The 111899-nt window shown below is 45.0% G+C and overlaps 2 protein-coding genes across 3 annotated transcripts in view; one reads left to right on the forward strand and one right to left on the reverse strand.

Annotated features, from left to right (window-relative positions):
* The window catches only part of MFAP5 (microfibril associated protein 5), a 38160-nt gene extending 36507 nt beyond the window's left edge, over positions 1-1653 (reverse strand). Inside the window, exon 1 of the mRNA XM_024209310.1 lies at positions 1611-1653. The gene's annotated coding sequence lies outside the window, so the exon portion shown is untranslated. The remainder of the gene's footprint in view (positions 1-1610) is intronic.
* An 8084-nt stretch (positions 1654-9737) lies between these two features.
* On the forward strand, positions 9738-87168 carry RIMKLB (ribosomal modification protein rimK like family member B). 2 transcript variants are annotated; one of them, XR_003899818.1, is made up of 11 exons: positions 9745-10282; positions 11234-11750; positions 18654-18876; positions 63711-63941; positions 65913-65999; positions 68634-68837; positions 71481-71626; positions 76570-76750; positions 78520-78675; positions 86620-86687; positions 86936-87168. XR_003899818.1 is itself a non-coding variant. In XM_024209308.2 (7 exons), exons 3-7 carry the CDS (start codon positions 18702-18704, stop codon positions 71942-71944), a joined length of 1161 nt encoding a protein of 386 aa, XP_024065076.1. In that variant the 5' UTR covers positions 9738-10282; positions 11234-11750; positions 18654-18701; the 3' UTR covers positions 71945-75640. The 2 variants fall into 2 exon arrangements, 1 of the variants encoding a protein (XP_024065076.1); XM_024209308.2 differs by lacking the exons at positions 76570-76750; positions 78520-78675; positions 86620-86687; positions 86936-87168 and having other exon boundaries at positions 9738-10282; positions 71481-75640.
* Positions 87169-111899: the final 24731 nt, after the last annotated feature.

Raw genomic sequence — 111899 nt, forward strand, 5'->3', positions numbered from 1 at the left:
GCCCACGAAAGCTTATGCTCTAATAAATTTGTTAGTCTCTAAGGTGCCACAAGTACTCCTGTTCTTTTTGCGGATACAGACTAACACGGCTGCTACTCTGAAACAAAAGGAGAAAGACATGGAGAGACAGAAAAAGAGGGAGAAAGATGGGGATGCAGAAAATTGAAAAGAAAAGGACAAGGTGGATGATAGAGGATACATAGAAGTCCCATCCCACCATCCACCTTCTACATCTTGGGGTCTCATCAAAAAAGTCCTCTCAAAGTGCTGCTGAACACCGCAAGCTGCAGCCGTCAATCTCAGCCCATTTCTGTGCCCCCTAAATTAAACTTTCTCTCAAAGGCCACCATATTCCTCCCATCTCTCTAACGCACCAGCATTATTTCCTTTCCCTGCAGTGCCATTTTAGCAGCAGCTACACTGTTCCTCCTCATCGGACCAACTACTGGCTGGTTAAGCAGGGGACTTGAGATTGATCTATGTCAGTGGTTATCAAATGTATGTGACTGGGTCCCCCTTCTTTGTGTCTGTAGTCATTTATGCCCCCCCTCCCCAAGTATGTATACTGAAGGCAGCGCTGAGCCAGCAGCAGCAGCACAGAAGTAAGGGTGGCAATGTGAAAAGTGATATTCATCAGGATCACTTCACAGCAGACTTTGCACCCCATTACCACCCTTACATCTACACTGCTACTGCCACCCTGGGATTGACAGCTGGAGCTCCATCCTCTCCTGGTGTGGGATTTGGGGAGACGAGGGGGAAAGAGAGCCTGGCGCTTGGGCTGCCTTCTGGTGAGGGATGGGGGGGAGGCGGGGGAGGAGAGCCTGAGCCTGGGTGGCAGGGCTCCTTTATCCCCACCTCCCCTCCTGGGTGTGCATGGCCCTTTTGCAGGCGCCCCAGCCAGCTGGGGCTGACAGCCAGAGCTCTTCCAAAAAAAAACAAAAACAACCCACACAGCTGGCGCCTCCTTTGACACATTCCCGCACCTCCCTTGGGAGGCACTCCCCATAGTTTGAGAACCGTTGATCTATCTACATGATTCTCCAATTCTATCCCTATGTGTCTATTTGTAACTCTGTCTGCCTGATTATATCTTTCCTTTTTTCTAATGTACACAAAATTACAGTATCACAAGCTTCTGGCCTTTTTAAGTTACTAGCCAAGCAAAGTGTGCTGTCTAGTCCCTACACCCTGACCCCTCAAATGGCTATAATCAGACAGTCTTGTTATGTCCCATCTAGCCCATTCCTCTGGGGACCAGTGCAGGACTACAGTTACTCTCCAGGGTTTTGTCCACTAGTCCTAGTTTTAAATGACAGGAGCAAATGAACTCGCACTACTTTTTCTGGGGAGACTGTTCCATAATATAACAGACCTTTTCCCTGGGTTCAGTTTCATCCCATTATTTCTAGTTTACACCAAACAATTCTTCTCCCTAGGAGTTTGTGCCCTTCACATGCTTAACAGATGGGTTATAGTGCCCTCCCCACACCCATTAATTAAGCTACACCCAGCTCTACAGATTGAATGTCTCCAGCTCTGGAATTCAGGAGGGGAAAGAAACAGGCACGAAAAAGAGAAAAATGTAAATAGATATAAATTAGCAGCACCTTTTCCAGCTCCTCTCTCTCCTCCGCCTCCCTCCTTCTCCCCCCTGCTTCAGCCGATCTCGTCCCCCCCAGATGCGGCCCCACCCGTCCTGCCTGCGTCTCTGAGTAGCGCGTAGGCATTTTGTGAGTTAACTCAGTGATTCTGCTCAGCATGCACTGAGCTCAGAGGAGAGATGGAGGAGAGCAGCGGGAGGGGGAAGGCAAAACGGGCGTTTAGCCATTCTGACTCTCTGCAGAGACCGTGCTGCTGGGGCCGGTTCTAGCCGGCTGGCACTGGGTGATGTGAAGGCTGCAGAGAGCAGAGCTGCTGCTGCAGTTGCTACACAGCTATTGCTGCAGGGGAAAATATGGAGGAGTTAGATGCGCATAGAGAATACAATGCACATAAACAACCAGCTTACACGCTGCCACACCATGCAATGAGACAAATGCAGTCACGTACTCACACTAACCAAGACTAATGCACGCATACTCACACTGTAATATACTCACACGCACTCCTTCGTGAGCACTCCGATACAATAACATACTGGCACATACACTACTGCACCCCCACGCACTAACACACCCAGTCACATAGCCACATGCACACTAACATCCCATGCACTGACATACTCAACGTCATGTACCCCTGCACACTAGCACACCGCCATCCATTCAATCACAGACAAATGCACTCTTATACCCCCTGATTATAGCAAGGCAATTGAAGATTAAAACTAGGTTTCTGTTTAAAGCTTGACTCTAGTAAGTGCTCTAAAAATCTACACTGTTCTCAGATTGCTTAGATGTACTCATAGTCACGCATACTCACACTAGCCAACCAAGTAATTACACAGTCACATGACATGCCTACTCATATGCACATGTACATGGGAGCACCAAATAAATTAATCTCTATCAGTGGGTTGCAGAGCATAGAATTGAATTGCCTGCTCTTAACCTTTCTTCCCATTCTGCGATTCCCCATTCACCTTCCTGTCTCCAGACTTCCGTGCAATTTCTCTCTGCCATTCCCTCCTACCACTGATTTCTTTTGCTCCTCCCCTCCCTAGGGTCAAGCAGTTTCCTCAGTGATGTGTTATACATACTGGTGTGCAGTTGGCACACTCCTAACTAGGGTGACCAGATGTCCCGATTTTATAGGGACAGTCCCGATTTTGGGGTCTTTTTCTTATATAGGCTCCTATTACCCCCCACCTCCTGTCCCGATTTTTCACACTTGCTGTCTGGTCACCCTACTCCTAACCCTATCTTGTCATGTGAAAAAGCACAACCCAGTAGGTGGAAATAGGTTTGTCACACACATATGGTTGCTGGGTGGAGAGGGTCTATCATAAACTTATGGACATGGGTCTGGAGCATCTGTCACATAGTGGGGTACATCAGGGTTGGGAGTGGAATTGTCATCATGGGCATAAGGAATGTAGGGCAATGGGCTGGGTTTCTCCCAGGTGAGGTGGGAGTTGGATGGTGTGTCACATATGGGGGCACATAATAACAGCCTGTTTGTGTCTCATGCATTGGAGAGGAGGTTACTGAGTTGAGTGTCATAGCCTTGAACAGGGGTGGCCAACGTGAGCCTAAGAAGGAGCCAGAATTTACCAATGTACATTACCAAAGAGCCACAGTAATACATCAGCAGCCCCCCTTCAGCTCCTGCCCACTGGCAGCCCCATCGATCAGCGCCTCCCCCCCATCCCCGCACCTCCTGATCAGCTGTTTCATGGCGTGAAGGAGGCTCTGAGGGGGAGGGGGAGGAGCAAGGGCACCGCAGGCTCAGGGGAAGGGCAAGAAGGGGTGGAGTGGGGGCAGGGCCTCTGAGCCAGGGGTTGAGCACCCCATGGCCCATTGGAAAGTTGGTGCCTGTAGCTCCAGTCCCGGAGTCGGTGCCTATACAAGGAGCCGCATATTAACTTCTGAAGAGCCGCATGTGGCTCCGGAGCCACAGGTTGGCCACCCCTGGCCTTGAATGAGGATGACTGGTGACTAATAGGGTGTGTCATAGCTGAGAGGTATGGGCATACATGGATGGTACTGAACAGGGGCCTTTGCCTTGCCTTCTATTTCTTATTTATTATTGTGTCATCCAAACAGGCAGAAATAGTAGTATGTTACTTAGGTGACCAACTGAATAGTTAAGGTAAACATTTAACAAGAAGCAACTCATAAGCTGAAATGTATTGGCATAAACCTTTGGGCAAATACTTGTGAAAAACAAATGCATTCACCGCAATACAGATAGATTTTAAAAGGATTAGTGAACAGAAAAAGAAGCATTAATGTATTTCCAATTAACTGTTCCAACATTTCCATCAGTACCAGAATGTACAGACAGGAGTTTTCCACCACATTTCTTATCAAAATCCCACACATCCAATGATACACACACACAAGAGTTTATATATGAAGCCTTCTAGCCTTCTGACATGCTAATCACACCCTCTAAATTTGGGACTAAGCTGTGTTTCAAGACCAAAGTGCTGTCTTGCATTTTTAGTGAGCCTAGTGTCAAGAGATGTTTCATGAAAGCAACTACGAAATCTTATTTCAGATACACAGAGGTTCTGGAACAGTCCTTACATTATACATATCAGGCATTATACCACGTCTTGCTCTCAACATAAGCTGAGCAAGGGAAAAAGCAAAAAGGAAGGTGACCATGATGCTCACTGTGCAGTGGGGTCCATTATTCATTAATTAGCTTTTGTCCAATTAAAGTTAATAATATTATATTGATTGCCCAGATGGTAAAGCTGACATTGTTCTCTGGTGCATTAGCACAGAGGGCAAAGGTTACCATCAAACTTTCTGTTTGAATCATCACCATTTCTTTGACTTAGGACCAGGCCTGTAGTTGCTGAGAGAGACCTCACCTTCATTAGCCTAAAAAGCTTTGTTTTCCTCAAGAGGGAATGTACAACACCCCCATCCAGTTCATCTGCCCAACAGCACAGGAGCAACAAGGACTGAAATCTTCAGGGTCTCTCCATCTACTGCCATGTGTAGGGTCTTACCAAATTCAGGGTCCATTTTGGTCAATTTCACGGTCATAGGATTTTAAAAATAGTAAATTTCATGATTTCAGCTATTTAAATCTGAACTTTCATGGTGTTGTAATTGCAGGGAACCTGACCTAAAAAGGAGTTCTGAGGGGGAGAAAGGTTGCAAGATTATTGTAGGGGGGGTATGATACTGCTACCCTTACTTCTGCACTGCTGCTGACAGCGGTGTTGCCTTCAGAGCTGGTCAGCTGGACAGTAGTGGCTGCTGGCTGGGAGCCCAGCACTGAAGGCAGAGCCACTATCAGCAGCAGCACAGAAGAGGATGTCATGGTATGTTTTTACCACCCTTACTTCTTCGCTGCTGCCTGCAGAGCTGGGCCCTCAGTAAGCAGCTGCCACTCTCCGCCCTCCCAGCTCTGAAGGCAGCAGCGCAGAAGTAAGGGTGGCATGGTATGGCATTGCCAATTTACTTCTGTGCTGCTGTTGGCAGGGTGCTGCCTTCAGAGATGGGCACCTGGCCAACAGCCGCTGCTCTCTGGCCACCCAGCTCTGAAGGCAACGCAGAAATAAGGATGGTGATACTGCGAACCCCCTGCAACTCCCTTTTGGGTCAGGACTCCCAATCTGAGAAAAGCTGGTCTCCCCCATGAGATCTATATAGTATAGGGTAAAAGCACACAAAAGACTAGATTTCATGGTCCGTGACACGTTTTTCATGGCCATGAGTTTGATAGGGCCCTAGCCATGTGCCAAGGAACAAGATTGACAGAAAGGACCCTCTGGCCTACCATCCTGACAAACAGCAGAAAGACCTTAAGACTGTGTCCAGACAGGGGCTTAGCTCCCAGATAGTGAAACACTCTTCTGAGGACAGGCTACCTCAGCCCACCCCAGCACCAGAACAAGGTTGTCAATCCAGCAATCAAGGAATATGTGTGAGAGAGTTCAATGTACCTCAAGTCTAGCAGCCAAACAACAGGTAATAAGGACCTCCATCTTAAGGCTACATCTCCCATTCCAGAGAGACAGGCAGGTAGGTGGTGGAAGGATGGGCAGGGCACAAGTTCAGTATCAGAACACAGCTTGTGGGTGATGTCCAGGAGTAACTCTCAGACCTGGGCTCTCACCTAAGGTCAGAGGACCAGGCTGGGGGATCCCAGCAGGCTTGAGAGGGAGCTCAGCAGCTTTATGCTCACCATGCTGAGATTCTTTCCAATACTCAGAGCTCCTTCCTCCTTCTCATACTCCCCATAAGAAAATCTACCTATATATGGACAGAACTCCACGTATTCCATGATTTCCTCACTGTGGAATTCATCCCTTGCCACAAAATTTTGCTCCAGGAGCTCAGCTTTTATTTTTAAAACAAATATGGTTTTAGCCATTAGGATTGCAAAGACAACTTCAGAAATGTGAACCAAGCACGAACAGATGTACTGAGGCCTGCCTTAGGGCTTATCTACATGGAGAAATTTACCAGTATAATTATACCACTACCAATACAGTAGAACCTCAGAGTTACAAACACCAGAGTTACAAACTGACCGGTCAACCACACATCTCATTTGGAACCGGAAGTACACAATGAGGCAGCAGCAGAGACAAAAAAAAAAAAAAAAAAAGAAATACAGTACAGTACTATGTTAAACGTAAACTATTAAAAAGATGAAGGGAAAGTTTAAAATAAAGATTTAACAAGATAGTTAAAAGTAGCATTTTTCTTGTACGTAGTAAAGTTTCAAAGCTGTATTAAGTCAATTTTCAGTTGTTAACTTTTGAAAAAACAGCCATAACATTTTGTTCAGAGTTACGAACATTTCAGAGTTACGAACAACCTCCATTCTCGATGTGTTCGTAACTCTGAGGTTCTACTGTATAACCAGTATAACTAGAGTGCTATAATTATTTTTCACTGTGTTGACAGGCCCTTAGATTGCAGACAGCCTGAAATGATAGCTCTGAGAGGTGTGAACTCATTGCAGCGCTCAATTCCTACAAAAAGAAGTGCCGGAATGCACAATTTAATTACAGAGGTGCTGGCTACGCATACTGCAAAATACAGAGGGAAATAAATAACCAATAATCATTAGTTTACTTAAAATTTATCAGAAGCATGAATGCTGTTCCAGCTCCCCAAAAAAGTGCTTGGATGGCATCTGGAGCATTCTTGTATGCCTTGAACAGTGATTCAGTGTAATCATTAACTCTGTTTTTCCAAGATGCAACAGAATTCAGCAATTTTGTCACATAATTTGCCATTTTGTTCCAGCCAGGTGCCCAGCATTTTTGTTTTTGTTATTGTTTGTCTCCCTACCCTGCTGGGACTTGCCTGCAGCTGTCTCTTGCTCTTCAGCTTTCCCTACAGCGGTGAATTAAATGGATTATATAGGACATCTTTCCTGTACTGCTAAATGGAGCAAGGCAGCAGGATGCCATGGAGACAGAACTGGCATCCAATTTGCAGCCATGGAATAGGGGAAACTGGAAGTGTAGGCAGGCAACCTGGGCTGTCTGGAGAACAGTGCTTCAGATGAGGCCTGGGCAATTAGAGAGATAGGCCACTGAAGTCAACTAAGCTCCCCTCTTCTATGTCACACATTTGGAAGGAGGTTCTGAGACAGATTGCTTGGACAACAGCCTGGGAGCTGAGGCCTGGGGAGTGGAGCCAGGCTGCTTTGGAGAGCCCAGCAAACAAACATCCTCAAAAAAGTCACTGTTGAAAATAATCAACAATGTTTACATCAGTGAGTATTTTTAACTGTGAGCCATACCTCTGGCCGGGGGAGGCAGGGCAGAAGGGGAGGGGCTAGGAATAAAGGGTATTACATGGTAGTAAAATAAATTTGCCTTGCAGTAGAGTTAGGGGTTTCTGCCAGATAATTTGGGGGTTGCTGCTGCAGAAAATGGGCCCATCGTGCCACAGAGTACATCGGGTCTTTTGTATGGAGTATGCATGACACACCCATATCCAGGCGATCCCTGTGGCTGGAGGATTCACAGCTGGACTGGCTCTGGGCGTGTCATATGTGCTGATGGTACGTGGAATGGGTTTTTCATCCATGGGGACATAGACAGCATCAGTCATTCACGTGGAAGAGCAGAGCACTTGGTTGAGATGGGTCTGTCACATACTTGGGAGGGGGAGAGAAGCAGGTTGGGCATGTTACATGCATGGTAGTGTGGCTGTTTGGGTGTATCACACATTGGGGACAAGGCATTGAGATAGGTATGTCACATTTGTGAATGCTAGAGATGGCAGGTTATGTGTGTCACATCTTTGGTGGAGCCAGGCAGTGATTGGGCATACCTTAGAAGGCACAGGTTGAGAGTATTACACATGCAGGCTGGTGGGTTGGGAATGTCACACATGAGAGCAAAGGGCGGTAAGTTGGGCATATCAGATGTGTGGTGATGAAGGTCAGCCATCTGGATGTGTCACATGCAAGGGTGTCCAGAGGTAGATTGGTAGGATTGTTATCTCTGTGGGAATGTGGGGCCGTGGGATGGGTGTGTGTGTCATGGTTTTGATAGTGTGTTAGATGTTAGACACGAGTGGTCAGTTAAGTGTATCATATACTCATTGTGATGCAGTGCAGTGTATTGGATGTTTCAGATGTGAGGCAGCATGAGACAGCTAATGTTTTGGGCATGTCACACATGTGAGGGAATGGAGGGCAGCATTCATGTACTGGATGCATCACACATGGGATAAAAGGTATAAGGGAGGGATGTTACATTTGTATGGATGGGCCTGGGACAGCATGTTGGGAGTATAGGTTGGTGTGAGTGGGAGTGCATGGGACAACAGATGATGCATTAGGTGTGTCATGTGATGGCAATGGGTGTCTGATGTGTTCATGTTTGGGGATATGGGTCAGGACAGTCAGTATGTTAGGTGTGTTGTATATATAGGGTAGACAATTAGGTGTATCACAAGTGTGGGTATGAGGGGAAGCATGAGAGGTGTGTCACACATATTGGTGGGCAAAGGGTTGGCTGCTGTGCTGGGTGTGTCAGAACCATTTTTTTTTTTGTATATTATATGGAGATATACCTATCTCATAGAACTAGAAGGGACCTTGAAAGGTCATTGAGTCCAGTCCCCTGCCTTCGCAGCAGGACCAAGTACTGTCCCTGACAGATTATTTTTTTGCCCTGGATCCCTAAATGGCCCCCTCAAGCATTGAGCTCACAATGGTGGGTTTAGCAGGCCAATGCTCAAACCACTGAGCTATCCCTCCCCCCGCAACCGTATTACTGTCTTACACATGGGGGAGGTGGGATGGGGTCTGTGTGTCACGCTCATGTCACCCAGTCTGTGTGATGGCTGTGTCAAACATGGTGGTATGTGGTGGCAGGTGTATTGGGTGTGTCATTCACGTACGAGTAAAGGTGAGTGTGTGTGTCATATGTCAGGGCAGCAGGATGGGTCTCTCACACTTGTGTTGGCCATGCAGGGTAGGGGGCTGGGAGTGCCCAACACTCAGGACAGTGGGATTAGTGTGTCACATGGGCCAAAAATGTCACACGCACTTTAGCCATGTGTCTCTGTTGAGTTGGGTCAGATGTGTCCCACATGCGCAGGGCGTGCAGGGTAGCATGTCACACGCACTTAGCCTGGCGCCTCACACTCAGAACAGGCCTGTGACAGACAAGCGGGGTGACCATGAATACCATGGGGCCTGGCTACCTCTGGGTTTGCAGCTGGTGAGAGGGGAGGGGCAGGAGTGGGCACGGCACAGGGTGACGGTTATTCCCGCCTCCGGCTCTGCTGCCCTGGCGCAGTTTGGCGCGTGGGCTGTTTGAGGCAGCGCGGGCTGGCGGAGGGGGGCGGGCCCCTCTGCGCGTCTCGCGCAACCTGAGGCAGCAGCAAAGCCGCTGCTGCGCCGAGGGGGATTCTGCCCAGTGCGCGTGCTCGCCCGGCGGCCACCCCTTTCGTATGTTAGCGTTCGGGGCCTCGCGCACTCCCTCTGGGCTGGCTCAGTCGGGCAGCAGCAAGCGCAGGAGGCGGCGGCGGCTCTGCGAGTGGAGCATCCGCAGCAAGGGGAGGGGGGGCGCAGCAGGGAACAGCCGAGTCCGGGCTGCCTCCTCTCCCCGTCAGAGGGGGCGGGAGACAGGGGAGGGGGGCCGAGGGAAGGGGCGACCGTCACCCCCTCATCCAGCGTCGCCGAGCGACTCCTGCTCGCGGGGGGGGGGCAGCGAGTCTCCACTGGGCCCCCTCCAGCAGCCCGGACCCCGCGCCGCCCCCCAGCCTGGAGTGCGGGCTGGGCCGGTGGGGACCTGGGGGGGCGGTTATTAGTTTCAGCGGGTGTGAAGGCCGGGGCGTTTGTGGCGGGGAGCTCAACTGCTTACCAGATGGGGGACGTTTGGGAGGGTTGATTAGCTGCCCTAATTAGCATGACTAATTTGGGGGGCTGCCGTGGATAGCTATTGCTGGGGGCATGGTCGGGAGCCTCCTTTTCTGGGGGTGGGTTAATTAGTGGCCCATTTTCTCGGGATTATCCCTCTTGTCTTTCCATCCCCCCCTGGTTTCCACTGGTTTAGTTGGGTCCCATATGTATATTTTACACTGTCCCTGGCGGAGAAGGGGAGAATTTTAAACCCTCCATCCCCAACTTTTCAACCATCACACACAATCCTGCCCGGGAGGACAGAAGCAGCGGCCAGGTTTGTGTCTTTAAAAAAACACGTTTCTTCTGGTTTGAATTTGAAATCGTGCTGTGTCCTCCACCCCAGACTCATGTCTGCTGTGATAATTCTGTATCTGCGTGGTATTTATTTGTGTACGTTAATATCTGCATTTACACACTCGTGCTTGCAGGCATCTGTGTATATTCATATGCACCAATGTGTAAACAGATATTAAAACCTTTTTGTACATAAAGATATGCAAAAATTGGGGGTGTTTTTGTATGGTTTTAATATGTTTGCATTGTATCACATACTCCTAACAAAACCCTTTTAACTGGGTTTCTTTTTCTCTTTTGTTGCCTTTTTGATTTTTAAAAGGATAATTGTATATTGTTAACTTCTGTGATCAGGCACTTACGACACATAGTGCCAAGGAGGATGAAAGTGCTGTACAATCATTAATTTTATAATAATTAAACGTATTACATCATGGAAGCAAACACCTTTTAGAAATGGATTTTATCTTTTGGTTATTTGCTTCTGTTTAGAAACCACTGAGCTTTAGGGGGCTGTGATTTCATTCACATGAGCATGCTTCTGACCTTAAACATGGTTCTGTTAATCTCATTTTTGTCTTGATTGCGTTTACAATGTGATATTTAAAGTGTGTAGAATAAAATTTTATTCTTTTAAAGCATAGAATTTTCTGCCTATATTAAGATATAGATATTGACTCATCTGTATTAAACACACAATTGCCCAAGTGTAACCTCTTTTAAGACTTTCCTTTTAAGACTTCTAATTTCATATATTTTATGTAAATTATTTTGTTTTACTTACAGTCCCCCCAAAATTATATCCATCTGATTTTTGTTCTGCTTTTTCTTAGTGTCTTGTGTGTCTCATTCTCTTTTCTCCAGGTTGCAATCTCATTCCCTGTTTAATAGGTTGGGTTTTTTAATGTCTAATATGTCTTTCTTTCCGTAGGTGTTGGTGATTCCAGACTCAGACAGTTAGGGGTTCAGTTTTGAGGAAGCAGAGACGCGAGGGGCTTATTGGATTGAATCTATTTTGCGCAGGCTGCCACAGCTCTACATCAATATCCTCACTTCTCTTCCCCACCCTCCTCTCCCCCGAGGGGGGGGAGGAGCTGGGAATCACTTTTAATATCCCCCACCCCCTTCCCCAACACACCTTGGTCCCTGGGGGCACAAGCCAGGCATCACCCATTGTAGTACCAGGAGAACATAATCCTCATCGCTCCTTTCCTGGCCTTGGGGGCTCCAGCAGGACACTGCTTTCTCCCTTGGAGTGCAGATCAGAGAGGCCCTGAAAGGACTTCATTAGCACCCTCTTCTCAGGGGGCACCAAGGAAAGAAGGGTACCAGCAAGCCTTCACCTCACTGAGAGAGCCAGGACTGAAGCTCCAGTTACTGGGGGCACTGAAAGAAGCACCCATCTTTGACATCCCTTCATCTCTTACCCCTTGCTCCCCAAACCTCTGGTAAGTCATACCACATTCATTCATTCATTCAAAGCTTTTTTCCCCTCCCCCACTGCTACAAGAGAGGCATGCACAGAGATTGAGAGCAGGGTGGGGGAAGGGATCTGAGAGAAGTGGCTATGTACATGGATCAGGAAAGGGGGGTTTATATCACACACCCACTCTGTGGGGCGGGGGGGGGGAGAATAAGGACAGAGGCATGCTGGCCTCAGAGAAAGCAATGGGGAATTTATACATTATGTGCACACTAGAGAGGAGTGTAATAGCTGAGTCTATGAGAGAAAGGAGATGGATGTAACATGTTTACAGATCAAGTGGTGGGGGGAGTTAATGTTGACCAATATCAGCTTTGTAAGGCAGGGAGGCAAGGGAATGGATTCCTCACTGGAGATCAGAAACTGGGGTGTATGGGTGAAGAATGTTATCACCTACTTGCAAGCCTGGAGAGATGAGGAAAGAAAGGGGGCGGGGATGTCTGTGTCTGAGGGGGATTGTGGAGAAGGGCTGCTGGTATCTTTAAGATTACTCAGTTGAAGGGAAGAGATTGAGCAGATAAAAGTAGTATGGGATTCAGTCAGAGGATCCAATTGAGTATTTGCCTATCTGCAGGAGAGGGCATACTGGGAAGGAATTGGGGGGAGAGGGTGCAGAAAGAAGATGATTTTATTTTTTATCCTGCTGCAGTCTGTTTACCAATATGCTTAATATATTCCTTCCTCCCTTGACTGCAGTGGTCTCTACAAATATCCAAAGGGGATGGGGAAGAGGGGTGTATGAATACAGTGCTTATGCTTTCAAAGAGGTGTACTTTGGATTCACCTGCCTGTGTTTAAATTGTATAATGTGTATATGGGGAAGGCAGATGACATGCAGGAGTGATGGACAGATTGCACTGCTGCTGTTCAGGATACCATGGCCTTTATTTTTTTTTCTGATTCCATTGTTTTTGTAGTCTTTTGTTCTCTCTAAAGCCCTTGTAGCAGTCATGTTTGTACATGATGTTCTTATAAAAACTGCAACCAATTCTTATTTTTGTAATAAAGGGACTCTACTACTTGTGGTTGTCCCTGGGCATGCCTGTTTAGCTGTAGTGACAGGAGAGAGGGTTGCATTTTTTAAATTTTATTTTTAAGTAATAAATGGTCAAAAGCTTTCTTTTTAATAAGTCCTTATCTGTGTATCTCTCTCTCATTGGATATACTCTTGGTACATAACTATTTCTGTAATTTTTTTCTTAGGCGCTGATTGCCTTGGTATCTATGCACAGAAGGTAGAATTAGCTGCATTTTGTACTTCAATTTAAAATTGATTTTGATAGTGTTCTCTTTTCAGCATGACATAAGGAGCAGTTCTGGTTCCATAATGTGGTCAAATACCACTCTGCTCCCCTTGCACAATAACTGTAAAATTCAGTCAGAGTCTTTCCCACCAATGTATGATGGATGGCATTTTGCTAACTGTCCCACCCAATCTTATCCCCTGACAGAGCCATAATAATTCTGATCAACTATGGGCTAACGATCTTCCTTACTGCTATTTATGACAATCTCTCAAAGGTCCTTTGCTAGTCTTGTAGCTATTGATTACACTGTCTTAAGGTGTGGCCTCCGAAATAGGGTTGCAGAAATTGCCATCATGGAATAGGCACTTGTTCTGTTTAAAGTATAGTCCAGCATCAGCTAATTCATGATGATTTTGTGGAAAGTAAAATACCCTTCCTCTCCCCAATAATGTGCCAAAGAGAGCATAGGTGCTTTGTTAGAAATCATAAACAAGAGTGCAATGCTGTACATAGTAAAGGACGGTGGGTGGGTGGGTTTTTTTTCCTGATTACCTCCTCCTTGGGATGATCAGATTTTTCCCCCCTGTTATTGATTAACATTAAATCCCTCAAATCTGAACTGGCAGGGATCAAACAGACCTGGAGATCTATTAAAAATTAGATTCTGGTCTCCAGTTATTAGCTCTGGAGTTGCTTTGGATACATCGTGATGTAACTGAGACCAGGATCTAACCCAAAGACTAGAAAAGAGTTAATGTGAGAGATCTTCTCCAATATCTTGTGCCCCAGACCATTCTGTAGACAGTAGGAATATACCATAACCACAGATCACAAGCCAGATAATTGAGGCTAAATGACATTGAGTCCTAATGTTGTGAAACATCTGGAATTTCATTCAGCATTCTTGCAGGGAAGAAATTGTGGGGTTTTTTTTGTTTTTGTTTTTTTTAATGCAACAGCTCTTGTGCCAATGGCAGTTTGAGGAAAAGGGCTATGGAACAGTTTACTTCTTCACTTAGACGATCAATTCTAATTCAGCCATTTGTCAGTAATACCTAAAGGAGTTACTATTTTGACAGTTCAGTTTGCACAATATAAAATGAGTTGTTGGATTCTCATCTTCTAAAGGAAAACTGTTCACATAAAAAAAAAAAAATAGAATACCACAATTGTCCCTTTTGTTGGCTATCACTAGTCTGGAGACAAGGAATGAGTGGTCCATGGAGATTGAACTCCCCTCTTGCTCCTGGAAGTACTTCATTATGTGCAGGGCAAGGGTGTATTGGTGGGGATAGGAAGTTTTTGCCGTACCTGTTCTGAGTGTAAACAGAGGACTTCAGGTTTCTAGGACCTAAAGACAGCCAGTCTGATCTGCCTACTTTCCCTTCATGCTTAGTGAATAAAACCTTATATGATTTGAGGCAGAATAGGTGTGTTCCACTAGATTGTTGCAGGGAACAAGATGACAACCAGGGTATGTTTACACAACAATTAAACACCTGCGATACAGCCTCATGGCTTTTATTCCAGTTTAGAGATGTACTCTGAGGGTATGTCTACACTACAGGATTAATCCGAATTTAGATAATTCGAATTTGGGAAACAGGTTGTATAAATTCGATTGTGCGCGGCCACACTAAGCACATTAATTCGGTTTTTAACCACATTAATTCGGTGGTGTGCGGCCACACTAACCCTAATTCGAATTAACAAAATCGATTTAGGCGCTACTCCGCTCGTCGAGGTGGAGTACAGAAATCGATTTTAAGTGCCCTTTAATTCGAATTAACTGGCTCTGTAGTGTGGACGGGTGAAGGGTTAATTCGGATTAACGCAGCTAAATCCGAATTAAAGTCGTAGTGTAGACCAGGCCTGAGGAAGACTGCAAATGAAGAGGAAAAGGAGCTGGTGTGGAGTACTAGAGCTAAAAGTTGAGATGGCACTTCCATTCCATCCATAATCAAATCACTGGAGGGTTTGTGACTGATTTAATCTCTGAAGCAGATGCAGTCCGTGATTGCAGGGGTAGTCTAACTGACATTCAGTTAGCTGTTGTCCTTGATGGGTTTTTTGTTGTCACTTTTGATCAGGTAAGTGGGTTGAGCACCTGCTGAGAGATTGTTCCCAGTTTGGCCATTGTGGCTTTTAGTGCAAAGGCTTTTCAGCCACTTCTAATCTCTGAAGATGTTTAACCATCTTCTGTTTCCCCTCTCCCCCTCATGCATGCATATTTTGGATTTGGTACTCCCATAGACACTGCAAAAATGTTTAACACACACCCAGCATTGTCTCAGGCTGTGTGTCTGTTAGATCCAGGGGGGTGGAGTTAGTTTCCGGGGAGGAATTCTGGAAAGCATATCCTACTTAGAAGCTGATGCTGCATGTTGCTGTCTGAGGCTTGGTCTACACTAGTAACTTATGTCAGTATAACTGTATTGCTCAGGGGAGTGGATTTTTCACAGTTATATGCAATTATAGTGACCTAGTTCCTGGTATAGACAATGCTATATTGATGAAATGGCTTCTCCCCTCTACATAGCTGCTGCCTCTCTGTGAGGTGGATTTCCTACACTGATGGGAGAAGCTCTCCCATTGGTGTAGGTAGCTTCTTCACTGAATCAGTGCAGCAGTGAAGCTGCATCGGTGCAGCACAGCTGCATCGGTGATGCTGCAGCCTTTTAAATGTAGACAAGCTCTGAGAGGCACATTTTCCTCAGAAAGAATATTTTTGAGAATATGGGCAGGACCCTTGAGATGCTGGCGTTAATAGAACAAATTGTAATATTTTCAGTGTGTCCCTGATAACTAATTTTGACTGAGTGAAGAGTTCTAATGAGAGCTTGAAGCTGAATAGTCCAGACTCTCTTTCTGATCAGAATGTTGAAGTAATGGTGATAAGATATCGTTACACCCCTGCCTGGCCTACTTAGGATGTGAAAGAGGTGGTGATCATGTGGTATAGTGCTAGCAGAGCAGAGGACTGGGAGCTAGGATTTGTAAGTTCTGTTTCCCATCTCTGCTGGTGAATTGCTTTCTGGCCTTAGGCAAGCCACTTAACTTCTATGTCCCAGTCAATAAAGTGGGGCTATGTCCTGCCTGCCTTACAAGGATGTGAGTCTTAATGTTTATAAATTTTATAAACCACTTTGAGATCTTCAGATGAAAGATACTGTAGAAGGAGAAAGTATTGTTTCTAGCAAGGCTGATCTATATTTGTGTAAACAATACTGCAAACTATATCTCTCTAAGACATTTCTGATGTGTATATCATCTTAATATATAAGTGACAGTATCTAGATGGCTTTTCTCCTTCCTGTTCATGCTGCAGCTCCGCATGAGAGATTCTTCAGGTTTTTTTTTTTTCTCTGCCAGCCTCAGCCTTCTTGAGAAAGGAAGAGCTGAAATAATCAGGAAAGAGATGGCTGAGTGTCTGCAGGTGTTAGGTTGGGAAGAAGAGATTTGAGAAACTTGGCAGAGGAACTGAGGGGCACATTGTTGGCAAGAAGGAGTAGGAAACAAGCACAGGTGAGAGTACTTGACACTGGTTTTGATACTGGGGCAAGGGGATGAGACGTAGGGAAAAAGTGAAGTAGCTGGTGCGTGTTAGATACTCTGTACTAGCTTATTACGTGGACACTCTCACTGCATGGAGTGTCTTTGTGCATGTTAGCTTAATGCACTTTGGAAGTGTACTAAGCTAAACTGCCTGGGAGCACTCTTAGTGTGGAGTAAGTGTGTCCATATGGGGAATTAGTGTGGGAGTAACAAGTGCGCTTTAAATTCACACTCTAGCTTAGTGTGCACTAACTTCCCTGTGTAGACAAGTCCCTTGAAACACATGCTGAAGATCTGTAATGGCTTCTTATTGACATGGTCTTTAAAATCCAAACATTTGTCTGTTGTATTCTTTACACACTTAATGCTCTATGGCTGGATTTAAAATGAGATGGGTTTGCATTTCTAATGGACATAGTATGCTTTTGAGGAGAGAGACAGTAAGTGGTCAGTTTCTGTCTGTCCATAGTAAGGACATGTTTGTAGGGAGCAGAAAGGAGGATAAATTGACTAGAAACCTTCTGAACTTGGCTTTTCCTTTGTTCTTATGTTCTGCTATTTCTGAATAAGCACTGAAGAGGATATATAGTTAAGTACGTAGCCAGCAGAGCTTCAGTAACCTGCTAGCCATAGAAGGAAACCTTAACCTACTTCCCAGAGGCTAATATGAAAGATGAAGTAGGGCAGGGTTGGGGAATTGCGAGCCAGTGAGGCCCAGGCATAAGCCCAGACTTCCCCTCCCCCTTGCACCTTTTGGTGCTTGGAAGGAGAAATTATTGTTACTGGGGTGCTGCGGACACTGCTTTGGGACTTTTGTATTGTAACTTCTATCTACGAGGGGTATAAAACTTGAATCCTGCCCCCTTCACTCCAAACACCTTTTCACTGCTGGAAGGAGAAGGTGCTCCCTCTCACACTTCTGCAAGAACTTCTTGTCTGCCACAGGGGGCAGGTCTGCTCTCTTACTTCCCCTCCCCCAGCAGTTGGTTTTGTCCTTTCTCCTGCATAAAGAGCTCTGGTCCTTGATGGTGCTGCTGATCTTAGGTTTCCAAAGCAATAGCAGTAGTGTGATGTTGATATGGTTCTTGACAGTTTCCTTGCTGTCCCACTGGGTTCCAAATAGAAGGTGAAAATGGCCAGTTTTAATTTCATCCTCCTGCTGCTTGGGAAAGCCTTGAGTAGCAGCTTTGCCTGTCTACACTTTGAGTGTCTACCAGTTACTGGCCACTGATGGCTGTTTCCAGGGAAAATCTCAGCATAGGCAAGTCCATGGGTAGATAGTACCTGTTTCAGGTCATATTCAGAAGAGTTTTCTTTCCTTTTTTTTGGCAACCCTGAGAACAGGAAACTTCATATTTAAACAAGTGAAAGTCTAGGTTTTCGTGAATTCTGCTGCTTACCTCATGCTTCCTCATATTCATCAAGGAAGGTTTCTTACACACCAGTGCAGTGGATTTTTCAGTCTGCATATCAGTCTTTCTTGATTGCTTTACAGTTTTTAATGATGTTGGCAGGTGGTAAAAGGTCACTAGAGACTGATGTCCTCTATATAGCCAAAGCATGGGGAGCAAAAACAATGCAAATCCATACGGTCTCACTGGTCACCTGGCAGGATCATCTCCACCAACAGTGTTCAAATTCAGTACTTTGCAGCACTTGTGGGAGTGGGTTGGAATCCACTGATATTTTCTGTGTATGAGGAAGGATGGCCTTGTGACTAAGGAACAGAACTGGGACTCAGACCTGAGTCCTGATTCTGACACAGGCTCAGTGTATTGCCTTGGGCACGTTACTTCATCTCTGTATGCTTCAGTTTTTCCATCAATAAATTGGGATAATACTGAATGTCCTCACAAGGGAGATGTGAAGCTTAATTAATGTTTATAAGACATTAATTGCATCCTTGAGATCTTTGGATAGGAAATGCTATATAGATACCTTTTTTTTTTCCCTCCCCTCTGAACCAAGGACAGAGCTGTGTGTACAGGGAAGAGGTTTGAGGGGTGGTGGGAAGCATGTGGACAGAAATGTTTGTACTATGATTTCTTATCTTCTCCTTTATCTAGAGTTCCATTAAAAGGAGATCCCAGAGATTGCAAGACCAGTCAAACAAGATGTGCAGCTCAGTTGCTCCCAGGCTGTGGTTCTTAACAGATCGTCGTATCAGGGAAGACTATCCTCAACAGGAGATCCTGAGGGCGCTCAAGGCCAAGTGCTGTGAAGAGGAACTAGACTTTCGGGCCTTGGTGATGGATGAAGTGGTACTGACCATTGAGCATGGAAACCTGGGTGAGGATGAGGTCAAGGTCGGAATGTGGGCTGGGGAGGGGATCTGACAAGGAGATTGTAATGCAGGGATGGCTAACCTTTGTGACAATGTAGTGCACATATGCCAGGATCAGGACACCTAATCTAAATTAACATTGCATATAAATGCATCGCTCATGGGTACTTGATCATCAAATAGAAATTGTTGATTGGCAGTTGGATAAGCTTTGTTCTCCCTCTGCAGAATGAGGGGAGCAACTCTGTTTTAGAGCCTTGGGATCATGCTTTGGCAACCCAGCCTTACTGTATGAGGTGGTTCTCTCCAAGAGACAATAATGAACTAATACAAGGTTAACTACCTCCAGGATTGCTGGGTTAAAGAGAATTGACTTCATTTAATTTTGTGTGGGCTTTGTAAGTTGATTACTTAAGTTTAGGGGAAGCTGTGAGGGTAACACATCAATATCTCTCTGCAGGTTGGGTTCTGAACTCAGCCTAGATAGCCAAGCAAGCAAGCAAACTGAAAGGGAATTTCAGAGAAGAGTAATATGAGTAGTCATGGAGTTGGAAGGATTGATTTATATTGCGATTAAAATAGTTGAATATCTGTAGCTTAGTTAAAAGGTGACTAAGGTGTGTCTCCTTCAAATATGATGAGTGTAAACACCAAAATGAAAAGGTATCTGGAAGAAGTGAGTGGTCAGGAAATAAAATTTCAACAATGCACAGTTATTTAGATTAGTCAAGACTGAAGAAGACAGGACTTAAAAAACAAAAAAATTTGGTGAGTGAATGAAATTCAGTGTTGACAAATGTGAAGTAATGCACATCAAAATAATTTGAACTACTGCTACACCTTAGTGGGTTCTGAATTAGCTGTAACAGTTTGGGAAAAAGTTGTTGTTGGTGTTGTGGACAATCAATGAATAACTCTTCAATAGTGATCAAAAGGAAAACAAGATGTTAGGATGTATAAGGAATGGGATGTAAAATAATATTGAAAATACAATGCCACTATTATAAGAGGAGCAATAGTGACACTTACGTAAAGTTGTCTAGGAGTTCCCATTATCAAAATCTTTCCAACCTTTAAGATTTCTAATGCTCCGAGATTTGTATGAGGAATGTGAAATTTGTCAAGGAGATGGTCCTGTGGTCAAAGAGGTGTTTTGTGTTTTCTTCATGAAGTCTGTTCAGATTTGGCAGTTTTAAGTTGTTGATTAACATGTTGTGAAAGTTGTGTTACTCCACGTTTATGACAGTCTTACTGCTAAAATTTCAGAACATTCTATCTGCGCCGAGCATGCTTCTCCACTGTCCCTGTGCCGGGCTAAGGCAACACAGAACCATAGGCACAGCTGCTGGGAAGGATGGACAGAGTGGGAAACGTGTTCTGTCCCCCACTTTTAAACATTTTTACTTTGTTTCTCCTTGGTGATGCAAAATACCCTAAATAACATTTATATTTGTTTAAAGGAGTGGTATAAAATGGGCTGGAAGGGTGGGAAGAGAAATTTGCTTAGGCTAGCCGTGTCTGCCTAGCCTTCCTCTTCCTTTCTCCTCATTTTTGTCTTTTGTTGAACCACATTCTCCCTCCTGGTCATCTCTTCCCCCTGCCTTGCAGGCTTTTTTCCCCCCTGTGGTTGCACCTATATACAGAACCAAATCTCCAGATGGGACACAGGCAAAATGAATCTGTTGTCTTCCACTGTTGCTTTTGCCACTTTCTTCCCATCCCCGTCAAAATACCTTTTGGCTTAGGAGGGGAAGGTGCACTGGAATAGATCCAGTATAAATGTGTTCTGTACTCATCTCTTATATCAATTGGTGTACAGGGTTGTGAAGGGCACAGAACTATTATTGAACAAGGCATCATACTCCACTAAGAAGCTACAGAAGGTTACTCTGGCAGCTGGGAATGGAATCCACATCTTTAATATGGCAAACCCAAGCTCATTCATTTTATCACACTGCCTCTGAAAGAATCTGCTAGTGCTGTGTGCCTAGCTACACTATCTGTAAAATGGGGCAACTCTATATCCTAGTAAAGAGGAGAGGATAGAAGTTGATAAAGTGTACAGGTAGGAGTTGAAGAGAAAGAGTCCTATTCAATTAGATCACATGAAAGCAGACAACTAAATATAGACAAATTTTGTAAGTGCTCGTTATACAACTGCTAGAAGTCCAAATACCTAAGATAGGTGAACTTGAGTGCCTGGTGTTAAATGAGGCTATTGATATAACGGGCACCACAGAAACTTGGTGGAACGATGATATCAATGGGATGTGGTAATACCGGGGTATAAAATATATAGGAATGACAGAATAGGTTGTGCAGGTGGGGGAATAGGACTATATGTGAAAGAAAGCATAGTCAACTATAGTAAAAATCTTAAATGACCCAAATTATACCATAGAATCTCTATGGCTAGAAATTCCGTGCTTTAATAATAAGAGTATAGCAGTAGAAATATACTACTGACCAGGATGGTGATGGTAATTGTGAAATGCTCAGGGAGAATGGAGAGGTTACAAAAATGGAAAACCCAGTAATGGGGATTTCAACTATCATCGTATTGACTGGGTACATGCCATCTCACAATGGATGCAGAGATAACATTTCTGGATACCATTAATGACTGCTTCTTGAAGCAGTTAGTCCTGAAACCCACAAGAGGGGGAAGCAATTCTTGATTTAGTCCTGAGTGGCGCACACGATCTGATCCAAGAAGTGAATGTAGCTGAACTGCTCAGTACTTGCGACCATAATGTAATTAAATTTAACATCCTTGTGGGGGAGAAAATACCAGAGAAGGCTACCAAAGTATTATTTAACTTCAAAAAGGGGAACTACACAAAAACGAGGAGGGTCATTAAATGGAGATTAAAAGGAACAGTCAGAAGAGTGAAATGCCTGCAAGTTGCATGGAAACTTTTAAAAAACACCACAATAGAGGTTCAAATTGAATGTATACCCCAAAATAATAATAATAAAAAAACCAGTAAGAGGGTCAAAAAAAGGCCACCATGACTAAACAGTAGAGTAAAAGAATTGGGGCAAAAAGGTGTTCTTTAAAAATTGGAAGTAAAATCTTACTGAGGAAAATAGAAATGAGAGGGCAAGGAAGGAGAGAAGAGCAGCTAGTCCTATAAGAGGAGGGGAAGAGTCAATGAAGATAACACCACCAAACATGAGCCCCAGGAGGATATGGGATGGGTTGTGGAGGATTGCAAGGGTGAATAGGAATTGAGAGGACTTGTAGCCAGAGGGAACACGGGATAAGACCGGAGAATCACACCGTTACCAGGAAAAGGCAGGTCTACGGATTGGAGACTCCTTACTGAGAAGAATAGACAGGCCTGTAACCAGAGCTGATCCAGAGAACAGAAGGGTGTGCTGTCTGCCGGGAGCTAAGATATGGGATGTGGACCTGAGGCTGAAGAGGATCCTAACGGGAGCGGGAAAGAATCCACTGATTGTCCTTCATGTGGGAACAAATGATACAGCTAGATTCTTGCTGGAACGTATCAAGGGAGACTATGCCAGGCTGAGGAAGACGCTTAAGGAAATCGAGGCTCAGGTGATCTTCAGTGGGATTCTGCCGGTTCCTAGAGAAGGGCAACAAAGGTGTGACAAGATTGACGATCAACAGATGGCTCAGGCAGTGGTGCTATAAGGAGGGCTTTGGAATGTATGGCCACTGGGAGGCATTCATGGACAGAGGACTGTTCTCTTGGGATGGACTTCACCTGAGTAGGGAGGGAAATAGATTTCTAGGATGGAGGCTGGCACAACTGATTAAGAGAGCTTTAAACTAGGAATTGGGGGGAGATGGTTGGGAGATGTCCAGGTAATCTCCACGCTGGATTTTAACATTGAGAGGGAAGAAAACGAAGAAAGGAAGGATACAGCCGTGGGTAGGAGAATGGACGTACAGAGGAAGGGTAGTGTAGATACCATTCTAATAGGTGATACTGGTGGTAGAATGTCTGTGCTTAATCGGGTAAAGAATGTGAGCGAAGCCAAACAGCAAGAATTAAGATGTTTGTACACCAATGTGAGGAGCCTAGGTAACAAAGTGGAGGAACTAGTGCAGGAAGTGAAACCGGATATTATAGGGATAACAGAAACATGATGGAATAGTAGTCATGACTGGAGTACAGGTATTGAAGGCTATGTGCTGTTTAGGAAAGACCGAAATAAAGGCAAAAGTGGTGGAGTAGCATTGTATATCAATGATGAGGTAGACTGTAAAGAAATAAGAAGGGATGGAATGGATAAGACAGTCTGTCTGGGCAAAAATCACATTGGGGAAGAAAGCTACTAGAGCATCCCCTGAGATAGTGCTTGGGGTGTGCTATAGACCGCTGGGATCTGATTTAGATATGGATAGAGATCTTTTTAATGTTTTTAATTAATTAAATACTAATAGGAATTGTGTGATCATGGGAGACTTTAACTTTCCAGATATAGACTGGAGGACAAGTGCTAGTAATAATAATAGGGTTCAGATTTTCCTAGATGTGATAGCTGATGGATTCCTTCACCAAGTAGTTGCTGAACCAACAAGAGTGGATGCCATTTTAGATTTGGTTTTGGTGAGTAGCGAGGACCTCATAGAAGAAATGGTTGTAGGGGACAACCTTGGTTCGAGCGATCATGAGCTAATTCAGTTTAAACTAAATGGAAGGATAAACAAAAATAGTTCTGTGACTAGGGTTTTTGATTTCAAAAGGGCTAATTTTAAAAAATTAAGGAAATTAGTTAGGGAAGTGGATTGGACTGAAGAAATTGGGGATCTAAAGGTGGAGGAGGCCTGGAATTACTTCAAGTCAAAGTTGCAGAAACTATCAGAAGCCTGCATCCCAAGAAAGGGGAAAAAATTCATAGGCAGGAGTTGTAGACCGAGCTGAATGAGCAAGCATCTCAGAGAGGTGATTAAGAAAAAGCAGCCTACAAGGAGTGGGAGTGATCAGCAAGGAAAGCTACCTTATTGAGGTCAGAACATGTAGGGATAAAGTGAGAAAGACCAAAAGCCATGTAGAGTTGGACCTTGCAAAGGGAATTAAAACCAATAGTAAAAGGTTCTATAGCCATATAAATAAGAAGAAAACAAAGAAAGAAGTGGGGCCGCTAAACACTGAGTATGGAGTGAGGTTAAGGATAATCTAGGCACGGCCCAGTATCTAAACAAATACTTTGCCTCAGTCTTTAATGAGGCTAATGAGGAGCTTAGGGATAATGGTAGGATGACAAATGGGAATGAGGCAATGGAGGTAGATATTACCACATCCGAGGTAGAAGCCAAACTCGAACAGCTTAATGGGATTAAATCGGAGGGCCCAGATAATCTTCATCCAAGAATATTAAAGGAACTGGCACATGAAATTGCAAGCCCATTAGCAAGAATTTTTAATGAATCTGTAAACTCAGGGGTTGTACCATATGACTGGAGAATTGCTAACATAGTTCCTATCTTTAAGAAAGGGAAAAAAATGTGATCCGGGTAACTACAGGTCTGTTAGTTTGACATCTGTAGTATGCAAGGTCTTGGAAAAAATTTTGAAGGAGAAAGTAGTTAAGGACATTGAGGTCAACGGTAATTGGGACAAATTACAACGTGGTTTTACAAAAGGTAGACCGTGCCAAACCAACCTGATCTTCTTTGAGGAGGTAACAGATTTTTTAGACAAAGGAAATGCAGTGGATCTAATTTACCTGGATTTCAGTAAGGCATTCGATATGGTTCCACATGGGGAATTATTAGCTAAATTGGAAAAGATGGGAATCAATATGAAAATTGAAAGGTGGATAAGGAACTGGTTAAAGGGGAGACTACAACGAGTCGTACTGAAAGGTGAACTGTCAGGCTGGAGGGAGGTTACTAGTGGAGTTCCTCAGGGATCGGTTTTGGGACGAATCTTATTTAATCTTTTTATTACTGACCTTGGCACAAAAAGTGGGAATGTGCTAATAAAGTTTGCGGATGACACAAAGCTGGGAGTTATTGCCAATACAGAGAAGGACCGGGATATCTTACAGGAAGATCAAGATGACCTTGTAAACTGGAGTAATAGGATGAAATTTAATAGTGAAAAGTGCAAGGTCATGCATTTAGGGATTAATAACAAGAATTATTGTGTTAAACTGGAAGTAACAGAGGAGGAGAAGGACCTCGGAGTATTGGTTGATCACAGGATGACTAGGAGCCGCCAATGTGATATGGCCGTGAAAAAAGCTAATGCGGTCTTGGGATGTATCAGGCGAGGTATTTCCAGTAGAGATAAGGAGGTGTTAGTACCGTTATACAAGGCACTGGTGAGACCTCATATGGAATACTTTGTGCAGTTCTGGTCTCCCATGTTTAAGAAGGATGAATTCAAACTGGAACAGGTACAGAGAAGGGCTACTAGGATGATCTGAGGAATGGAAAACCTGTCTTATGAAAGGAGACTCAAAGAGCTTGGCTTGTTTAGCCTAACCAAAAGAAGGCTGAGGGGAGATATGATTGCTCTCTACAAATTTATCAGAGGAATAAATACCAGGGAGGGAGAGGAATTATTTAAGCTCAGTACCAAAGTGGACACAAAAATAAATGGATATAAACTGGCCATCAGGAAGTTTAGACTTGAAATTAGATGAAGGTTTCTAACCATCAGAGGATTGAAGTTCTGGAACAGCCTTCCAAGGGGAGTAGTGGGGGCAAAAGGCAAATCTGGCTTCAAGACTAAGCTTGTTAATCTTATGGAGGGGATGTATAATGAGATTGGTCTTTGACTATTAGCGGTAAATATGCCCAATGGCTTGTGATGGGATGTTAGATGGGGTGGGATGTGAGTTACTACAGAGAATTCTTTCCTGGGTGTCTGGCTCGTGAGTCTTGCCCACATGCTCAGGGTTTAGCTGATTGCCATATTTGGGGTCGGGAAGGAATTTTCCTCCAGGGCAGATTGGCAGAGGCCCTGGGGGTTTTTCGCCTTCCTCTGCAGTGTGGGGCACAGTGTCACTTGCTGGAGGATTCTCTGCACCTTGAAGTCTTTAAGCCATGATTTGAGGACTTCAATAGCTCAGACATAGGTTAGGGATTTGATACAGGAGTGGGTGGGTGAGATTCTGTGGCCTGAGTTGTGCAGGAGGTCAGACTAGACGATCATAATGATCCCTTCTGACGTTAAAGCCTATGATTCTATGAAAAGAGATGAATAACACAGGATATAATAAGCTGTCATACAAAATAACGAATGCTACAGAGAAAGTAGATTGGACCCTTCTGTTCACTGTTTCTCACAAAACAAGAACAATGGAGCATTAAATGAGATTGAAAGGCAGCAAGTTGAAAACTGATAAAAGGAAATACATTATCCGTTTACGCAGTGCACTGTTAACAGTGGAACTCCTTGCCATAAAATACCACTCAGGTCAAAAAGTTAGTAGGACTCAAAACAGGATTGTATATTTATATGGAAATCGAGAACATCCAGAATTACAGTAATAGGTTGTTTTTTTTTTTTTTTTTTTTTTTTAAAGTTTGGAAGGGATAGAAACCTTTCATGAATTGGGGCATAAACCACACTATAAAGGAAGTGGAGGGTGATTTTTTCCCTATGGGCAGGATACTCCATAACTTGCAACTTCAGGGTTCTTGTACCCTACACGGAAGCATCTGCTGCTGGCCACTGTTGGAGATAGAGTACTGCATTATTAAACTAGATGGACTACTGAGCTGATCTGGTATGGCAATTGCTGTGTTCCTCTGAAAGTGACGAAGTAAATGGGATGAAATTGAGCAAAGCTGTGACACTTTAGTCTGGATATTAACACTAAGAGTTCTGTTAAACTATGGAATAGTCTTCCCCAAGGGTAATGACGGAACATTCCTCATGCCCAGTTTGTTCCTCTTTCGTTTGGCTGGGACATTTAAAACTAGACTAAACAAAGCCGTGAAGAATAGACTATAGGGAACAATTTTGCTATGAGTGGAAGCGGGAGATGGACAAAGATATGTAACCCAACAGTTATCTATATAGAATTGAGTAGGTTTTTTTGTCCCTTGCCTGTGTATAGGTCTTGCATGACTTAAAAAAAAAAAAAAAAAAAAAGAGGCTGGCCAGCAGAGAAATGGAGCATAGGACCTAGATGCTGGTGAGAGCATCACTAAGGAACTCTGAATCCCTCTTCCACCAAAATTGTTCACCTGAGCATCCATCTTTGAAAACCTTGCTCTGTAATTATTAGCAGTTTGAGAGTAGTAGCTCCTCCTTGCCTCTGATATTGGAGGAGAGAGGTTGTGAGGTAAAACAGAGAGGCTCTTTCATGAGCTTTTCAGCAGTTAGAGCTGTTGGATTGAACGGCGGTGGTGTGTCCTAAAAAGTGTTTGGTCATAAAACTAAGACTGCAGTCTTTAGAAGATCTTCTGGGCTCCCCCCACAATTGGGGATGCAAAAATGAATGAGAACCTGGATTAGGGATTACAGGAAGGGAGAGTAGTGGTATGTGCATAAGTGAAAAGATCCAAGCTATGGTTAGCTAGCCTATTTGTTGCCAGGTGGATGATGTCTGGGAAATGGCTAGGGGTTTTTATTTCTGTATTTTGAAAGGGAGATATTAATAAAACGGAGATGTTGGGTTGCAGAGAATGGCTTTCCCCTACTGTCAATAGAAGATGCTAATCCAAGCATCTGAGGTGTCTCTAGACTGCATCCTTCCTGGTCGCAGCTGCCAGTGTAAGTCCACCCTGACCTACCTCTCCACCACATCCTGGGACCTGATTCATTTCCCCTCATACAATCTGCCCCTTGTTATTGATTCAGCCATTGAATTGGAAACCAGTAGTTGAGGTCCTGTCTCGCCAAGTTCCTGTGGTGACGGGTGAAGATGCTAAAGGGAATAATGAGACCAGGACATGTGGGCATATCTTCAGGTTGAGAGAACTGGAAGGAACAATGAGGATTAGAGGATGACTATCCTCCTTTTCAGTACAACAGAAGGGGTGGCCCTGGATCATCTCTGGTGGAAAGATGTTTTCTTGTTGTGTTTTAAAGAGCTGCCATTAAATCTACCAAGAGATGTTTTCATTTCTGCCCCTTTTTCAGTTAGCTCGATGTCCAGATGTTTTGCTACTGCTCCCTTCAGCATCTTTCTGGTATTAGTCATACAGCTCTGTTTGAGAGTCCTCCCTACGGTATGCAGCAAATGGCTCTGGGAATGATGGAACGGAGGCCAGCAGCCGTGTCCATCCTTGCCCAGCACTGCAGAATTGGCATGTCTCCTGCTGCTGGCAACAGCCATCACAAACTCTCCTTGATGATGTGTGGATGATGTAACTCCACACTAGAGGCTGGAGAGAAAATTACAATGAGCACAAAATACCGAACAGTGACTAGAAATTAGGTGAATTTAGTACTCATGAAAGGTGCTGAGATGGGTGCCTATTAGAGCAGCTGTGGTCTTTATTCCATGAGCAAGAACAGCAAAAGTGCAAGAGTTCTTGCCCTCCTCCTAGTGTGCCTCAAATTTGACTAGTTAGGGCCATCTCTAGGAGGAAAAGCAAGGTTAATCTGTGGTTTATTCAATCCTTGGTTTCTCTGCTGACATTACCAACATTTAAAAATTCAATTTAAAAATTGCTTCTTTCTTTGCTTACCTGATGAAACCTGGTATTTGCTTTTCTGACAACTATATCTCAAAATTGGAAAATTAGTAAAGCAGTGCATTGGAGAGCAGGTTCCTTTGCTGCTTGATCAGCAATTGTGCAAGACACTTGTAACTACTGACTTGGGTCTTGGCAAATAAAAAAGCCATTTCAGTTTGCCTTTTAGTAGTAACCAAGTTCTATCCAATTAACTTTGTGTCTCTTACTCCCTCTAATCTGAATTTCCAAGGACTTGCCAAATTGATTCAGGTTGAACCCTAGGGGTGATTGTCATTATTTGGCAACTATGGACCACAAGTAGTGGGGTTTGTAATAGTAGCTGCTGAGTATAGGCATGAGATTATGTAACAGCAGTAAACTTTAGGTGCCAGGGCCTGAATGACCAAAGAAGCTGCAATTCGAACCCCTCCGTTATTATATCAGATACGTTTTTTAATAGCTGCCACATGAAGCGGTGAACATTGCTGTTTCTCTGCGTGCTTTCATCATCATGGCATTGAACATAAACTTTCCCACGCTGAACATACAGACAAGAGAGCCTTAAGTTATGTGCCAGAATGTTGCTGTGGTTGGCAGTTTCCTTACTTGCAGGTATTGGAGCTCACAAATGTGGTATTCTGTTGGGGCTAATTCCACATAATGACGGCTAAAAGTGTGCATAGCTATTTTAAAGTTCTTCAGTGACTCCAGAGGATCTCAATAATATCCCACCAATAGTAGAACGGGCCTCACCCTAGAGTATCATCTGTGCATGATTCAGTTAAGCAAGTTAGAAGGACAAGAATCTTTGTGTGGGGAGTTTTTTCTTCATACATCACCTCAGAAATGCTCTTAGAAGTCAGGCCATTCTGTTTTACTCACCTTTTAGACCATTGAGCAAGACAGTCAGAACTGAAGGAAGCTGCAGCTTGAACCTCCAAACAGGTCACTGTTTGAAAATGCTGAAGAACGTGGCTGAATTTTGGGATCACTGCAAGGAATCCCAAGGCTGGATGTATTGGGGGAAAACAATCTTGTGTCAAAATGGATCAAACCTGGATGCTTATCTATGTCACATGCAGAGGGTTGAATTTAAGCATCTCACTAGATTTGATCAGAAAACAACTCTACCCCCAGTCCCTTCAGGGAATGACTGCGGGGTATCTTGGATTTACTTTCACCTTTCCCTAGAGCAGTGCTAGAGGTCATCAGTTCATGAATAATACACATCATTTGATTACTACTTGGGATTGTGGGTGTGGGGGACGCTGGATATTAGGATATCTTGGTTAGGTGGAATATGATGAAACAAGGTCATTTAGTGCTTAAAGCACACGATTGGGCATTAGGAGACATGGATTCTATTCCTAGAAATTCCACTGACTCACTGTTTGACTGTGGACAAGTCACTTCGCCTTTTTGTGCTTCAGTTTCCCCATAAGTAAAATGGGGCCAAAATTCTGACTGACCTCATAAGGTTGTGAGGTTTAAAGGGATCTTAATCTCGTTAATTTCAAAGGCCGAATTAAAAGTAGCATGAGATCTGGCACCTGCTCCTGAGTCACTCTGTCAATTTTTGTTGTTTTTACAATAACATTTTCCTTTAATTTATTTCCCCATTACTGTATGAAACTGGCATAAATAAGGGAAACTGACTATACAGGGGGAAACTGAATTTGACTAGACTACTGTCAAGTACACTAATATATATGTATTTTTCCTTTTATTTATCTCTTTCAGCTAGATATTGCAAGTGGTAATAGGATGTACAACATTTTCAGACAGTTGTGATTTTTTTTTTTTAACTTGACAGTGCCCTTTTAATGTTTGCACAGCATGTTGAGCTTGGATGGAAGCCACTTTCTAAACATCATGATAGGCAAAATGTACTAATGTTACCTAAGGATGGGAGGAGAAATAGTCTGCTCTCAATGATCAAGAAAACTGTGCTGGATTACCCTCACTACTGGAATTGTTTCAGCCATAATGTAGAAAAGGCCTCTGATTCAATCACCTCCACTACAGACACAGCCATTCTTGCCATATATTGCAGATACTGGATTGAAACCATACTCTGGTTTAGAAGAGAGACAGACTCATGCATTCTTATAATGTGCAAGTCATTGGAATGAATGGGGAAATCTAGTGTGCGCGCTAGTCAATTTGGCCCCTAAATTCCAGATCCATATGTTCACTGACAGATTGGAGGGTAAAAGGAGAGTGTTCCTTTTGAAGGCAAGATGAGAGCTAATCAAATCTCATGCTTCAGCTGATCACTTGCATTAAGAAACTCCCCTTCCTCTTCATATACACACTCTCCATCACCTAATTATATGGTGTTACACAATATATCCAAGTGTATTATGGATTCCCCCCCCACCCTTTGCTAAAAATATCCAGCAGAGATTGAATACTGAACTAGATGAATCAGTGGTTTGATGCACTATAGCAGGAAGTGGCTAGATGGACCAATGCACTCATCTGGTTGCTGCATTGAGAAGGTAAGAAACTGGACTAGATAGGCATCATGCTTCTCTAGATTAAGCTCTTTTAGTGTTAATAGGAGTTTTCTTAGGATTTAAGGACTTAGGGATGCTGCTTTGGCAATTTCCCACCTACCAGCCCCTCCTCTCCCCCTGGCACCCACGCATGGGTACTGGATTATGCCAAAGATCTGCGCTTCCTGCCCTTGCTTGTTTTCAATCAGCGACGAGCACCAATGCTGCCTTTACTGCTTGGAGGAAGCCCATGTTGCATGCAGGTGCAATATCTGCCTCTCCTTCTCTGCCTATACCTGGGAATGCCGGGCTCTCTGCCTCAAGAAGCACCTCATGGAGGTCACCAGGAGGCTACAGTTGGATCCAGGCTGGAGAATCCCCCTATACATCCACCTGAGCAGTCAAGGAGTGCGCCTTCTATTACAGAACTACAGTCCGGTTCCACCAGTACCAATGCTATGGATCCCGTGCCAGGGCCTAGCTGTGCGCCTAAGCATGGCTGTAAGCCTTCCTCAAGGCGCAAGAAAGACACTGCACCCTCCAGGAGTTCCAGCCACAGAGAAGCAGCAGGTTCCAAGCCCCACAAACACGACAAGAAGTCACATAGAATGCTGGACCCCCTGGTCCTGGTTGCTGAGCCTCTCTCACACTCCATCGGTACTGCTGAAGCCATGGGAATCGTCGGGTCCTTGGAAATTCAGATTAGAGGGAGTAAGAGACACAAAGTTAATTGGATAGAACTTGGTTACTACTAAAAGGCAAACTGAAATGGCTTTTTTATTTGCCAAGACCCAAGTCAGTAGTTACAAGTGTCTTGCACAATTGCTGATGTAACAAGCAGCAAAGGAACCTGCTCTCCAATGCACTGCTTTACTAATTTTCCAATTTTGAGATATAGTTGTCAGAAAAGCAAATACCAGGTTTCATCAGGTAAGCAAAGAAAGAAGCAATTTTTAAATTGAATTTTTAAATGTTGGTAATGTCAGCAGAGAAACCAAGGTGCTGTAACTTGCTGCGCTCAGGGGCGTGTTTTTCCCTGAGCGAGAAAGTTGCAGCGCTGTAAAGCGCCAGTGTAGCCATAGCCTCAGTTACTGGACATTCTGCATATATTGGTACTGGACAGAGTGATGCTACCAAGCAACAGTGTAATTCTCCAACTGGCCCACGCCATCTGGCATACCCCAATAACTTGTGCGCCCACTCTGAAGGGGGCAGAAAAGAGAGATTATGTACTGGTGAAGTCTGTGTGTCTGTTCCCCCCCCCCCCCCCCCCCCCCCCTCCCTGGTTATTCAAGCCGCTACTGAGCAGGCCAGGCAGCAGCACCCACATTCCACTCCAACTGACAAGGGAGGGTAAAGAGGCTGGACCTTCTGGGTCGTAAGGTCTGTTTGTTGGCCAGCTTTCAGTTCCACATCTCTAATTACCTGGCACTACTAGCAAAATATGACTTTTTGAATTATGGCCAGTTAGCAGAATTTACAGACAAGCTCCAGCAGGACCGTGCCCATTTCCAGGTTGTTTTACAGGAAGACAAACTGGTTTCCAGGACGACACTCCAGGCTGTGGTAGATTCAATGGACATGTCTTTGGGCACTACGGCCACAAGGATTGTTATGAAGAGGGAATCCTGGTTACATTCCTCTGGTTTCCCGAGGGAGATACAAAACACAATTGAGGACCTCCCCTTTAATGAATCTCACCTCTTCAACTGGAAGACTGATGATTCACTATACTCAAAGGCTAGAGTCACCCTGCAATCGCTAGACATTTATACATCAGCACCCAAATGCAAATAGAGAACTGTCAACCACCTTGCACCCTACTCTTCTTGCACCCCATCACCTTGCTCTCTTTCTACCAGTCTGGGGTGTGATAACAGAAAAGTGGGTCCTGGATGTCATTCAACATAGCATTGTGAACTCGATCGTATAGCCATCTCATTCCCATGTCCTATCACGCTTCTGGGACCACTCTTATGACAGTATCCTCGTCCTACAGGTGGACTCCCTTCTGCAGAGAGGGGTGATAGACCCTGTGCCCATGGCCTTTCAAGGCGCAGGGTTCTACTTCCACCTACTTCCTGGTACTCAAGAAAAAGGGAGGATGGAGAGCAATCCTAGATCTCCGTCGTCTCAACTGCTTCATACACAAACCAAAGTTTTGTATGGTCACGCTCGTGGCCATCAGACCTTTGCTAGAAAAAGGCATGTGGTTTACGGCTCTCGATATGCAAGATGCTTACTTTCACATAGATATCCACCTGCCCACAGATGATTCCTGAGGTTTACAGTGGACCCTTAGCATTTCCAATACAGGGTTCTACCGTTCAGACACACCACTGCCCCCCAGGTCTTCACCAACGTCGTCTCTGTAGTGGTGGCCTACCTCCAGCGTCAAGGGGTCCTCCTCTTCCCTTACCTCAATGACTGGCTGCTGTCAGTGCGATCCAGTAGCAAGGCTCAAGCATCAACTTCCCTGCTGCTTCTACTCCTCTCCTCCTTGGGTGTGAGTGTAAATGTTGAAAAATCGACATGGACCCAACACACTCCCTCATTCATCAGGGCACACATCAATGCAGTCTCTGTGCATGCCTACCTACCACAGGACAGGTTCCTGACCCTGCTGGAACTGATTGTTTCGGTGACCTCCAGTCCTGTGGTTTTGGCCAGAACTTGCCTTTCCCTTCTTGGCCACATGATGGTGTGCGCATACATCACTGCCTTCGCTCGTCTTCGCTTCCACTGTTTACAGCTGTGGTTACAGAGAGCCTGCTCTCTGATGCTCCATTCCATGGACATCCTACTGACTGACCCCCACCCCCCCCCCAGTTTCTTTCCTCCCTTCAGTGGTGGATGGACCCAGATCAGTTTTGCACTGGAATGCTGTTCCTTCTGTCCTCCCCAAGCATGACAGTCATTGTGGATGAACACATGATGCAAGGGATTTAGTCTGCTCGGGAATCCAGGATGCACATAAATCATCCTAGAACTTCGGGCAGTATGGACAGCGTGTCACACATTTCTCCTGTCCATATGCTCCTGCCATATTCTCATCATGTTGGAAAATATCACTACAGTTTACTACATAAACAAACAAGGGGGCAGGAGGTTGCCAGCACTTTGTGCAGAAGTGAATCTCCTCTGGAAATGGTGCCTTGCACACAGTATCCCGTTGTCAATGGCTTTATCTCCCAGGGACTAAGAAAATGATTACAGATGCTCTCAGCAGGAATTTCGTGGCGATCACGAATGGGAGCTGCACGACTCTGTGGTCATAGACATTTTTGACCATTTGGGGACTCCGGTTAGAGATCTCTTTGCCCCCTGCACTAATACCAAATGCATCCAGTACTGTTCCAGGGGCAGGCTCAGAGTCCGCTCCCAAGATGACCCCCTAGTCATTGGCTGATTGGACCAGAACAATTATGCCTTCCCTCCCTTACCACTCCTTCCCCACATCCTTCAAGATTTGGCAGGAGATAGCAACGGTCATTCTGATTGCACCATTCTGGCCTCGCCAGTTCTGGTTTCCTTCTCTTCTCTGCATGTTGAAGCATCCTCCTCTCCTGCTAGTTACATTCCCAGAACTACTCAGGCAACACAATGGTGGGATCAGACATCCCAATCCGCAGATACTTCACCTGAGAACCTGTTTTTTGGATAGGCATCTTCGCTAGCATGAGAATGCTCGTCGGCAGTGTGAGACGTCCTCTCCGGTAGCAGGAAGTAATCCATGAAGCGGTCCTACCAAGCCAAATGGAAATGCTTTGCCTCCTGGGCTCAATGCAAAGGTTTTGCTCTTGAGACCATAAGCATTTCTCTCCTCTTGGATTATCTCCTATCCCTGAAGGCACTGGAACTTGCTCTCAGCTCTGTGAAAGTGCATGTAGTGGTCATTAGTGTTTTCCACCCCACTGTGGAGGGGTACTCAGTTGTCACTCACCCATTGACTGTTTGATTCTGGAAGGGCTTAATGGGGACGTGTCTTCTCGTTCAATCCATTGCTCCCCAGTGGGACCTCAACCTCGTCCTCATGGCTTTGATGAAGTTGCCCTTTGAACCTCTGGCCTCCTGCTCCCTTTCCCTTCTTTCCATGAAGGTCGCTTTTGTGATAGCTGTTACCTTGGTGAGAAGGGTGGGTGAATTGGAGGCGATGATGGCGGACCCCCCCTTTCACCATGTTCCATAAGGACAAAGTTTTCTCGTGTTTGTATCCCAAGTTTCTGGCAAAAGTGTTTTCCTGCTTTGACCTCAACCAACCCATACACTTACCTACCTACCTTTTTGAAGCCGTATGCCTCAGAGGAGGAAAGCCGCCTTCACTCCCTCATTGTCTGTAGAGCTCTGGCCTTTTATCTGCAGAGGACAAATCTGTTCAGGAAGTCTCCTAGGCTATTTCTCGCTATAGCAGAAAGAATTAAAGGGCAGGCCATCTGTGCTCAGAGAATTTTTAAGTGGGTTTTGAAATGCATTACGCTCTGTTATCAGTTATTGGGACTGTTTCCACCCCTTGGGGTACAGGCCCATTCCACAAGAGAGCAAGCATCAACTATGGCTGCACTTCATGATGTGCCGCTCACAGACATATGTAGGGGGGCCACATGGAGTTTGGTACTCACCTTCTCTTCCCATTATGCCCTAGTGCAAGACACTGCAACAGATGCCTCATTCGGTGCGGCTGTCCTCCGTTCTACTGTTCCATCATCTTCCCTGCACCCTCCTTCTAAAAAGGTACTGCTTGTCAATCACCCTCAGTGGAATACAATAGGGAGCATCACTCCAAGAAGAGGAGGTTACTTACTTGTAACTGGAGGTTCTGCAAGATTTGTGGATTTGATTGACTTGTGGTGGCAGAGGACCTGAGGGGGCGGTCGGTCCCCCCACCCTTTATCACCTAGGTTGAAACCATGAGGAGGAGCAGGGGCGCATGTGCGGAACAATGGACTACTACAAAATCTCTAGCTCTGGACGCATGGTGCATGCATATAACTCTCAGTGGAATATAGATAGGGACAACGCCTCAAAGAACCACCAGGACTTCATCTTTGAGTCAATCCTGTTTTCTTGCAGTGCAGCATTTAAAATGATGAATTAGCTCTAGCAAGTGAGGGTATGGGAATTCACAGTATGTCTACTCTTCCCCCTTAGGAGGTCTCAGAACCCAAGCTGTGCCCGAGCCCGAATGTCTACACTGCAATTAAACAGCTTTGTAGTTTGAGCCCCAGTCAGCTGACACGGGCCATCTGCAGTTGTTTAATTGCAGTGTAGATATACCCTCAGAAGAGTAGAAAATGCCCAGCTAGGATTATAGGAATTTGTGTTGGAAAGGATCTGTAATTGGCCATCTAGTAGTCTATTTTCTTGCCTTGTTGGGACAATACCACAGAACTTTTGACTTAGGGCAAAAGGATTCTTTTCAATATCTTTGCACTGACATCACAGAAGTAGGTGGTGTTTGGATTGAGTTGCATACTTAATCTCAATTCTGAATAAAGAAAATTTATCTAACTTTGAGAGGCAATTTAACAAATGGAGATAATGGTGTGAATGTCATGGGCAGAGCTGTAATGTCCAGGCTTGTTTCTGCTTAACGATTGGTGTAATCTCTCAGGCCAGTCTGTCCAGATTTGATGCCTGCAAAGCTTCAAATGCATTACCAGCCTGGTAGGCTCCCTCCTCCAGAGTGAATTATCTGTTGCAATCTATGTGGTGCATTTCCCTGGGCTGTATACTGGGAAGAGGATGTGACAAACTGACCTAATGTTTGTTTGAGCACAGGAAATCTGGCTAAGTGTAAGAAATGTAGGTTTTTAAAAAAATTCAGTTATTGATTAATTTTGGGCAGATGCAAATTGTGCGCCTCTGCACATAAACATGAAGCCTTCAACTTGGTTATATACAACTAGCCCTTAAAACTGTTCAGAACAGATAATCAGCAATAAACTAAGGATTTGGTTACAAAAGGGAACATTACATGGCTGATTAGAGCCAATTAGACTTTGTCTGTAATGGGGTGGCACCCACCTCTTGTGAGCACCCCCTATTCGAGTGTGTGCATGCCTGCAGTTTTTCTCAATTTCCCAGTGCCCCCTGTTGGCTGCTGCACCTGTCAGGCAGGTCTTCAGTGACTCAGGCTTCTGGCCAAGTCACACACAGTCCACGTGCAAACAGACAAACACCCTTTCTGGGGTATAAGTCCAAAATGTCCTGCAGCCCTTACCGGGCTCAGTCCTTTGTTCAACCGGGCCCATCACAGTACCCTTCCATTGACGACGTTTCTTTAGCTCTCCATTGGCTCAGGCCCTGTTGGTCAGATTGAGGACTGATCTCAGTGCTGTAGTTGGCCTACTTGTGTGTGAAGGTTTTTGCTCTGGGATGGAGCAGCACCCCCAGGGCTTCCTCCCTGGAAGTTCTTCACCTTCCCTTTAGGCCTCTAACTCCGGCTCTTTAGCTGTGTCCGTTTCAGTTCAGCCTCCTTCCAGAGAAGAGGGGGTAACAGGTGAACATACAGTCCCTTCCTTGGGCCTGTCTAAACTCCCTTCTCTTGGCACAGCCACTTCCCCAATGGCTGTTGGCTGGAGGCTAGGGGGACCCAGTTCCTCTCACTGCTCTGGGTCCCAGCCTAGGGACCCTCTAAATGTCAGCCACATGCCACGTTCTTTTAACTAACTGCATTCCCCTGGGCCACTTCCCTGTAGCCCATCTTAATTGAGTCCTGGCAGCCAGCCAGAAGCTGTTCCCTTGCTTTCCTGGTCCCTAACAGCAACTACCTGCCTTAGCCTTTGCAACCCCTGTAATCAGCCAGGGAGCACCTCTGCAGGCTTTGACCCTGCAGCTCCTTTTATGTGAGCCTACTGGGCCCTGATTGGCTGCTCCCTAGAGCCCCTCTCATTGGCTGTGTCCCGCACAGCTGCTCTAGGCAGCTTGGAGGACCTCTCCACTGCTCCTTTGCTGAGATCAGTGTGACAGGACCATGAGGCCGCCTGCAGGGGGCCTCTGGGCCTAATCCACCCCCTCACAATGACACTCAGAAGAAAGTTGACACACATACACCGCTCTGTCAGGTTGAGTAAATTGGGAGAATCAGTTCAAACTCTATTCCAACTCGATAGGTGATGGTGCTGAATATTTATGTTGGAACAGAAGTGTAAATATCATAGATAGGTACAGAAGAGTCTCGTGTTCTGTCAGTGGTAGATGCCTGTGTGACTTTTTGGAAGCTGAAGATCATAGGATCTTCTAGGTTATTAGCCACAATACTCCATATTTATATAGCACTTTCCATTTCAGGGTCTCAAAGCTCCTTCCCAGTGTTAATTGATTAAACCTCCAGATACCTTTGTAACATAGATCTGCTGGTATTCCCGTTTTCTCAGTGCAGAAAATGAGGTTGAGAGAAGTTACGGGACTTGCCCAAGGTCACAAAGTGAGTAAGCGGCAGAGGTGGGAATAGAAAATCGTCCTTCGCGATTCTAGGCATTTTGCTTCTAAATACTAATATCATTCATATTTTGACTTCTGTCAAAATATGAATGATATTGCTGGGCATTGGCAGCCTCAGATGCTTGTCAGGATGAAAATCAGGCCACTTATGTAGGTGCCTGATTTCAGTCATTCAAAATTTAAAAGCATAAAATGTCCTAAGCCCAACACTGCCATCCTCTCTCACGTCTTAATAAGAGATGAGAACATTGGGATCAAGTCCTTCCTTCCCCTCCCATGCATCTAAAAAAAAGATTAGGGTAGCATTCTTTCTACACCCCATATTGGAGGACGCTGATCTAAACCGAAGCTTTGCTTAGTTTGAGCGGAGGGGTCCTGGGTTCTATTTCTGATTCTGCACTTTGTGGCTTAGTGGACTCCATGACACCTGTATATTATAGGCAAGCAGGTAGCACCATCTGTTATCATGGTTGCCTAAGCAAAGGGGGGGTATCTGGTCTATTTTAGATCTAAGACAGTTAAACAAGTTCCTAAAGAAAATAAAATGTTGACTGGTCACTCTAGCTTATGTTATCCCTTCCATAGATCACAGGGACTGATATGTTGCTCTTAACTTAAAAGATTTTCACGTGGCAATTCACCAGAATCCCTGAAATTTCCTCAGGTTCATGGTCAATGAATCCCAATATCAATTCACAGTGCTGCACTTTACCCTGTTAGTAGCTCCTCACATATTCACAAAGTGCATGGCTGTGGTAGTGAAGTTCCTGTGAAAGTCAGGAGTCCATGTATCCACTTAGATGACTGGTTAATGAGAGGTTGATTCAGGTCTGAGGTACTGTCCAGCGTGGCCACTAGACAGTCCAGATTCAGTGTGCTGGGGCACCTAATCAATCAAGATAGATTTCTCCAGTACAAAGAAAAAGAATTTATTGAGGTGGTCCTGAACTCTACAAACGCCAAGGCTTTCTTGCCAAGATTGAGATTCCAAATGATGTGGGTCATTGCTCTAAATCAGGGATGGGCAATAATTTTCGCGGGGGGGGGCACGCCACAAATTTGGTAAGTCGTCATGGGCTGCACATTTTTACTATATTAATGGAGCAGGTGTGGGGTCTGGGAGGGAGTTTTGGTGCAGGAGGGAGCTCCGGGCTGGTGCAGAGTGTTGGGATGCAGGAGGGAGTTTGGTGCAGGAGGGGGTTCTGACCTGGGGCAGGAGGTTGAGGTGCAGGAGGGGGTGCGAGGTGCAGGCTCTGGCCACGAGGTGCTTACCACAGGTGGCTCCCGGCCGGTGGCGCAGCAGGGCTCAGGCAGGCTGCCTGCCTGCCATAGCCCCACGCTGCTCACAGAAGCGGTTGCAGCCAGCCTGTGCCCGCAAGCACTACCCCCACAGCTCCCATTGGCTAGTTTCCGGCCAACGGGAGCTGTGAGGATGGTGCTGGGGGTGGGGGCAGCACATGGAGTCGCCTCCTTCTCCCTCCCCTCCCCCCCGCCAGGGGTGCACAGAGATGTGCCATCAGCAGCCGGCCACTTACGGGAATGGCGTGGGGCCACAGCAGGCAGGCAGCCTGCCTGAGCACCCCCCTGCACCACAGGACTTTTAGTGGCCTGGATTGCGAGGTTGCAGAGGAGGCTGGACAGAAATGTTAATCATGGTGGGCTGGACAGAAATGTTAGACGGGCCAGATCCAGCCTGCGGGCCATATTTGGTCTACCCTTGCTCTAGATCTAAAGATGCATCCTGTCATTACAGCACAAAACTGCCTTAAGTTTCAAGGGCACATGGCAGCGTGCACTTAAATAGGTGCAGCATGCCAGGCTGTACTTCAAGAAACTACAAAGCTGGCTAGCCGCGGTGTATTCACCAGACCATCATCATATAGACATAGTGGTACAAGTGCCTACTCAGGTCTTGTCTTCCCGGGACTGGTGGATAGAACCGTCGAATGTTTGTATGGGAGTCTCCTTTCCTCCTCCACAAGACACTTACCCTAGTCACAGATGCATCAGATCTAGGTTGGGGAGCTCACTTAAGTCCCTTTCAGACACAAGGTCTTTGGCCTATCTGTGACCTAAAGCTCCATATAAATGTCAAGGAGCTTCTGGCCGTCTGGCTTGCATATCAAGGAACAGAATTCTTGTGTGCCCTTCTCAGACATTTGTAAGGCAGCAGCCTGGTCATCAATCCATATGTTTGCCTTTTACTACATCATCAGTCTAGAGATGGTGCCAGAGGACAAGTGGTTATACAAATCCTTCTTCAAGAAGACTTGTAGCCCATCTCCAGTTTGAACTGCTTGTGGGTAACCTACAGTGGAACGGATACGTGCAGTCACTTGAAGAAAGGTTTACTAACCTTTTTCTGTAACTGTTCAAGATGTGCTGCACATGTCTGTTCCACAACCTTCCCTCCTTCCCCTTTCTATCAGAGTCTTTCTGTTCGGAAGGAATTGAGTGTGTGGGGATGGCTCCGTCCTTTATACCCGCACGCAGTGGGGTGAGGCAACAGAAGGCATTCACACCTCCCCAATGGGTACTGCTGAGGGAAAAGTCTCCAGCAACTGTGCACAAGGTGTGCATGCACCCACAGTGGAAGGGACTTGAGCAATGCATTTTGAAGAACAACAGTTACAGAAAAAGTTTAGTAACCTTTTCTTTTTGTATTTTTAGGTAGCTGTTAGTTTTCAGTTTGCTTTTGATTATGCACAGAACTATGTTAAAAGGACATTAAGATTGCAAACTCAAGCCCTTAGATGTTAAGGAATGGCAGAATAAAGCAGTGTTCTTCACTGCAAGGCCCGCGAGCCAATGGCAGCTCCTGGACCCTAAATGCGGCTCCCTGTCAATTGCGCTCTCTGGCAGCGCAGTGAGGCTGCAGCTAAGGCAGGTTCCCTGCCTACCCTGGCCCCATGCCGCTCCTGGAAGCGGCCAGCATGCCCCCGTGCCCCCAAGGGATAAGGTGGGGAGCAGAGGTCTCTGCGCACTGCTCCTGCCTGCAAACACCGCCCCCACAGCTCCCATTGGCCGGGGACGGGGAACTGTGGCCAATGGGAGTTGTGGGGATGGTGCCTGCAGAGAGGGGCAGTGCGCAGAGCCACATGCCCTCCCAGGAGCCGCAGGGGCACGTTGGCCGCTTCCAGGAGTGGCGTGGGGCTGGGGCCGCCTGAAGTAAGTGTTGTTGCCCCCTTCAATGGGCTCTGAATAGCTCTTGCACCACCCAACCTGCAGCCTCCCGGAGCTTGCACCCCAAGCCCCTGCCCCAGCCCTGAGCCCCTCCCAGAGCATGCACCCCATAACCCCTCCTGCACCCCATACTCCCTCCTGAAGCCAGCACCCCAAGCCCCAGCCCTGAGCCCGCACCCCATACCCCCTCCTGGAGCCAGCATCTTGTACCCCCTCCTGCACCCGAACACTCTGCTCTAGCGTGGAGTTCCCTCCTGCACCCAAACTCCCTCCCAGAGCTTGCATCCCTCACCCCCTCCTGCACTCCAAGCTCCCAGAGACAGCCCCCCCATATCCCCTCCTGCACCCCAAGCAATATTACCAATAATGGTAATATTACTCTATCAACCAACAAAGAACTTGGAGTGTTCAACCGTCTGTGTCGTGTATGTGTTCAACCGTCTGTGTCGGGTTGATGGGGCTCTCACATTGAAGAGTTTTTGCCAAAGTGGCCCCCACTTCAAAAATAGTGAAGATCACTGGAATAAAGGTTGCCTGTGCAGCTTAATTTGGCTTCCTGGTGAGTATGTATTGAAATAGACTTTAATTATATGATCAAATACTATTTTTTTCCACAGAAGCAATGCCTCATTCAGTACACAGAATTGGACGTTGCTCACTGCTTAATGAGCGGTTGTTTTGTTTTCTTCTCATTGGTCGGCCTGTGACCCTATGGTTTATTAATGCAACCCCTGTTTGGAAGACAGAATTATTAATTTATTCATGGTCTTTCCCATTGCACTGATCACTTCAGTATCTGAGTGTTTTACAAACCTTAATGAATTTGTCTTCACAACACCCTGGTGAAATTCACTACATATCTTCCAAGTTCTGCAACAAATGCAACAGGGGGCCTACAGACAAGTCTCCTTCTCTATGCAGCCCTGATTCATCCCCAGAGCACATCCGTCCCTGCACTGAATAAGGAGAGGTGTTGTGAGAAAAATAGTTTGTGATCATGTAATTAAGACTATCATAATGCATGTGCAAAAGGAGGCCGAATTCCCTTTGCCCAGGCAACCTTAATTCTGCCATTTTCTAATTGTTGAGGGCTTGCTTGCAATCTTAATATTCTTTTAACATATTTTTGTGTGTAATATCACTGTATATATTTTACATGTATGTTTAAATAACCAACATGGTATTAGGGCTTTGAAGTCTACAGAGACTTGCTTGAAAATAGCTTAATGTGTAAGGTGCACCAGCATGGTCTGGCTTTACAATGATTATGTAAATGTGGGGGAAGTATTAGCAGTGGTAATTGAAATGAAGACCTACCATGGGTTAACCAAATGATCACCGACTGTGCTAATAAAGAGATGAGCAGCTGGGGCTTTATAGCGGTTACATTTGCACAGAGCTGTACTGCCTGGAAACATGAGTCACTCTTTATGCTGATGAACGTGCTTTCTGCTCTGGGAAAGGTTGCATGGCCAGGAGAGTGAAGGACAGTTGGAGGGAGCGATGCTTGACTGACCATTCTGTTTACAAAATGGATCCTGGGCTAGTGCAGTGAGCATGGATCTGTAAACATAAGGGAGAAGAGGATGGTAAAATCTCTCTGCAGAGATTTATGGTCTCATGTATCTGATTCATTTCGTATCCTTTCCAAATAATTCCTAAAGTATACTCCCCATCACTCTTCTTTTTGCTGGCTTGACTCTTTCAAGATATAAAATGTGCTGATAAACACTCTTGGAGGAAAGGGGCATAATTTGTTAAGAATATTTAGTATTGTGGGCACATACTGCATGAGTGAGTATATCCAATTCTGTTGGGAATGGGTCAAGGGCGGGATTCTTTGTGGGTCAGATACTGTGAATTTAAAGCTAAACATAGTCAAATACCATAGTTTCTGTACGTACTGTCGAGCTTTGGCATTGTGAGGCGTTCAAACTGGCAGTTAGTGGGTTGCATCCAAAATGCTGCCAAACGAGGGAGGTCATTGGAAAAATATATAAGCGTCAGACGTCAAAATGAGCTTCTTGCAGAGCTGGGGTCTTCTGTGCAGAACTAAGGCATGCTGGCTGGGGAAGCTTAGGGTACCTGATGTGTGTAAACAGAGAACTTCTATCTCTGGGATTCTCCCATTGTCTTGTTTGTGTGACATTGGTCAAATTGGTGACCTTTCAGTGCTTCTGTTTCCCCATCTATAAAATGGGGATAGTACTTCTCCATCCCCCAAGAGGTAGATAAGGGTGCTTGTAAGGCTTAAAATGCATATATAAGTGTTAATTTAGCTAGCTCTACAAGTTGATACTTATCAAAACCACATTTTCAAACTTGAAGCCTGGCTGCAGTGTGTCCTCCTGTTTTGGACATGTTATCTTCAAAGGCCAAAACTAACTATTTTTGGAAACTAGAGGTTTGGACAGCAGAGAACTTTCCTTATGCTTACTTTAATTTGCTGTCTTTGGAGTGGAGTAATAATAATCTCTGAACCTTTTTCTAATCACAGTTTGAAGAGCTGTATTCAAGTGTAATACCATGGACGGGTTTGTTTTTTTTATAAGATAATCAGGGGTTGTGCCAAGTTCGTAATTACTGACCTTTGTGTACCTGGTGTGCGTTGGAAGATCCTGCAGCCAGCTCAGATTGAGATCCGTAGTATTGGGGTCACTTGTGTTTTCTTTATAGTTCTGGCAGGGGACCCTGTGTGTGTGTGGCTGCTGCTGCACTGCAGTGTAAATCATGTAACTTGTGTAGGGAAAACAAGCACATCTTAACAGGGCTGGAGAAAGCTGAAGTCCTTTTGCTGTTTGCCTCATCTCCCGTTGCAAATTCTTAATTTCTGTCAGTTGCCAATAATCAATTTATAGCTCATGGTCCTGAGAGCTGTTTTCTCCAAGATGCGTGTCCTATGACAAGTCCCAAATCCATATGCAGTGCACATTTGGGTGCATTGAGTATTTCTCCTTTGAGTGGTGCGCACATACATTCCACTGCAGTGGGGTGTGTGTGTGTGTGTGTGTGTGTACCCAATGCACTTGTGTCAGAAACTTTTGCCAGTAGTACCACAAAATGGCATGTGCACCCCTGCTTTCTTTGTGCTCTCCAATGAGGGCAAAAAAGGGGCATCGCCCATCTTCCTCTCAGTTCCTTCTCGCCACCCATGGTGAAAGTTGGAGCGGTCTCATTAATCCCATCCTAAAGCCACTCCCAAAAACAGGGAATTCAAGAGATGGGATTTATGTGTTTAAAAGGCTTAGCCTCCCTCGTGTGAAGAGTAATGGTGGAATAACTGTTGGTCTCTCTTGTCTAGATATATTTTTATTAATTTGTGTACAATTTCTAAGTTTACTGACAAATTGCAAGAGGAATATAAGAAAGAGTTTCTGGCTCTACTTTTAGAGGGGCAGTCCATGGTCAGAACATCTCTTCAAGCGGCTATTGAGGCCACTGTTATGGCCTCTCATTTAGTAGCCATGATTTCCATGAGATACTCTTCCTGGCTTCAGGCTTCTGGTGTTTTGGAGAAACTATAAAATACAGTAGAAGCTTTACCCTGTGAAGGGTCTATACTAGTGGGTCTCAAACTTTTTTTTTTTTGCGGACCACTTGAAAATTGCTGAGGCTGTCAGCGGACCACTTAATGATCTTTCCAAATGTTGTTTGTACTGTTAGATAACTATTGTAAAGCGCTTTGGATAAAAGCGGTATATTAAAAACTTAATAATAAACATTTTTTGTTCTATAAATAAAAGAACACAACTCATATTTTAATATCAGTAGTCTTAGCGTTCTAATGTGATGGATGTGCCCTCTCTCCCCCGCCGTGGCAGCCCCTGAGTTAGGGCTGGGAAGGAGGGGGGCCGCAGCCCTGGAGCTAGGGAAGTCGCCTCTTTCTCTGGCTGCCGCAGCCCTGCACCTCCCAAATTCCCCCCACCCCCTCTTATCACCCCACTGCCCCCTCCCACCTACCCTCTATTCCCCCCAAGGCCACCACCTCACCGTACATGTGTGTCTTCTCCAGGGTCCAGGTGTGACGTTCCCCTCTGGTGTTATCCGAACTGGTGATCTGTTAGGTCACTCCAATCCTTGACTCTGGGAGCCAGCCTTACCCTGCTCTGCTGTGAGAACCCCCACTCCTGGGCTGTTCACGCACAGCCTCTAGCATGTAAGCTGCTCCTTGGATTGTGCAACCGAATGACATTAGCCAATATCTCCGGTCCCAAACACAACCCTAGGAACCTCCGTCTTGTAGTGTCCAGTTATGCCCGCTGGACGCTGCAAGCTTATATGAGTTCATCAATTTAACAAAGAAATTGATACGTACCAGGCTTGTTATCCCAAGGGGAGTCTGACACACTTCAAACCAAACGCACTGCTTCAGGTAGAATAAACAAACAGATTTATTAGCTACAAAGATAGATTTTAAGTGATTATAAGTCTCAACATAAGTCAGATTTGATCAAATGAAATAAAAGAAAACTGCATTCTAAGCTGATCTTAACACTTTCAGTGCCCTTACAAATTTAGATGTTTCTCACCACAGACTGGCTGATTGCCCTTCAGCCAGGCTCTCTCCTTTGATCAGTGCTTCAGTCTCGTGGTGGTGGTGTCTGTAGATGTAGGTGGAAGAGAGAGAGGAAGAGCATGGCAAACGTCTCTCCCTTTTATCATGTTCTTTCTTCCCTCTTGGTTTTGTCCCTTCCTCCCCCTTCAGAGTCAGGTGAGCATTACCTCATCACAGTTCCAAACTGACCAAAGGAAGGGGGGTGACTCAGAGAGTCCAACAGATCCTTTGTTGTTGCCTAGGCCAGTGCCCTTTGTTCCTGTGAGCTGGGCTGGGTTTGTCCCATACATGCCCTGATGAGGTGTGAATTGACCCTCTGCTTCTGGAGAGTTTTTGCCTGGGCTTGCTTTAAGCCATGAGGACACATTTTCAGCCTCATAACTATATACGTGAAATTACAACTTATAACATTACTATAACAACGATTACCATAATATTATCATAACAATGATTAGTACATCATGAGCCTTCCGAAGACACCGACATGACAAACTTTGCATTAGATACCACAGTGTCATATTCTAAGGATGAACATGGGGGTGTAGGGTGTTCCCACGAGATACAGCGCGTCACACTGGGCATCTAATTAGTGGAGCCACACCTGCACGGCTCCACTGATTAGGTGGGTGGCCTTCATTCTCTCATGTGTGGCCGCCCAGGCGCGCATTTTAGAGGGAACTATCTGCAGACCACCTGAATGGAGGTTGGTGTATGCTATTTTTCAACAAAACCGACGACGATGCTATGCGCACCCTGCGAGACTCCCATACAACACTTTGTTCACTAGGAGTTTACATTCCAGTTACAAAGAGGAAACTGTTTAGGCCACACTCTTATTGTAAATCCTCTTTCCAGCAGAGGATGCAAAGATTCCTCGAACAGCAGGGCAAGGTCTCTTCCATGTCTCCCGCTGCCTTTCTCTCCAGCAGGCACTTCTCACCAGACTACCCCAACCTCCAAGCAGCCATTTTGCTCAGTTGAGGACAGCAAACTAAGCATATCTCCTCCCTTTGGAATATGCCTGTCCCTCTTCCACTGTGCTTTGGAAGACAGCACATCAGACAAGTGGATGCTCAGTGCAGAGGGGTACGTTATTCTGTGCAACTCCCTCCCTTTTTCTAGCTCACCTTCCCCATCCCTTCTCAGTGGGAAATCTCGTGAGACTGTATTACATCAAACAATACAGAGGAAGTTCCTTACCAACACAAAGGGAAAGGCTTCTGTTTCCAGTTCTTCTTGATCCTGAGGAAATCTAGAGTTAAGGAAGCCAAAAGTTTTCATCAAGAAAATCAAGTTCAGGATGAACACTCTTGCTTCCATTATCCCTTCTCTGTAAATTGGAGAGTGTTGTGCTGCCCTGAGTTTGCAGGATTCATACTTCTGTGCAGCGATGCTTCCTGTGGTCAAGATGCATCTTTAATTCATTCCATTACCAGTACACGGTTCTTGCCTTCAGGCTGTCATCAGCCCTATGGGCCTTCACCAAGTGCGTGGCAGTGGTAGAAGCCCACTGGTGCTGATTGTGTTCAAATATTTCTTTACCTGGACAATTGGCTAGTTCACGGAGCATCAAGCAATGGAGTCCCAAACAGCATCCTTGTCATCAGACAGTTGTTCTCTCATCTGAGCCTGAAACTAAATTTGGACAAATCACAATTACAACCAACACAGCGCATAACTTCATTGGAGCTTACCTTGACACTATGATCCATTATCGTACAAAGGAAAGGTTTTAGTCCACAGCCTTTCTTTCAGAAAGCCCCAAGTCCAACCCAGCAACATCACTACGTACCTGCCCATAGCTTCTGGACTACTTGGCTTTGTGCACATATGCAACTCCACATGCCAGACTTCACCTTTGCTGTCTGCAGGCCTGGTTCCATTTGGTGTTTCATCCTTCCAGGCATCCATGGACATGCAGATTTGTGCTTCAGTCTCCAGATTGGTGGTTGGATCCGTGGAACATGTGCAAAGGAGTTCCACTTCTGTCCCCAGAACTGACTGAGTCTAGTAACAAATTCATCTACCAAAGGTGCGGGGAGGGGGAGGCTCATCTCAATCAACTTCAGGCTTAAGGTCTTTGGTCACCTTAGCAAGTTTCACTTTGCATAAATTTCCTGGCACTTCAAGCTGTTTGTCAGACCTGCAAGATGTTTGTCATCATCAAGAACTAGGTGATACAAGTTCTTATGACAACACTACTGCCATGTTTTATCTGAACAAATAGGGAGAAGCACGATCATCTGAGCTATGCCAGGAAGCTATCGTCTTATGGAATCTATGTATAAGAAACTGTCTTTCCTTAAAGGCGTTCCACCTTCCAAGAGTGAGAGAGACAATTGCAGGTTCCCTCAGCAGGGATTTCATAGACATGGTCAATCAGAAAGGATGTTCTCCTTCAGGTTTTCCATCATTGAGGGTACCCAGTAATAGACTTGCTCAAAAGCAGTGTGAACAAGTGCAGGAAATTTTGCTCCAGGGCAGGCTGCAGCCTGTACTCTGTCACGACAGATATCTTCCTTCTCCCTTAGTCCTATCCTTTTCTATATGTATTCCCTTGAGTTCCTCTCATTCCAGGGGTACTCAGGAAACTGAAAAGAGACACAGCAACGTTAATCATTGTAGCATCAATGTGGCCAAGACAGTTTGGTTCATGGACCTACATAAGCTCTCCGTCCAGACACAGATAACTTTACCTCTAGTTGAGGATCTTCTGTCTCAGAACCAGGATGTCTCTGAATCCCAACTGCCAATCTCTCCACTTCACACCAGGGATGGTCTCTGGTTGAATTCTCATGAGGAATTGTACTCCCGAGTTGTACAGGCCAACTTGGTGAGCAACAGAAAAGAATCCACTGGAGCCACTTACACAACAAAGCAGAAGAGATTGTCTATTTTGAGTGCAATCTCAACACTTATTGCTCTATCACACAGAGATTAGACATGTGCTGGGCTATCTGAAATCATTGGGCCTTTCAGTTAGTCCTGTGAGTGTCTATCTGGCTTCCATATTTGCACTACATCACCAGTAGATGGCTTCTCTCACACTCTGATTTCCCAGTTCTTGAAAGGTGTACTCAACACTTACTCTCTTGTGTCTGATCCTGTGCCTGTATGGTGTATCAGCGTAATCCTCTCAAAAAAGATAACTTTTTCAACCAATGGTGATAACCCACTGCCTATATTGTCTATGAAGATGGAGTTTTTGGTGACAGTCACTTCCACAAAGAAGGATTCAGAACTTCAAGCTCTCCTGGTTGACTCTCCTTTCACTATCTTCCATGAAGTCAGTGTTTCCCTTAGGCCACATCCTAAGTTCATGCCTAAAGAGGTGTAAACTTTCCATCTGAACTAAACTATTAATTTTCCAAAGTGTAAGAGGATTTCACACTTTAGATATTTGTAGAGCTTTGGTGTTCTATTTGGAACACACACAATAGGTCCTTTTGTAGCCTATGTTGAGAGTATTACAGGCCAATTGATGTCAGCTCAGAGAATTTCACTTTGGATTTCTAGCTGCAATGAGCTCTGCTATGATCTTTCTAAAGTCTCTCCTCCACCTAAAATAAGTCTCACTCCACCAGGGCTTAGTCCACTACGTCAGCATTTCTGATCAATATTGTGATAGCAGATATCTGCAAAACAGCATTGTGGTTGTCTAGACATACCTTTTCCAGACATTATACCATCCTGAAACCTCTCATGACGATGCCAACTTTGGCAAGATAGTGTTACGGTCTCTGTTCAGATGATCCAAAGCCCCTTCACCTGTAAGGACAATTGTTTGAAGTTCTTCGAACTGTGTTTGAACATATATGTTCCATGACCATCATACCTTCCCCACTACTTCAGACATTATTAGATACAGCAGTGCAGAGGAAAGGAGAGGAAGGTGGCAGACACACCCCTTTTATGCTTTCATCTGAGAGCACAAGGAGGACAGGAGTGCATGCACCACCCTAGTGGCATTGTTGGCAAAAGTCTCTGACTCAGGTGCATTGGGCGCACATACACCTAAAGGGGAATGTATATGTGCACAACACATCTTGAAGAACAACAGTTACCTTATAGGTAAATAGTCATTTTTTTCTTTACCCTACCAAAAAAGAGCAGTGGAACATGAAGTCTCACTGGTGAGAGAGACTGAAATGGCCTCTTAAATATTAGGGCTAGTCTTCACCCACACTTTCATCAAAATAACACTTTATTTTACATATTTTAAAAGGACAATTTTATTTCAAACTAAGTGTTATACACAGACTTGCACTGAAATAAAACGTGAACTAAAATCAGTTTGATTAATTTGGTGCAAATTTGTGTGTAGACCAGTCCTTAATCCTTGAGTGAGGAGCCGAGGCTGCAAACAGTGGGGAATCTGGGAAGGGGGCATTTGGGCACTGTTGAAAGTTTCTGGCAGCATGGAAGTGTGTCATATGAGGAGTGTTTCTAGCAATTGGGAGGCAGACTCTAGGGGACGACATGTATCTGATGGAATTTGAGAGGAATATTGGCAATAGAATGAAACGATCACATAGGAAGCATTTATTGGGGAATTATGTGCGTTTTTCAGGCACTAAGGAGGTGAATTACCTGAGATGCATAGAAAGTTTTTGGCAGCAGGGAGGTGATCACATGGGATGTTTATGGAAATTGTAAAGGGTTCCAGCAACGGGAAGGTGAATTCCATGGGATGCACATTTCAGAAGGTTTGGGAAGGCTTTTTGGCAGTAGGTGGCAATGTTCCCTGTAATTTTTTCCATCCATGTGCGGAATAAATTTTGTTATGTGCACCAAGGTACATGTGGCTGTGCACCACCAGTAGAAACACAAAACCTAGATATAATATATATTTTTAAAAGTTACCATAGGGATAATTACTCCAGCCAGCACAGGTTAGGTATTTTAGAACTCGCTACTCAAAGAATTAAATTTAAGTGTAAGAGAAATAAAAATTATGAAATGCATAGACCAGTCAAAACAGTAAAATAACACACTTTGAAAGAATAAAATTACAGAGAATATATGTGCATTACAGGAAGTACCAAGAAGTAACAACAACAATGATACAAGTATGTGTTGGGAGGTGAGTGTGAAAGAGACTTGTGTGTGTGAGAGAGAGAGTGTGTGTGTGACCCAGAGACTGTGTGTGGGGCTACTGGGGAAGTTTGAGAGACGCCGTGCCCTGTCTCTTTAAAGCACTCACTGAAAGCTTTTCTGCTGTATCCTGAGCCCTGTTGTCTCTGTTCTCCCGCTCTGCGAAGATGGGGTACATGGGCAGGGAGGAGGGGGAGTGTGTGTGTGTGTGTGTGTGTGAGAGAGAGAGAGACAGAGACTGTGTGAGCGGGCTGCTGGGGAAGTCTCTGAAACTGTGTACTGCCTCTTTAAGAAAGGCACACACTCACTTTTCAGACCTCAGAACGCAACAGCTCCGAGTCCTGAGCCAGGCTGTCCCCTTTCCCCTGCTTTGCGGAGATGAGGTACAGGGGTGGGGAGAGGGGGACACCCTGACATCAGCACCCTCCTCCCCAACCCCTACTCTGCACAGCCAGCAGGAGGGTCCTGGGAGCAGCTGCAGGACGGAGCAATGTGGCTGCAAAGCAGCGGGAGGAGGAGCACTTGAACACATGCTGCTGGATGTGTGCGCTCTGCTAATCAACTGGGTGGCACTTGAATCTCTCCTAGGCAGCCGCCCAACCGCGTAGCTTACAGGGAACACGGGTGAGTGGGTAGGTTGGGATTCACTCTGGTTGGAGTGGGCGGGAAGTCCCTACCCTTCTCTGTTGTTGAAATCTCTTCTTAATTTTCTCCCACTGTTGGGAAAACCCTCTAAACAGCCAGATTTCAGGTGTTTTCAACTTGGAATGGGAACATTGTTTCTATCTGTTTTTCTAACAATAGCTGTGGTAGGGTGTGAGGAAATACAAACTGACAGGGGCAATGGTATTTAGGAGGATTGAGCTTCCAGAATTTGTATTTAGATTAGCAATATTTGTATCTCTAGCCTCATCCCACAATGCTGAAGACTCTTCGACGCAGCAGTGGGAGAAGTATTTAGGGAGTAGCTTGTCGGTTCAGTTGACAGAACTTTCTCCAACCAGTACTTGAAATATCCATATCTGTAAAGGAGACTATTGCTTATATTTGCTTCAGTATTTATTACTGCTTATCAGGCTTTCAATAGTGAAGGGGTCTGGAAAGCGCAGAAGGTGAAGATCTGCTGAATGGGGTTTTCTGTGTGTTGAATACCCTGTTATAATGTGAGTGGGAAGGTTTCTAAGTTAATGCTTCGAGATCTTCAGATGGAAAATACTGTAGAGTACTTTAGTGTAAAGGATAATAAACTGAACAGAAATCAGTTATGAGGTCCCCATCTAACCTACGAAAAAGCTTAAGGTACTGGAAGAACTTGATCACAACATAGTGGTTCCTCCTATACTCAAAATGGTTTTGATATTGACGTGTAGGCTGGTCTAAACAGTGGTTTTAATTCCTAATTATATTTGAAAAATTAATCATGTTAGCAAGGAATGACAGAATTATAATGGAAAAGAAAGAAGTAGTCAGTTGAAAGAAGTTCTTAAACATAAGCAGCTTAGAGACCCTGGTATCCATTATAGTAGAGCTCTTCAGTGCTTTCTTCAGAGAGGACAAACACCTTAAAAATACAGTCGTTCACCTAGTAGTGAAGAAGATTGTGCTTAATCTCAGTAACTTTATCAGTTGTTAAACCAATCTCTAACCCCCTCTGGTTGAGGCGGTGTTGGTTTCCAAACTACAAAAGCATCTACTTGCCACCTAGATCCACAGTAAGGTTTTTGGACGAGTACACAGCACCAGTACACTGTCATCTCTATTTTTGCTGATCGGTAAACTTATCCTGGCATTGGATAGTGAAAAAAAGTCGTCTGGGCTTATAATGCTAAATCTCTTTGCAGCCTTTGACACTGTTTATTCAGCACTGATGAAGTGCATGCACAATATTTAGGAGCCAAGTTGGGCAGCACTATATTGGTTCTGCTCATTCCTGTCGGACATATCCCACAGTCATGATGACCCCAAACTCCTTTCTTGTGGAGTTGCTTAAGCCTCACTGTTCCCTCCCCTTCTCTTTCATATCTCATGAGATCCCAGACTGGTTCCACTAATATGTAGATGGCGCTTACCTATATAGCTCCTCCTTCACCGATGTAGCTACTATTATCGCCAGGATGTCCCAATGCCCAAAAGAGATCAGAACGAAGAGCAGTTGGCTTGGGATCAATCCAGCAAAAATAGAGATGATGTTAGTGGAGGGGGGAAATACTTTGAGGAATTTGCCAGTTATATGACGTAACCAAAAGACTGCAGGAGTTGGACCACAGATAGTTGAGGTGGTGTGATGTCTCTGTATTGTGCCTGACTCCTAGGCTTGCTTACTGCCTCTGTAGTGGGGAGTGACTTGTTCCCCTTTCATCTGGCTAAGAAGTTACACCCTTTCCTTTCAGACAAGGACCTAACCAAGGTGATACATGCCTTTATTTTCACTTCCAGGTTAGACTAATCCAACTTGTTTTGCTTGGTTTTGAATGTGACTGCTGCAAGAAGGTTGAAGTTAGTGTGGCACACAGCAGCAAGCCTACAAGCAAGAAAGGCTGATATGACCTTGTCTTTGGTTCACAAACTCCACTGGCTCCCCATTTGCAGAAATCCAAGTACTAATCTACAAAATCCTTTTTTGAAGTAGCCAGCTCTCAATCTGACACCACCTCACACTCTAGGATTTTAAAACTATGTTCCACAGGAACCGGGGACACTACTTGCACTATCAGGCACTGGGAACATCAGCAGGACCCAAACTATGGAACTAGTCAGAATAAATTAATCTGCACCTCAAGTCTGTGTTCCGTTCAAAGTATAGTCCTTTTGATAAAGCCTCTATTAAGTAATTATGACAATTTCTTAAAAATATGCTCCCATACAATATACATTAATACACCTCTGCAGTGGAACCAACACGGCTACAGCAACATTACAAACACCCCTTTACTGGAATTCTGGGAAATGGAGAGGAAATACTAGTTTTTCAGGACTTTTTTTTACTGCTTTTCTTAAGTTTATTTGACACTTACTAGATAACAAGGTGATGGGGAATCTCTCTCAATACTCTTAATGGTGGTAGATTTTCAAGGACACAAAAAGCAATTGTGTCCAACCCTCATTGGCAGCTGGGTGCCTAAATCACATTTGTGCTTTTGAATATTTCTCCTAATTAGAATAAACCTTCCATTCGTTAAGATGTTTAGTTGGACATCAGGTAGACAAGAAGAATCTATCAAAATGATTAATAATTGGTTAAAGTGCTTTGTAAAAGCATACTATGTTTTTTTTTAATTCAAGAACCTCTCCACAATATCATCATGAAAACAAAATTCCCTCTGCATGCAGACACTCATTAACGTAAGCTGTTAAAGCCTTGGCTTCATTATAATCAGCGAATCCAAATATATCTTGATCAGTAGATACCTTCAACTTAAATGAAAAATTAAATTCAACAGATTTAAATCAATCTCAATATTAAAAGCATTATTTTTGTAGACTTGAGTTCAAGGCTGAGTCAAGAAATTGTATGCTTTCTTACCTACTTTAGAACTCTTTTGATTCTGTTGCTTTTGTAACTAGTTTCTGATTTTCAGGTTAATTAAAATCATAAAAAAACTGATTTGTAGCAGTAGCCAAAATGGAATTGTTTCCAAAATGGCTTAGTTACTTGTAATTTGGCATTTGAATCTTTGTTTTGTTATAGTTTCAAATGGAATTATGTAAAAACACATTTATAAGAAATGTGTGTTAATTGTTACAGCTCTGTAAAGTCTAAGGTGGTGTACTGGTTTGGGAACATGGTTAAACGTGGTTTGGTCCCATCTATGCTGTAAGAACCAACTATATTTAAATGTGTTCTGGAACATTATAGCTATTGATAGTGTAGATAGGACCTTTGTTTATTTTACTGTAACTTTTTTTTTCTGTAAATGTAACAAGTGTATTTGTTTTAATATGGAGATATTTTTAATTAGGAATCCCATTTTTATTGCTATTGTAGAATTAATTCACAAGATGGAGGGAGGGGAGAGTGTTCTAGAAATTAAACTTTTTTTTTCCTTGCAGCATGCCTTTAAAAAAACTTAAAACAACCTGTGCATTTGTTTATTTGGGTCCTTTTACCACACAGGTGGAAATAACCCTCAGAGGTTGCTCCTGATTCCAGATCACATCACTTACCGTATATACTTGTTCATAAGCCGAATTTTTTTTAGTAAAAAAGGGAAGCACCAGAGACGGGGGTCGGCTTATGAACGGGTATAGAGAGGGAGAGGTGGGACGCAGCCCCTCCCCCCAACAGAGGGAGCAAGGAGAGGCAGCACAACCAGCAGAGCCAGAAGGGAAGAGCGGGGCCAGAGTCTCTCCACTTCTGGCCACGCTGCTCTCCCCCCAGCCTCCGAAGAGGCTGCAGCTCCGGGGCTGGCAGGCTGCAGCCGTGCCGCTCGGCCCCGCCCCCCCAGAGCAGGCTGTGGCCGCGCCACCCGGCCCACCAGAGAACGCTGCGGCTGTGCCGCCCGGCCCAGCCCACTGGAACATACTGCGGCCACGCGGCCCGGTCTGGCCCGCCAGAGCAGGCTGCGGCTGCGCTGCCCAGCCTGCCGGAGCAGCTCCAGCCAGGCCAGAGCCATCCTCCCCTGGCCCTCCCCAGATAAGGTGGGAAGGGATGGGATGGGGAGAGTGTGGGGGTCCCGGGCTAGGGGTGGGGTCATGTGGGGGGTGGTCACAGGGGTTACTTCCGTGACTTCCGGCTTCTCCCCCTCCCCTCCCCCCCCCAAAATTTCCCCACACGTTGCTGTCCCGGCCCGTCAGGGTAAGCAGCTGGTGCGCTGGGACACTTTGTTTACTTAAGTTTACCTCCGTGCCTGTGGACGCTCGAGGTAAACAAACCATCTCAGCCCACCAGCAGCTTATCCTGGTGCCCTGGGAGCCAAAGTTTGCTGACCCCTGAATTATAGGGTCGGCTTATGAACGAGTTATAAAAATTTTCCATTTTTACTTATCCATCTTCGGAGGGTCAGCTTATAAACAAACCGGCTTATGATTGAGTATATGCGGTAATTTTTTTTTTCCATGGCTGGAAACCTGGCTCAGAAGCACAACTCTAACAGTTATCAAGCTAACTATTTTCTTGGTATGAATGCAGTGCTGAATATGGGCATCTGATTTCTCCTCACACCTGAAATGAACCCCTATTCAGAGGGGCTAAAAAACAAAACACAAACTCAGTTACCTTTTTTCATTCCCGTAACACTCCACCCCATGGATTTTTAACAAGCATGTTGCTGTGCCTTGGTTTCCAGAGGAGCGGATGCAGAGAACTGCCCCTACGATGGGGTGGGGGTAGAAAATGGAATTGTTGCAGCCAGGCTCCTCCTCTCCTATCTGGCCAGAGCTGAAGCCAAACTGAAAGAGGCCTTTTGTCAAGGTTTTCACAGCAAGTTAAATTTATAAACTTGCAAATTGTAATTGAAGCTGCTGCTGTCTCATTTTTCTCCCAGCCCCTACTTTAAAGGAGGAGAATGGAGCAGACGTCGTACTAATGAAAATCGCTTTATCGCATTATTTCTAACTTTATTTGAGCCTTCAAATTATAGAAGTGCCTGCCTAGTGTTTTATAAAGGAGTGGGGTGAGGGGGGGAGATCTCATGCTCAAGGTGAGCTAAAAATGACACCGCTCCATGCTGAAGCTTTAATAAATAAAAGGGTGGATTGACATGAAAAGAGAAATCAAACTAGATCATCCAGCATTAAAGTATTTTGGAAGATCTCATTTCTGTGTACATTAGTCATAAATGGTGTGAAAGGCATGGGCAGGGGAGAAAAGAGCTTTAGGAGAGAATTGAAACAAATTGTGATATTGAGTTGATACACTGAGGCTTTTCCAGATGAGAGGAGCTGCAGAGGAGAAGGTTCTTGAGCACTCAGTAAGGAATGAGATTTTTGGGGAAAGGTGGAAAGGGAGCCAGTACAAGATGAATATATAAGGATAAGATAGGTGGAAATAAATCCAGAGAAGATTTCTAAATAAGTAATACACTTGTATGATCCCTTGAATTCTAACTAATACGTACCAAGTATCAGAGGGGTAGCCGTGTTAGTCTGTATCCACAAAAACAACGAGGTGTCCGGTGGCACCTTAAAGACTAACAGATTTATTTGGGCATAAGCTTTCGTGGGTAAAAAACCCAGTTGTCCAAGCATCTGAAGAAGTGGGTTTTTTACCCACGAAAGCTTATGCCCAAATGAATATGTAGTTAGCATTGTGCTCCTAGTAGCAAGTTCACATTTTTTCACCCTCTGCCTTTTGTGGCTTGCTCAGGAATCTGTGCAAGAAATGTTCTTTTGCCAATTCTTAAGGAGAGAGAGGAAAAACAAAAAAACCACAAGTTGTGAACTCTGAGAACTGCAGCTTGAACTATTCACTTTACCAAGCACAAATCTCTCTTCTCTCTCTCATATCTTTGGATTTAATATTATTGTCATCGGGGGGGGGGGGGAGGGGACTTTCTGTGATGGTTCTGAATTGATTAATCAAAATTGACAAAAAGGGCCCAGTGCTTGACTGTGTTCAGTTAAATATACAACATAAGTGGACCTTTTTAAAAAAACTTCCATCACTTGAGTCACTTCAAATTAGTGGCAACCTGTGAAAGGTTTGGTTTAAGTGCCTTGGTTGGCTTCACATAGCAACTCTAAAAAGCAGGGGTAAAATCCAGTTCTTCAGGGCAGCATTTAACTGTCTTAACTATGAGGCCATCCTTTCTCTCCCTGCCTTTTTAACTACATACCTTCCAACTTCTGCAAAAAATGAGGCAGAAGTCCTATAGCCAAAACCCTCCTTCACTACACAACCCTGATTCATCTCCAGAGCAAGTCCATCCTGTGCTCTGAGTGAGGCAGGGGTTCTGCCCTTTCTGACTCTGATGCTTTCACTGGTAGTAAAGATGGAGTTTATCCATGGAACTCAAGAGCTTGTGTGCCTGTATCTTTTGTGGGCTTTGTAGATCTAATGGGCTTAAAGTCTAGTTTGGGTCAGTGAAGTTGGCAAATATATAAAGTAAGGAAGGTGCATTTTTGGGTGTGCTCATTTTACTGTTGTAATCATCAACTTTAAAGCATTTTTGATGACTTTTCAGTGAGTCAGTCCTGTTCATAACAGGACAAGTGTCTGCATACTCATAATAATTAACACCTCCCCCCCCCACACACCATTGCATTGGCACTTATTGGCAATCTCAGCAAAGACTCCAAGGATAGAACAAGTCATAGAGGCTGAACTCTGCTCTCACTCCCAAAGATGGTCTCTCCTGGGCAATGATCACTCCCATTGCTGGGTTGGTGTGGGAAACGTGCACAGCTATACTGTTCTGGGTTAAATAGAGAACTTCAATCATCCAGTTTGTCATTTGGGCACCTTTCATCATTGGTACATTCACAGATGAAATTTAGAAAAAAAGTCTAGTTGGAAGCCAGCTTTAAAAAGGAAGGTCCAAGATGTTCAAATGTTCTGTGTTGCTGGATCAGTTGCAGCATACTGAAAAGGGAACTTGCACAACTATGCTCCTTTTGACTTGGTGTGTATGTCAGAGACTCCTCCAGGCTTGTTTACATGACATGGATTTTTTTTAAGGAAGGCATTTTATTATCAGTTGGTTTGGGGCCAGGAATTCAGCAAGTTTGGCAATACCAAGCCAGGAAATCTTGTGTTGCAGATTTTAACGTTTTGTAAAAAGCAATTATGTAAGTTTTTCCTTCCTCGCCCTAAATGTATCTTACCTGTGTGTCTTCCTATACCCTAGAGATGTTGGTGTTTAGTATTTGCACATAACTAGATGTTTGATTTATGTAACTACATTTGTAAATATATGCCCATACAATACTCCTTGTGTATGTGTGTTAAAAATTATATTACATGTTTAACTTTATATTAAAATTCTAGTGGTCAAACACTGAACTCTAGGAGTCAGAAAACCTGGGTTTGATTCCTGAGTACCACAGACTTGGATATCCTGGCAAGTCATTTCACCTCTTTCTACCTCAGTTTACCCATCCATAATATAGGAGTGATAATGTGTAACCAGTTTTGTAAAAAGATTTGAGATTGATAGATGAAGAGTTTTGTTATAAATGTCAAGTATTTGTTATGATGAGATATAAAACTTGTTAAAATCTTTTGGCAATTTTTGCAAGTCCATGGGGGTGTTATACCCTTTTTCTGAATAGCTTTCTGCCTCCCTAAAATTCACTCCACTGTTTCAACTGAAAACACAATTCTTCACAACAGTTTAGGGCAGGAAGTGTAATGTTGTTGTGTCACATCTGAACAGCTACTGGTAAGGTGATTCTTGTAGAGTTTGTAAAGGATTTGGGGGAAGAAGGGTGGGCATAGTGAGCTTTAAAGATGTCAGACACTATCAAATACTTCTGAAGGTGCATGAATTAAGATGGTGATCAGACCTGGACGTGGTGTCTTGAAATAGCTTGATCCTTTTTAGTGAACTATAATGCCCTCAGTGCAAAAGTTATCTGCATTCTCAACCTAGCAGCTTCAGAAGCATGAGAGAGACAGCTGGCTGTGAGGCTGAAACACTAACGATAGTTGTTGAGCTTGGGAAGAAGGCGGATACAGCTAAAGTTGAAACATTTAAACACTGATACATCTTCTTTGGAATAACGAGGAGTCCGGTGGCACTTTAAAGACTAACGGGTTTATTTGGGCATAAGCTTAGGTGCCACCGGACTCATTGTTTTTGTGGATATAGACTAAGACGGCTACCCCTCTGATACTACTTTGGAATGTAATCTTCCCTCTTTAAATATTTCATGTCTTAGGAACAGTTGCCTTTTCTGCAGAAAAGGTGGTTAATGGATGGATTGTCACAATGAAGCAGCTAGAGAGACCTCTGGTGTAAAGAGATGTGGAGAAAGCATTCTTTCCTAGAGAAATGCATAAAATGGCAGTCAGTCCAGCTTGTGGAGAGGAAGCTGTGTTCCCATCTATCTCACCATCGAAATAGGGTTGGATCTTATATGAGTGTATTGGTGACTCAAGGAGTGCTTGTCTTACTCAGTTATCAGATGTTGTTTTGAGGGGACACCCTTCATATGAGAGTGAGTGAGAGCGAGAACTGAAGCTCTGGGGCTTTTTTCCCCTAAGAGTAAAGTATCCTGGCAAAATTCCATCTCAAGTAATTACATTGTGCATTGCTAAAATTCCTTACAGCATCATCTGGATACAGTGAATTAAATTCACTGAGTAGAGTTAGAGCTGCCACATTCTATTGTGGAGACATCTGCCTTGCAGAGGAGGGCTAAGGAATGGCTGTATTACTGAGTGTAAAACCCTGTTTAAATGTAAGATTGTTGTTTTTTATGCTGCTGTTCAAGCTCGTGTAATCTTAGGAGCTCCTTGTGCCAAAGAATCCCAAAGTGCTTTATAATCATTACATATACAGGAATTGCTCCTTCCCCGGCTCTCCCCCATTAAAGCGAAAATTTTTGCTGGCAAGAGGCCCCAAGTGGATACTAGTGAAGTACAGAAAGTGTCAATACAAGCTTCCCTCCTCCCAATGTGCCTAAACCTGCTAGGGCTGAGGATGAGTGGATAGCTATGTCTACCTGACCTATTCATTTGTGGGCCTCCACTGAGGCTATGTCTACACTATCACAGTAAGTTGACCTAAGTTACGCTATTCCAGCTATGTGAATAACTTAGCTGGAATCGACGTAGCTTAGGTCGACTTACTGCGGTGTCTACGCCCTGCTGGATCGATGGGAGATACTCTCCCGTCGACTTACTTTACTCTTCTCGTTCCTGGTAGAGTACTGGAGTTGACTGGAGAGCACTGTGCCGTCGATTTAGCGGGTCTCACTAGACCCGCTAAAACAACCCCTGGTGCATCGATCGCAGCAGAGTTGATCCCGCGGTAGTGTGTCTAAGACGTATCCTGAGACTGCCACCAAGGCAGCCAGTTAATCATGTTCAGGATTTTTTTGTATATGGACAGATGCCTGCTAAATGCTGTCCTGAAACTAATTCATTTCACATAGAATGTCAAATAGCCTGGGAAGTAACTTATTACTTCTGTGCAAAGGCCAGAATGGTACCAGTACCTTAGAGGTGAGATACTCTGCATACCGTTTGCCAAATTCTCAAGCCATTCAGTCACTTCCTATAGGTCTCTGGTATCTTGGTTTTTATTTCGTATCGTATGTATAGATCTATTCTTTGAAAAGCTAATTAGCCATATACATAAACATGTTACTGCATGCCCCACAGCCTAATGAGTGGATTTATAAATCTACGCATCAGGGCATTCAGTTCTCTTGGACGTTCATTTGACTACAAATGACTGCATCTCAGGGCCAATGCTAAATAAAAGCTTATTTTTCAAAATGGCAGGATCCGGCTCTCCCATTTACCTTAATGGAACTGCCTCTCGTTGCAGTACTCCGTTGCTGGGAGACTGCAGCTAATTTTTATGGTGCGCGTCAGTAGCGGTGACTCAAATTATACATTTCATTGAATGCCTTTTTCCTCTTTGTTTTTAAACTGTCTTCTCTAAAAGGAGAGAAAATGCTTTTTGTTCTGGAGAGAACAGTGTCCAGACCAGTTTGAATCTAAACAAAGGGCCAGATTATCCTCTTGGTTAAATCATTGTAATTCCAGTGTCACTCCATGGGAGCTGATGGCCTGACTGAATTTACACCAGTTGTAACAGTCAAATCTGGTCCAAAATATTTAGGAGGACATTGGAGGTGGTTTATACTTCTCCTTCAGATTGCTGCATCCCTTTTGCAAACTCCTGCAGCCAAAACCTACTCAATTTAGTATATTCCATTTTAAAGGGAAAATGCCAAAGTGGATTCAGAGAGTTTTTTTCGTCAGAAAACTGCATAATTCCAGTTCACAACACAAAAATATACAACGGCTACTGCTGAAAAAGCGCTTCCCACTAACAACTGTTACTCAACTTGCATGTGTCTCAATACATGCATATAAATAGGATAACGAAAAGTGGGTGTGAATGGAGATTTAGGCGGGGAAGAGTGTGTCTAATGGAGAATGCTACTATCTAATTGCTCTGACAACATCAAAGTTCCGTGCTTACCAAATCAGAGTTTCTTTTCATGTTGAAGGAGATGGTAACCCTCTCCCTGATGTTTGTATCCCGCTTCGGTTTTTTGCAGTGGCTATTCTTAATCTTGTTTGAGAAAGCACTGTAAAATGGTGTGTGTGAAGCCTGCTTGCTTAAACACGCAAGTCATGTCAGCTGCAATGCGGCAGTGCTCGGTGCTAATGAGGTGAGCTTTCAGAGCAGCCTTCCTCTTGTGTGCTCGCGCTCTGTGTGTGTGTGTGTGTGTGTGTTTGTATACACACACACACACACACACACACACACACGCTAGTAGGAGAGAGGATTGGGGAAAGGGGTCTGTTTTGGGAATGGCTCTGATTCTGTTCTTTCCAAAAAAAAAAAAGGGGGGGGGGGGGGGGGTTCTGTGTGCATGTGAAGGTGGGGAGGGCATCCTTCTCCATGCATTGCAGGGCAGAGGTGGCTTCTCATTTCTATTAAAGGCATGGTCTGAAATGTATCTTAGGTGGGAGGAGAGATATGAGAGGAAGAGGAGCAGAAAAGGCCTGTCTCCAGGAAAAAGCATTAATTCAAGTGCTCCTTAAAAGCAAAATGAAACACAAACTGTTGATATAGCAGTTGCATACGATGGATTGGCACCCCTATTTTAAAAATAAATACCCTTTTTTGCTATGGGGATAGTCAGCAAATACAGTGTACCAGATTTGAATTGTTCCAGCTGGCTTCCACTGTTTATGGAAATCTAAGTGCATTGTCATATCTCTTCCTATCTCTTCTCTCCTCCTTTAACCATTACGGTACCAATAGCAAGTGCCATCACCTCAGTGAATTGCACTGAGTGATGGGTTTCCATCAGTTTTCAGTTTATTGACCTGACAAGATGGTCAAAATGACTTCTCGGCTCCCAACCCACTGTCATCTGCTAGGTCCTCCTCAGGAGACTTGACATCTTCCAAAAGCAACCCCATCATACTTACTTTCCTGCAACTTGTTTCACTCCAGCTTTCCCTCCCACCCCATCCCTCCAGACACACAGACTTTGGATTAGATTGGTATTTTCCCATCTCTAATAATTCATCACTCTGGGGGCTACTCCAGGATTGTCTAATCCTAGTTTTAAATATATCAAGGGGGACAGGAAGGATTTTTTGCCTCTGTGTACAGAGTGGCACAGTTGACCAGGTGCATTGTAAGAGTAATGGGGTGCCATTTAAACATGAGGCACTAGATATCTGTTAGATGCAGAATACAGATGGATCGATGGTGTGATCTGGTGTTATAATTATTTCTATGCTTTGTTTATCCATCTGTTGTCTTCTTGAGCCCTTGGAGTTGATTGGAATGGCTTTCCTTTCCTTCCCTTCTGTAGGTCTCCGGGTGAATGGGGAGCTCATTACTGCCTATCCACAGGTGGTGGTTGTACGTGTGCCAACGCCCTGGGTCCAGAGCGACAGTGACATCACGGTCCTTCGCCACTTGGAGAAGATGGGTTGCCGGTTGATGAATCGGCCCCAAGCCATCCTCAACTGTGTCAACAAGTTCTGGACCTTCCAGGAGCTGGCTGGTCATGGTGTGCCTCTCCCAGACACCTTCTCCTATGGTAAGCCCATTGGGTTAAAAGGGCAGCATACTAAAAGCACTTATAGCAGGTGGGACATTAGTCAAGTTTGGAAAGGCCCTTATTATTGGGTTGCAGTGTGTAACTGCTCTATAGGAGTGTTGTGTAGTGGCTAGATTGGGGATTGGGAATCAGGTCTGCTTGATTGTTCTATTTTGGGCTTTGCTGTGACACCGCGGGCAAATCATTTAGACTCTGTGCCCCGCTTTCCCCATCTGTATTGTGAGGTATTGTGAAGATTATTATCTAAAATACTTTGATATCTTCAGATGAAAAAGCTATATCCCTTGCTCAACACACAGATAACGTGTGGAACCTGATGCATTACTGAAGTCAATAATTTAGCTATATTTGAAAAAGGATTAGAAATTTATATGATCAAGAACATCCACAGCTATATTGGATAGGAAAAAATGTATAAGGGTTCAAATCCTCATGCTTTGTTACCAAAAACTGCCTGGTAGTAGGAAGATAACTTCCCCTATGGGATGATTATTCAGTCTTTGTCTACAAGTGGTTTTATTGCACCTTCCTCAAGTGTCTGGTATTGGCCACTGTCAGAGACAGGATACTGGGCTAAATAGACCTGTGGTCCGATCTAGTATGGGAACTTCTTTGCTTTTAACTGTAATGTATTTAAGAATGGAAGATTCCCTCTCAGCCTCCCTTTCTGCCAAGGAAAGGGGGAAGCTTATTGTCTCTGTGCAGATACACCATCAGGCTGTAGTAATGGGATCTGTCATACAAAGTCTCCTTGACAGGAGAACTGATTCCATGAATAAAGTCTGTCCACCTGTTACATAAACTAATGTGATATAAATAAAACAAATACTTATTTGAAAAGTGACTGTGTCCTTGCATTAGAGATTCAGATGTCCCAACTGTTGAGGAAGGGGAGATGTGTGTTGTTCCTTTGAGAAAGGGGGACGTGAAGCATGATGGGTAACCAGAGTGTATCTCCCATCCTGCACAGCTCTCTCTGTCTGTATAACAAATTGTACTCAGGGTTGCCCTCTCTTCTGTTTTAAGTGGTAGGTGGCTTGTAAAGGGTGGCATTGCCAAGAAAAGTAGGAGATGTTGAGCTGCTCCTGTTCCATCATGAGCAGCAAAATCCAGGGCAGTGGCAGCTGCTGCTGATTTTCAAACCATCACCCTGACTTCAGTTCTCTGCTTTACTGCACAAGCCTCTGAGGGCTCTCATGCTCTCTCCCTCTAACGCCCTCCCTTCTGTTCCCCACACTACAATCAGTCCTCTGAATGAAGGGTGAATTGAGTTAACCTTTAGATCGTTAGGCTGTTATCAGGTAAACAACATTTAGAAACTACTCTTCTAGTGGCTTTATAGATGCAGTGGGATGGAAGAGTGGAAACATTAGTCCCGGAGTTAGGGAGGCAGGCTGAGATGTGAGGAACTCAGATCTAGGAATCTGGGGAGATAGAATGGGATAGGATTTTGGGGGTGAGGGTGGGTCTCTATATCACATCTTGTCCCCCTGCTACATGTAGCCAGGGTGGACCTGTGTCTCCAGAGCATCCCCCTGTTGGTTCCCTGCCAGGTAGGTGGGAGGCAGGTAGGTGGGAGTTGATAAACATGGAGATGGAATAGGGAGCAGGAGAGAGCAATAGAGTTTGGGGCATTCAAATTTGGGGATAGGGTTTATCCTCATGGATAGGGATCAGGAGTTCCAGGGAGTATTGGGGCATATTTGGAAGGAAGATGAAATAAGGGCAACAGTACCCTTTCCCAATTACTAAGGGTTAATGTCCCATAGATGACAAGTGTCAGGGAAGTGCTGACCCTTCTGAATGACCTGCCTTCTATTAACCTTTGGCCTACACTGCTGTCTTCAAGATCAGAGGTGGAAGGGGTGTAGTCTGTATCCAGCAGTCACAGATTAGATTGGTAGTATCTGACTGGCAACATGTAACATATCTTGGTTCTCCTCTTGTCAGGTGGTCATGAGAACTTTGCCAAAATGATTGATGAGGCGGAGGTGCTGGAGTTTCCCATGGTGGTGAAGAACACACGAGGTCACCGAGGTGGGTGCAGAGATGTGGGGAAGAGGTGTGTGGTGGTAACCAGCATTCCAGGGTTCCATGTGTGGTGAAGGGAAAGGATTTGAAGAGGCTTTATGTTGGGGGTTAGACTTTGATTTCATTCTCTGTCTAAATCCTTCCAACTTCTGAATTGCTTCTGAGCATTGAACAGACTTCAAACTTGGGAGGCAGTTTTTAATACAGCTGGTAATTTGTTCAAGGAGCATAGAATAGAAATAACAGGGATCCTGCATGTGGTGCATTGGCAGAGCTGTGTGAGGAGCCAGGACTGGAATAGTAGAAAGTTTCTACAGCTTTTGATTGAGTGGCATGGTCACAACTGTGGAGAGAGGCTCCAGGACTTGGAATAATAGTGGAATTGAGGGGAAATTTCTAAATAGGCTTAAGAGACTACATCTCAGTTCAATGAACCTTAATATCTTTTTCTTTCTGCTTAGGTTTGTCAATAGTTGCAAGGCAATAAGTACCAAACTGGACCTAAATTCTACAACAGGATTTCTGATTCTGTGACATTGGTGCAAATTCAGCAGCAGCTTCAAATAACTGAATAAGAACCTCATTTTTGTAATTTAAATGTTAAGTGTTAAATCCGTTTATCTTAATGTTAAATCAGTATATTATCAAATGAAGACAGGTGTAAACTGATGTTTCCACACAGGTGATTGCACCAATTTAACTAAATTAACTTTAAAAACTGATTTTAGTTAGTGATGAAAGTTTCTTATGTAGCCAGAGCCTTAGATTCTGGAGCATGATTATGCAGCAAAGGGTGAATTTCATATTTGTGGAATATGTGGGACCCAGGATTTTACTTGACACTATATGGTATTCTGCTGATTAGATCTACTAAATAAAATCAATTAGATAGCTTACAGCTATCAAATTTCTTCTCCTTCCCCAACCTGGACTTGCATAAACCCCTGTTTATAAGGGGTACTTTAAAACACACTTAATCTGGTGTCTCTGTTCAGTGCCGTTTCAGTGGCATGGATTCTTAGATGAAAAGCTTCCCCCTAAATACTTTGAAATTAAATACAAAAGAGCAGATAGCAAATGATATTTTAGAAAACAATGGCTTGCATGTTATATATGGTGAATAAATTTAACCACTCACACCTAAGGCCATTTGCAGTGCTATTTGCATCAGTGCAAATGGACACATCGTTTTTTATCAAAATGCCACACATCTCTGGTACCACATAATCCCACTGAAATGAGCAATTTCCTACCATCTTCCAAGTCCTTGTTTTTTTCATCCCCATTTTGGGAGCACAGCAGCTGTGAGAGTGGGGAAGTAGGGGATAAGAAGCAGCATGAGGAGAATGAGCTTAAGTGCTGTCTGGGACTGAGTAGGTGGTACCAGTACCAACTTAAATCCTTCAAAAGCAGAGCTCCATTATTGCTGTCTTTTGCAGCTCCATGTTATATAGGAGTCTTTTGCTACACAGACCCTAAGCCCTGAAGGAGCAGAGTCTGCTCATGTGGTACCCCCAACACAGTACTTCATCTCCTCTTCCTTGTGCCTTTTTTTTTCCCCTTCATTAAACGAAGCAGTTTATCAAGGGATTTTGTAATGCAGTAATGTTGCAGCATAATTCAGTGAAGCTCTGCCACATAAATTGGTGGTGCCTTACTGCAAAATGTAAATCTAATGTGCCACATAAAACAAGGGGTGTCAACAGAGGAGGAGAGCAAGTAAGAGGTAAGGCTGATGAAGGAAAGGAAATGAGTTGCAGAGTAGTGGAGTCTGTTCCAGAAGTGCCTTTCACAGACACTGGGGAGGTTACGTGGAGGGACGGGAAGTTTCTTTGAGGTGAGCTGAGGAAACAAGGTGAGGAGTAAAGAGAACACATCAGAGATTGGCTGAAGCAAGTCTTTAGAATAGTTTGCTGGCAAGGGGCATTGAATTTCTAAAGAATCAAGCTAGCCCTCTTTCACCAACTGTCAGGATGCCCCACAGGTTCTTATTTTTAGTGGAATAAGCTGCTGAAGTTGTCATTTTATCAGCTCCATCAGAGTCAGTCACAGTTACATTTCTGTCTAAACCCTTATGCTCCATTGGACGTCTGTCACCCCAGTACTGGGTTGTTGTGGGTACAGGGGTGCTGTTTTCCTCATGTATTATTATAAAGATTTTACAGCAGTGGACTTATGCCATAGCGTACTTCCTACAGTGCATCTGGGTAGAGTTCTAAGTTAACTTTGTTTTTATACCTTGAAGTTCCAGCTTTCTGCCTGAAATGCGGGAGAAGTTTTGCTGTTGGTTGCATGTGTGCTTCTCTCTGTGGTTTGTGACTCCTCTCCTCTCTCACCAGGCACCTGTCCCAAAAGGGGTGGGAGTTACAAGGCCCAGTTTCTCTATTAAAGAGCTTTTTTGACTGACTTACCGCCCTGACTGTCTCAGTACTTGGTACATTCAGCAGCACTGAAGCAGTTGAGTACTGATCTATACAGGAGAATGTGTAAAGGGATATAAAATATATCCAGCAGGTGAGGATAGGCAGGTTTTTTTTGGAGATTCTTCATGTGCTGAATCTATAACACAACACAAGACAAGTCTAGTGGTTCTTGCCCTCTTTCACCAGTCCCCACTCTCAATGTTTTCTCTTGGAACAGGCAAAGCTGTATTCCTGGCACGAGATAAGCACCATTTGGCAGACCTGAGCCATTTAATTCGTCATGAGGCCCCTTACCTGTTCCAGAAATATGTCAAGGAGTCCCATGGCAAGGATGTGCGTGTCATCGTGGTAGGCGGCCGCGTGGTGGGGACCATGCTGCGCTGCTCAACAGATGGAAGGATGCAGAGCAACTGTTCACTTGGTAGGAATGGCATTGTTTATGGTCTTGATTGGAATTTGTAGAGCCCAATGGGAGATGAGTGGCAACCCCAATTTAAATGAGAAGTTTCACATTTTATTTTTTATTGATTGATGTTTATTACAGTAATGCCTAGGGGCCACCTGAGAATGGGACCCCATTGTGCTAGGAACTATACAAACATAGAATGAGACAGTCCCTGCCACAACGAGCTTATAGTCTAAATAGATAAGACAGCGTGGGAGAAAAAGCAGAGTGAATGATGCAATGGTGGCAAATGTCATGTTAGTACCATGGTATTTTTGGTCTTTCAGTGGGGTTATATTAGAAGGGGATAAGCTAGATCAGGGGTTCTCAAACTTAATTGCACCGTGACCCCCTTCTGACAACAAAAATTACTACAGGACCTCAGGAAGGGGGACTGAAGCCTGAGTCTGCCCAAGCCCCGCCATCACAGGGGGAGGGGAGGCAAAGCCAAAGCTCCACCTCCCCAGGCGCGGGGGTCAAAGCCAAAATCCAAGGGCTTCAGCCCCAGGCAGGAGGCCTGTAACCTGAGCCCCAGCAAATTTAAACCAGCCCTGGCAACCCCATTAAAATGGGACTGCACCCCACAGTTTGAGAACCGCTGAGCTAGATGGAAAGACACAGGAAAAAAGGGGGTGGGAGGGATTGGAGCAAACCAACCAGCACAGGGGAGAGACTGTTCAGAGTGAAAACTGGAGAGAGCTGCCTGACATCAGTGTCTGTCAGCCCCTGCTTAAAATGTTTAGTGCAGGTACTGGACCAGCTTCAGTCTCTGACTGGCTTCTCCGTGCAATTTCTTCCCAAAGACACATGGCTCCTAGTGCCCTCAAAGTTGGGGGGTGGGGGAGAATGGGTCCTCCCCTGCACAGTTCTGGGTATGGGGAGTGCTGTGGAGGGAGAGTTGGCCCTGGCTGGGCCCCATTTTTACCTCCTCCTTCACATGCAGTACAACTTCAGTTTTCAAAATGTTATTGGAGATGAAAAATGTTTGGATACTTGGGGAATTTTCAGTGTAACAGATACAAGGGGACATGACTGAGTTTGAGAGATGACTTGAGGAAAGGTGTTTCAGATAGAATGCTCAATAGCTTAATTCTTCCTAAGATGCTGAGCATCCACAGTTCTCATTAAAGCCAGTGGGAGCTTTGAACATCAGGCCATTAGTGTATATGGCACCTAAAGCAAAGATCCCAAAGAGCTTGGCAAAACATGTGCACATACATGTCTGAAATCCAGATATACTTCTGAACACTTACACACCCACCACTGAAATATAGACATTCTGGGGCAATTGTTTTAACATTAAACAGTGCTATGTAATATTTTAGTACAGGAAATGAAGAACACTCTATACAATTGAAACTACAAGGGGAATTGTAGGGAAACACAATAACTGCTATCCAAGCTAGAATTCAACCTGGACACTGGAGTTAAGAAATCTGCAAAAGATTTTTAAAATGTTGGGTCAGCAGCACCCCCTTTTGTTTTTTTGGGTGGGGTGGAGAGACTGCTTTATACTGAGTAAAGGTGGCCTTAAAAGGTTTTTGTTAAATGTTTTATGACTTTTCACCTTGCAATATTTGGAATGCTATGTCTGGTCCTTCCTGGTCTTGTTCAAAGGCTTCTTAAGAGTGCTTAGAGATATATATTGGGAGCCCACATTTTGGCTTAAAGGGCGGGGTGCTAAATCTGCAACAAAGATGTCCTTTCTTTCAAATATTCATCAGGCATTTGAATTAAGTAAGGCATTTTTTGAACTACAGTGGCACAGCTACAGTGCTGCAGTTGTGTTTTTTGTGGTATCATACTGTAGATCAGGGGTTCTTAAACTGGAGGTTGGGACCCCTTGGGGTCGCGAGGTTATTATATGGGGGGTCGTGAGCTGTCAGCCTACACCTCAAACCCCGCTTTGCATCCAGCATTTATAATGGTGTTACAAATTAAAAACACTTTTTTATATATTTAAGGTTGGGGTCGCACTCAGAAGCTTGCTATGTGAAAGGGATCAGCAGTACAAAAGTTTGAGAACCACTGGTGTAAATGCTTCCTACGTCCACAGAAGGGGTTAGGTTGAGCTAACTATGTAGGACAGGATGCAGAATTTTTCGCAGCCCTCACTGATGTAGTTAGGTCAATCTAATTTTTAAGAATAGTCTGGCTTAAATGTTAAAAAGAAAAACTCAGCCGCTTAGCTTTCAGGCTTCTCTTTTGTGATGTCATATCACTAATTCTTCAGTTACCATAGTCTTCCAGTATAACGAAGGTCTGAGTAGCTAATAGGAGAAGCAAGCAATGCTCTGAGGTGGGGGGCAGAGGGATGACACTGTCTCAGACCACCTTCTAACGGAACAAAGAAGCAAAACAGACACATGGCTTTTTTTTTTTCTTCTTAGTCTTCCTTTTTTTTTTTTTTTTTAATTTGCAGGTCAACTTTAACACCCATACAATTAAAAAATGTGTTGATATCCTTCCTGACCAAAAGTGGTCACACCCTTCCCAGCAGCACTCTGATTTGCCTTGGATGTTTCCCATCCAAGAACTGAGCCATCCCTACCATGCTCAGCAGGTGACTTTTGACCAGATCGCAGCCTGAGGGCTGACCCTTATTTTCCCTTTTGCCAGGCGGTGTAGGGATGATGTGCTCACTGAGTGAACAAGGCAAGCAGCTGGCAGTCCAGGTGTCAAACATCCTGGGGATGGACGTGTGTGGCATCGACCTCCTGATGAAAGATGATGGCTCGTTCTACGTCTGTGAGGCCAATGCAAATGTAGGTTTCATTGCCTTTGACAAGGCTTGTAATCTAGATGTAGCTGGTATCATAGCGGACTATGCCGCTTCTCTCCTTCCCCCCGGTCGCTTGACGCGGCGTATGTCCTTGCTCTCTGTGGTGTCCACGGCCAGCGAGACTAGCGAGCCAGAGCTGGGCCCTCCAGCTAGTGCCGCTGTCGACAATATGAGTGCTAGCTCCAGCTCTGTCGACAGCGACCCTGAGACCACGGAGAGAGAGTTGCTCACCAAGCTCCCGGGGGCTTTATTCAACATGAACCAGCTACTAGCCAATGAGATCAAACTCCTTGTGGAATGATGCCACGTGTAAATACATGACCAACAAAACTCCTGTAAATTTTTTTTTAAACCAACTTGCAATGCTGTTTATCAGAGAAGCTCAGGGAGATGAATGGAGTGGGGAGAGAATTAGTCAAAAGAGTGAGATTAAAAGGTGCATATTCTCTGATGGCTGCTCTTACTTTTTAATCCTGCAGAACATATGATTGGTTTCATTTTTTGGCAGCCAATCTCTAGTCCGTGATACCCAGTTCAAACCCACATGGGGATTTTATTTATGTGCAGCTGTGGTCCCAAGCTTATCTCAGAACACGTGTATTGATGGGGAGATATTACAGCACAATTCACACTTCTGGTTTTGGAATGCTATCTTGCAATTCTCCAACAGCATCTGTGAACTAATGCAGCTGTGAACTCTCTCCTACCTCTTTAAGAGCTTGATCTTGTGAATTGCTTGAGTGCCTTTCGTTTCCAAGAGAGCTGAGGGTGCTTAAGGTCTGATATTTCAAAGGTGTTGAGCATCTGCAGTTCCCATTCATGGAAGTGGGAGCTGTGAAAGTTCAGCATCTCTTAAAATTAGCCCATTGTGACCTTGCAGGATCTGGCCTTAAGTGATGGGGCAGGGACAGGAAACTTGAGCTTTCAGCACAAACCTGCGACTTCTGCCATCTCAGTATTAACTGGCATGTGTCCACAAAAATGTGTCCATATTTGTTTATAAAGCTTTTGAAGGGGAGATGTTTTTTAAATTTGTGTTTTTTATCATTTTAAATCCTGGGGCAGGTATGTAGAGGAATCAGTCATGTTCTCATTCATGGCAGAAGTGGCACGTTTTAACTATTTTTGCACGATTGGAGGAGATAAACAGCATTGTAATGTTTGGTGTACAAAATAATGTTTAATCCAATGTGAAAAAGAATTACACTAGTTTAAAACAAATGTGCATTGACTTGTATTTGTTAGTGTTTTAGTCTTTTTGAGAGAGAGATGCTATGTTAATGTTCCATTTTTTTTAATACATGCTAGTCCAACACACCCTTCTCTATGCCTGCATCTTTAACAGTGGCCAAAGTGAGAACACCACAAACTATTTAACAAAACACTGACTTGAAGCCTGTAAATCATTCTTTTATTTTTGTCGTTTTTTTCCGGGAAATGTGGTAGGGTGTGGAGGAGGGAAAAGGTTGGTTGAAACGTCGAGGACATTTAGGATAAAGGTGAAGTTCGTTCATTACCACTATCACTAGGCTTGTATTTTCCACATTGAAAATGTCTAAACTCTGATGTCAGCTGAGCTCCAAAACATGGATCCAGGGGAAAAATACACAGTTCTTGGCTTTGGGAAACTATGCAGCAGATTTAAAAAAAATAAGGCTCAGCTAGAATAAAAATATAAAAGGCCACAAGCAATGAATAGATGGATCCTGGACCCTGTGTATGTGTGCGTGCTTTGCTTTATTTCTTTTTGGTTTTGGGCTGTTCAGTTTCATTTTTTCAGGCTGATTGATTTTCTTTCCTCAGTCCTTCTGGCTGTGCATTTTCTCATTCAATTTGAGCAGTTTTGGGAAACAAAGAACCAAAACAGCAGTGTTGGGTCCATTTTGAAGTCCCCATCTTCCTCCTCCTCACCTCCTGCTTGTTCCTTCCCTCCTTCTGGGTTCATAAAGCACTGGAACTATAGATATAGATATATATATAGATAGTTATATATAGATATATATATGCGCCTCTTTTTAGGGAAAAAAATGGTAAAACGTTTACGACTGAAAGATGGTTTTGTGAAAAGAGGGTTTGGAGGGGGGGTTGTGTGTGTGCAATGCTGCTGTTATCTGGATACTTTAAAGGAGCATGTCCCATGTATCCGCTGAGGCTCTGCGCTTCCTACCCCTGTGGCCCCTCCTCACCTCTCCGCTGCTCTGCTGCTTTACCACTCGCTCGGATCTTAAACAAACACAACTCATGGACACTACGGAGAGAGACTTCAAGAGGCAATAAACAGAACAGTATTAACCTGCTTTCATGGAGGTTTGATCATGCTTATTTGTACAGTTTTTTTTTTTATTTTAAAAAGGAATGTAATAAAATGAGGGTTTTTTGTAGAATTAAATATTATTATTAAAAACAAGTGGAAGGTTGATTGTTGATGTTAGCTGATGGAGTGATCCAGATGATCCAGCAACAAAAGAAGTTTCAGCAGTCAAGGTCATCTCTGAGGTTTTATTTCTGAGCCTTCAAGTGCACAGATTATAACAAAAGAACACAAAGGTTTTCCCTTGTATAAAAAATCAAAACACCCCAGCACAGGTTACATCCAACCCAACTTTCTAGTTACTGGGTGGGAAAGCTCTGCCTCCTCACAGCTCTTCTCCCCTCATCTGCTTACTTAAGGAGCTGTTTTTTAAATAGTGTTCTGTATTCCCTTTGAGACCCTGACTGAGCCTGCAGTTTCCAACCCTACTTTAATATACACACTGTGAGCACCTGTGTGGGATATAAGTGAGGGAGGGCAGATAAGTCAACTCCATGCCAGCTGGAAGTAATCAGCTAGGGCCTCTGCACTACTGTCACAGTTAGTAAAGATAACTTGTTGGAAAGAGGCTGGTAACAGCTATAGGATCTGAGCTGTCTTGAGTCCCCACATTGCTTGAGAGAATAAGGCTGTGGCAGCAGGGACTTGTTAATGCATCTCACCTTTAGAATTTCCTACTCACACTTCAGAGTAATACAAATTTGTGAAGTGGTACACATACTTTTATTCTGAAACACACAAGCAAATGGACTGAAGGGTATCATGTTGTGGCTGGCTCCCTTGTAATGAGATCCTCTTGTACGATTGGTGCTTCTTTTGCAAGATTGGAGAAAAGTCTATGGGTAGTGCTTGTTATGGGGGAAGATCAGGAGTTAAAACTTTACATACATTCATGTAGACAGTAATTCTTGATATTGCTCATGGAAAGCCTTGCTGAGGATTCAAAGCTTTGTCTGTTTGAATCAATCTTGTATGTTCCCCTCCCCAACCTACCCATTGTCAGTGAGATGTATGGAGTGGGGAAGAAAAAATAGGTTTCACATGTAATACAACTAAAAAATCAAGCCTGTGCTAACTAAGAGATGTCTCCCATCACATTTAAACACTATACAGCTCAGCACTATGTGCTATGTTCTCTTCACTTCCACATCCTAAAGAACACTTTCCATGCTCCAGTGCCTTAATAGAGCTAACATTACCTGTCATATTCTGCTTTGGAAGCTCATATTGGAAAGGAAACGTAATCAAGATACACTGAGGTGTGTTTTTTTTTTTTTTTTTTTTAAAAGGGCTGATACAGATAATGATGGTGCATGAGTTAATATGTCTATTTTTTTTAAGGGAGGGGAGAGAAACTTGAGTGAGCCAAGCAGAAACTTTTGTTTGCAGAAATAAGTTTCTTAATTTAAACCTGATGGAATTTGTTATCCTGTTTTGTAAGTGATTTTTTGGGGGGGGAAGAAGGGTTGTGAATTTTTCTGCTGTGAGATTTGGTCACATGTTTACAATTCCTTGTTTACCATGTTTAATTCTAAATTGTCTGTATGGCTTTGTATATTAAGTATTTTTTTTAATTTTTTGATGTGTTCTATAAAATCGCCCCTTTCTGGAATGCTACAATGCCTCATCTGTAACACATGATGGAAGAGTGACGCTCTGTATACACATGGACTATTTTTTTTTTTTTTTTTTTTTTTTCCCCCTCTTAGCTTTTTTGTTATTTTTTTTTTTTTTTTTCACGTCTTCTTTTCGTTTTTCTTTTTTTTCATTTGTTCTTTTTTTTTTTTTTTTTGGTGTTCCACCCCCTCTGAGCTATGTGGTCATGCTTTGATGGCTTTTCCACGCCTGCTTCACATTTGCAATCTTTCATGTGTGATATCTGCCCAGGAAACGCCTCTGGAACTACTGTGTATGTTGGCCAAAAAAAGAGGACATTTCTTCAAAAGTTGCACTGGACTTTTAAATCCAACCTGTGAAATCAGTAACTCTTTCTAAATCTCCTCTCTTCTTCCTCAAATGCAAAAAGCCCTGGTTGGTTAAATATGTAAGGGGCCTCACGGGCTTAGAGAGACTTTGTGAAAGCAACCCGTGTGTACAATATCTTTCTCATGGCTCACTCTTTTTGAGAAGGTTTATGGGCTTTATGGCTGGTGTGAGACACACGACCCACTCCTGTTCTCTCTATGGAATTGTAGGTGCTCAGACAGGTAACCTCTGCTGCTACTGTTTTTTTCTTCATTTTTAATTTTTCACTGTTCTAGGAATTCCTTTAAAATGTTAACATATTGCAGGATTTATAACCAAGTGTTTGCTGCCTTTTCCTTTGGTTTTGTTTTTCTTTTACGTCTCTCTTGACCTTGGAGAGTGTTCCGATGGCGGATCTTAGCCCACTGTTGGTAATCTCCAAACCCCTTGTGTTCCAATTTTCAGTTGAAATGTTTGGGTTTTTTTCATTTGTTTAGACCAATTTCACAAAGTGAAGTGTGGGTTTTGGGTGGGCATTGTAATTTTGTTTAACTGAAATTGTTCTATTTTGTGTGTATTATTTTTTTCTTTTAAAAAAGATGTGTTCTAACAGTTCGCACTTTCTTACTGTTCTTTGCAAAACTTTTCAGGAGCCAAAAAAGTCAAACAATCCAGAGAAAAACTTCCCTTCTCCCCTTTCTGATGGCGAGAGTGAGAGCTTATGAAAAGTCCTTGAGAATGTTCCTTCCTAAACTTTTCTCCCCAGTAATGCAAGCTGGTAAAACAGTAAACGCAGCAGTTTGGTGGCATCCAAAACCGACCTGTTGGCAGGTAAATTCACTCTTTCTGCTCTTTTCTTTTCTTTTCTTTTTTTTTTTTACCCCTCTTTTTTTCCCTTTTTTCCTTCCCTTTCCCCCCCATCCACCCCCTATTTTGATGAAGCTTCTCAAAGGATGTCTTCAGTATTGAGGCTTAGAGAGCAAATCCTACTTTCCTCCCCTCCCCCTCCTGTGTACAAGCTAGATTTTAAGAAATTTTTCAGGGTTTCTCCCTTAATGTGCTCAGGTGAGCCACTGTGAGGGTGGGTTAAATACCATTGCTGTGTCAGAATGATTGAAGGGATGATGTCTAACTGCACAAATGCGACCATCCTCTGTGTGTATCTCTACTTTTTCCTTCCAATATGCTATTCTGGCTTAAGTTTTCACAGGGTTATGGTGCTTCCCCAGGTGCACGGTGAGCACAAAGTTTAACAGCATCAATTAACAGTTGAAAGGTATGGAAAACTAGTATTAAAAAGGTTGGATTAGGGTTAAAATTTTGCAGATATGGGGGACGTGGCAAATGGGAGAATACCTCTGCTAAATAGAACAATCTCTGGACTATCTGTTTCAGGCATTTCTAATGATCCCCCTAACTATAATATCCAAGCACCAATAAATAATTTGCCCTTCTGTAGTACCTCCCATCCACTGATCTCAAAGCACTTTGCAGATGTTGACAGTTTAGCCTCCCAAATCCTTTGTGGGGTAGGAGATTCCTTGTTCTACAGGTGGAGGCAAAGATGTGAAGTGGGTATGGGAGGGAGTTTCTAAGCAGGGCGAGTATGACACTTCAGGCTGGCTTACAAGTGCTCCCTTATATAATTTATTTCTAGGTATGCCTGCCCTTCTTTTGAAGATCTTTTGTATATGTGAATAACTCTGATCTTTGTAGGCATTAAAAAAAATTCTGCTTGTGACCTTCTCAATTTGTTTCCTCTATGCTCTAGAAAAGAAGAGTGCTTGTGTATTCAGCTTGTGTGAGCAGCAATACGCAGAACAAGATATGGGGGGGGGGAATAATTTTAGATAGAGCCAAATTTTGCTCTGTTATGCTAATCTGAAATATCAGTGAAATGACCAGATTTTCACGGGTATAACAGAGTATAGAATTTGTGCCTTTAATTTTACATGCAGGATAATTGTACAGACCTGTTATACTCACATTTCCAATGCTTTTTCCTTTCAGACACACCCACTTCTCTCGTCTCACCACTGGGCAGGCCTATTCCTTTATTTGTGTATATTTTTGTGAATCAGCTGCTGTAAGACACAGTGTAACACTTTCAGGCTTTCAGGCATGTGGCTGGGTGTCTTCTGTTTTGGGGAAAGATCTGCGGATTTGTAATATTTTCCCTCCCCCTCCCCCCCCCCCCCGTCGCCCTTAAGTTAACCAGATCTGAACTTGCCTTTAGACTTTGCAGCTCAGACCCACAGCTAACACATTTCTTCGAAGTTTTCTTGGTGGTAGAAAATGTTAAGTCCTATAGTGTTTATAAACAGTCTTTGGTGGGAAGTGTAGAAGAGAAAAGCTATTGCAGTCCACTGAAGCTAATGTCTCAATCCTCTACTCTCCCACCCCTCCCTTGTTGCTGGAATGGCTTTCAAAGCCTGATATTAATCTTGCTTGTGTCCAGTGCTTTGCAAAGGCTGTTGGGTGCGGGGAGGATGTTGGAGAAACTTGAATAAGCCTTGGCACCTTAGACAAAGGGATCCCAATTGTGTAATTATGTGAGTGCTGAACAAGAACTTCTTCTATATGCCCTTCTGCTGCAACAGAATAATAAAACTGGTAGGTGGCAGTAGCAGAAGAAGGAACTAATGTGGCTGGGACCTGCGAAACCTACAATTCAAGGAGAGATGGATTGCAAAATGTTAACTGAAGTAAGGGGGACAGAGGAGAGAGGCAGAGTCCTTGAACTGTCACTTTGAATGGTGAGTGTGATTTTACTCAATTCTTACCCGTCATAGGAATTGTCATAGTAGAATGGACATCTTGGCCCTTCTCGACTAGTGTCGTCTGACGTTCAGCATCCCACTTCCAGCTGCCTCTGACATGGGCTAACACAGTGGTTCTCAAACTATTGTACTGGTGACCCCTTTCAGATAGCAAGCCTCTGAGTGTGACCCCCCCCCAAATTAAAAACACTTGTTTATATATTTAACACCATTATAAATGCTGGAGGCAAAGCGGGGTTTGGGGTGGAGGCTGACAGCTCACGACCCCCTATATAATAACCTTGCGATCCCCTGAGGGGTCCCGACCCCCAGTTTGTGAATCCCTGGGCTAACACTTGGATATCTCAGAGGGAGACATAAGCCTCCATAATACTACATGTCAAATGGGAAGAAAATTTCTTCCTGACCCCCAGCCAGTGATCCGCCCTGAAGCCACAAGACTCATAGCCAATATGCTTAGCTACCCTGTGTGCTATTCACCTTATATGAATATATAATCCCTTTCTGGAATCTTTGAGTATTAATCTATAGTAGCAAACACCACTTGATAAATATATTTAGCATTTCCTCCCCCCAAATACTTTGTACGTTAAAATCAGTCACCTGTTTAATCTCAAGTGCTCTCGTCGTAGTATTCTGACAGGTTTTCATCCATTTAGTGTATGGGGGGAGCATTAACTATATATTGTGTAGCAAGCAACTAGCTGTATATCTTAGTTTTATAGTTCATGTTAGAACAAGTCAGTGCCGCCTAGGACGCCACAGTTGTCACTTTGCTGCACACCGTGGCCACTCAAAATTTCACAGCAACAGCAGAGATCCTCCTTCAGTAAATGCACAGGGCTCAGCCGCTTGAACGGAAGGACATGCCATTAGCAGCATAGAGGTTGACACACAGTTAAGCCATTCTGATTCCAGCCAGTAGAGAGCAGTGGTGGGTGTACTAGTCAGTTCAGTGCATTATTTCCTTAGAAAAACATTTTTCAAAATCTAATGTGAATAGAAATGTTTTCCATGATACTTTAATAATAATAATAATTAATAATTAATTAATAAAAAAGTCTTCTTGGGACTTATACTGTCCCCTCTACTATTGAAGTGAAACTAATCCATCAGGTTCAGTGTTGTTGTAGCCATGTTGGTCCTAGGATATGAGTCCTCTTCTCAAAGGAAACCTGCAAAGCATCTTCAAAAGATGAGCCTGGGAAGGTAAATTTGTAACTCTGCTGGACACACAAAAACCATGGACATAATAGAAACACTGCTTTTATGACTCATTATAACAATTTCTAACATACCTTGCTGCCTACTACCTTCCTTTGTCCTATGACTGCAGAGGTGTTAATTTCCCACTTTATTTTAAGTGGTCTCCTACAACATTTGCCAAATCCTTATGTGTAACAGTTTGTCCCACCTTGTATTTAACTTGAAAACTGTGGTTACCTTCCCCAGACCTCAGAAAGAGCTCCATGTAGCTTGAAAGCTTGTCCCTTCCACCAACAGAAGTTGGTCCAATAAAACATACTGCCTCACCCACCTTGTTGTGATCTAATTGAGTAAGTCAAGTTGGTAAGTGAAGTGCAAAAAGCTAAGTTGCTTACAAGGTGAAATGTGAAAAAGGCTTCAAAATAATATTTAATAATCAGTGATGGAATTCATTTAAAAAAACCTCCTGATTATACTTATTATATAGAATATCAAAGTTTTATATAATAACTGAATACAAGGAATTAATACAGCAACAAAAACAAACCCAACATGGTAAGCAAAAAGCTATTGAACTAGGAAGAGGCTAAGAGCAGAAGCCATTATAAAATCCACTCCCATATCAATAAGCAAATGTTAATTACTGCATATGATACTTAGAATACTGTATGTGATAGACACACTAGAAATACAGTGAAAAGGATATTGTGTGGTCTTCATGGAAGACAGAAGCGAAAGATACTGGAAACTACCTATTCATTGGCCATGCAAAGTAGGGTCTACGGTTATGTCTACATTGCACTTTTGTTGGTAAAACTTTTGTCACTCAGGTGTGAAAAAAAACACACCTCTGACCAACAAAAGTTTTACTGACGAAAAGCACTGGTGTGGACAGCGCTTTGTTGGCGGGAGACGCTCTCCCGCCAACAAAGTTACTGCCCCTTGTTGGGGGTGGTTTTATTTTCTCTCCAGGAGAGCTCTCTGCTGCCGACAAAGAGCGGATACACTGCGTGCCTTACAGCAGCAAGTCTTTAGCACAGGGGTGGGCAAACTTTTTGGCCTGAGGGTCGCATCAGGTTTTGGAAATTGTATGGAGGGACGGTTAGGGGAGGGGGGTGTGGCCCGCCCCACCCATCCACTTCTCGCCCTCTGACGGCCTACTCCCAGGACTCCTATCCCATCCAACCCCCCCCCCCCCCCCCCCCCCCCCCCCCCGACCTCTGCCCCCATTCAACCCCCCTGTTCCCCGTCCTCTGACCACCCCGACCCCTATCCACACATCCGACCCCTAGGGTGACCAGACAGCAAGTGTGAAAAATCGGGACGGGGTGGAGGGGTAACAGGAGCCTATATAAGAAAAAGACACAAAAATCGGGACTGTCTCTATAAAATCGGGACATCTGGTCACCCTACCCGCCCCCTGACCACCACCCCGAACTCCCCTGCCCTCTATCCAACCGTTCCCTGCTCCCTTACCACGCTGCACCGGTGGCTGGCGGTGCTACCGCCACGCACTGCGCAGCACAGAGCACCGGGTCAGGCCAGGCTCTGTAGCGGTGCTGCCCCAGGAGCTCGCAGCCCCGCTGCCCAGAGCATTGTGCCGGCGGCGGGGCGAGCTGAGGCTGCGGGGGAGGGGAGGGGCCAGGGGCTAGCCTCCCGGGCCAGGAGCTCAGGGGCCGGGCAGGAGGGTCTGCTGGTTGTAGTTTGCCCACCTCTGCTTTAGCAGCACAGCTGTGCCGCTGTAAGCCGCGGAGTGTAGACATAGCCTAACACTCAACCTGATGGCATCCGTGTTTCTGTCTGTCTTCCTCCCAGACAGAAAGAAAAGAAATGAGTGGGGGTGGAGAGAAGGAAGAAAGGGGGGGGCACACCTTGCCCCTGGCATAGAGGGAGGAGCTGGTGAGGGTTACAGGGAGTCCCTTAAAAAGAGAGGGTGGCACACAGGTAGTTTATGGGGAATAAAAGGATACAAGGAGAACCTGGTATGTGCAATGCACTCAGCTCTCAGAAGCAACAAAATGCTTTTGTTATAATGAACACTTTATAAATCTGCAGCATAGCTCACTGCATTTGGCTTCTAAATCAAGTACCTTGGAAGTAACTTGTAAAATGTGCAGACTGCCTTCTAAAATAGCTCTGTTATTAACTGGCAAGACAGACTGTTCTGCTGTCAGTCCCACTAGAATGTCTTAAAGTCCAAAAGAAGTTTCTTGCGGTTATAGCGCATTGATATGGCAGAAGTGTTACTTGGATGTGATTAAAATGCACACAGTGAATAATATATCGTTGTTGCTTTTTTTCTTCTGTAAGACTATCCCCTGTTCACTTTGCACTTAAATATTACGCTTGGTTAAATACTAAGGGCAAAATCCTGTTTGCTTTACTTATCTGAGTAGTCCCATTAAAACCATCTGGAGTACTTATTGTGTGGGAAGTAAGCAGGATTTGACCCGAGGTCATTGCAGAGGGCACAAGAAACTAAGATCTAGGTCCAAATTGGAAAGGTGTTTTGAGTAGAGATTTGTAGAGAGTTCTGTCCAGTGGAGTGATACACCAATGCTGTTCTAGATGGCGGGAGCTTTAGAGGAGAAGGCTCTTGCATTTACAGTCAAGAGACTGAAATGACGAGAGCAGATTGTGATAGTCAAGGCAAGCGGAGTCAAAAGCATAGCTGGGTGTTTCAGCAGCAGTGGAGTAAAGACAGCAAAAGGGAACTTGCTCAGCCTTAGCACTCCCCAACTGTCCATTGAGAGGAAGAAAACAAGAAACCCCGCCCCCCCCCCCCCACACACACACACACCCCTCTCCCCTCCCATGGAAAAGGCTTTTTAGCCTTCACACGGTGGAGGAGGAAAGCTGAGTGTTGCAGCGGACCTAGGGATGGGCATGGTGTAGACGCCAGCGCAGCTCCAGTCCATAGAGACAGATGGTCATTCTGGTTAAAAATGCTGCTGTGTTTCTCGTAGTAAAATGACAATTTTTTACCCAGAGTGAGTGGAACAGGAAAACCAAGAGGCGTGAGGAGGGGAGATAATAGTCAGTCCCCTAACCAAAAATGTTGGTCAGTCTCATAACCAGGGCCCTATCAAATTCATGGTCCATTTTGGTCAATTTTACGGTCATAGGATTTTAAAAATCGTAAATGTCATGATTTCAGATATTTAAATCAGAAATTTCACTGTGGTGTAACTAGGGGTCCTGGCCCAAAAGGAGATTGCAGGGGGGGGGTGTGTCAGAAGGTTATTGTAGGTGGGTTGCGGTATTGCCACCCTTATTTCTGTGCTGCTGCTGGCGCCAGTGCTGCCTTCAGAGCTGGGCTGCTGCAGAGCAGTGGCTGCTGGCTGGGAGCCCAGCTCTGAAGTCAGCACCACCACCACCAGCAGTGGATAAATAAAGATGGCATGGTATGGTATTGCCACCCTTACTTCTGCACTGCTGCTGGTGGGGCACTGCCTTCAGGGCTGGGCTTCTAGCCAGCAACCGCTGCTCTCCGACCATCCAGCTCTGAAGGCAGGTCAGAAATAAGGGTGGCAATACCACGACCCCCCTCATTTGGGTGGGGACTCCCAGTTTGTGAAACGCTGGTCTCCATGAAATCTGTATAGGATAAAAGTACACAAAAGACCAGATTTCACAGTCCGTGACGTGTTTTTCACGGCCATGAATTTGGTAGGGTCCTACTCATAAGGCATCTCCAGCTGCTGTTGGTAGTTGAATTGGGGAGGTAGGGGTATAGAAATGTGAGCCTTGTTCACAAAGGCAAGGCTTGAGGTAGCCATTTTAGGTATTCAGCAAAGGCTTCTGAAATGCAAGAAAAGGGGATTAGATTAATGTTTTTCTCCCTTTTTGCATGTCAACATCTATCCAGTCTGCTTTCCCCACCAGATGCAGTGCAGAGCAGAGTGCCCTGTGTTTACTGCAACCCCCCCTACCGCCCCCCCTCCATACACACACACTGGTAAAGAGATACACGAAGGGAGTGGAATGGCTTGTATTTCTTTTCGGGGGGGGGGAAGAGGAGGTGCATTCATGGAAAGGGGAGGGGCTTCAGCAACCCTCCCCATTCTCCTCCCCCCCTCCGCCCCCGCCCTGCCAGCATGGATTAGGCTGGGACAAAGAGTGGCATTTACATTGTGCTGAGGCAGGGCATTGTCAGGGTATTTCTCCATTTTCCTTTTGTTCTCTTCAGAAACACTCTTTTTCCGTCTCCTCTACAGAATGTCAGATAAAAAGCGCAGGGGCTGGGTGGGGTGACAGAGAGGGAGTGGGGACAGTTTGATAGCAAATCGAAACTCTTAATGGCATGACAAGCAATGCAAGTGTTGCCAAAGTATATAAATGACAGTGAGAGAGAGGCTCAGTAGATTGAACATTTGCCCAGAAGAGGGCTTTGTAAAAAGAGATCAGTGGGTTTCGTCCCCTATGTCTATTTGGTGGTATTGTCCATTTCTGATTTGGTGGCAAGTTGCTGAATAGGAAAGACAGAAATAGCATCACTAGGCTATGCAGAGGTTTCTCTTTGCTGTAGCACTGTTCCTAAGAGCAAAGTGCCTGGGGGTGGGAGAGTGATGGTTTTGTCACTTCAGTGCCCATTCCCAGTCTCTGGAATTTCTCTCCTGTAGGGAGCAGAGTGGGAAGGGGGAGGGGAACATGGCTGCGTTTTTGGAAGGCAGTAATTTTGCCTGTAAAATAAAAGGTTTCATCTAGTCTGGTTCCAATCCTGCACTCATTGATATTGCTGGGAGGGGATCAGACCTGCTGTTTAGTAAGGGAGGAAGAGAAACAGAAGGAGGGGGAAGTTGAAAGTGCTGCCTGCCTTGAATAACTGCATCCTTTGTGGCTGGCTTTTTATAGCTTCCTGGTGTGGTTGTGTATATGTCTTACTAAAAGAATGGCTGACTGCAGAAAGCCCTCTGCTGTTGAGAGTTGAGATCAAGGAGGGGGGAGGATTAGATTGAACGGGTACCTAGCCAAAACCTACCTACCAGTGAATTTTAGTTCTAGGGTTTGGCTAGACTAAGATTAAAGGTGTTTTTCTTTTTTTAATGTTAGCTAAAATGTTTAAAATAACATTTTCAAATGTCTGTAGAGTGGGCAAGTTGTATTTTAACATGCTAGCTGGTTGAGGGCAATTCCCAGGAAGGGTTTTAACACCTATTAAAATACAGCTTGCCTGGTCTACTCTAGAGTTTTAAAATATTTTAGCTAATGTTTTAAAAATACACCTTTTACACTCGTCTAGGGATACCCTTTCAAATACTGTCATTTAGACTCTCTTCTCCCCCCCTGTGAACGCCCAGACTCATTCCACAAAGGGAAAGAGGTAGTGTTGGGGTCCAGACTTTACTCCGTCTGCCTGCATATTTATACCATGCTCAGCATAATAGCTGATGGTATGGGGGAGTTCTGTTTTGGGGCACACTACAAAAATCTTTCTTTGAATTTGCAGAGCACTAATAGATAAAACTGCTACAGAAAATGGCAGCTGCTTTCTGACCTCCAATTATTTTTTCGTTATTTTTTACTGTGGTCCTGTACTGTTATTTCATTTACAGATACACTGCATTTATGTAGCAATGTTAAATCCTTGGGTTAAACTAGGGCAGTATGAGATGGACCTATATTTTGTGGTTGGGCAGCAAACTAGAATCTAGTTGATAATAGATACTGTTTTATGGTAACATAAAAAATTTTGTATCGTTAGTGTTCAGAGGGATTTTTAGTTCTGAGTCCATCATATGAACTCTTTGTATTATATGGTGGAGTCTTTGGTAAATGGTACGGTAATTCGAGTTTGACAAGAAGGATGCTATTATGGTTAAATCACTTGGACTGGGAGTTAGAAATCCTGGGTTCTATTCTTGCCCTTGCCACAAACTTGCTGTTACTTTGAGGAATTCATTCAATTTCACCACGCAGGCTTCCTCCATTATTCACAAAAGAAGCATGGGGGGAAATTGAGCATACTGACTTCCCTCATGGGGATGTTGTGAGGCTTAATGCATTAATGTCTGTAAAGCACTTAGATTCTTGGAAGGGAGGAGCTGTAGAAGTGCATATTATTCATATTCTTATTACCTAGATAAATAAACAGGAAGTGCTGTGGAGCACAGCTCCATGAACCCAGAGACCTAAAACTTAATGAAGTTGTGGGGTAGAGGCCAAGATGGTTAGTGATGGCAGTGTGTCTGTGGTGGGGGATGGGAAGACAGCTGTGGGTCTGTCTACACCTTAAAGACTTCATTGCCATTTTTATAAGAATACGATTTCCCGCAGTGTCCTTGTGCAAAGTTTTTCTTCGTCACCACTTTGGTGTGGAATACTGTGTGTTAGTCAGTCTCCGCTCTCTCCTATAGGTATTGGCATTTTGCTGCTGTTGTATGTTATGCACACAAGTTGCAATATACTCTAGATGCTTTAGGAAGACACTCAAGATGAATTGCTTAAGTTTCTTCGGGGGAGTGAGAACACCATACAGCCCCATCCATCTGACAAACACAAGGATGATAGAACCCACACCAGCATTCTAATTACCTTCCCCGCCCATCTGTGGGGCAGCACATGGGAGCAGTACCCCTCCCTGAATGCCAGAAATGTTTGTCTTCCATGTGGCAGATTCTGAGGCTTTGTCAGTGGGAGAGCTGGGGAGAGAGAGGTTGCAGTTTGACCCTGCTAGACTTTTTACATTTCTCTCCATATGAAATATGTCTGCAGGAATGTAATGCTGGTGAAATGTGCTGGATCAGCAGCCCCAGAGATTGAAATCCTCTTCCACAGGACAGGTAAACACACAGGCATCAGTGGTCAGACTTCTCTCTCAGGGCACACAGCCTCCACTGCACCACATCCCCTGAGCTGGAGGGACCTTCCTTAAGGTCAAGAGGGAAGTTTTGGTCTCCGTGGCCTATGTAGTTCTTGGCATGTCTACCAAGACTGCCAATTGGTGGTGGTAGTTTTTGTGATGCCTGCTTGAATTTCTGATTGTATATTCTCATGAAGGAGACTGATTTTCTGTGGTTTATTTCTCTAGGCATTGTGAAGCGGCAAGAGATCTTCCTTTCCCCTTTACGGGAACACTTTTCTCTCTCCATTACCCTCTCGATGATGAAGGGATGAGAGAACAGAACTGCATAGGTGTGGGACGACAGCCAGAGTTTGAGATGAGATGATAGCAGCCACAATGATGCTGCCTTTGTTACATGGAAAAACTAAATTAAAGTGTTGTGAATTGTAACTCACAGAAGTGTGAGGTTCTTTTCAGTAGCTGTTTCTCTGCAAACGTATTGTTCTCTTCCTCTGTCTTGTGATTAATTTCTCGAAGCATCAGCTGACATCAGAAATGTGCTGACCTCACAGCACTGGTACAGTGAAGACAGAAACCTGTTACTAACTCCAAGATATTTTAAAGATACAGGATGGAGAATTTGTATTTCCCCAGCACGTTTCATTTTGAAGGATGCCAAAACACTTTATGGAGTGGGCATGGGGTAGAGTTGTGATGAATTTACTTTCCCAAATGCGTTAGAAACCAAATGTCAGGTTTTTAGTTTTATCAGATCTCTGCTATAAATGCAGATAATAAAACAAGTGACTTAAAAGAAACAAACAAAAAAAAACCCCAAAATGTTTATTCTAGCAGAGTTTTAAAAGGAAAATCCATAAAACCATAATACAAAACATATTGTAATGACCTACGGCAGAGTGTGTGTGCACCAGTCAGAACTGCTCAACTGTGTGTCAGGTCACGTATTGCTGACACCAAATGGAAATTCTTTAAATGGTTAGATTAGAGACTGTGCTTTTGGAGTAGGAGGGTCTGAGTTTTACCCCAACTGTTGCTATGAAGTTCCAAGCAGCCACAGTAAAATACTTACAACAGTGATGTCCTAGGTAGCCATATACTTATTCCAATATCTATTTCATGTGATAGTTAGGAATGTGTGTTAAAAAAGAACCTGAGATGTAGAACATGCATATTCTGAACATTTCACCATGGTAGGGAACTGCAAGATATTAGTAAAATACAATATATAAGAAGAAAAGTAAATTTTGACTAATGCTTACTTTATAATTTGCCTTTGGCAAGTTTTAGAAGTGTGTACTATAAAGATTGAAACAAATTTACAAGAAATCTAAATTGACACAAAGTCAATGAACTCTTTCTTCCTGATAGAAGCCAAGGACTTCAGTTTCACATCCCTCTTTAAGAGCCAGGGCAAAGACTGCAGAAGGCTTTGCAAAGTACTATAAGGATTGACAAAATTCAACGTTGTACCCCTTTGCTGAGAACTTCTGGACATGCAAAACTAGAGCCAAACTCAAGTGCCATAGCTGACGGCAGCTGTCCTAGGATGTTCTGAGAGAGAGATGGTGTCTGTTCAGGACCTAAAGCACAAAAAGGGCTTTTTAGGTTAAAACTAACTACCTGCATCCGACCAGGTTGGAAGCTGGCACAGTTTAGGGAGCACCAATGGAATACATTTCATGCAAAAAGCACTACTAAGTAAGCAGGTAAAATGCAGTGTCAAAGTAGTTAAAGTTTCAAAATACAATTCAGGCTGAGGCCAAGAACTTAACAGGACTCAATAAAGGATTAGGCCTTATATGAATAAGAACATCTACAGTTGTTTTAGATAGGATACAAATATCTAAAGGATATAAACTCTAATGGTTCTGGGCATAAGCAATCCCTAACTGCCTGGGGTCAAGAAGAAATTTTCTTTAGGGGCATATTATTCCATAATAGTCCATTGTGTTCGTTTTACTCCCTCTAGCATTTGGTACTAGCTACTATCTGACAGTACACAGGATGTGATAGACCACTCATCTGCTCTGGGATGTCAGTTCAACTGTAGCCCTACATATGAAGCACTTAGCTCTAGTTCAATCTGGGGATCACCAAGGCACACCAAACTGTGTTATGAGGTCCACATCTTGAGAGGAATTGTTACAAGCTCCCTAGTCAAGTATAGATGGGAAGTGGAGGCAGACTGCTGCCATCTAGACTTTCAGAAGCCTACTAGGTCCAAATGTGTGCATGGTTTGATAGAAATCATCATACTGAAATACTTTTGCAGAGCTTTGTTATGGGCTGGGTAACAGTACATAAAAATGTGCTGAAGTGGGGAGCTGACTGCAGTGCCCCAGCAATTTGATCAGCTGCTCAAAACAAAATCCTAGGTGCTGAAACTGGCTAACTAGTAAGTCACCATTCTAGGTGAATTCTTTCACTCCTTTCTGTACTGCACAATGGTCCACAATTCTCTTTCCACATGATCCTTTGTGTTGAAATTTGAAAGACACAGTGGTCCCTGGAGGTCCTTTTCCCCGGGGGTCTATGTTTGGTCAGCATTTAGGTCACTTGCCTGTTGTGTGTATAATCTGGGATTGCTTTACGCTGTTGTGGTTATGAGCTGCTATGATTTCATACGTCTTGTTGACTTTTTCTGGATGAGGTTTGTACCAAGAAAACTACCATCATATTGCTCCATGCATGATGAGCCGCACGGTCCGAAGCAAGGGGCATCTGGCAAGGAACCAAGACATTTAAGCTCTATTCCTAGCTCTGCCACTGATTTGCTGTGTGATCTCAAATTGTTTGATACCTTCATGCCTCAGTTTCCCCTTGTGTAAAATGGGGGGTAATTACTAAGGCTGTCAATCGCAATTAACTCATGCGATTAACTGAAATTAATTGCGATTAATCGTACTGTTAAACAGTAGAATACCAGTTCAAATATATTAAATATTTTTGGATGTTTTTCTTCATTTTCAAATATATTGATTTCAATTACAACACAGAATACAAAATGTACAGTGCTCACTTTATATTTTTGAATACAAATACTTGCACTGTAAAAATGATAAAGTATTTTTCAATTCACCTCATACAAGTACTGTAGTGCAATCTCTTTATCATGAAAGTGCAACTTACAAATTTAGGGTTTTTTTTGTTACATAACTGCACTCAAACAAAACAGTGTAAAACTTTAGAGCCTATAAATCCACTCAGTCCTACTTCTTATTCAGCCAATCGCTAAGAGAAACACATTTTTTTTATGTTTACGGGAGATAATGCTGCCCACGTCTTAATTACAATGTCATCTGAAAGTGAGCACAGGCATTTGCATGGCACTGTTGTAGCTGGTGTCGCAAGATATTTACTTGCCAGATGCGCTAAAGATTCATATGCCTCTTCATGCTTTGGCCATCATTCCAGAGGACATGCTTTCATGCTGATGATGCTTGTTAAACAAATAATGCGTGAATTAAATTTGTGACTGAATTCTTTGGGGGGAAATTGTATATCCCCTGCTCTGTTTTACCCGCATTCTGCCATGTATTTCATGTTCTAGCAGTCTCAGATGATGACCCAGCACATGTTCATTTTAAGAACACTTCCACTGCAGATCTGACAGGTACCAATGTGAAATTTCTAAAGATAGCTACAGCACTCGACCCAAGGGTTAAGAATCTGAAGTGCCTTCCAAAATCTGAGAGGGACGGGGTGTGGACCATGCTTTCAGAAGTCTTAAAAGAGCAACACTCCGATGCAGAAACTACAGAACCCGAACCACCAAAAAAGAAAATCAACCGTCTGCTGGAGGTATCTGACTCAGATAATGAAAATGAGCATGCGTCGGTCCGCACTGCTTTGGATTGTTATCAAGCAGAACCTGTCATCAGCATGGACGCATGTCCTTTGGAATAGTGGTTGAAGCATCAAGGGACATATGAATCTTTAGCGCATCTGGCATGAAAGTACCTTGTGACACTGGCTTACAACAGTGCCATGCAAACGCCTGTTCTTACTTTTAAGTGACATTGTAAACAAGAAGCAGGCAGTATTATCTTCTGCAAATGTAAACAAACTTGTTTGTCTGAGCGAACAAGGACTTGTAGGCTCTAAAGTTTTACGTTGTTTTATTTTTGAATGCACGTTTTTATTGTACATAATTCTACATTTGTAAGTTCCACCTTCATCATAAAGAGATTGCACTACACTTCTTGTATTAGGTGAATTGAAAAATACTATTTATTTTGTTTTTTACAATGAAAATATTTGTAATCAAAATAAAACTAATTGTAATTGAAATCAATATATTTGAAAATTTAGAAAACATCCAAAAATAAATAAACGGTATTCTATTATTTAATGGCAGGATTAATCGCATGATTAATTGTGATTAATCACCATTAATTTTTTTAATCGCTTGACAGCCCTAGTCATTATTTGACAGCCCATGTGAAGTACTTTGAGATCTGTGGATCACTCATTCTGTCCCAAAAATAGGCTGTTTCATTCATTGATTATATATATTGAATGTCCATCCACAGGATTTTGTACTATCAGGGCATTACACAACTAAACAATTAAAAAAATTATTAGCAGATTTGCGCACAAATAGAATCACTTAAATTATATACAGTAGCGCTATCAATATGCTTGGGCCTTTAACATTAAGATAGAATCATGTACATGTACTAGCTGACGTGTGGGAAGAATACAACATTTTTCTAGTGAAGACAAGGTTCTAGAAAAAAAATCATAGGATCTCTGAGTGAAGGGCTGTGTTTTATAATTCATCCAACAATGGCTGCTCCAATTGTACAGTGCCCCTAGCACCAGAATTACCACAACACTGATTTGGGAAAGAGTGCCCCTTATTGAATCAGTAACCCATTTCATTATGTGGCTATCCCTTAGATCAGTGGTTTTCAACTTGTGGTCTAAGATTTCCAAAGGGGTCTGCACTTCTATTTGAAAATTTTTAGGGGTCTGTAAATGAAAAAAGGTTGAAAACCACTGCCTTAGATATCCCCTCCAAGTACTGACCAGTTTCAACTCCGTGAATGAACTTGTTTGTGGGGGGGAGGGGAGAATAATCTTTTCTCTCATGTTAGCCTTGAGATGTTGTCAGGATGTATTAATAAGGAATCTGTGTAGTGAAATCTGTAGCCAGCTCTCTGACTTAACCAAAAAACTTTTTTCAATACATATCAAGATGATTTTTTCCCTTGAGACAGTGGCTTCTGCACCCACCTCGCTATAACAATTACACCCTGCTGCTGTAGAACTTTGATTTCCGGGGTTATTTGTGCCTCTTATTCTTGGTCTGTGTGTTAAATGTAAGTGGAAGCTAGGAATTTGATTAATATTATGCAGAGTCACTATACCAGTATCAGCAAGCTGCAGCTGTTGTGTTGGAACATATACCCAAAACAACACCCTCAAATACCAATGTCAAGGATGGCTGCCACCATAATATAGTGGCTATGCAGCTTCCTTTGAATTTCTCTGGGACTTTCCCCATTCTTTTCCTGTTCCTACCCACTAGCCTTACTTGCTCTCTGCAATCTTGTTTCAGCTGCCTGCCTCCCCACCCTTTCCAAATCACAGTGGCTTATTCATATGTATGCAGTAGCTATTGACAGCCACTCTTTGATATTCAAATGAATTACCCCAAAAGGCCTATTGTCCTTTTCCTAGTGAAAACCAGGTTTGTTGTTTAGACATTAAGCATTCCCTTGTAGGAATGTGAAGCCTGAATGCAGCAGCAGTGAGCAGCTAGTAAAGTGAAATGGAGCTGTCTGGGTCCACTGCCAAAATGGAGTGAACTGAAGTGAGGGAGGTTAGAACACTGCATCAATGCTGAGAAAAGAGAGAGACCATGGCTTCCTAACAGGGAGAGATTCCCTTGTGATCTCTCCACCCTTTCCTTTCTACTTGGTTCTCAAATTTTCATTCTGCCAACTCCCACAAGGAACTGTCCGCTGCAATACAAGAGCCATTCAGCTACACTGTGTTAGTATAAATGAGTGTCATCTGCCCCATCTTACTTGTGTTCCTTTGTGTTCTTCCCTTGGTTAGTGAGGGAACTACACACTGTGGCCCATGCTATGATATTTGAGAAGCCCTGGTAAAAACAGTTCTGCTGCACTCCTGAATCTGCCCAGTGGAGCCATTGTTATAAACAAAACTTCTTAGCATAATGGAGTGGAGAGGGTGATCTTGTTAGCACAAGCTTTGGAAAACCTCTTGGTTTGGCTGGCCTGCATTCCCAGCTGTGTATGAGATATGTAGACAGTTGTGCTTTGACCACTGCCCTTTGTTTCTCTGGATCACTTTTCCTCCAGCACCTTTTGCTCTGTCACCTTGGCTGCTTCTCTGGGTCACTTCCCCCCCTCCACCCTTGGCTGCCCGATTGGGGAGAGGGATAGCTCAGTGGTTTGAGCATTGGCCTACTAAACCCAGGGTTGTGAGTTCAATCCTTGAGGGGGCCACTTAGGGATCTGGGGCAAAATCAGTACTTGGTCCTATTAGTGAAGGCAGGGGGCTGGACTCAATGACCTGTCAGGGTCCCTTCCAATTCTATGAGATAGGTATATCTCCATTTTTTATTTGTCTGTTTTGATAGCTACCATGAGGTAGTATTGTCTATTAGTTAGAACAGGGATTATGGAGTCAGAATAGCAGTGTTGTCTTTCATGATCTGCAGCTGCCTTATGAAATCTTGGCCAAGTCTTTCTTAACACCCTGCCTTTGTTTCCCTTTGCTGTAATGTGGGGATAATACCGACCTTGTGAGTGTCTAGTTGATCATATTGGGCTGTGAAAGGTGCTAAGTAGAACTTCCTTCAGGAGAAGCAGTTATGGCCACTCCCTACTTTGTTCCACTGCTCTTGCTCTTTGATGCAGTTTGGGTTTTTTACAACTAATTTTTCTGCTGGGTTCGTTTTCTTGCAATGCTCTGAAACAGGTTTGACCAGGAGAGATGCCTGTTGCCAGTTCTGCCCCTCTCCCCCTTCGGTGATGTTAGTTGCTATAGCAGCAACCCTAACAGGCAGTGGTGTAGCCAGGTCCTAAGTGCAGGGGGAGCAAACCTAAAAAAGGCACCCCCCTTGGCTCCTCCTCTAGCCCCCCCCCCCACTGGCTCCTCCAGCCGCGCCGCCCCCCCTTGGCTCCTCCAGCCACGCTGTGGCCATGCTGCACCCCCCCCCCCTCGGAGGGGCTTGGTCCGAGGGGAGGGGGCCGGGGGCGGGCTGGCGGCGAGGGCTAGCTGGGGCTGGCGGCTCCCCCCGGCGGAGCAGCAGGCACAGCCTTCGGGGAGCCCGGAGGGCTCCTCATGGCAGAGCTGGAGGCACTGGGGCCGGGGGTGCTCGGCCGGCACCGCTCGGCCAGGGCTGGGACCGGGCTGGCGCGCTCGGCCAGAGCTGCCGGGGCTGGGGCCGAGCCAGGCTGGAGCCGCCAGGGCCGGGACCGGCTGGCGCACTCGGCCGGAGCCGCCGGGGCCAGCGCCCCGGGGCCCGAGCTGGGCCGGAACCGCTGGAACCACCGGGGCCGGTGCCCTGGGGCCCGAGGCGGGCCGGAGCCGCTGGGGCCGGGGCCAGCACGCTCAGCTGGGGCCGGCGCCCCGGGTCCCGAGCTGAGCCAGCGCCGCTGGGGCCGGCCGGGGCCGGAGCCACTTGGCCGGGACCAGAGGGAGCCGCTCGGCCAGGGCCGGACTGGGCCGCACCGCGCCTCCCCGGAGCCCTCCTCCTCGCGTTCCCCCCCGCCCCAGCTTACCTGCTGCTGCTGGCCTGCCCCTGCTTGTTTTCAGACTTCCCGCGAACATCTGATTCGCAGGAAGCAGGGGAGGGGGAGGAGCAGGGGGGTGGAGTGTTCAGGGGAGGAGAGGAGGAGGAAGTGAGCTAGGGGAGGGGTGGAGAGCTGCGGGGCCCTTTTAGGCGCGGCCGGCCCTGCTCAGGCGCCGCTTTTGAAAAATGTGATGAGGGGAAGCGGCTGCTTCCCCTGCACCCCACTAGCTACGCTACTGCTAACAGGGCGCTCTGTTGCAGGGAAAAAGCAATGGTCCTGTGAACCAAACCTCTCAGCCCTTTGGAGGGTTTGCTTGTTAATATTCTAGAGAATAAATCAGGTGTATGTTTAGGAAAGGCATGGTGGTCTAGTGGCTAGAGGGGAGTGCCACAAGACTTGGATCTCTGCATTCTTTTCCTGGCCCTGCCACTGACTTACTGTGTGAGCTGATGCAAGTCACATGTCATCCTGTGCCTCAGTCTTGCAATTTTATAGATGGAGAAACTATGGCTGTACCCCTCCCAGGGTTCTGTGACCCTTAACTCCGCAGTGTTTGTGAAGCACTTTGCTATCTGTGGGTGGAAACCAAGGGAGAGAGGCAAAGTGGTATTTTAAAGGCAGGTTAGGGTCCTATGAGGAGCCCTGCCTGCCCCCCCCCCACACACACACACACACTGCCTCAGAAGATCAATCACTTTTTCTGTTCCTGCACTCCCTGATGTTTGCAATAAATGGGCATAGCTGCAAGAAAAAGACCTGCCACTACACCTTGCCCTGATACACAGCTGGTCAAGGGGAGTGATAGTCTTTAGTCTCTGGTGGTCTTAATCCAGCCCTGAGCAGAGCTGGGCTCTGTGTTACTGATCTCACTCTTCCAAATGACTTGAATTTGTTCCCTGTCAGTCTCCTCAAAGAAGCCACGTAATTTGATCTTCAATAGCACCATCAAGCTGAGGATCTCTAAAGCAATGAAGTAGCTCACACTCTCTGGCCTCGGAAGGTAGGTCAGCATTACCTCTGTGATGCTTCCTGGTGGCACCCAGGGTTGTGAGGCACCTCGCTACCACCTACCTATAGCGGGAGGAAGCCTTGTCCTTGCCTGCCACGGGTCAGCTCCCAACTCCACCAGCCACGGGCACCACAAGCATTCTGCTCTAGGCGTCATAGGCCCCACTGTTACTCTACAGGTTAGCGATGTGCACACACAAACACATGAGCCCTTCGAGCGTCTCCCTGTAGTGCCCAGCCCCTGGTCTCCTCCTAGACACTCCCTATTCAGTGATTTGCTGCTTCCAAAGGAACAGTACACCCCAGCTCACTAGTTACGCCTCAGATCACCGATGCAGCATTTGGATACATTTTCAGTGAAATCAAGTATGAGTTTATTTAACAAAGATAGAGATTCAAGTAGTAGCTACTGGAAGTATTGGAAACAAATGGTTACGAGTAAAACAAAGTCCTAATGCACATTGTAGCGCCTAGAGTTAATTAACAAGATATTATCATATCTCGTAGAATATCGCTTACCCAAAATCCTTGCAGTGTTTTGCAGACAAGTTGGCAGTGATACTTGTTTCATGAGGCAAGTATGCGGTCAGATTGCCTCCCAGTTGAAGGAGTCCATGTGTTTAATTACACCCCAAGATAGACAATCCCTTGTCTTTATTCATAGACAGGACACTCCCTGCTGTTTGTTTCATCTTGTAGATTTCTTGTAGATTTTTCAATCTCTTAATTCATATCTGGCTCTGTATGCAAACAGGCAGACAATGTGAGGCAGACAATACACAGTACCCAAATGGCTTGACAGGGAGATAGATAGTTGTCTGTTACCTCCTGCCTGAAAGGAACATTTCAGAGGTATGTCACCTTCTAATGAGCAGAGACCTCACATGCCACCCTTTGGTGAGCTATTATGTGTATATCTGACCTAGGGGATCCCCATAAATCCCTGTGCCCTCTGCCAGTTGGCACCAAGGGGTCACAATCCTCATTTTACAGCTCAAGTTTTTTACAAGTCTGTCTAAGAGCATAAGGAGTCTGAGGAGATGAGAGCTTGAGTCCCTGGGGAATGCAGACATCTGCTTTATGCCAATGTGTGTTGGGGCACATCACATTCCCTTCCTGTTTAAGAGGGAACTTTCTGTTTACTGCTCTCCTAACTCACCCCACAAACATCCACACCAGTTCTGTACATGTTCTCTCTTCCAGGGGTTCTCAACCTCTTTCTGAGCCCCCCCCCCCATGCTATAAAAATTCCACAGCCCACCTGTGCCATAACAACTGTCCTTCTGCAGATCCAGTAGATTAAAACCAGGGCTGGCATTAGGGGGTAGCAAGCAGGGCAATTGCTTGGGCTTCAGTCCCAGGTGGTGGGGCTCATGCTTTGGCTTTCTGCCCTGGGACCCAGTGAATCTAACACTGGCCCCTCTCTAGTTTATTTTGGTGGACCCCCTGAAACCTACTTGTGGCCTCCAGGGGGTCCTGGGCTCTTGTTGAGAACTGCTGCTCTATTCTTCCCCTGTGGGATTGAAGCATTTTCTTGCCCAGCTGGGACAGAAGAGCAGTTTGGGACAGGGGAGCTTGCAGCTGGGTTGGGAACAGATTTTCTGGATGCTGCCCTGGGCGAGAGGAGGGAGTCGATCCTGCAAGATGCTGTGTGCTCTCAATGCCTGCTGTCTTCAAAGGGAAATGAAAGTGCTCAGCACCTCATAGGATTAGGCCCCTGGATTCTCTAGTGTGCCTGGAGAGAGAGCTGAGTCTATTTTACAAGCAGCCAAACTGCAAAATTACATCACCCCAGCCATCTCCTTTTAATTATATTTCCATCTCTTTCCCTTAGCCTGAGTGGCTCATGTTTAATCTCTCTGTATTCTTTGCCTCTTTGAACTCAACACACTGTGGTGCATTGTTTTGTTCATGTGGAATTGAGGCAGTCGTAATTTCCCTTCACACTGGCGTGTGTGTGTGTGTTTTGCTTCAGTTGCCTGAAGGAGTTTACTTGTCTTTTAATTACAGGTTTTTGTAAGTGTCATTGAATAGATGTCACCCTTAGCCAGAGCAGTTCCACAGGCAGTGACTCAGTGAAGCAGGCTGGTTAGGAGGGTTTTGGAAGCAAGGGGTGCTAATACGGAGTGGGGGAAGCTTTTGATCAGCAGGAAGAGATGAGATTCCTGCCCACAGCAAGTCTCACTCTTCCATTATTCCCATCCTCATTTTTAGAATCCTCTCCCCATCCACACCTTCCTCAGCTAGTCACTAATGGTGGGGTCTCCTTATCACCAAACTTCCCTGCTGTTCAAAAACTAGCCCCTGCCTTCCAGACAAGGAAACATTCCCCCCCCCCCGCCCCCCATTACCTGCTGCTTTATGGCTGCGTAAATCTTTCCTCCCCAGCACTTAGGCAGGGGTATCATCGCTGGTTAGGATGGAGGTGTAATACGATGCACTTATCTTCCCGTCCTGAAAGCACCATATTTATTCCCCCAGATAAAGTCTATTAAAAGCACTTGTTGTCACTTTAACTAGTATTTGCACCATGTCTGCAGAGCTGAAACAAGTGAATCCATTTTCTACTGTTGTCTCTAATTGTGGGTCCCCAACTCGAGACACCCACAACCTGATTTTGTTGGAGATGCTGAGTATCCATTAATATCAGTTGGAACAAAGGATGCTTAGCACCTCTGGAAATCAGGCCTACAGCTGTCCCAGGTTAGGCATTCAAAAGCAGAGGTACCCCAAATCAGAGGTCATTCTGAAAACCTGTGCCTTCATCTCTACTATTGTCATTGTGTTTAATATAGCATATGGGATAGAAACAAGACTCAGACTGCCACATCTCAATGGGCTAAATTTATCCCTGGAGTAAATCAGTTGATTCCAGTGCTGTTACACTATGGAGGATTTTGTCCAAATATCTTCACTACAATGAAAGGATGATTGTTTTTCTGAGGCTCTGTCTCCCCCTGCTGGTATCCAATAAAATCTGTTTTTCCTCAGTCAGGCATTTTCTGAAGCTGTTGCCTCCTTTCTTGTGAAGGAGACATTTTAAAAACTGTAATTTGAGGCCTAAATATGGAATTAAAGAAAAGGAGGGGGGGCTTTAGTATTTCATATGAAACACACATTTTTTGTTTTGTTTTTTAGAAAGGCCTTTAAATCAATCAAAACTTGAAGTCCAAAACTAAGAAAACCCCAAATCCATTAGAAAGTTTCCTAGTGATTAAAAAACACAAACAAAACCCCCCAGCAGCGTGAGCTAGCTAAACATTGCAGCACAGAGAAATACTAAGTAAAATTGGCTGTAAACCAAAATGAAACTGATTTCATTGAATTTCATTTTCCAGACTGAGAGAAATGCCATTAAAAATGTTTTTTAAAATTCTTTCACCATAATAATCTGAGTGATATTAATAACATAGGCAAAGATGTTGTTTGTGACATATTGAATCCATTATTTTTGTGGGTTGGAGGGGAGAGAGAGGGTTAGTGAAACTAGATGTGTAAAGTGCTTTATTTTTAATTATCTAAAAATTATATCAGTTCCAAAGTGACTGATATCAGTGTCCCTACAAAGATAGGTGGCAAGAAGAAGTGTCATTTAACATGTATATTTTAGTAGTGACCAATAGTCACAACCAGGCAGGGTGGAGTGATTTAAATCACTTGTTTGTTTATTTTGTTTTGAATCATTAGTGTAAATCAGGTTGAGGATAATTTGAAAATGTATGTCATTGCAAGTCTAGGTTAAAATGTAGAATGAACTAAATTATAAGTGTTGGATATTTTAAATGCCTTTACTGGTAGGTTGTCTGGTTTGAATGTTACAAAACTGCAGTATGCAAAAAAATCAAAATATTGGAAATATAGGTCCTGATCCTGCAAACACTTATGCAGGCATGTAACTTCACTCACATAAATAGTTCCATTGGGACTACACGTGTGAGTAAAGTTAGATATGTGCACCAGGAGCTAAAATTATATTTTTATTAAAGCCTTTTCTCTTAGTGGCTACCTACAGGGGCAGGTAGCACTGCCTATAGGTAAGGTACCCAGTGCATTCCACTGTAAGGCCTTATATTCTGGATATGCTACATAAAATCAGTTTTCAAAATGTTTGTGGGGAGTTTAACATTTTTTCTCCTACTGTTTTTTTATTTTTGCCCTCAAGTAGTAATAATACTTAGCTATTATATCAGAGGTGGGCAAACGGGACCTCCTGCCTGTCCCTTGAGCTCCCGGCCGGGGAGGCTAGCTCCCGGCCCCTCCCCTGCTGTCCCCCCTCGCTGGTGCCACCAGGGACGGGGAACAGGGGATGGGGATAGGCATGGGAGTCCCGGGGGGCCTGTCAGGGGGCGGGGCAGTCAGGGGACAAGGAGCAGGGGGGGTTGGATGGATCGGGGGTCTGAGGGGGGCAGTCAGGGGGCAGGAAGTGGGAGGGGGCTGATAGGGGGTGGGGGCCAGGCTTCCCTACCCAGCCCTCATACAGTTTTGGAACCCAGATGTGGCCCTCAGGCCAAAATGTTTGGCCACCCCTGCATTATATAGTGTTTTCCAGCCATGTATTTCAAATCCAACTGTACAACAATCAGAAGGAGAGGAAAATTATAACTGAAAATTGTAAGCAACTCTAAATTAGCTTTTTGACACCTAATAATGCTGTAGTTTTAAGGTCCAGTGTCTTATGACTCCAGCACTAGAAGCAAGTACTTAGGGTATGTCTACACTAGAAAGTATAGCTATACTGGCAAATTCCCCTAATACAGACACAGCTTATACTGCCAAAAGAGTGCCTTTGCCCATATAGTTTACACCAGTTCCCTGAATTAAATAAGCTGTGTTGCAAAAGGACAGTTTTGCCTGTACAACTGTGTCTAGACTAGGGCTTTTTGCTAATATAAAATGTCATGAAGAATCTTATCCCTACGCAACATTATGTTACTGGCAAAAGTTTCTAATGTAGATCTCGCCTTAGTGTCCCACTGAAAAATTGGGACTCTCCCCTTTCTATTGGAATAAAGTAGCTATTTGTAGCACTATAGGCTTGTAAGATATTGCAGCTTAATCCAATTACTTTTTCAGGGCTTAGTGTAGCCCATCCTGGCTTGTACAGCTTTAGGAAGAAAACCTCGCATACAAGGGGAAGAGGAAGGATAGTCAGTGCCAGGCTGGGACACTGGATATTCAGGTTCAATTCCCTGCGTTGCCGCACACTTCCTGTGTGACTTTTGGCAAGTCACTTAGTCTCTCTGTGCCACAGTTCTTCCCGTAGTCCTCCTTCCTCCCATGGGTGCAGTGAGGATAAATACATTAAAAGATTGATGTGCTCAGATATTACAGTAAGGCAGGGAGAGACCATATAAATACGTTAGACAGAAGGGAATGTTTCCAGTCACTCAGAACTTAACAAGTGTTACTTATGGGCAGAAATTTTCCAGGCTTGATTGCTGCCCAAAGGTGATTTTTTTTATTCCCTGGAAAACTGAAGCAAAGACAGGTCTGTAATCTTTGAGCACAGAGTATTAAAAAATTAATTATTTTGACTCCCGCCTCCTCCTCCAAACAGTCTTGCAGCTGAAATGAGTGGGGGTAGAAAGCAGCAATTTATATCTCTAATTGTAAAAAAAATATTGTCTGGGATAGTGTGTTACTTGAGAAATAGGATGTGGTCTTGTGTTTAAAGGCTGTATGGTAAAGCACCTGTACAAGGGGGCAGAGTTAAGGCAATGGGACAGCCCGGAGGGCAGTGCTAGCTGAGCAGAGAGGTGAGTAGCTGGAGATACAGAGATGACTGGTTGAGATGATGGGAACTACAAAGAGGACTCTGTGAACAACAGGTAGTCTATATGTGCATGTGGAGAGAAGGAAAGTATTAGATGAACAGGGCAAGAAGCAGAGCAAGATCCGCTCCATGAGAGGGGCATGTCCAAAGAGCAATGGGATAAAAAGGCTGTTTGGGGCAGGTAAGCCCAGGCTAGTCAGGAAGCATGCTGAAGCAAAGAAAAGGAACAGCAGGGATAAGGAAATCTGCATGGGCCTCACTCCATCCTTACAGCATAAAATAAATCCAATTATCCTGGAAAAGCAACAGGTGTCTCCTTGAAGCCACCTACATTCACTCCCTGCCCCCGTGGTAGTCTGTAATGCTATCCAGTCACGGGAACCCCTCTATGTCCAGGGCTGCAGGCTCAGGCATAGTTTTCCTGCTTCTGTGGCACTCAGCTAGTCCATGAAAGGACATGCTCCCTAGTGCCACCAAGAAACTCCTCCCACTGCCATGCATGTAGCCTACTGGCGTGTGGGAAAAACAGGGAGGAGGAGCCAGTGGAGGAGGCAGCAAAGTAACTGCCTCTACAGTTCTATTGGCAAATGGTTTGTTCTTCTTTGAGTAGTGTCCCTATGGGTGCTCCACGTCAGGTGCACATGTGCCTCTTGAGCCCTCGATCAGAGATCTCTAGCTAACAGCGTCCAGCCCATGTGTGGCAGACACCAAGGCTAAATAGGGGTGTGCTGGAAAACCACCCTTAGTTCCTTTTCTACCGCCTTAGCCCAAGATGGAAGCCCACATCCGTCTAGACCAGGGATTGGCAACCTTTGGCACGTGGCCCATCAGGAAAATCCATTGGCTGGCCAGGACGGTTTGTTTACCTGCAGCATCCGCAGGTTCGGCCAATCGCAGCTCCCACTGGCCGCGGTTCGCCGTTCCAGGCCAATGGGAGCTGTGGGAAGTGGCGGCCAGCACATTTCTCAGTCCGTGCTGCTTCCCACAGCCTCCATTGGCCTGGAATGGCGAACCGCAGCCAATGGGAGCTGTGACGGGCCGAACCTGCGGATGCTGCAAGTAAACAAACCGTCCCGTCTGCGGATTTCCCTGATGGGCCGTGTGCCAAAGGTTGTTGATCCCTGGCCTAGAGCATACTCAGCCTTTTCTCTTTCTTCAAAGTTAGTGTGTAGTTGTAGGTTACCATTCAGTGTTTAGGAATAAGTGAGAGGACTGTTTTCCCTCCCTTTTCCCTTGGGAAACTTGTCTTCTCCTGGCAGAGTATGCCTGGGTTGCCAGGCTTCAAATGTTGCCTCTCTTGCCAGAAGGCTATACTGGTAAGCAAGACAGTATAAGTGTATCCATTGCCTAGGGGAGTGCCACATCTCCCAGAAGTGTTCCTTCTGTTTGGTCCATAAGTCCAGGGCTAGGAAGACCAGGGAGATAAAGCTCAGACTGTTGGCTATGGAATGCTCCCTGCAATCACCCTCTGAGCAGATCAGGAGACACCCTCTCCCATGTATATCTGTCTCTGGACAGATCCAGTGCCCAGTACATGTTGGGGCATCCCTCCCCTAAGAAAGGGAAGTCTTTGGAGCATGCTGGGAAGACTCCCCAAAAGGGGAGCATGGATTCTATCTCTAAGGAGCCAGCTCTGAAAAAGACCAGGTCCCTGTCAAAGTCCTCTGTCTCCAAGCGTACTGTTGAGGCCAAGCACTCCGCCTCTGGTACTGGCAAGCCTGTGAAGCCCCTGTGATAAATGAAGGGGGGATAGCTCCCTTTTATGGACAGGCAGTTAGCTGTACAATTCCTCTTGGTAGGTGTTTTCTGCTTGCCTTACCTCCCTGCATACATACAAAAAAGAAAAAGAAAAAAAGGGAGTGGGCACCTGTCCAAAAGAGCCAATGGGAAGGCTAGAACTTTTTAAAATTGGGAAAAACTTCCCTTTGTCTGTCTGTTGTTCTCTGGGCTGCAGGGACACGGAGCAGCAATGCTATAAGCAGGAATGCTGTGTAAGGTTTGAACCAGGTATGAAAAAGTATCTTCTATACCTAGGATAGCTCAGTGGTTTGAGCATTGGCCTGCTAAACTTAGGGTTGTGAGCTCAATCCTTGAGGGGGTGAGTTGGGGATTTGAGCAGGGGATAGGACTAGATGACCTTCTAAGGTCCCTTCCAACCCTGATATTCTAGGATTCTAAATCATTTGGATAGGGAATGTTTAGATAAACACGATCAGGTTTATGTCTTTATTTTGGCTTGTGGATCTCCTCTGTGCTAACCCCTGATGCTTTTGTTTGCCTGTAACCTTTAAACTGAACCCCCAAGAAAGCTATTTTGGGTGCTTAATTTTTGGAATTGCTCTTTTAAAATCTAGCAAAAGCTTAAGTTCCAGATGTATTTTCCTCTTTTGTTTTTAATAAAAAATTTACCTTTTTTAAGAACAGGATTTGGATTTTTGTGTCCTAAGAGGTTTGTGCCTATGTTGTTTGATTAGCTGGTGGCAACAGCTAATTTCCTTTGTTTTCTTTCTCAGCTCTTTCACCGCGGACGGGTGAAAGGGCTTGAGAGTACCCCACAGGGAGGAATTCCCAAGTGGGCCTTCCTGGGTCCAAGGGGATTTTTTGCATTTGGGTGGTGGCAGCGTTTACCAAGCCAATGTCAGAGAAAAGCTGTATCCTTGGGAGTTTAACACAAGCCTGGAGTGGCCTGTATTAATTTTTAGAATCCTTGCAGGCCCCCACCTTCTGCACTCGAAGTGCCCGAATGGGGAATCAGCCTTGACAGCCCCAGAGCTCTAAGGAAAGGAAGTACTGCTCCAATAGGGCATCTCTACCCTTCAGCAGTAAGGAGGGTAAGCACAGGGTACCATCAAGCTCAACCCTGCCATTGGCACCGAAGCACTCTGCTTAGCCATTGATGTCATCGTGCTCCTTAACCCAATGCAAGCAGTTCAGCTGGGGGTCCTAGTACCAGCTGTACTCTCAGTACTGAGCGAGCATCAGCACCTGGCATCTATAAAGCCTCCAGTACGCCCATCATCACTGGTACCGTCAGCTCCAGTTCCAGCAACCTCAGCTATGGAGACGGTACTGTGGTCCTTTCCGGAACCACAGGAGTTCGAGGGACCTCTTGGTGTCAGATGAGCCAGAATCCCCATTGCTCTCTTGATACTGAGACCTTGGTCTCAGTGTGGCCATTCTGTGGCACGGGACTCTTCTCTGTCCTCATTGGCCACCCCCAAACCCATAGGCACTGACTTCTAATGGCGCCGGTGGGTGCTTGACCCTCTACTGCCCCAGCTCTGCCCCGATTCCACCCATGCCCTGCCCCCATTCCAACCCCTTCTCTAAAGTCTCCGCCCCTTCCCTGTCCCTATTCGACTCCTTCCTTTGGATGAAAGTCTTATTCATCTGCAGTCCTGGATCGTAAATTATCAGGCGGTCATGGCCATATGCAACTTTACTAATTACAACAACATTTACTCATGGTCTTTATTGAACAGCTGTCACATGACTCCAGGGAGCAATTCCAGTCCATAGTTGTGGAGGGTAAGTTATTGGCCAGAATGGCTCCAAGAGACCTTAGACATGGCAGATACGACTGCCAGATCCATCTTCACATTGGTAGTTATGTGCAGGGTATCATGGCTCCAACGTTTGAGGTTTCCGAGAGAGGTTCAGAATACAGTAGAGGGATTCCCCATTTGATGGTCATAAGCTTTTCCTGGAGACCATGACTGACTCCCTGCATATGTTGAAGGACTCCAGGGCTACCCTATGCTCCTTGAACATTTACATATCTACGAGCAAGAAGCATTTTAGTAGATCACAGACTGCCCAGAGGTTACACCTGGTTCAGTTCTCAGGGTACCATAGACCAGCAGAACCCCCCAGAAAGAGAGAGGTTTCAGAGGAAGAGTGCTGCTCACCTGCCCTTCATGGTCAATCAGGCGTCATCTAAACAGTAGTTTTGATGGGTTTGATGAGAGTTTGAATCCTCCTGTTCCTCTGGATTTGCAGCTGCACGCGTTAGCTTACCTCCCTCCCTTTGGGGACCTTCTTGTCCATTTCCACCAGGTGTGGGAATGGATCACCATGGACCAATGTGTCTGGGAGGGCATAATATCAGGCTACAGCATCCATTTCCTGTCACTCCCTCCCTTCAACCCCCCTTCTCTGTCTCATAAGCTTCTATTGATGCAAGAGATGGGCTCTCCTTCAGCTAGGAGCAATAGAACCAGTTCCTTCCCCTTCGAGGGGCAGGGCATTCTACTCAAAATACTACCCAGTACCAAAGAAGGATGGAGGTTGAAGCTGGTCTTAGATCTAAGACAGATGAACAAGTTTGTGAAGCCTCAAAAGTTCAGGGTGGTGACTGGCAACTCATTCCTTCACTAGAGGAAGGTGTGACGGGTTGGATCACAAAAACCCCCTTGGGAACTGCCACCCAATGTGCCAAGACTACTTCTGCTCCTGTTTTCCCTGCCAGCTCAGGACTCCAGCACCCTGTCTTGCTGAGCCAGACATGCCCATCCGCTCCAACAAAGACCCAGGGTCTGAATCACTTGCCCCAAAGCTGCAAGTTTACCTGAAAACAGCTCACAGTAGTGTGCTTGTCTTTAGCACTCAGATGCCCAACTCCCAATGGGGTCTAAACCCAGATAAATCCGTTTTACCCTGCATAAAGCTTATGCAGGGCAAACTCATAAATTGTTTGCCCTCTAGAACACTGATAGAGAGATATGCACAGTTGTTTGCTCCCTCAGGTATTAATACATACTCTGAGTAAATTACTAAATAAAAAGTGATTTTATTAAATACAGACAGTAGGATTTAAGTGGTTCCAAGTAGTAACAGACAGAACAAAGTAAGTCACAAGCAAAATAAAATAAAATGCGCAACTCTATGCCTAATCAAACTGAATACAGATAATCTCACCCTCAGAGATGCTTCAGTAAGCTTTTTCTCAGACTGGACACCTTCCAGGCCTGGGCACAATTCTTTCCCCTGGTGCAGCTCTTGTTGCAGCTCAGGTGATAACTAGGGGATTCTTCATGATGGCTTCTCTCCCTCCTCTGTTCTCTTCCACCCCTTTATATATCTTTTGCATAAGGCGGGAACCCTTTGTCCCTCTGGGTTTCCACCCCCCCTCACTGGAAAAGCACCAGGTTAAAGATGGATTCCAGTTCAGGTGACATGATCACATGTCACTGCAAGACTTCATTACTCACTTGCCAGCACACACATATACAGGAAGACTCTCAGGTAAACACAGCCATCTGCAGACAATGGGAGTCATCAAGATTCCAAACCATCCTTAATGGCCCACACTTTACATAATTACAATAGGCCCTCAGTTATATTTTATATTTCTAGTTTTAGATACAAGAGTGGTACATTTATACAAATCGGATGATCATACTCAGTAGATTTTAAGCTTTGTAAGATACCTTACAAGAGACCTTTTGCATGAAGCATATCCCAGTTACGTTATATTCACTTATTACCGTATTTTCTCTAAAACTATCCCAGTTACATTATATTGACTTATCAAGTTTTTATAAAGCCATATAGACTGCACAACGTCACAGAAGGGAATTGATTTTTGTCCCTTATCCAACAAGTCACCTACTTTTACATAACTAGGGCCCTACCAAATTCACAGCCATGAAAAACATGTCACGGACTGTGAAATCTGGTCTCCTCCGTGAAATCTGGTCTTTTGCAAGGTTATTGTAGGGGGGGTTGTGGTATTGCCACCCTTACTTCTGACCTGTCTTCAGAGCTGGATGGCCGGAGACCAGCGGCTGCTGGACAGATGACAGTACCATACCATGCCATCCTTACTTCTCTGCTGCTGCTGGCAGTGACGCTGACTTCAGAGCTGGGCTCCCAGCCAGCAGCCACTGCTCTCTGGCCGCCCAGCTCTGAAGGCAGCACCGCCACCAGCAGCAGTGCAGAAATAAGGGTGGCAATACTGCGACCCCCCTACAATAACATTGCAACCCCCCCACCCCTGCCCCCACAATCCCCTTTTGGGCCAGGACCCCTACAGTTACACCACTGTGAAATTTCAGATTTAAATATCTGAAATCATGAAATTTCAGATTTTTAAAATCCTATGACCATGAAATTGACCAAAATGGACCATGAATTTGGTAGGGCACTACACACAACTATATATCCATCGCACAGGAAATATCTGCTATTCACAGTAGGCCAAGATCATTTCCAGCACTGAATGCTCCCCTTCAGCCTATCCTCGGCCCCAAGGATATTTTCAAAGGTTCTAGAGGTAGTGGTGGCTTACTTTAGACAAGAAGCAATCCTTGTCTTCCCATACCTCGGCAACTGGCTACTCAACGGCTGTTCCTTCGAGGCAGTGTTATCATCCACTTAGAAGACCATTGATCTGTTCCAAGAGATCAGCCTTCAGCTGAATATAAAGAATACATGCTAGTACCAGTACAAAGGATACAGTTTATAGGGACATACTTGAACTCAGTGACAGCCATAGCATACCTCCCTTTAGATAGTTTTGTGACCTTGTCAGGACAGGTAGGGACAATTCAGGGAAGCCCATGGACCACAATAAGGAACTATCTTCAACTCTTGGGCCATATGGCAGCCTGCACCTTTGTGACCAGTTGTGCAAGGCTGGGCCTTCGTTGCTTCCAGGGTTGGCTAAGAACTGCTTATTCTCCAACCAAGGATACCATGGACAGGTGGGTCCCCGGACACATAAAGAACTCCCTAAACTGGTGGATGGGGCAACTCCACATCTGTACAGGCATCCCTTCTGTCGCCCAAACCCACCAGTGATTCTAACAAAGTGGCTGCAAAAACAATGAGGAGTCCTTGTGGCACCTTAGAGACTAACAAATTTAATTGGGCATAAGCTTTCGTGGGCTAAAACCCAGTTAATCAGATGCATGGAGTGAATTCCACCAGGATTTCAATAATTTCTGCCCCACCATCAGCCTCAGCCTGGACCAGTCCACTCAAGAGATCTACTTTCTGGACACTACAGTGCAAATAAACGATGGTCACATAAACACCACCCTATACCGGAAACCTACTGACCACTATACTTACCTACATGCCTCCAGCTTTCATCCAGACCACATCACACGATCCATTGTCTACAGCCAAGCTCTAAGATACAACGGCATTTGCTCCGATTGGACAGACAGAGACAAACACCTACAGGATCTCTATCAAGCATTCTTAAAACTACAATACTCACCTGGATTGACAGAGCCAGAAGGGTACTCAGAAGTCACCTACTACAGGACAGGCCCAGCAAAGAAAGTAACAGAACGCCACTAGCCGTCACTTACAGCCCCCAACTAAAACCTCTCCAGCACATCATCAGGGATCTACAACCTATCCTGAAGGATGATCCCTCACTCTCACAGACCTTGGGAGACAGGCCATTCCTCGCTTACAGGCAGCCCCCCAACCTGAAGCAAATACCAGCAACTACACACCACACAACAAAAACACTAACCCAGGAACCAATCCCTGCAACAAACCCCGTTGCCAACTGTAAGAGATTGGACTCACCCCTGCAGCACCTCCTGCTGGTCATCTGGGGAATCAGCTCAATCCAGCCCAAAGCGCCCTCTGCAGGCCAGTGATCCGCCTTGTCATCTGCACTGGCCCCAGCATCCCTCCCAGAACCCCGGTGCCCCTTGCTCTGGGTGCTGCCCCCTGGTAGTACCCACACATGCTGGGTCTTCCCTCCCAGGGGAACCCCCACCCACTAACCCCACCTCACCTCAGTGTAAGGCTACTGCCAGTCATCATCTAGCCCCACACCCAGGGCAGACTGCAGTATCAGCCTACTCATCACTGGCAAGGAGGGTTTGGACCTGCTGCCTTGGCCTACCTCTGGGCTGCCCTCTGCAACCCCCAGTACCCCTTGGCCCAATGCTAGGCCACAGCCTGGGGCTTTCCAGGCTGGAGATTCCCAGCTCCTCAGCCTTTCCCCAGCCCTGCTCCACTCAGGTACTCTCTCTTAGCTCCCTGCAACCAGGCCTGTCCTCTCTGGAGGCAAGGAGAAACTCTGTTGGGCTCCTGGCTCCCAGCCTCTTTATACAGGCCAGCTGGGGCCTGATTGGGGCGTGGCCCAGCTGTGGCTACTTCCCCAATCAGCCGAGGTAGCTTTTCTTCCACAGCCCCAGCCCTCTGCAGGGCTGGCTTTAACCCTTCCCAGGCAGGAGTGGGTGTCCACCCCGCTACACCAACTCTGTCCGCATATCTATTCAAGGGATACCATCATAGGACCTAACCACATCAGCCACACCATCAGCGGCTCGTTCACCTGCACATCTACCAATGTTATATATGCCAGCAATGCCCCTCTGCCATGTACATTGGCCAAACCGGACAATCTCTATGCAAAAGAATAAATGGACACAAATCAGACATCAAGAATTGTAATATTCAAAAACCAGTAGGAGAACACTTCAATTTCCCTGGACACTCAATAACAGACTTAAAAGTGGCAATTCTTCAACAACAAAACTTCAAAAACAGACTCCAACAAGAAACTGCAGAACTGGAATTAATTTGCAAACTGGACACCATCAAAATTAGGCCTGAATAAAGACTGGGAGTGGATGGGTCACTAGAAAAAATAATTTCCCCTCTGCCGATACTCACACCTTCTTGTCAACTGTTGGAAATAGACAACGTCCACTTTAATTGCATTGGCCTTGTTAGCACTGCAAAAGTAATTTTCCCTCCCTTGATATTCACCCCTTCTTGTCAACTGTTGAGAATAGGCCACTTACACCTTAATTGAATTTACCCATACCTTGACAACTGGCTAATAAAGGGCCGGTCCTGGGATCAGGTGTGGCAGCATCTCGATCTGGTTTGCTCCACCTGTCACGACCTGGGGCTGTAATAAATGAGAAAAAGTCAATCTTAATTCCAGTGCAATGCATAGAGTTCATAGGAGTATCCTCGACTATAGTCAGCCCAGAGCCTTCCTCCCCGAGGTCCGGTTCCAAGCAATGGTGGACCTGATCTCGTGCATGCAAGCCCACGCTCTCACCACCACTCACATGTGCCTGCGATTGTTGGGCCATATGGCGGCCTGCACCTACATGGTCCAGCATGCGCGGTTCCACCTTGGGCCCCTGCAGGTGTGGCTGGCATCAGCCTATGTTCCCAACAGACACAGTGTGGACCATGTAGTAAGGGTCCCGGACCACATACTGTCGTAAATCACATGGTGGCAGAATCCTGCATTGGTGTTGGAGGAAGTTCCCTTCGCAGCTTCGTCCCCGTCGGTGACCCTCATCTCTGATGCCTCAGACTTGGGATGGGGAGCCCACCTGGCCAATCTCAGCGTGCAGATGGTTGGTCAAGTCACGATCGCTCCCTACACATCAACGTCGGGGAGCTCAGAGCGGTTTGCCTGGCCTGACAAGCCTTCCTACCTCAAATAAGAAGCAGGGTGGTCCAAGTCCTGATGGATCATACAGCGGCCATAGGCGTGCGCACGGGGTGTGCCCAGGCACACCCTAATGCCCATGACCCGGATCCGGATCTGGCCCCTCAGGGCTTTGGATCCGGCCCGCGGGATTTGCCCCCTGTGGTGCCGCAGGCCCCGTGCTGCTTTCAGAAGCAGCCATCAGGGCACCATGTCTCTGGGGCTGGGGGGTTGCTCCAGGCACCGCCTCCCGAAGCTCCCATTGGCCGGGAACGGGGAACCGTGGCCAATGGGAGCTTCAGGGGAGGTACCTGGAGGCATGGCAAGGGCAGCGTGCAGAGCCCTGTGCGCCCCTCCCCTCCCCCGGGGCTGCGCGGGGACGTGGTGAGCGGCGCGGCATGGGGCCCTGGCAGGCAGGGAGCGTGCCACTGCGGGTAAGTGGTGCCGGGCCAGGCCGGAGCCCGAACCCCTCCTGCACCCGCCCTGAGCCCCCTGCCTGCACCCTGTTGAGCCGGGCTCCCCTTCCCCAGGGCCGGGCTGGCTGCTTTAACAGCCCCATGTGCTCCCTGGCAGCCTCCCACCCGGCAGCACCAACACAGCCGCTTAAGGTGGCCCGTGGGGGTGCTGCCACAGCCCCCCCCCAAGGCAGCTGCCCCGCTCCAGCGCCCAGGGCCCCAAACCCACCTGCGGCTCCAAGCGCTGGCCAGGGGCCCGGGCACTACCCGGGGGGGGGGGGGGTCAGGCTGCCCCTGAGCCCAGCCCACCTTAAGTGGGGCCCAGGAGCCAGCAGGCCCGGGGCAGGGGGCGAACCCGGCCCAAAGGCGCCCCTGCAGCCCGGCTGCGAGCTCAGCTCCCCGGCGCTGTTCGGGGGCTCTGGCCCAGCACCCTCGGCCTTGAGTCCAGCCCTGGGAGCAGCCCGGCCCCTCTGCGATCCACCCCGGCTGCCTCTGCCCGGCCTGACCCCAAGTGCCCAGCCCGGCCCCCTCTGCCCAGCCCCCGAGCCTGCCTGCCGGGACGGGGAGCCCAGATCCCCAGCCCCGGGCCTGCCTGCAAACAGCCTACCCTCCTGCACCCCAACTCCCTGTCATGAGCCCCCTGACCCCCAACCCTCTGCCCTGAGCCCCCTGCCCCCCAACTCCCTTCCCTGAGCCCCCTGCCTGCACCTCTCACCGCAACCCCCTGCCCTAAGCCCCCTCCTGACCCCCAACCCCC

This window comes from Terrapene carolina, unplaced genomic scaffold, assembly GCF_002925995.2.
Source record: "Terrapene carolina triunguis isolate 2854851 unplaced genomic scaffold, T_m_triunguis-2.0 Scaffold112, whole genome shotgun sequence".
Classification (NCBI taxonomy): Eukaryota; Metazoa; Chordata; order Testudines; family Emydidae; genus Terrapene; species Terrapene triunguis.

What these genes read in the sequence shown, in the direction of transcription:
- RIMKLB (XM_024209308.2), top strand. Translation starts at nt 18,702, where the DNA reads ATGTGCAGCTCAGTTGCTCCCAGGCTGTGGTTCTTAACAGATCGTCGT. An exon ending in CATTGAGCATGGAAACCTGG is followed by an intron (nt 18,877 to 63,710) that starts GTGAGGATGAGG and finishes TCCCTTCTGTAG; the next exon opens with GTCTCCGGGTGAATGGGGAG. An exon ending in CCCAGACACCTTCTCCTATG is followed by an intron (nt 63,942 to 65,912) that starts GTAAGCCCATTG and finishes TCCTCTTGTCAG; the next exon opens with GTGGTCATGAGAACTTTGCC.